Source organism: Oenanthe melanoleuca, chromosome 13 (genome assembly GCF_029582105.1).
Source record: "Oenanthe melanoleuca isolate GR-GAL-2019-014 chromosome 13, OMel1.0, whole genome shotgun sequence".
Taxonomy (NCBI): Eukaryota; Metazoa; Chordata; class Aves; order Passeriformes; family Muscicapidae; genus Oenanthe; species Oenanthe melanoleuca.
Window position 1 is genome coordinate 4,409,569 of NC_079347.1, and position 121,896 is coordinate 4,531,464.

Genomic DNA, 121,896 nt, shown 5'->3' on the forward strand with positions numbered 1-121,896 from the left:
GATTCTTGAACCTTGCCAGCTGTTGACTGTTTATTTTATTTTTTTTTTTCCCTTCTTGCCTCCCATTCCTCCATGGATGAAATTCCTTGAACACTCTGCCTTCTCTACTTGGATTTTGGAACTTCTCCACTATCCCTCCATCACTGTGACCTTTCCTTTGAAGCCAGAACTGTTCTTGGGGAAGAACCCTTTTCATGATGGATGTGACTGAGCCATGGAGCAGCAAAGGAAGATCCAGGAATTATTTTGATATATAAATAATGCACTTTTTATGGTGCTCTAAGGTGAACAGGCAGGGTCTCTGTTACCCTTCAACTCCTGGCTCACTCTGGAGACACATCACTGTGCAATTATTAATTTGTCCTGAATTTAATCTTTCCATCTCTGCCAGGTCAAGTGGAGCTCTTTAATCACAGAGTCCTCAAGGAGTCTCCAGGAATAAAATAACCACCCAGTGCTGGGTACCCCTGTCCCAAACTGCTTTTCTGGAATGCCAGGACACTGGGGGAAACTGGAGAACAAGTGAGCAAAACCCAAAAACCTCAGATTTCCATCCTCACTCCTCCTCCTCCTTCTTCCCAAACCTTTGCAGACTTTGGAGGAGAAGCTGCTCTGAACCCAGACCAGGCTCAATTCCATGGGGAGGATCCCAAGTGGGATCAGTGCTCCCAGAAAAAGGTCACTGATATTCCCAGGACACTTTCCTGGTCCGTGGGAGCAGGGCAGGTTGGCACCTTCAAGGAATAATTTTCTCTGCTTTTCCATTTATCTGCCAAACAAAAGCCCAAATCCTTTTCTCCACCTTTAATCACAGCATTTCGAGAGAATTTCCCTGTGAACCCACACAGCAACTTATTGGCTCTGTCTCCTCTTCAGCTGGAGTTAATTCGGAGAATAATGGAGGGACTTTATCTATTAATTAAAAATAATGACTTTACAAACTGGCAGATGTGTTAAACTTCGAAAGACCTGCTTGAAGCCCGATAGGAACAGGCAATTTGCAGGCTGGAATAACAAAGGAAATTGCCTTGGAATGGGTTTATCCTGTGAGATGAAATCCTCTCCAGCCATTAAGAACTGCAAAAGGAACTAATTGTGGCTGGTAGCCCTTAGATTAACCAGTTTGCCACCCTGTTTCAGAGGTGTGGACACTTCTCTTGTAGCAGGAAAATCTGGGAAAGGGCATTTTCCCCTCCAGGTAAATTCACAGAGCAGCTGTTGCAGTGATTCCCGATCGTTTCCAGGGTTTCCTGCTCGTTTTACAAACAGGAGTCCAGCTGGATGTTTCATCCTCTCATCCCCAACAGCAATAAAAGCTCTTTAATGTCACAGCAGAGAACAGCACTGAGCCCAGCAAAACCACACTTGGCTCCCAGGGTGGGTCATGGGTGGGTACACAGCCTCACCAGAGCCTTGGAGATCTAAAAACTTGGGAATGGGCACTAAATCCTGGGATATAGGCATCCTTTCCCTTTCCTTTTCCTTTTTTCTTTCCTTCCTTTTCCTTTTCCCTTTTCCTTTTCCTTTTCCTTTTCCTTTTCCTTTTCCTTTTCCTTTTCCTTTTCCTTTTCCTTTTCCTTTTCCTTTTCCTTTTCCTTTTCCTTTCCCTTTTCCTTTTCCCTTTCCTTTCCTTTTTCCCTTTCTCCCCCCCTACCAAGCACAGAGAGTGGCAAATATTGACTCCAGACTGGCCAGGGCTGCAGCAGTGGAGACAAAATCCAGCCTGTGCTCTGGGCTGGGTGTGCAGGGTGACAGCCTGAATTCCTGACAGGAATTCCTCCTGGATTTTCCCAGAGCTGCCCCAAACCTGCCCCAGGTGCCCAGGGCCCTGTCCTGAGCCCCCAGGTGTCCCTGTGGAAGCTGCTGGCAGCCTGGTGCTGCTCTCCTCCTGCTTTCCAGCTGCCACCTCAATTAAAAGGAGCTAAAAATACCCAGAATCTCTCCTGGCAGCATTTTCTGTGGAGGCAGGAGGAGAGGGATGCTCTGCAGGCATGAATGAGGTTGTACTTAGTTGTGTTTATTTGGGGAATGAGGGGAAATCTGGATTTCTTGCCCCAGCAATGATGAGTTCAGGAAGCTCTTTGAGGAACAGGCAGGACTTTTTTCATCTGGGGGATAAAAACAAATAAATATCAGAGCAGGGAGAGCCCAGCCAGTGAGAGCAGGACAGCAGAGGAGCTTGGCCAGCGTGGTGGAGCAGGTCTGAGTGCTCAGATCTGAGTGTTCCACCCTCTGACAGCTTTACAGCTCAGCCTCCCTCCCATCACCCTGGGAAAGAACTCTGCTGCTGCTGCATCCTCCCCACCTCCTCTCTCACATTTTGGGAGGGTGAGTTCACAGAGAGCCCAGAGCTGGGAGCCAGCTCAGGAAAAAGCATCAGGATCTCTGCAAACCTGCCAAATTTGGGATCAGAGGAGGGGAGAGAAAGCTCTGCAGGAGGCACCTGTCCCCTCTCCTTGCAGAAATGTGTTTGTCTGGAGAGCTTTAGGCCAGGCTTATCCTACACTTGTAAACTGTGCACACCTGCACTGGGCAGAGCTCACTGCTTCCAGTGATGGGCAAGGAAAATAAAAAAAAAAAACAGCTGGAATTGCCTCCCAGGATTTGTGGCAGGTTCTCTGCATCAGCCCTGCTGTAAATCCATGTTTTCCACATGGGAATCCCAGCCAAACCCCCCTGGCTGCTGCACACCCATGTGGGTGATTTAGGTGTGATCTGGTGTGAGAACGAAACAGATGCTCAGAGCATTTTGTTCTTCTGAGAGGAAAAAAAATTCCTCACAAAGCCACGGAAAAGAAGGTACAAGAATTCCTCCTCAGAAAAGTAGCAGCTCAAAAAAAAAAAAAAAAAAAAAAATCTTGAAAATGGAGAATTTCTGTCCCACAGATTTTGGTAGAAAAATCCCAAAGCAGATGGGGAATATCTGGGTACCTCAGGCTCCCAGCACCTTCCCACCCACCCTTGGTCCTGCCCCAGTGAGATCCAGTGAATCCAGCTGGGATTTGTTTGTGTCCCAGCCTGGAGGAGGGGACAGCACCTTCAGGAATGCTCAGGGAATGGAAAGATATCGAATGCCCCCCCAAAAATAGCAGCTATTCCAGAGCCCAGAGCCCTGAGGACCTGTGTGGATAACAGCAGGAGGGAACAGCAGCATATGGTGAAGTGCCTGATGCCAAGTGGAATTTTTCCAGGCGTGTTTGAGGACCTCAGGTTGAAGTGCTGCTCCCAAGGCCTCCCTCAGCTCCTATATTTAACCAGCTGGATTTGCTGGCACCAGGCTGGGCTGGGCAGCACCAGCACATCGCCCCTCTCCCAGAGAGAAAAAAAAGAGAAAAAAGAGAAAAAACTCTTTAAAGGAAGAGGATTCTGGTGCAAAGGCAGGAAATGGTGAGAAAGAAGGAAAGATCAAACATGGTTTCCTCTATACAAGGCAGAGCTCAGGAGCATCAGCAGCCCTCCCTGACATCCACAAGCTATTCCTTGCACAGTCTAAAATTGTTTTTTTCCTTTTCTTTCCCCCTGGAGCAGGAATGGGAGATCACAGCCCTGGGTGCTCACAGGAACAGCTCCCAGCTCATCCAGGGAGCATCCCCAGGGCTCCCAGCCCCATCCCAGCCCTGCAGGAAACCTGCTGCATCCCCCTGGCCTGCAGGGAGCTTTGGGATGTGTGGGCAGCTGGAAGGGCTGGGGAGGGCTGGGAAGGACTGGGAAAGGCTGGGAAAGGCTGGGAAGGGCTGGGAAGGGCTGGGAAGGGATGGGAAGGACTGGGAAAGGCTGGGAAAACTGGGAAGGGCTGGGAAAGGCTGGGAAGGGCTGGGAAGGGATGGGAAGGACTGGGAAAGGCTGGGAAAACTGGGAAGGGCTGGGAAAACTGGGAAGGGCTGCCTGCTTGCTCAGGCACCATCTCCTGTCCTGCGGGCTCAGCTCCATCCAGGTGCTGGGGCAAACTGAGCAGCAGATTGCTGTGAATCCCTCACACATGGGCAGCACAGGCCTGGCTAAAGAACATTTGGGGCTTGTGAATCCTCCCCACCAGGGGCTCTGTGAGGCCAGGGAGGTCACAGGGTGTTTCACCAGGAGCTGCTTCGCCTCGCCCAGCTCGGAAGTTTCCTCTTGCCTCTCCTCTGAAGGAGCTCTGTGCTGTTTTCCTTGCAGTGATCCAGTCACCAGGAGCTCTGGCATGTTTGGCAGCAGGCAGAGCTTCAGCAGGGAGCATTTTCCTGGAGCGAAAAGCTCCTGCCTGTAAGGGGACACCCAGCCCTGGCGGGGTCACTCTTGACGTCAATGGCACTGGCTGGCCCCGCCCGGGGGGATATCGATGCCCAGGCACCCCCTGGCCTCACTGCCCTGCCTGGCAGTGCCAGCTGCCACCGCCCTGGGCCCTGCTCAGCCTCCTCGGGGCACCCAGCTGCTGATGCTCCCAAATCCACATCCCCTCCCTCTCTGCACCAGCACCCATGGAGGCGTCCCAGGGGTTCAGCTGCTGCCTCTGACCAAACCCCACAGAGTCTGGGGACTCATTTCCCCCAAAAACAGCAAATTCTGTCCCAAATTCTGTCCCTGTGGGTCCCCCTCAGTGCCTGGCAGCAATGCCAGCACTGGAACCACTGCTGACAGCTGGACTGGGAGCACAGCTGGACTGGGGGCACAGCTGGAGCGGGGGCACAGCTGGACTGGGGGCACAGCTGGACTGGGGGCACAGCTGGAGCTGGAGCAGAGCTGGACTGGGGGCACAGCTGGAGCACAGCTGGACTGGGGGCACAGCTGGAGCTGGAGCACAGCTGGACTGGGGGCACAGCTGGACTGGGGGCACAGCTGGAGCTGGAGCACAGCTGGAGCTGGAGCACAGCTGGACGGGGGCACAGCTGGGCTGGGTGCACAGCTGGAGCTGGGAGCACAGCTGGAGCTGGAGCACAGCTGGACTGGGAGCACAGCTGGACTGGGGGCACAGCTGGACTGGGAGCAGAGCTGGACTGGGGGCACAGCTGGACTGGGGCACAGCTGGACTGGGAGCACAGCTGGACTGGGAGCACAGCTGGACTGGGGGCACAGCTGGACTGGGGGCACAGCTGGAGCTGGAGCACAGCTGGACTGGGGGCACAGCTGGAGCTGCAGCTGGACTGGAAGCACAGCTGGACTGGGGCACAGCTGGACTGGAGCACAGCTGGAGCTGGAGCACAGCTGGATTGGGAGCACAGCTGGACTGGGAGCACAGCTGGAGCACAGCTGGACTGGGGGCACAGCTGGAGCTGCAGCTGGAGCAGAGCACAAACAGGGTGCTGGCACAGCCCTGCTGAGATTTTAGTGCTTCTCTCACTCCCCCAGACAGAAAATCTCATCCCTTGGTGCCTTTGCACCATCACTCGCTGAGACACCCAGTTCCTCTGCCTTGCATTTGTTTCCAGCCTCCCAAACTGGGAATAATGCTGCAATTGTCCCTACAGGTCCATGTGGTCTTGTCCTCCCTTTCTATAAATATTTTTCTGCTCCTCCAAGACTCTGAAAGCTGGGACTGTTTGGTGATTTTTTTGCAGGGTTCAGAGCTAAACACGTTGATAGTGTTGGGAAGCACACATTCCCTGGAGAAGCCCTCTCTAATCCTGAGGAAAAACCACTTAGCAGTGCTATAAATGAAGCAAAATCTGTTTAAAATAAAATCTGCTGTTTTTATTTGGATTTTAAAAAAAAAATAATAATAATACAGCTCACACAGCAAATTATTTTGGGGAGTAATAATTGCATAATCAGGGCTAAAAGTGGAGATTCTAAAAAAGAAACCTGTGGGGTAATGCTGATCATGGCTGGAAAAAATAGCAGCACATGCTTGGGGAGCTCAAGCAGGGGAAAAACAGAGAGCCCCAAAATAGCAGCTGTGAAGCAGGTTCTGTTTGGGAGCTGCTGGGAGCCAGGGCAGAGGGCAGGGACACGGGCTGGGCACTGGGGCTGCAGGTGTGGGCAGTGCCAGGGGGCAGCGCCAGCTCCGTGCCCACTTTTTATCCCTGTTTGCCACCATCAGCCAAGCAGGGCCAGCAGGAGGGCACAGAGGGCACCTGGGGTGAGGCAGGGGGGAAAAAAGGGGAGAAATGTGATCCGGGGGGTTTCAGCCCCTCTGGATTTGGAAGCACCACGTGGCTCTTGGTGGCTCTCTGAGAGTCATTACCGACCTGCGGAGGCAGGAGGGACATGAGCAGGGAGAGGAGAAGTTTTACAAAGCAAACGGGACAGGAGAGAAAATTAATGTCTGCATTCCCAAAGAATGGTAATCTACAGTGGTGTCCTTTCTAAATCCTTGGTTTTTAAACCCTTCATTTTTAAATCCTTCATTTTTAAGTCCTTGATTTTTTAAATCATTAATTTTTAAATCCTTCATTTTTAAGTCTTTGATTTTTAAAATCATTGATTTTTAAATCCTTGATTTTTAAATCCTTCCTTTTTAAATCCTTCATTTTTAAAATCATTAATTTTAAAATCCTTGATTTTTAAATCCTTCATTTTTAAGTCCTTGATTTTTTAAATCATTAATTTTTAAATCCTTCACTTTTAAGTCCTTCATTTTTAAGTCTTTGATTTTTAAATCATTGATTTTTAAATCCTTGATTTTTAAGTCCTTGATTTTTAAATCCTTCATTTTTAAGTCTTCGATTTTTAAATCATTAATTTTTAAGTCCTTGATTTTTAAATCCTTCATTTTTAAGTCTTCGATTTTTAAATCATTAATTTTTAAGTCCTTCATTTTTAAATCCTTGATTTTTAAGTCCTTGATTTTTAAATCCTTCATTTTTAAGTCCTTGATTTTTTAAATCATTTATTTTTAAATCCTTCATTTTTAAGTCTTTGATTTTTAAAATCATTAATTTTTAAATCCTTGATTTTTAAATCCTTCATTTTTAAGTCCTTGATTTTTAAGTCCTTCATTTTTAAATCCTTCATTTTTAAGTCCTTCATTTTTAAATCCTTCATTTTTAAGTCCTTGTTTTTTCTAATCATTGCTTTTTAAATCTTTCATTTTTAAGTTCTTGATTTTTAAATTCACATTTTTAAACCATTGATATTTCAATGATGATAATGTATAAATTATGTGCTGAATTTCTGTTATGCTTTGCTTTAAAAATGTGCATTTTCACATTTAAATGGCACTTAAATTTCTGAGCCCAGCCACTCACCTGAGCAAGGAGCCAGACCTGGCCACAACCTGTCTGTCCTGCCTGATGGAGGGAGGGAGGGAGGGAGGGATGGATGGGAGGGATGGGAGGGATGGAGGGAGGGATGGAGGGAGGGAGGGATGGAGGGATGGAGGGATGGAGGGAGGGAGGGATGCAGGAAGAACAAGGTGGCAGGTCCCAGCCCTGCTTTGTTCAATGCCCAGGCTGTGAACAGGCACAGTCAGTCCCTGCTGGGGGCAGGACAGGCACAGATCCTGCCTGGCAGCACCACAGCAGCTGCTGGCACCTTTGGGTGATCACAGAGCCATGGCTGGGGTGGAGTGAGCTCACCCAGGAGCTGAGCCCCCTCTCATTTCACATTCAGCTGCTGGAATGAATTAATAAATGAATTAATGAATTAATAAATGAATCAATGAATTAATAAATGAATTAATGAATTAATAAAGGCAGGAATGGAATGCCAGGTTGTTTTCTGTGGGCCCAGCCTGGCTGGCCCTCACCCTGCTGTTTGCAGTGAGCTCAGCCCTGGGAGGAGAAACAGCCACACTCAGGACTGCCTGTCCCTTTCCCTGGGCTTGGCACCAAATTTCCAAGCTGAATTTGACAGGGCTAAGGGGAGTGGTCCCAAAGTGACAGAAAATGGGGTTAGATGGGGAATTAGGAAGAAATTATTCCCTGTGAGGATGGGGATGCCCCTGGATCCCTGGCAGTGCCACAGTGCCTGAAGGAGCTGCAGGAAAGATGGAGAGAGGCAATTCCCAAGGGATGGAGGGCCAGGATAAGGGGGGATGGATTCAGACTGAAAGACATGGGTTTGGGTGCAATATTAGGAATAAATTCCTCTCTGTGAGGGTGCTGAGGCCCTGGCACAGAGCAGCTGTGGCTGCCAGGCTCTGCACAGAGTGAAAATTCACTGCTGGCCTCTGGGGATGGTTTATTCTGTGGCTTGGAAGGTGCCAGTGGAGTCTCCTGCTCCTTTCTTCAGAAGGGTGAAGGAGGTGCAGAGCCCTGGCCCCTGGCTCTGCTGGAGCAGCACATCCTCCCTCTGACACCCTCTGAGAATAAAGCTGGGCTCCCAAATTCAATAAAAATAGAGAAATCCAGCTTAATCTCCCAAAAGGAGGTGCAGACAGGCACACGGAGCTCTGCTCTGTGGGGTCACTTGCAGGCACTGCACATCAGGACTGGGCTTGGCTCTGGTGGGAGTTTGCAGCTCTGGGTTCCTGACTGCTCCCTGCCCATTTTCCAGCAGCAGCAGCAAAACAGGAGCACTGAGAGGTCCTTTGTAAATCACTGCAGACCTTCCTGAGCTGCAGTTTCCTTGCAGCTCGTCACAGGATGATGGGATGGAATGGCCTGGGCTGGAAGGGACCCTCCAGTGCCACCCCTGCCACACCTGCCACGTCCCAAACTGCTCCAAGCCCAGCCTGGGACACCCCAGGGATCCAGGGGCAGCCCCAGCTGCTGGGAAAGGATGGGAAGGAGTCCAAAGGCAAAGCTGCCTTCCCTGTCAGGAGCACTGGGCTGGTTTTCTCAGGAAGGATTTATTCTCTGCAGAGTTCCCAGAGAAGGGAGCCCATCCTGCAAACCACTCTCCCCAGTTTCACCAGCAGCCCCATCTGGAACACCCCTGCACTGACAAAAGAGGATTTACCCCATAAATTCCCTGTGAAATAAAAGGACAGAGCTTGGGCAGGGCAGGGAGTCCCTGATGTCCCCAGACCAGACCAGCCTGGCACTGGGGGCTCCTCCCTTGTCCCTGTCCCTGTTTCTCCTGGAGGATCTGGGAACACTCCAACAGCTCAGAGTGCACAGCAGGAAACCCAGAGAGAGCAGGGGGAGGAAGGAGCAGAGAGAACCATCAGAGAGGAGAAACAAACACACAAACAAAATCATTTCCAGCCCATTTCAAGGGGAGGAACCGCAGGAGGGGCTGGGAGGTCCCAGCTCTGCCCAGCAGGGAGTGAGGAGAGGATGAACAGGGGAAAAACCAATTTATTGAGCTGCCAAAATAAAAATCCCTTCTCTGCTGAAAATACTGAGAGGAGCAGAATAAACCTCTTGAGAAAAGGGGATTTATTGCCTTTATTGAGTTCCAGAGGAACCTTCACTCCTCCTTTTCCCTTTTTCCCTCCCATCTTTTCCTCCCCATCCCACATCCCTGGAAGACCAAGCTTGGGAAAAAAGCTCTTAGTGCTGCTTTTGAATTTTTTTTTTATTTTTTATTTTTATTTTTTATTTTTTTGGGGGAGCCTTATTCCCCTTGCAAAGAACTTTATGATGGTTGATTTTTTTTTTTTATTTTTTTCCCCCCCAATAATTTCTGAGCTTCTGAGCACCCACGTGGCCCAAGCAGGTTTGGTATCCTGGGAACTCCTGGCAGTTATTGACAGAAAATGCTGTTCCAGCAGAAGCTGCTGATAAAGCACAGATGGGAACAGGTAGAAAATGTCTGTAAACAGTTATTGGGTGAAAAGTCTGTGGTCACAGCAGAATTTGAGGCTGAGGCAGCTGAGATGTGTGGAAGATTTAGGAACTGGAAGAGGATGCTGTGGGAATTGTTTCTCAGGAATTCTCTTCTCCCAAAAACTCTGAATTCTTCAAATCCTTCTACTCACAGAAGTTGAGGTGGGAAAAAAAAATTTATAAAGACAAACCCCACACTGTTTCAATATTTTAAACAGCAGATGATCTTTAAGGAGCTAAAACCAAAGTAATTTTATTTAAATATAATTTCTTCTTTAGAAACCATAAAGCAAAATCAGAGTTTCTTCTTTTTTAAAAGAAAAAAAAAAAAGAGATTTGAAGGTAAAAACTAACAGGCACCTGATCAAATTCCATGTTCTTGTTCAGCTCCTTTTTGGCAAAAATCTTTTCCATATATTTCAATTCTCCAGCAAATCTTTCAGCATTTATTCAGGACTGGACAGCTATAAGGCACGGAGTTGTCCCTTTAACATTCATTTTTTACAAATTTGGATATCTCAGAATTTGTGTGAGATGCAGATGGAGCCTGGAGAGCCCCGGGGCTCTGGCAGGGCTGGACACACCCAGAGAATCCTGACCCTGAAACCATCCCTGAACTCCCCAAAACTTGGATTGAGTTATTCCCTGGAAAAGTTCTATGTATAAATATGTACATAGGAAAAAAAAATTATAGATCCAGCCCAGGGAAAAGCACTCCCTGCCCTGAGATGCTTCATCCTGAGCAAAGCTGAGATTTCCCACTTTGGGGAGCTGGAAAATACAGCTCTGCTTCCTGGAAAACCACGTGGATTTACTGGGTGAAAATAAAATAAAAATAGAATAGAATAGAATAGAATAGAATAGAATAGAATAGAATAGAATAGAATAGAATAGAATAGAATAGAATAGAATAGAATAGAATAGAATAGAATAGAATAATGAAAGGGGTGACTGTGGGAAGGAACCCACTTTGGATTCTTCTCTTTAATCCCCTCAGCCAAATCCAAGAGGAGAGGAGAGGAGAGAAGAGGAGAGAAAAAAAGAGAGAAGAGAAGAGAAGAGAAGAGAAGAGAAGAGAAGAGAAGAGAAGAGAAGAGAAGAGAAGAGAAGAGAAGAGAAGAGAAGAGAAGAGAAGAGAAGAGAAGAGAAGAGAAGAGAAGAGGAGAGAAAAAAAGAGAGAAGAGAAGAGAAGAGAAGAGAAGAGAAGAGAAGAGAAGAGAAGAGAAGAGAAGAGAAGAGAAGAGAAGAGAAGAGAAGAGAAGAGAAGAGAAGAGAAGAGAAGAGAAGAGAAGAGAAGAGAAGAGAAGAGAAGAGAAGAGAGAGAAGAGAAGAGAAGAGAAGAGAAGAGAAGAGAAGAGAAGAGAAGAGAAGAGAAGAGAAGAGAAGAGAAGAGAAGAGAAGAGAAGAGAAGAGAAGAGAAGAGAAGAGAAGAGAAGAGAAGAGAAGAGAAGAGAAGAGAAGAGAAAAACCTCTAGGGCAGAAATCTGCTTTGTTTTGTTTTGTTTTGTTGGTTTTTTTGAGGGGTTGGGTTTTTGGGTTTTGTTTTTTTTTTTTTGTAATTGTTTTCCCTGGCCAGCAAAGGAAATGCTCTGCAGCCTGACACGGAGTCACTCCCTCCTGCTTTCAAACACAATGTCAGCAGTGAATAAACAGGAAAAAACCTCTCCAGCTCGGCAGAGCCCTTCCCAGGGAACTGGAGCTGCTCTGGGGAGCTCAGATCCACTGAGGGTATAAAAATAGCACCTGCAGAGTCAGCACCAGCCCTGCTCCTGGAAAACTTGTTTGGCTTTTTTTTTTTTTTTTTTTTTTTTTTTTTTTTTTTTTTTTTTTTTTTTTTTTTCCTTGGGTTTTATTTATTTTCCAAAACCTGTTCCAAACTCTCTGGAAGGAAGTGGGGACTCTCCCAGGCCACCTCAAGCTGAACCAGATCCCACCTGGGGCAGCCCTCAGCAAACCAGAATGGATTTCCTGGGGATTTGAGGTCCTGGAATATTTCTAGGGAGAGATGATGCTGAGGAATACCCAATCCTCAGCAGAGCCAAAGCTCAGGATGTCCCCAAAATCTATTCCAGTGGGGTCAGTCCATTATTCCAGATGTGTTTCATTGGGGTTTATTCCATTATTCCAGGTTCCATTGGTTATTCCATTATTCCAGGTGTGTTTCATTGGGGTTATTCCACTATTCCAGGTGTTTTCTAGTGGGGTTTTTTCCATTATTCCAGTGGGGTTATTCCATTATTCCAGGTGTGTTCCAGTGGGGTTTATTCCATTATTCCAGGTGTGTTCCATTGGGGTTATTCCATTATTTTAGGTGTGTTCCACTGGGGTTTATTCTATTATTCCAGTGGGGTCTTTCCATTATTCCAGATATGTTCCACTGGGGTTTATTCCATTATTCCAGGTGTGTTCCACTGGGGTTTATTCCATTATTCCACTGGGGTTTATTCCATTATTTTAGGTGTGTTCCATTGGGGTTATTCCATTATTCCATGGGGTTTATTCCATTATTCCAGGTGTGTTCCATTGGGGTTTATTCCATTATTCCATGGGGTTTATTCCATTATTCCAGGTGTGTTCCATTGGGGTTTATTCCATTATTCCACTGGGGTTTATTCCATTATTCCATGGGGTTTATTCCATTATTCCAGGTGTGTTCCATTGGGGTTATTCCATTATTCCATGGGGTTTATTCCATTATTCCAGGTGTGTTCCATTGGGGTTTATTCCATTATTCCACTGGGGTTTATTCCATTATTTTAGGTGTGTTCCATTGGTGTTATTCCATTATTCCATGGGGTTTATTCCATTATTCCAGATGTGTTCCACTGGGGTTTATTCCATTATTCCACTGGGGTTTATTCCATTATTTTAGGTGTGTTCCATTGGGGTTTATTCCATTATTCCATGGGGTTTATTCCATTATTCCAGGTGTGTTCCACTGGGTTTCCCAGACACCACTGGGCCCTGATTCCTGCAGTTACAATTTTTAAACCCAACAGTTGTTCAGAGTTTCCACCCCCTCCAGTGTGAGCCAGGGCTCAGCACCAGGCTGCATTTGCTGGGTGTCACACAGAGAGCACAGGATCCCAACAAACCCCTCCCAGCCCAGGCTGGATGTGCCAGCTCCGTGTCCCCGTGGCACAGGGCAGGAATATGTGGGAGCCCAGAGTGTTCCTCTGGCTTCCCTGGAAGGTTTAAGACCCCCCTGGCGGGGTCCCCAAAGACCCTGGAATGGGACCCAGGTGTCTCAGGGGCTGGATTTAGCTCCTTGGAACAATTTACCAACATTGAGAGAAGAAATGCAAGCTGCAATTAATAAATAGAGTGTAAATTAGACTGCTGGAATGTAGAATTAGCAGATTTCTAGAATGTTTGTGATAAGGGACACGTGGCCAAGATGGAGAATTTGGGGTGTGGATACCTCTTCCTTCTTTTCTGTGTCATCCATGCTGGGTGACACGCTGGCACTCTTAGATTGGATGAGGACAGAGCTGCACCATGTAACAAGATTGTATTGTATTGGGGGTCATTTGTAAATACCTAGTACATAATTTAGACTATAAAAGATCAGTCCTGCCTCTGCCAGGCAGATTCTGCCATGGATGTCTAGCGAGCAGACTGCTGTTCATGGACAAAGCATTTCTGAGATAAGGAACAATAAACAACCATGAAAACCTCTAAGAACAGCCTCCTGCAGTCTCTCACTGATGGGCATTGGAGAGAGCTGGTTCCAAACCCCTGCATGTCCTCCAGAGGTGATCCCAGCTCTAAGGAGACACCTCAGGTGTGACAGGAACACAGGTGGGAGCAGACAGAGCTCCTCACCAGGGGCAGCCTGGCCTCTCCCAGGGCACTCTCAGCTCTCCCCCAGCCTGTTCCTGGGCTGGGTGCTGCCAGGGCCCTGCTGGGGTGGAAGAAGGAGCTCCTGTTCCCATGCCAACACCCCTCCAGCAGCACAGAGCACATTCCCCCTCCCGGGCAGGTTTTAGCAGAGCCTTGCTAAGCCCTGCAGCTAGTTTTGGGGACACAGGGCTGTGTGTGCTGCTGCTGGGCAGAAACCAGAAACTGAGTGAGAGAGGCTGGATCTGTGACAGACAGACCAAAGGGAGGCTCAGGCAAGCCCAGCTTGTGGCACAGGCTGGCAGCCCTTTACCTAAGGCAGCCCTGCTAGTTTTGGCTCTTTGCTGGGCCATGGTTTGTCTGTGTCTATTGGACTTTTTGGCAGCAGTTTTCCAGCACCAGCTCCAGCTCCTTTCCTGAATATGCTGGAGCAGATGAAACCCCCTCAATCTCTACCACCTGTTTCTAAATCCAGGAATAATGTGCTGAGAGGGTGGAATTCAGAGTCCTGTGCTCAGGGTGAGTTTTGATGCTCAATTCACAATTCTCAATTCTCTGACATGCTCAGAAAATCAGACCAAACCTGTCCCTGCATCCCCTTCTTCCCAGAGCCACCCCTTTCCTGGTGACACAGGGATCTGCAAGAGCTCCCACAGACCCAGACATGAGCAGAGAATCATTATTCCTCTTTAAACCAACGTGGTTTTACCATAGCAACTCCCCAAGAAGGAATCAACAGCTTCTGAGCAAACAAACACTTATTAAAGCACCCTCCTGAAATATTTATGCTCTGTTCCCCAAAGCCCACTAAGTGCAGGGCCCTGCCTGGCCCCAGGAGTGGCAGGAGAGCCTTTTTTCTGCTGCCTGGCAAAGTGGAAAATCCATTCTTCAGCAGAGTGTTTGTCAGCCCTGGAGGAGCTGGGAGATGGAGTCAGCTCCAGCAGGGAACAGTTTTCTACTGCAAACACTCTGAGAGTGACTGCAGATCATCCTTGGCCAGCAGGGAAACGTGGGGAGGAGGAAGTGGCACTGTTTATTTTATTTTAAGGACTTTAGAAATGATTTCATTCCATCCCTGCCATGGGTAGGGACACTTTCCACCATCCCAGGCTGCTCCAAGCCCTGTCCAGCCTGGTCTGGGATCCAGGGCAGCCACAGCTGCTCTGTGCCACCCTCACAGAGAGGGATTTATCCCCAATATCCCACCCAAACCCACTCTCTTCCAGTTTGAATCCATCCCCCCTTATCCTGGCCCTCCATCCCCTGGGAATTGTCTCTTTCCTGCAGCTCCTTCAGGTCCTGCAAGGTCACAGTTGTGTCACCCCAAAATTCTCCTGCCCAGGTGAGCAATCCCAGCCTTTCCTCCTGCTCCAGCCCTCTGATCACCTTGGCTGGATTTTGTTTTCCCTGGCACAGCTGATATGATATCAGACAGCTCCCTAGACACAGAAAATCACCTTGAAATTGAAATAAATAAAGCATTATAACAATAAATAAAATAATTTAGCTCCTTGGGAGCCCTGGGTGATGCTGGAACCTCACAAGGGCAGAATTCCCAAAGCATTTGCAGGATTTGGCTTCAGATGGATCCAAATTTCCAAGGCAGAGAAGCCACCCTTGGCCTGTGGGGTGAATCACAGCCCAGGCAGGAGCTCTGAGCACAAATCCTGATACAAATTTGGATTTGTTTGCTCTGGATCCCCTGCTCTGAGCTGTGGTTCCCATTTCAGGCATTGACTTTAGTCTGGCTCTCTCTAGTGGTCTGAAGCTCAATGAGATGGAAGTTCTGCTCTGTAATTACTTTGGGTGATTTAAGTGTGAACAAAAAAAGGGAATTCAGCCACTTTTGAGGAAATAAATTAAAAGCAAACTGGATGGAGCTACCTGGGGTGTGTTTCCAGGTGATAAATTTTCACACAAATTTCACAAACCCTCTTCTTTCTGCTGGATTTTTATGGATTTTTTTTAATCATCCCTCAAATAATTTCACCAGCATTTCACTCCTCCTGGATGGAAATTTAATAAAAAACTGAATTGTTCAGGAAGGTCTGGGCATGATCTAATCTTGCCCTTGTCAATGTATTCCTGACAAGGTGGCAGTTAATAATTAATAAATGAAATAATTGACCTGGAAATTGCAAGCTGACACCAGGCTCTCCCCTCCTGCCTGCCCAAGGATAATTCACACTTTGTTTTTTTCAGTCAGTTACCTCTGTAATCCAAATTAAACACCCAAATTAAGGTGTGGGTGCCCCAGGCTCTGGGTTCAGGGTCAGGATTTCTCATTTTTGTGAAGCAATGTGAGTTTGCTGGGCTCTGAGCAGCAAAAGGGAACCCAAATAAAGATGCAGAGAATTCCTGCTCTTGTTTGGAGGTTGTGGCATGTAATTATTCCCTGAACCAGTGAGTGCCCAGCCCAGCTCTGTCCTTCCCAAAGTCCCACCTGCAAGTCCCAAGCTGCCAAAAATCCCTCTGGGGGTCCCACACATCCTCCCAGGGATCTCCCCCTGCCCCCTCAGCAGCCTGGCAAGGATGGTTTGCAGCTCAGAGGAGCAGCAGGAAATCAGCAATGAGCAGAATTCATCCCAAAATCTCATTTTTCCTCATTTTCTGGGGTTTCATTCCTGTGATGGGGAGGTCAGGATTTCCCAGCTCCCTGCCTGGGCACTCTCCTGTCTTTGTGTGGGCTCTGCTCTGGAGAAAATCTGATTTGTTCCATCATTTCCCCTCACCTGGAGCTGGAGCCAGGCTGGAATCCAGCTCTGGAAATGTGTGGGTGTCCTGGAGCCAGCAGAGCTGATGGAATCCATCCCAGAGCAATGTGAAGCACCCAAGGGAATTAGTGAGGAGAATAAACACTGCCCTGGCTTTGAAAAAGGAGGAAAATAACCCCCTCAGCCTGCCCAACTCCATTTCTTGGAAAGATCCTGGGATAAACGGTGAAATAATCAATATAAACACCCAGAAATAATAAAATTACAGGGGAAAAAACCAGCATGGGTTTCTCAGGAGCAAATCACATCAAATCAATCTCATTTCCTCCCCTGGCAGAGCAGCAGCCTGATGGACAGGGGAGGAGCAGATCTGAGATATCCTGGCTGTAAAAATCTCTGTGTTCAGGTTTGCATGGCAGCCTCATGAGCAAATGGAAAAAAAAAAAAAAAAAAAAAGGAACATTTGAAAAGCTCTGTAATTTCAGTGCTCAGCAGAAGGTGCAGCCCCCAGTTCCAGTGGGGCTTGTTCTGCTCATGGCCATTAATAACTGATCTGCCTGATAAGAGATAATGCAGATTTATGAACTGGGAGGTGTTGGAACAACACAGGGAGCAGCTCCTGAATTCAGATTGATCTGGGGGCTGAGCACAAACACAGAATCCCAAGCTCAGGCAGGAAAAATCAAATGGATGGATGCAAAATGAGAAATAATGAACAAAACCTTGCTGGAAGGATGGGGACACAAATTATTTCATCTCTTCTGCCTGAGCTCAGAGTGTTTCTTTTCTCTGTGGATACTTTTGGCACTGACAGATGGTGGAAGCTCTGAGATTCTATTTTTTATTATTATTTTTGACCAAGAACGTGTGTTTTTCCAAGGTTTATGCCCTAAGAAGGAATGTTTTAGGGGAGAGCTGGGGTGGTGAGGTCACACCTCCAGTGCTGTCCCAGTTCAGTGCAGGAGGGACATGGGGGAGGTGGGCAAAGGACACCTCAGGAATGGCCATTCCCAAAAAATGGGGAGTTTTAGAGCCAGCAGCAAGGGGCCTGAAGCACTGATTTAAGAAATCTTTATTTTTTTCACAGGCAGGAATGGTATAAATGCAATATTTAAACCATTTTCCCATCTCTTCAGGTGTTTCCTCTCATGGGTTTCTCTGACCAGCACATGGCAGGTGGGGTGGGAGCTGTCCCAAATCCTTGTTGATCACAACAAAAGGAGGAATTTTCCGGTGGGAACACTGGAGATCCCTCCTCAGCACCACTGCTGGGCACACTGAGGTTCCCAGCCCTGCAGAATCACCCAAATCCCTTCAGTTTAAACTGCTGGGAGTGTTTTGGCAGAGTGTTGAAATTGGGATTAAAGTGACATTTATCCCTCTGGCCCAGGAGGATCCTTCACACAGATTTTATTTTCCTCCACTCATACAAAAACCATCTAACCAGGCACAAGAAGAATCTGCCTCTTTGTTTATTGGGAATACAACAACGGGATCCTATTCCAATCCCAGCAGGAGGGACAAACAGAGCTCACAGCCAGGATCTCATTATTGGTTTTGATGTTTAATATCATCCTTCAAAGTTCCAAACAGATTTTATTCCAAGTTTAGCATCCCTGATGCAATTCCACTGCTCAGTAGAGGCACAGCACAGGTGGAATAATCTCCTCAGAGACAAGAGTGACAGAAGAAATGAGGTGTTGATGTCCCAGGTGAAACCCCCCAAGAGATGTGTGTGTGTCCTGCCAGGCTGGGGGTGTTCAGGTTGGGATTTTGGGGTGTTTTCCCCATTTCCATGCAAAGCTCAGTCCTGGGAAGGTGAATCATTCTCAGAATAATTCAACTCTGAACACTGCCTGTCAGGATTAGGAATTAACAGCTGGGAAGAATTCCTGGTTTTCTCTAGGTGGAAAGAAAACTCTGCAGGGTGAGAGTGGCAGGTGCTGGTCCCTGGCAGTGTCTCTGCTGTGGGTGTCCCACAGAACCGTGGCACAGGAGCACTGGCAGTGACAGTGACAGTGACAGTGACAACCAGACCTTCCTCCTTCCCATCTCCATTTCTGTTCCTGCTCCTTTCCCATCTCCATTTCTGTTCCTGCTCCTTTTTCTGTCTCATTTCTGTTCCTGCTCCTTTCCTTGTCTCAATTTCTGTTCCTGCCCCTTTCCCGTCTCCATTTCCCTTCCTGCTCCTTTCCCTGTCTTCATTTCCTTTCCCATCTCCATTTCTGTTTCTGTTCCTTTCCCTGTCTCCATTTCCTTTCCTGCTCCTTTTCCCATCTCAATTTCTGTTCTTGCTCCTTTTCCCATCTCCATTTCTATTTTTGCTCCTTTCCTGGTGTCCATTTCTGCTCCTGCTCCTTTTTCTGTCTCCATTTCTTTTCCTTCTCCTTTCCCATCTCCATTTCCATTCCTGCTCCTTTTCCCATCTCCATTTCTATTTTTGCTCCTTTCCTGGTGTCCATTTCTGCTCCTGCTCCTTTTTCTGTCTCCATTTCTGTTCCTGCTCCTTTCCCATCTCCATTTCTGTTCCTGCTCCTTTTCCCATCTCCATTTCCCCTCCTGCTCCTTTCCCATCTCCATTTCTGCTCCTGCTCTTTTCCCATCTCCATTTCCATTCCTGCTCCTTTTCCCATCTCCATTTCTGTTCCTGCTCCTTTTCCCATCTCCATTTCTGTTCCTGCTCCTTTTCCCATCTCCATTTCCATTCCTGCTCCTTTTCCCATCTCCATTTCTGTTCCTGTTCCTTTCCCATCTCCATTTCCATTCCTGCTCCTTTCCCATCTCCATTTCCCTCCTGACTGAGCCCCTGCCATCAGCACCAAGCAAACCCAGAGCTCAGCCAGCTGAGGACACAGAAGGAATAAATGAAAATCCCACCAAAGTCCAACTGCACTCCAGGTAAACTCTTCCTGAGCACGAGAATCTCCTCCCAGCTCCACAGCCTGGGAGAATGCTCAAGATCCAAAGCTAAAATATTTGGAATATTAACATCTATCAGTTTCACACATCTCTTAAAGCAGCACATTCCTGCCTGATTGATCCTGCCATATGGAACATTAGCCTGTACCATCACCATCTGCTGCAGCTTTAATTTTATCAAAAGCATTATGACAGGAGGGAGAATGTTTCTTTTCCCACCCTTCCTTCTCCTCCCGCCAAAACCTGGCTGATTTCTCCTCAAATGAACCCAATTCCCAGCCCTGAGTGAGAGGGCTGTCTGTATATTCTGTCTAGGAATAGCTCTTTGATTTCAAATGCTTCACAAGGCAACTCACAAACTTCTCTCCCAGAGAAATTTTTGGTATTCAGGAGCTCAAAGCTGCAGTAGAAGTGTGGTTTGGGTGTTGCACGTTTCTTCCACTCTCTGCTCAAAATCCCAGAATTATTCAGGTTGGAAAAGCCCTCCCAGGTCAAATCCAAGCTGTGATCCCCACCCTGTCCCAGCCCAGAGCTCTGAGTGTCACCTCCAGGAATTCCTGGGACACTCCAGGGATGGGGATCCAACCCTCCCTGGGCAGTTCCATCCCTGAGCTCCCTTTCCATGGGGAAATTCCTGCTGCTGTCCACCCTGAGCTCCCCTGCCCAGCCTGAGGCTGTTCCCTCTTTCCCTATTGTTAGTTGTCTCAGAGAATGAAAAATATTCTGCTTTAATCATCCCTTATCCTGTTACCCCTGACTGTGCATCCCTTCATAAGGGAGAAAAAAGGAATTCCAAATCTCTTGCCCTATTTCTTCTCACTTCTTCATGACCACTGATATTTTTGTGATGTCCCTGCTATGTTCCTTTTCTACAGCAAACCACAGCTTAAATCCAATCTTCAGTGCCAAGGAATCAGAGAATGGTTTGGGTTGGAAAGGATCTTAAAAATCCTTTAATTCCAACCCCCTGGCATGGCAGGGACACCTTCCACTGTCCCAGCTTGCTCAGAGCTCCATCCTTGGACACTGCAGGTGGAGATGTCAGCTCCCAAATGAGCCTCCAGCTATTAATAAAATATTTACCCAACACAAAATGAGCACAATAATGCAGAAATGGCATCACCAGAGCCCAAGTGTGGCTGTGCAGAGGGTTGGGAACCCCACCCTTGTGTGCTCCCTTTGTCCTCTGCCACCCAGCCCCTTCATTATTTAGTGACACAGACACTACAGCCAGGCAGGCAGAGAATCCACTCCAAGGCAGCTGAAAGGGGAGAGCTTGGCCACAAAGAGCAGATAAAGTTCTCAGAGCTTCCAGCCCGGCTGAGCAGGGGGAGCAGGGCTGGGTGTTCTCTGGAAATGCCATTCCAGGGCTGTGACAATGACAGCGGGGTGTGAGACTGCCTGGCTGCGAGTGCACCACGATAATGGCAATCATTTTTTACAAATCAAGCTCAAAGTGTCATTATTGCAGTGCCTGACTGTGCAATCAGGGAGGTCACCACAGGAGGGAAGCAGCGTTTCACTTTTGTTGCTTTAGCAGCCAAGGTCCTTTTTTTTTCTTTTTTTTTTTCCCTTTTTTTTTAATGTATATTTTGATTAGCCAAACATGCCTGATGTGACAAAGCAATTAATAATAGAATTGTGGAATGGGTTGGGTTGGAAGGGACCTTAAAAATCATCTCATTCCACCCTTGCCATGGGCAGGGACACCTTCCACTGTCCCAGGCTGCTCCAAGCCCATCCTGCTTGGTTCCTGCAGGGGAGTGCAGAGATTCCTACCATCCCTGCTGATGCTGCACACTAAAAAGTCATTTTTATCCTTTTCAGTGACCCCTTTTCTCCAGCAATTGAAATCAAAACTTCAGAGCTCTGCAGAAACATTTCAAGCACGTGGAATCATGATTTCCCTCCTGTTATTAACAGAAAGATGAAGAACCCCAAGCAGCCCAAGGATGGAAATTCCCTCAGGATCTCCAGCTTCCCATCCTGGCATTTCCTGCAGCAGAGCTGTGTGCCAGGGCTCTGGGAGTGGGGTTTGTGCTGCTGGGGGACACACACAGCCCTCCCTCTGTCCATTCCTGGCCAGCTCGGGATGTCCTGCTGTCTCCTGGGGTTCCTCAGCCACAGGAATCCCTCTGTGCATTTTTCCTTCCCTTGGTCATTCCAGGAAAACAAAACCCTGCTGGTTTCACATCATTCTGACACAGCTTTGCTGCCTCTGGGTGGTGGAGATTGCCACCAGTCACTTTGGGAAGGGATGGATTGGATGGGATTGGAATCAGCCTAAAAGCTGCTGGTGGAAAGTTTGGAATGGGAGCCAGCATTCCTAAAAACCACATCTAAACAGAAATGCTGTGCAGGGAAACCTCCAGCCTGTGAAAATGAGGCTACAGCCTCAGCAGCTCCCAGGGAGAGCCATGGGGAAGTAAATCTGAAAATAGCAACTTGCTGAATCTGTTCAGACTCTGTGAGGAGGAAAATGAGCAGTTGGTTCTTTCCTGCTCCTGATTCCTGAGGGATTTTTGGCTGATAACCTCCTCAGCCAGGTCTCCCTTCCCATCTGTCAGGAGCAGGATGGCAGAAACCTGGGAAGACTTCCACTACAATGTGAATACCTTGGTAGTGCTGTCCTGGGCAGCACCACTAAAAATCAGAATGTGGATGCCTGAGAGAGAAGTTTCAGTGCTGATGCAATTTGACAGCATCTCATCCCTGTTCCCACACAGAGCTGAATCATCAGAGCAGGGATTGATCACTCTGGATCATCATGTGATGGAGAACCCACCACCACTGCCTGTGAGCAAACTGCCAGAGCCCAGCTGCAGGGGAAAACTGGCCAAGTGCAGAAAATATCTCACTGTGTAGGATTCTATAGGAAATAACCTGAAAATCACAGAGCCAGGGATGGCTGGGTTGGAAGGGACTTTGAAGATCATCCAGTTCCATTCCCTGCCATGGGCAGGGACACCTTCCACTCCCAGCCCCATCCAGCCTGGCCTTGGACACTTCCAGGGATCCAGGGGCAGCCACAGCTGCTCTGGGCACCTTCTCACCACCCTCACAGGGAAAAAAAACTTCCAATATCCCATTTAATCCTACTCTCTGTCAGTTTGAATCCATTGCCTGCTTCATCCCTGGTAAAATTCTCTCTCCATCTTTCCTGCAGCTCCTTCAGGCACTGAGGTCACAGTTGTGTCACCCCAAAGTTTCTCCTGTGCAGGTGAACAATCCCAGCTCTCCCAGCAGAGCTGCTCCATCCCTCTGCCCATCCTGGAGCATCTTCTGGAGTTGCTCCATCACCGTTGCTCCATCTCCTCAGGGACTTTTACACATCACAAACCTCATTCCCCTGCTGCTCACAGTCCAGGAGGATTTGTGCCAAAAAAATCCTCCAGCTGTTGGCACTGTAGGGTTTGTGACCCCCAAATAATCACAACCACACAGGGCACTGGTACCTCCATGGAAAAGTCAATCCACGACACCCTTGAACTGTGAAAAGTCACTTTTGATGTTCAGTGTTTTGCATCCCACTCATTGCAGGCAGCTAGAAAGTAACAAAGAGCAGGAATTAATTAATCCTGGCCATACCCCCAAGAGATGAGCAGACAAACACTGATTTTCTGACAGAAACACAGCAGCCAAGGTTACTGCCTCATCCAAGGCCACAGTGTAGGAGCAGAGCTGGGACTGAAGTGCAGAAACTGATTGCAAAGCTCAGGGAAACTTATTTTGAGAAGGAATAACCTTCAAAATAAATAGTCCATTCAGAAAAAAAATTGTTTTTTTTCTTCAGTACTTTATTAGTACATTGCAAGCACATCCTGATCCGTGGGCTCAGGCTGTAAACATTCACTTTGAGACATCCTGAGTGTTTCTATGCACACAAACACGTTTCTATAGATATTTATATACATATATATGTATGTATATATACATGTGTGTGTGTGTGTGTGCTCCATACCCTGTGTGAGAGAACAACGAGGCACCCAGTGAAAGAATTCAGTCCCAGAGAGGCAGAATAATAACAAGCTCTGCTGTGTTTTTGCAAGGCTGCCTGCTGGGGACAGACTTTCCCACGCCAGCCCCCCTGTTCTGGAGCAGAGCCACCTTGGATTTCCACCAGTTTGGGGAATCTCACTGGGCAGCAGACACCCAGAGGGAGAAGCTCTCCCAGTGTGCATCCCCACAATCCATGATTTCCCTGCAGAGTTACATCCTCTGGTGATAAAATACTCACATCAACACCTACCTCTAGGAAAATCTGCAGCTGCCTTCCAAATTTCTTGAACGGATTTTGAACAGATAATATTTAATTCCTCCCCCCCCCCCCAGGCATTGGAATGGGATGGGATGCTCAGGGAGGTTTGGAGTGCCCATCCCTGGAGGTGGCACTCAGAGCTCTGGGCTGGGGACAAGGTGGGCATCAGGCACAGGTGGCACTCCATGGTCTTGAGATCTTTTCCAACCTGATTTTGTGATTCTACAATACCTTTGATTATATATGGCAAACTCCCACGTGGCCCTCAGATAAAATCTGAAAACAACTGAGCTCTGTGTGGTTCCTTGATCTGGTTTAAATGTCTGCACAGACAAGGAAGTTTTGCTTTTGTTGTAATTAGTGGGCATGTGCTCAGACTCTAATAATTGTTCTTTAGGCTTTCTTAGCAGGCCTGACCTTCCCATTTGGACCCAATCAAGCAGCTGAGCTCTGTGCCTTTTTGTTCTCAGATGACAAAGTGCTCGGCATTTGGCACTCAGCTTATCTCATACGTTTGGGATTTTAATTATCAGCACAAGGGCCTTCCCAAAGGCTGGTATGAAGATTATGGAGGGAAATTAATGGCAGAAAAATGTCTTTGTCCATCAGTTCTTTTCGCTGTGGTGACTAGAAACTCTGCAAACAGCTACTCTATTTTAATTCCAAAAAACACATTTGCAATGTCATCTTTATGGAGGGAAAATATGCTCAGCTTGAGTTTTGTTTAGTGCTGCTCTGTGTACAGGAACATGAAGCTGCCACATACAGCAGAGTGTGTGGGGAGCCCAGAGCACAGTCTGTTACCAGACTTCATTTTTTTGCACTGTCTGCTCCCATTTTTCAGTGTTCTGACTTGTTGCTGATTATTCCATGGCTCCAGTGCATCTGACAGTGTAGGAACTGTGATTCCCTGATCCCAGGGCAGGATTGCTGCTGAAATGAGATAACCCAGCTGGGCAGTGAGAGCACAAAAGTTGAACTTCTCGGAGAACTGAAACCTGCTCGGTCAGATTGACCAAGAAGCACTGAGTTTGTTCAGTTTTTATTTCAAACTGGCAGTCTGATAACACAGGAGTGTGTGGCTGGGTAGTGGGGCAGGGATTTATCTGAGTGTGGATTTTATTTTTGTGTGTAGAGACAAATCATGGAATCACGGTTTGGGTTGGGAGTGACCTTATGGATCCTAACAATCCTATGGATTGTTCCACAGGACACCTTTCACTAGAGTGGGATGCTCAGGGCTCCATCCCTGAACACTTTGGGGATGGGGCAGAGCACAGCAGAGCTGGGGCAGTACCAAGGTGGTGTCAGGGTGGTCCCAGTCCCAGGTGCTGGTGTCGGTGTCAGTGCTGGGGCAGTGCCAATGTCAGTATCGATGTCGGTACCAGGGCAGTCCCATGGCAGTGCTGGGGCAGTGCCAATGTCAGTATTGATGTCGGTACCGGGGCAGTCCCAGTCCCGAGTGCTGGTGTTGGTGTCAGTGCTGGGGCAGCACCAAGGTCGGTATTGGTGTCGGTACCGGGGCAGTCCCATGGTGGTCCCGGTGTTGGTGCCTGTGTTGCTGTCGATGTCAGGGCGGTCTCGGTCCCGGTATTGGTGCTGGTGTCAGTCCTAGTCCCGGTGCCGGGGTGGTCCCGTGGGCTGGTGGGGCTGGTACTGTTGCTGGTGCCAACGCAGTCCCGGGGGTCGGGCAGTATCGGTGACAGTGTCGGTGCCAGTCCCGGTGCTGGAGGCGGTGCTGGTCCCGGTGCTGGTGTGGTCCTGGTGCCGGTGCTGGGGCGGTGCTGGAGGCGGTGCTGCTCTTGGCGCTTGGTGCCAGTCCCGGTGCTGGTCACGGTGTCAGGGCGGTCCTGATCCCGGTGTCAGGGTGGTCCCAGTGCTGGTCCGGTGCAGGGCCGTTCTGCTCCCGCTCTCGGTGCCGATCCCGGTCCCGGTGTCGGTCCCGCAGCCCCGCCCCGGGGCGATGTCGGTGCCGGTCCCGTTCCGGGTCCTGTTGCCGGTGCCGGTTCCTCTCCTGTTCCCGTTCCCGGTGCCGATCCCGTTCCCAGTCCCGCAGCCCCGCCCCGTTCCCGGTGCCGGTTCCTCTCCCGGTGCCGGTCCCGTTCCCAGCCCCGCCCCGGTGCCGGTGCTGGTTCCTCTCCCGGTGCCGGTCCCGTTCCCAGCCCCGCCCCGGTGCCGGTGCCGGTGCCGGTTCCTCTCCCGGTGCCGGTCCCAGCCCCGCCCCGGTGCCGGTGCCGGTGCCGGTGCCGGTGCCGGCTCCTCTCCCGGTGCCGGTCCCGGTCCCAGCCCCGCCCCGGTGCCGGTGCCGGTTCCTCTCCTCTCCCGTTCCCGGTGCCGGTCCCAGCCCCGCCCCGGTGCCGGTGCCGGTGCCGGTTCCTCTCCGTTCCCGTTCCCGTTCCCAGCCCCGCCCCGGTGCCGGTGCCGGTTCCTCTCCGTTCCCGGTCCCGGTCCCAGCCCCGCCCCGGTGCCGGTGCCGGTTCCTCTCCTCTCCCGGTCCCGTTCCCGGTGCCAGCCCCGCCCCGGGGCGGTGCCGAGCAGGCCCGGCCCCGCTGCCATCGCGCCTGCCCGGCCGGCGCGGCGCTCGGTGCAGGGGAGGGGGGCGGGGGGCGGCTCGGCGGCGGGTCTGCGGGCCCCATGGGCGGGTGTGTGGGCTCCCACCACGACTCCTCGGGCAGCCTCAACGAGAACTCGGACGGCACCGGAGGTGAGCGCCGGCTGCGGGCCGGGGGGAGCCGCGGGGGGACCCCGGGGCGGGCGCTGCGGGCCGGGGCCTGCGGCGGGCGGGGAGCCGCGTCCGGCTGCTGCCCCGGGCCATCCCCGGGCCATCCCCCGGCCATCCCCGGGCCATCCCCGGGCCATCCCCCGGCCATCCCGCGGGTCGTGCCCCGGTTCGTGCCCCGGGTTCGCCCGAACTTTGCCGGAGCGGGCTGTGCCCCGGCCCGGCTCCGCTGCGCTGTCCCGGGAGCGCTCCCGGCTCTGTCCCTGGGCGCTGCCGGCGGCTCACGGACGCGGCCCCGCTGAATTAAAGCCAGGCTGGGGATAAAGGGCCTGCCCGAAGTTTGTTTTCCTCGGGCTGCGCTCCTTGTGCTGTGCTGAAAACGATTCCTGTCTCGCTCAGATCCCGGCTGCGGGCCGGGGTTGTTTTCCAGCCGGGAGAGGGGCTCTGCTCCAGCCGTCCCCGCACATCCTGGCGATGCTGGAGCAGCGTGGTCTGTGCTGCGCTCCCGGCTGGGGCAGCAGAGCCAGCCTGCAAACCCTGCCGCAGTGCCAGCAGCCTTTCCCCGCCGTGTTTTTCCCCAGCTCAATGCCTCAATGGTTGCTTTCTCAGTGCTCGCAGCTTTGTGGAGCCTTGGTGCTCCCCAGCTGAGCTGTGTGTGTTTCATTTACAGTCGTTTAAAGTCAGCCTACTAACAGGACACTTGACTTGTAAGTAATGCTCACACATGCAGGGTCCACAGATTTCAGGAGGAGAATTGCTCGGTCTGTGTTTTTCCCCCCGTGTCTTACAGAATGTTATTTATCAGTCTGGTTTTATTTGGGATGTCCCAGCTGATGGGTGTTCTTTCTATCAGTGGCTTTGCTGTCATTCCACCATGTAAAAATATGCAGCACTTGGAGTTGTGTCTGAACCATCTGCTGATTAATGCCAGATACAGAGTTCATGGAAATAGCAGAATTCCAGCTGCCAGGAGCTGTGTGGGGCTTCACAGAATCCCAGGGTAGCTGGGGCTGGGAGTGACCTCTGGAGATCATCCAGTCCAACCCCCCTGCTGAGGCAGGTGACACAGGGACACATCCAGGTGGGTTTGGAATGTCTCCAGAGAGGGAGGCTCCACTACCTCCTGTGGGTTTAATCACATCAGTGTCATTGAAAGGAATTTTATAGCTTTGAGTAGCATGAGTCTTCCATGTTCTATTTGTAAAAAGGGAAGAGTGGGTTACCTGAAATGCATCTGTACTAAGCAGATTTACCAACCTGCAAGAGTGCTGAGCAGAATGGACCAGTGAAAGAAAAAGAACAGCAGGAATCATCACATTGCCCAAAATATTGACCAAAAAATAGCATTAAAAGCTCCACTGGTGCTTGTCCTGAGATGTGCTTTGCTGTTATGAGGTGAGATCATGTCACAGAAATAGGCTGGGTTTAATTTCCTTGCTCTTATCTCACCTGTGATATCGAGTGAATGAGATAGGAGAACACAATCAGGTTTGGGTGATATTGTAAAACAGATTCCCCAGCCCAGAGCAGCGTGTGAGGTGGGCAGGCTCCGTGCAGGGTTTGTGTGGTGCTCCCAGGGCATGGCACTGTGCTGCTCTGGGGTTAAATAACCCATTGTGCCTGCTGCATTACAACAGCAGCTGGGCTTTCAAGATGTAAGAGATGTGAAATCCGTGTCAGCTGGCTCGTGTTGATTCATGCTCTCAGGGTAATGTTCCTTAAGGTTGTCTCGCTGAAGTGAGAAGCGCTGAAATTTCACTTGAATTATGAGCTTCTTAGGACTGTCTTAAACAATCAGCTCCAGTGTGCAATAGGCTGTTTTGTAATGCTACAGATCTGTTCTTGCCTCTCCACAAGGAGGAGAGGGGGGGTGGGTTAAGCTGGGAGAAGCTCTGAGTATCTTCTCTAGATGTGACTCCCCAGATGTCAAAGTCCAGCCCGCGCTGATTTGGAGCTTTATGGACTCTGCCAATGTGCCTTAAACCAAGTCTGGAACCTGTCCTGCTGTTCCAAGGGAGCTTCTGTCTGGAGCATCAGCCAGGGGACCAGCTGAAGCACAAGTGAGCACGATTTGGAGTTCAGAGCTGTGCAGAGAGATGAGTTTTTGCTGCTCATTTCCTCCAGCTCTGGCGTTGTGACCTAACCTGCTACAGATTGCTGTCAGTGAGCAGGGCCAGAACATTCTGAAATCCTAGGAAGGTGTTTTGGAACGTGATGATTCCAACTTGCCAGTGGTGGGCTTATTTTGGAGAGGCTTTGTCTTTTCCCCAGAATGGAAAAGTTTCCTGGAGCATTTAGAGATGAGACAGCAGTGGCCGTGTGCGATGCTGGGTGAAAGTAGGAGCCAGCTCTCAAGTCTGATTCATCCCAGTTTCAGTTTATTCCAGGGCAGTGGGGAGTGGCAGAACCGTGCTCAATTGTGTCAGTGGAGTGGAGAGGAGGATTTGTCACATCCCTGCATTCTCCTGGGTGTTTTTGTCCGTGGCCAGCGCTTCCCGTTACTCGTGTGCAGCTTGGCAGAGCTGACGGCACGTCCTGGCCACGTGTGCTCCCTTTGTCTCTTACTCTGGGCATTTCTCGAGGTCAGGATGCCTGTGTGTGTGTCAGGAGAGCTGCTGGGCATCCTCAGGTGTGTGTGTGCATGTGTGAGGTGCAGCTAATCAAAAGCCCAGCTCTGTTTGACCAGAGCAGGAGCAGGCTGTTCCTCACCCAGAATTTAACAGATGCTGCTCTGCCCATCAGGCTGGAAATGAAATGGGCTTTGCAGATTGGCACCAGCTGTTTCATTAGCACTGCTCTTTTTAGCAAGTTTTTATTTCACCAGGATGTTGTTTGGCACAGACAGGAAAAGTTCCTGTCACTGTGCTCGGTGTGTTGGAGCCCAGCAGAACCAAATTGTGGTGGGTGGATTAATTGGGGAGTCATTAAAGGACATCACTAAGTGCTTTACACACACAGCTTTTCCCCTCTCCATCCCTTTAGCTGACAGTCCCAGCTTTCAGGAGCTGAGCCCTACATCTCTTCCAGCTTTTCCCTGTCACAGGTGATGGAGTTCCTGCAGGATGGTGAGAGCAGGGCACAAATAACTCTTCTCCAGCCACTTCCCAGGCTGGGTGAGCTCTCCACTTGTGTTTTTGGAACAGCTTTGGCTTTGGAATTAACTGCAGGGAAGCTCTGCCCTTGTGCCTGTGCCTCAGGTACGTTCAGTTGTGCCAGCAGGTCCTTCCTGGAGGCTCCTCAATTCCTTTTTTCCTTTCTGAGGAGGAAAAGGAGGAACCTGTTCATTCTCTCCTGGCAAACTCTCACCCCTCTCAGGAGCTGCAGATCACTCTGCCTGACCTGGTGAAGTTCAGTGAGACAGTTGCTTGGTGGAGTGAGGGAGAGGCAGGGAATCAGTGCCTGGGAGCACAAGTCACCCCAGATGAAGGGTTTGTGTGGCTGCTGCTGAGCCCTGCTGCAGCTCTCACCGCCTGCCTTGGCAGCAGAGATGCTGATTCTCTCTGAAATTCCTCTTCTTTCCTTCTGCCCCCATCACCCAGCAGTGAGAACAGGGCCAAGTGGAAACAGGGCTGCCAGGATGGGAGATTATCCCAGCTATCAGTTCCTACCGTGGAGTTGGATGTGGTGCTGGAGCTTCGTGAACTCTGAGAAAAGCAAATATTGTGCTCCACCTCTGCTCTCAGCAACTGGACAACAGTTTCTCAAATATTTTCCTGGAGTGCTGAGCAGGGCTGTGCATCACATGGCTAATTGGAAGTCACAATAACTGCTTTCATGGTGCTTCTCTGCAAGGCTGACCCGGGGAATTTGCATATTAAGCAGTGAGATTTGTTGCTCTCAGTTGCATTAATACAGCAGGGCTCTGCTTGCCTGGCACGGGGGGGTTAAACAAGCAGCTCATGACTGAGCACTTAAGAGCATTTGGTGCCTCCCTTTTGTGCTGGAGCACACAAAGAGTCTCCCAGAGGGAATTTTCAGTGGCTGGGAGATGTTGGGTGCAGGCTGGGATGGTTTTTCCTGCCTGCAGCACCTGGCTGGGCTTCCAGTGCCATCTGAAAGGGGCACATCTGGATTTCAGGTAGTTCCTGCTGGCAGAAATATTGATAAATCAGAGCTGGCTTTTGCTGTTAGGTCCTACTGTGGGTTTTGTGTTGTTTTTGTTTTGCTGTTTGTTTGGTTTTTTTTTTTAATGGAATAACCAAAAAAGCTCAGCTTGGCTCTGAACTTGCTCCAAATCCTTCCTGCTCCGTGCCTGGGTGTGTTTAGAGGATGTGTAGATGGAGTTTGGAGGTGGCAGTGCTGGGTTAACCATGATCCTGAAGGTCTTTTCCAGTCTAAAAGAGTCTGTGATTTCCACAAGAGTTATATGTGGGCTTTATCAGGGCTTTGGGATAAAAGTAGCCTTTAATAATTTTTATTTCCTGAGGGCTGGGCACCCACAGCCTCCTGGAGATTATTAGGATCTGGAATTGGTGCTGACAGCCCCAGATAATTCATCCCCTGGCATGTCTCTGTGCTGCTGTGACACCTTTCATTTGTAAACTACAAGACTTGGTTTTGTTTTCCAGGTGATAACAAGGAGCTCTCAGAAACTGAAATAAAGTGTTATTTTTGCTGTTAATAAGGGCTGGCAAACGAAGCTGTTTGGTTTCCTTTTTGGCTGGTTCCTCCATATAATTGTTTGTTTGGCTTCTAGATGAAGTGATTTATTTTAATTTCTCTGTTTGGGATTGCAGTGTTGAAAACGACAACATCCTCCTTCACTGAATGTTAAATACAATAAATTGAACAATCATTGTGCTTTGGAGATTTTTGATAAATGGAAAATGTTATCAGTTGCCAGTTTGAATCAACTCTACAAAGCAGCCATCCACTCTCATTGCTGCAAGTAATATGATAGCTATTATTTTTCATGTGAATGTTGGATAATATAATTTATGAGACACAAATTATAATACAGTTGAAGCCTGAAATACAGATTTGCTTTGCAGTTAAGTTGCAAATTCCTGTGAGTCTTCTTGCAGGTACAAAGAAGGGTCAAGTTGGCCTTAATTGCTTTGGGTACCTCTAAAAAAGAAAGAATATAAAGGTTTGGAAAGTTCATGACCAGATGACCATGATTGAGACAGGAATATAATTCCTCTTTGTAATTTAGGGTGTGGTGTAGAAATCACCTTCATCCTCTTTTCTGGACAGACACTGTGTATAAATATCTGATACATTTTTAAACAAATTATTTTCAACTTGCCACCTTGGCTTTCAGTGCTTTAAAATTCACCCTTCTTTGCTGCAAATATGCAAATATTTCAGTTGGGTTTTGCCTCTTAATTTTTTTTTTTTTTAATTTGGGGTTGTTGTTTGGGTTCTTTTTCCCCAAATCATTTATGGCTTCTACAAGAAAGTGTAGGATTTTTGTGGGGGGAGGTTTTTTTTGTGGGATTTACTGGAACCTCTGGAGGTTCCTTCTTTTGTAAGATTCCTTATGGGATTGCTGAGGTTCAGTCACCCAAAATCAGGAGGGAAAGGCTGTTCTGTGGAGGAATAAAAAAAGCAGGAAAATTCCCTAATTCCTGACTGGAATCAAACACTTTTCTTGCACTCTGAGTTTTTCATCTGCTGCTTCTGTGTTGTCTGGCAGTTTTAGAGTTGACAAAACAGAAATGTTCCACTGCTTAGGAAATAAATGAACTATCAATTTCGTTAGGGATTTTTTTTCCTTGTTTTTTTAAGAAAACAGAAAGGTTTTCCCTCTGTGGGGGTTGTGTTTGCAATGTAATTCAGTGTTTCAGACTGAGTTACCCATAGCAGGGGAGGTGATGGAGCTGCACCCCAAAGCTCCTGGCACTGGAAAACTCCCCTGATCCTGCTCTGTCTGACCTGTATGCAGGGAAATGTCTCTTGGGCTTTATTTAAGGTTCAGCTGGAACCTGAATTTTGCATTTTCTGCCTCGTGCTGGCCCTGCCACACTGGGATGAATGCAGGTGAGAGCTGGACAAAAGCTCAGCAAGCTGCAGGAGGTGTTTTTGTTCTGTTCCCCAGTTCAGGAGTAAATTAAAAACTGTCTTAGATGCTGAATGAGGCTGAAGGTTTAGACTGCCTTAAATATTTAAAATGCCATCAGTCTCATCCTGAGGCTTCCCAGCCCTGGGAAGTGCAAGGGCACTGCAGGTAATAAAAGCAGGAGCAATTATTGGATGCTATCAATTTGCAGGAGCTGCTCCACACCCAGCTGACCTCTCAGGCCTGATGGAAAACATTTGGAAATTGTCCTTCCCAAAGCAGGAACGCTGCTGGGATTGTGGATTCGAGCAGTTTCAGCCTTTTCTCAGTGTCCTTTTCCCTGCCCATCTCCCCCTCTGCTCAGTGAACAGGATTTAAAAAGGAAAATTCAAAGCCCTGCTTGAAAGCCATTTGTGGGAGGGGATGGGCACAGCTCTGAAGCTGATTTTTCACTTCTGGAGAATCTCAGATGTGCTGGAGGATTTTGTGTGTGCCTGTTTTCCTCTGTGTGTGTATAAAGACATCCTTGTGCTGCAGATGAGGTGGAAGGGAGGGGATTTGGGGAGTTTCTGCATGATCTGTCATGTGGTTTTATTTTTTTTTTTCCCCCCCCACATTCTCCACCATGAAAGCAGAAGCACTTCACAAATGGGAGTGAAAAATGCTTCAGTAGTTTGCTGCAAGAACAGGTAGTGCCCAGGGGGAAAAGATTAGAGGCTAAAATGGGAAAATGTGTCACACAGAGCTGTGGATTGCATGGCAGCTCTGCACATGTTTAACAGGCAAAGTTTACTCTTAAAACATATATATCCAGCCTAGCATCACCACCACTTTTCTATAAATAAATCACTTTTCATCCCTTGAAATGATCAACACTTTATAGCTCCTAACAGCTCCCCGTTTATAATAATGTATAATAAATGTAGCAGCTATAAATAATTCCCTCAGTTCAGACAGCAGATGATGGAGGGAGGCATTTTTCACCTTTTCCCAGAGGAGCTGTGTGCTCTGGAGAGCCCTGCCAGAAATGGCATGGGAAGCACAGCTTTGGGATTGGGAGCTTGTTCCCTTTCTATTTTTAAAATCCCCTCCTGAAGCTCCATCCCTGCTGTGATGAAGGATTCAGCCCCACAGTCTCCCCCTGCCATTTACTTTGTTGCTTTATTTCCCTGTGATCTTTATTTCTCCTGTGATTTCCCTGCCTTTGTGGGTAAATACAGATTCTTTGTGAAAGAGCACCTACAAAATAGCACAAAATGGCATTTTCTCCTCTCTGCCAATTGGATTTTTGGCCCCACGCTGCTGCAGAGCATCAGCAAGAACAGGATAATGGCTGGCTGGAGGATTTAAGGAAAAATTGCTAATTCCCATTGCTCTGGCTGCACAGTTTCCCAAATAATTTATGGATTGAAGAGTTTCCTGCAGTAGCTGTCACCAAGCACTGTGCTGGATTTGTGCCTGCAGAGTGGTTTGGGTGTGGTTTTCTCCATCCCAGGTGCACACACAAGCTGGGCATGTCCAAAAAACATCTTTAATTCAGAATATTGAGCTTTAAACTGCTCCTGAGCCACTGCATCCCTGTCCCTCAGAGGGGACACTCATCCAAAAATGGTTTAGATATTTTTTTTCATGCAGGTACAAATCCCTGTGAAAATTCCTACTATGAAAAATGATGTTTACTTTCTTGGTAGATTTTAAAAAGTTTAATAAAAGACAGATAATAAAGTAAAAGGTTATAAGTGCTGGGTGCTTGGCATTCATCCAAGAGCACACTTGGTGTTTTGGAGACACCCTTTAAATTTATTAACTTTTTGTATATTCATACACCTACCACACATTTTTTAACTTTTCTATATATTTTTTATATTTTAGAAACTGTTTTACATGGCTACTCCTTGAATCTGCCTCTTTAGAGCATGGGTGTTTTTAATTTATTTTTCTTATCAGTCTTAATTTGGGCTGTGGTCTTCAATTTTTACAGACAGTAGGTGCTGGTAATTGGTGAATTAGTAATAAATGTTTGTACTGGGTGTTATTTAACCAAGCAGGCAGTTCACTTACTACAAAGACACTTTATCAGCCTGTGTTATTTTTAAAAAAAAACTATGTCTTAAAAACCATTTCAACACCACACATGTAGTGTAATATATGTATAATATGTAATGCTAATTATAGTATGTAATACATAATTTATAATTAATGTATAATAATGTGACATGTAATATTTAGTATATAATAATGCAGTGTAATATGTATAATATATATACATAAATTTATGTATATCCATATATGTATAATATATATACATATATACATACATACATACATACATATATATAATATATGTAAAATATCCTGATATTTGCAAAAAAACCAACAGCATAATCTGTATTTCTAACACTGCCTGGCACAGCTGTGGCTGCTCCCAGCTTGTTACCACTCCCCAGGGTGGGAAGAGAGGGGAAGTGGTTTTTTTTGGGAAGTAATTTTTTTTTTGGGAAGTTTTTTTTTTTTTTTTGGGAGGTGTTTTTTTTTTTTTTTTGGGAAGTGTTTGTGTGTTTTTGGGAGGTGTTTTTGGGGAGCAGAGCCTGGCACAGTTTGGAAAGCACCAAGGTTGGATGCAGATTCCCTGGCTGGATGTGTTCCCAAATGGGATATATTTATATTCCCTCATATATAAGGGATATATTTGGTGGCAGCAGAGTCCCAGCACTCTATTCCCATTCCCATTCCCAAGGAGCAGAATTCCCAAATTTGCCCCAAAGGCTGAGGATGAGCCAATTCTTCCTTCCCTGGGCATTTCCACCCTCCCAGTGCCTGAAATGACCAAATTTTCTCTTAAAACAGAGAAATCACAGCTGAGGGGGAGCACTGGGAGGGCTGGAGAAGAGAAAAGCTGCCACAGAGCTATTTAAATTTTATTTTTTAGGAGAGTTAGATTTCACTCTTGCATGTTGATGACTTGGCTCAGTGAAACATGTAGCAGACTGATTTTTTTTTTTGTGTTTTTTTTTGCTCTGTGCCCACATAAGTTCGTTCAAAGCACATGGGGTGCTATAAATAAAGAGTTCTTTTAGAACAAAAATACCTTCTGTGAAGTGCTGATCAATATTGGATATTATCCTGAGACAGGTTTAAATGCTCATTTGAGATGAGTTCTCACTCTTTTGTGTGGTTTTTTCACATCCATAGATCTCCATTGTGTGTTTATCCAGATCTCACAGTAGTTCTGGTGCCAAAAAAAGCTCAAATTTCAACAGCAAACCACATGATTATTGCTTGACTGAAGTCACACTCACAGATTGGATGGCCCCACATGGATTTTACAGCAAAATCCCATTTTTTGTGCTGCCTGTGCATCCCAACACATCCTTGTGTGTACCCAGGGCTCTCCTTATAATACAGCACTAAAAAAGCTCCCAAAATACCACAGGGTTTGGTTTTATCTGAAACTCCTGCTAAATGGAACAGGGAATTGAAGATTTGAGTCTGGCAGCTGGGAATAAAAAAGGAGCAGCAGCATTGTCAGAACAAGCTCCAGAATAAAAACCATTTAGTTGTAAATAAGATTTTACTTCTTGAGCTCTGCCTCATCATAGAGACTTTCTAATTATTTTCTGTAAACCTCCCAAACCACTTTTATTTAGGATTTTTATTCTCCTAAATGACACAAACCTTTAGAAAATATCAACAGGTTGTTAGAGGTGGATCTCAGTGTGTGTGCTCTGTCTCCCTGGGAAGTTTTGTGCTTTTTCTAATTCTCCTAAATATTGGTGCTGTAGGAATTAGGTTTAAGTTGAGGAGGAGAAGTTCTGGCTTTTGGATGAATTGTCACTCTGGCAGCTTGAAAATTGAAATTTGAGCTTGAAAATTGAAATAATCTGCTGGGTTTTGGAGTGTTGGTGCTCAGCAGTGGGGAAAACACAGTCACCCATTTAAACAGGAGCCCAGATTTCTCTTTTTTAATCTTTAACATGACAGGAATGAGTGGGCTCCCCAATCCATCCCAGGGTCAGTCACAATCAGCTCTCAGGGAACAAATTTCCTCAAGAATTTTTAAGTTAAACTTATTTATATTGATGCTTACCACAACTTCTTCATGATAGTGCTGTGGAAAATCAACAGGTTCCTTTATAAAATTATTTTTAAGGTGTTTTATCTTAGGAATGCAACTGCAGTGTTTTCTGATGATGTTTTTCCTGATGATTGCTGTGCTGCAGGACTGGGGAAGGAACCACATTAGCATTTTATCTTATTGTGCTGGGGAACTTATTACCAGCAGTTAATCATTTGCATTGAGCTCACATTAGTTAGGGAAATATTGTAGATATTTAGGGCTGGGGGAGGAAACATTTTGGCTGCTGCCAGTGTCCTGCTGTAACATCTCTTGGCAGCTCTGTCCAGAGGGATGCTGAGCTGCTGATCTGATAATTGAGCTTGTTAAAAATCCATTTTATTAAGTAGTGGCAATTCAGCTTGGAACAAAAATGGCAAAGGCTTCTGCATCTCTGCTTCAGTGCTGTGTCAAACAGAATATTCTGCCTTAGAAATTCTACCAGCTGATCTAATCTTGTCTGGAAACTCTTTCCAGGTTTGCCTGCTCAAGGGTTCTGTTGCTATCTGATTGCTCTGCCTGCCAAATTTCCAGGCTGAATTCGTGTGCCATTGATAAAGTGCATTTATTTCTCTCTGCTCACTGCATTCACCCTTCCTTCCTTCATGTCTTGTTTAGTTATTATAAATTAATCAGGGGATTTTTTCCAGCTGAGGGGACTCTTGCAGTTCAGGTTTAGGGATTTTTCTTTTCTTGTGTTTTGAAACTTTCCAACTTTGGCTGGTTTATATGGAAGATAATTAATTAGGAGCCCTTTTTTTTTTTTTTTTTTTTTTTTTTCACAGAACATTTTTCTATCAAGATATTTCAGAGATTCTTGTGTGTTATCAAGATATTTCAGAGATTCTTGTGTGTTATCAAGATATTTCAGAGATTTTTGTGTGTTAAAGGCAGTTTTGATGCTCATGTGGGTGGGGGAGCTGTGTGGATGCTGCTCAGATGGGAACTTTTTTATTTTAATGCATTTTTCTCCTGCTCATCCTCAGCATTTCCACAGGTCTGAAAGTGGCCCCAGTTGTGCTGCTCTGGGCTTTGAGGTGCCTTTGTTCAGAGCTGTGGAATCAGCATTTCCTGGGCATGGTTTGCTCATTAGAGCACAGTAATTAGTGAATTTGTCATGGACTTGCATCCAGCCATTCTTATGACTCCTTTTAACTGCTGCAAAAATCAGCAGGTTTGGATGTTGGGGTTTGATTTCCCCAATGCTTTCAGGAGTTCCTTTACCTAAACCAAATAATCACACTGGAAAACCATGGGAGAGGTGGGCTCTTGTTTTCAGGTGGCTGAAATAAGAATCTCTTTTTAATAATGAGAATTTAATATTTTTATTATTATTTTTTTAATATTTAATAATGAGAATTTCATAATTCTCATCAGCAGTCAATTTGAAAAATCCTTTGATTTTAATCTATTTTCCCTTGCAGAAAGGGGAGCAGAGGTGAGAAGAGGCTCTGTCTGATAATGGAGAGTTCTGCTTCAGCTCAGAACTTTCCTTGCAGACTTTAAAACTCAGCATCTTCACACATTTATTTAATCTGTTATTACATCAATTATGCCTTAAATAATGAGGAAAAGTAGGAAAAGTGCATCTGCCCTGACCAAGAGCTCTGAACTTGCTTTGCAGTGGGTCAGAGGAGAAATTTCAAGGAGGAAATTTGGAAGGGAGTCACTTGAGGGCTGCTGTGGCCACTGGAAACACTGAGCAAGCATCACTCAGGCCATTAATAGAGCTAAAGCCTCCTGTGCTCAGGGACTCCTGGAAGAGATCAGATTAATTTGCTAAAGGTGGAAAGGCTCTGGCTGCTTTAATCTCACTTCATTTCAGCAATTTAAATGAAGAGGGCAGTTTGCTGTGCTCCTTCCAGCCCAGAAGTTGGCATGGCTGCAAGGAGCAAGCTGATTAAATTCCTAATTTTGGGGGGGTTTTAAATCCTTAGGGGTGCCCAGAGAAGCTGTGGCTGCCCCTGGATCCCTGGCAGTGGCAGGAGGAGCTGGGACAGTGGCAGTGTCCTTGCTCAGGGCAGGGGGTGGCACTGGATGTCCCCCAAGGTCCCTTCCAACCCAAACCATTCTCTGATTGCATCAATAATCCTTGAGGCTGGAACAGGGCTATTTTTTCCCCAAGTACACCCACAGGGGGATAAAAAGGCCTTGAAAGGATGGAGTTTTAAGGCTGTTTTGTTCATGTGCTCCCATTTACAGGATTTGTTTTTTTTTCTCCTGGATGTACAAGACATCCAGGTATTTATACAAGTTGCAGCAGAGGCTTGCACGTTTCTCATTTTAGCTTGGATTGCTTTTTAATTACCTGAGCAATCCACTGATGTCCTTATCTGTTATTACTTGTCTCTAACTCAGGGATAAATGTGGATTTCTTAACCAAATGTGTAGAATTCCTTATGGCCAAGGGGTTGGTCATGTGTTCTACATCCAATCCCAGCGTGGCTACTGGAGTTTCCTGGGGCAAACAGAGAGGAGTTGAGTTTCAAAATTGAATGTGAAATATTAACTTTGCTATGAAAAGCCACCCTGTAAGATAGGGCTGAATAAAGCAGCAGGTATTGTTCTGAGAAATCCAATTTCTTAGATGAAATCTGTAAATGTTTATGTGACTTTCACTTTCACTTTTCTTTAAGGAATTGCCTTTCAGTTTTCCTCAGGCACATGAGGAAAGTAATATGGAAGTGTGAAATTAAATCATTAAGATAATGTATGTTTGGGATGTGTGTCAGGTAAGATTCCTATTTTCAGCTTACACTGAGCTCTTAATTAACTGATGAGCTTAAGCAGCTGAGATACAGTAATAGTGCATTTAGTTAATTGGCTCATGTGAAACTTTATCCCTGCCAATAACTGTGACACTGGAATAAATTCAAGACATGGTGTTAGATCCTTTAATGAAGCTAATTTAATCATTGGTCATTGTAAAAACAGCCACCAATTTAGAGGTGGGGTTTTTTTTGTTGTTGTTCCCTCCTGGAATTTGTGACTGCTGTGCTGGCAGCAGTGACATGGCAAGTGTGGCATGTTCAGCCAAAAAAAAATCCTTGGGAACATGGAGTTGGCCATCTGTGCTGAGCATTATACCTTGAATTACCCAGATTTTAGGGTTTAGTGCAGCAAAGCCCAATGGATGCTGTGTGAGGAGGGGTCTGAACACTCTGCTGGCTCCTGAGAAGGATGGAGAGGGAATTTTACCAGAGCCTGGAGTGACAGGACAAGGGGAGAGCAGGTTTAGATGGGATTTTGGGAAGGAATTTCCCCTGTGAGGATGGGGGGACCTGGAATGGATTTCCCAGAGAAGCTGTGGCTGCTCCATCCCTGGAAATGTCCAAGCTTGGGGCTTGGAGCACCTGGGGTGGTGGAAACTATCCTTGCCCATGGCAAAGGATGAGTTTAAAGATCCTTTCAAACCCAAACCATCCAGTTACTTTATGAATTCTGGGTTTACTGGTAATGAAATAAATTCCCTGGTGGCATCACCCATGTTTAAACACCCTCTGTATGAGGCTTTCAGCACCACCACACCTCACCAGGCCTTGAAGGAAATCATCAGCCAAGGATTTTTTGTGAAAGTGGCAGGGTGAAAGATAAGGCTGCCTTTGATTATTTAACTTTTTTACCCCCTGAAAATTTTCCCAAGGTTGGAAGCACTGGTGGTGTTTAAATCCAGCTGGTTCTGTGTCACTGGCCCAGCTCAGAGCAGGGCTCAGGCCAGCAGAAAATCCAGGCTTTGTTTAAACCCTGCTTAGACCTTGCTCAGAGCACTCAGAATTTGGCTGCCAGTGTGTGGGGGAGCTCTTGGGGCTGGGAGATTTTTGATGCTGCTCCTTTTTCCCTGGATTTTTCCTTTTTCCTGTCCAGTGAAGTTCTGGATGTGGCACTCAGCTGGACTCAGGTTGGACTTGGTGATCTTGGGGGGCTTCCCCAACCTCATTTTTTCTGTGATGTCAGCCCCTTAGTGAACTTTAAATCCCTTTTTTTTTAGCAGTTCATGCAGCTGCTTGTTGTGCAGAGCTCACAGGGAGACCATTCTCCAGGACGAAGGGAATTTGTGAGCCTGAGCTGGATGTTTGCTGCTGCTGGATCCACACTGTACATGGAGCAGGGCAGTGCCCAGCCTGGCCAGGCAGGAATTCACCCTTTGCACTTTTATCTGATGTGTCTGAAGTTTCCCTGTGAACCAGAGGACAGCCAGACACAAAAGGCTTTAAAAGTGAAGTTGCTGAGTTGCATTCTTCCTCCTGCTGAGATACAGAAAGCACTGGGGTGGGTTTTTTTGTTTTTTTTTTTTCTTTGCAGATAAGCTCTGTGCAGCTTCCCCCAGCTCTGTGCTGCTCTTGTGCCTTTTGGGCTGAGCTGGAGCTGAAGCCACACTCTGCTCCATCCCAGCAAACGTGTGCTCTGTGCAGCCCATCTCAAGCAGGACATTTTTCAGGCTCCTGTCACAGCCTGGCTGTGCACTGGGGATGATGCAGATGGAAGGTCCTGGTGCACACTGAGAGCTGGGATGGGGAAATCTTTATCCAAGCATCCATCTGGCAGAGATAGGAGCAGCTGGAATCCAGGGTAAACAGTGCTGACAGGTAATTGTGCTGATAATTCTGTCCCCTGGAGCTGTTTGAGCTTCCCTGGGAGGCTGAGCTGGGTTTTACAGCTGGGTTTTACTGCTGGCCAGGCTGAGTTTGGAGAAATAACAGAGATGGGGATCCCTGGGCAGCACCTCTGCCTCCCCCTGCCCAGGCACTGAGGATGTGCTGACCCCACAAAGGATTTCCCTCCCTGTGTCCAGAGGAGCTGTTTTATCATGAGATTAATCAAGATTGATGGAGAATCCTCTGCTTCAGGTGGGCAGGCAGGACTCAGGAGAACCACAGAGCTTTTGGCAATAATAATCATAGAAACAAAGAATGGTTTGGGTTGGGAGGGACCTTAAAAATCGTCTTGTTCAGGGCAGGGACTGTCCCAGGGTGCTCCAGCCTGGCCTTGGGCACTGCCAGGGATCCAGGGGCTGCCACTGCTGCTCTGGGCACCTGTGCCAGGGCATCCCCACCCTCACAGGGAAGGGTTTATTCTTATATTCCTAATATCTAATATTTATCCTAATATCTAATATGTATTCCTAATATATTCATTTCTAATATTTTTCCCTAACATATTTATTCCTAATATTCCTAATACCTAATATTTATTCCTAATATTCCTAATATCTAATATGTATTGCTAATATATTCATTCTTAATATTGCTAATATCTAATATTTATTCCTAATATAGTAATTCCTAGTATTCCTAATATCTAATATTTTTCCCTAATATATTTATTCCTAATATTCCTACTATCTAATATTTATTGCTAATTTATTCATTCCTAATATTTCTAATATCTAATATGTATTGCTAATATATTCATTCTTAATATTCCTAATATCTAATATGTATTGCTAATATATTCATTCTTAATATTGCTAATATCTAATGTTGATTCCTAATATATTCATTCATTCCTAATATAGTAATTCCTAATATTCCTAATATCTAATATTTATTGCTAATATAGTCATCCCTAATATCTAATATTCATTCCTAATATCCTAATATTCCTAATATCCTAATATTCCTAATATTCTTAATATCTAATATTTATTCTTAATATATTTATTCCTACTATCCTAATAATCTAAATTCCCCCTTGCCAGCTGGGCTGGGGATGCACCCCCAGGTCACACAGATTTCCTGCTGTGCTGGGAATTTTGGAATGCCACCCAGGCAGCAGATTTCAAAAGCTGCAGCTTTTATTTCTTGCTGCAGCACCTCTGGCTCCTTTCAGGGGTGATGAGTGATGAGCTGCCTGGAAATCTCCTGATTTCTTCTACAATTTCTGCTGAAAATAGAGAGGAATGGGGGTCATTAGAGTCAGATTTTCTCCTTGTCAGCCCATCCAGCCCCTCATCCTCTCCTGCTTTATCTGGGAAACCCTGGGATGGGCTGTGCAGGGAGGAATTGTCCAGAAAAACTCTCATTTTACCCTCTGCAGCCTCTTCTGGGCATTTTTTGGGGTAAGAATTGAGGAGGAAAAGGGAAGGATTCCCAGTGATTTATTGTCCCCTTGTCCCCACATCCATCATTCAGCCCCAGCCTGGCTTTAGGTGCTGCTGCTCATTGATTTTTTTATTTTATTTTTTTCTTAATTTTTTTTTAATTTTGTTTATTTTCTTCCATTCTTCACCTCCTTTCAGGTTGGACAAAGGGGAAATTGCACAGGGTTTTATTTATTTTTTTTCCTTGTGTCTCTGCTGGGTTTGCTGCTTTAAAAAGCTTCACAGTTTTTTTTTGTTATTTGGCTCAAAATTAATACCTTTGCCTCCACTTTTAGAATATTGCTTTGAGTCTGCAGCCTGGTGTTTTAGTGCACAGCTATTTCATGATATAACTTGAATTTCTGCCTGGGAAGTAGTGTTCATTTTACCCTCATAAAAAACCATAAAACTTGACTTAGTTTCTAGCATTATCTGTCTGTCTGTCTATCTGTATTTATTTGGAAAGTTTCCCTAGAAATGTTAATTAATTTCCTTCTTAGCAAAGTCTAACTCTCCTAATATTTCACTTTTAAGTCTTTGCCACTGCCCAGTGCCACTTCTGTTCTCAAATCCTCTTCTAACCTTGGAAAAATGTAACCACCTTAAAAAGAAAATTGCTGAAAATTAGCAATAAACAGATAAAATTCTGCCATTTTCCTGCTGTTGGCTACGCCTGTGCTATTTAATGTAATTTAAATTGTGTAAGCCTGTGTTGCTTAATGTAATTGAAATTGTCTGCTGCTTAAATGCAATGAATTTTCCCTTTCTCCCTCCCTGCTCTCCCTGGGTTTTTGCACTTTTCCTTTGTCCTGGCTCTTCCAAGCACGGTTATAAATTCAGGATTACACTGGAGAAGGACACAAAGAAAATGTTTAGGATGAATTGTGTGATATTGGTACCAAATTACAAGGTAACTTATGAGGAAATTGGAGCAAAATGGGTTTAAAATGGGACTCATTTGATGAAGCAGAGAAGTGCTTGGTGATTGTGGGGAGGGGAGCCCTTGGGACTGTTGCTAAAAGAAACTTTCTGGGTAGTAAACTGTTATTTGCATTTCATTTGTGATAGAAAAAAGCTTTATTAGCAGCTGAGCCTCAACAGGGAAGCAGTCTGGTAAAGAAAATAGTTTTGATCATGGGCTCAATTTGTAAAACATTTACAAATCAGCTTCTCCAGGCTGGCTCTGAGTCATTCCCGAGGTTCCTGCAGCTGTTTCTGGGGTGCACATCCCTTTTCCTGCTGGAGCTGGGAGTGTTGGCAGCCTCAGAGCAGGCAGGACCTGGCTCTTCCCTCCCTCCAGCTCTGTTCCCTTCCCAGTTCTTCATTTCTGTCCTTTTCCCGTGGACAGCCCCCAAATCCCATTTTTTCCACCATTTTTCCTCCTGAACATCATTCCCACTCAGATTTGTGGTGATTTTTTACCCTTCCCTTGGGATTCCTGCTCCTATTTCAGCTCACTCCAAACCTTCTTCACCTCTTGGATATTTTCTTAACCAAGACAAAGAAAAAAAAAAAGGAAATATTATTTCCAGATTGTCCAATTTCACCTGTATCTGCTCCTCCTGGTGCTGCAGTGATGGGATGTCCCTCCCTGGTTCCATCAGTCCCACAATCTGCAGGGATTGGGAAGCACAGCTTGGGATGCAGCTGCTGAGAAATCCCTGAAGTGGAGCTTGTCCAATCCATGGGTTTTCCATGCCCTGGGTGGGTTCTGTGTGCCTGGAAACTTCTCCACCACAGCCTGGGCCAGTTTTCTCTGCTTTTTACAAAAAAGACTAATGCTGCAGGCAGCAACATATGCTTGTGTTTGCAAGGGAAGGGAAAAAAAAATCACTGTGGAGTCTTGCAGGGATGGAACAGCCAAATTTGAGTCCTAATTTCAATTTTAGAAATAGGTGAAAGGTGTTTGAAGGATGGGGTGGGAGGGAAAACTGACATAAAGGTGATGACAGCAGAGGTGTTTCAAAAAATAATTAAGAAATATTAAAATAATTTGAGCTCAGCTGCTTCAGGGCTGTTTCAGGTGTGGGGTTTCATACAGGGTTACCTGGCAGGTCACAAGATTCTGAAGGGAAATCCTGCCCTTCTCCAGAGCTCTGAGCTGTCCCCTGGCTCAGCTTTGCCATTTTGCTGTGACACAAAACCCTCTGAGGCTGAAATATTCCCAATTTTGATGCCAGAGATGCTGTAATTCAGGGGGGTATAAATTATTTCTGGATTATATATTCTATATTATAAATCAGTTCCGGATTGTGTAGCTGGATATTGGATTTTAATACAAGAATTTAGTGGTACAGCTGCCCCTGCTCATCTGGTGCCCCTCAGAGGAGGCACCAGTGATGCCCACAGTGATACCCACAGTGATAGCAGCACAACAACCACACCAGCTGCTGCAAAGAACTTCCACTGAGATATTTCTTGATGTTCTGTTGAGAAACTGATTTAAATATCTGGGTTTATCTGCATGAGCTCACTCAGAGCAGAGATAACCTCACAGATTCTCTGCTTTGATGGCGAGCTGCAGGCAAGGGAAATAAATTTACAATTCAGGTTATAAAACAGCCTGCAAGGATTGGAGGAACACATTTTTTTTTTCCTTTTAAAAAATCAGATTTTGCAGTCTGCCAGGAGTTCAGTGGGGCAGACAGGATCCACTCAGCCTGTGGAGGGAAAACAGGTCATGCTGTTAAATCCTGCCACTGGTTTGGGGCACAACCAAAAAATCAGAATCAAAAAGAACTCCAGGAGTTTGTGTCCAGTCTTTGATCCATCACCACCTCCTCAGGCAAGGATTGGAGCTGCCCAGGCAAATTTGGATCCCCATCCCTGGAGGTGCCCAAGGAATTCCTGGAGGTGGCACTGAGAGCTCTGGGGACAAGGAGGGGATGGGGCACAGCTTGGGCTTTTCCACCCTAAATCCTGTGGGATTCTTTCCTCAGCACCACCTGAGCTGTTGGAACAACACCAGCCTGATTTATTGTGCAGTGTCACTGCCAATATTTCACTTTTTGCAAAGCAGAATGATTTCTATATTCCCTTCTAAATAAATCCCTCTCCAAAAACATCACCCACTGCCTGTGCTGAGTGGTGACTTTGAGCATTGCTTCCTAGAGAACGTGCCTCCTTGGCATTTAGAAAACAATTCCTGCTCTCAAGCAGGGTATTAATAATTTCTCACTCTTGTTGAAGTGATGTAAGATGAAAAATTAATGTGGATGCTGCTTTCTCCTCTGGATCCTGCAAGCTGCTGCCTCTGATGTGCAGGGCCTTAAATGAAGTCAAGGTTTCCTTTAGAGCTCCAATTTCCTTCCAAAGTGAGGAGTAGAAAACTGAGACTGTAAATACTTTTAAGTGGTTCAGACTGTTGATGTTTGTTTCTTTATCAGCCTTGTTAACAGAAAAGGGAAAGTCCTTTGATGTGGTCCAAGGGTTTGGTAGAAATTCACATGTTTTGCTTTAGTGACTAAAACATGGGCTGGGAAGAGAAACATTTAGGTTTTTTCACACGTTATTTTTTTAAGTGGTGTAAGTTTCTCTCATCCTTTCTGCCCCTTCTGTCCCCAGAGCTAAATAATGAATATTTCTTCAGGGAAGGCATAAAGGTTTTTGGGGATCCTTGAAGCACTTCTAATAAATGATAAACAGGCCAAAGATCTTTTTAAATCCTGGCTTGTGCTGGAGCCAGGTTGTGGTTAAAGGCTCAGTGCTGGGATGGATGGTTTGTTAGAGTGGATTTGGCTTTTGAGCCACTTTCTTCCACCACCCTTCCCTCCAGCTGGGGAAAAAAAGAGAATTTATCACCAGGTTTATCATCCCTGCTGGCTGTGCAGGAAGGATGGGATCTCCAGGGAGGAGTTATGGGAGGCTGTGAGGATCTGAGCTGTGCTGGAGTGAGGATAAATCAATTTTCAATAGATCTGGGTGCTGTGTGGAGCAGGAATGGGGCTGTGAGAATTGCCTTTAACCTGCTTCCATAATTGTGTTTGGGGACAAGGAGGGGATGTGCAAACAGATGGGAGCTAAAGTGAAAAAAAAAAAAAAAAGATACCCACTGTCCCAAATTTCTTGCAGTGTCCTGTTGTGTCTGGCTGAAAATGTCATGCTCTGGCTGCTGAGCTTTGCTGAGGAAACAATTCCTTGGTGGAGTGTTTTCCCACTTGTGTTTTCAGAATTTTAGAATGCATCACCCCATTGCCTGAGGCTGCCCCAGCATCCCTGAGAGCTGAGCTGAGCCTTGGACTGGGGAAGGCTGAGCTCTGCCAGGAAATTTGGTGTTTTGTAAACACTCGGGGCTGAATGGTCAGCCCTGCTCTGGCAAGCAAATGGCAGCAGTCCCTGGAAACAAAAAGCAAGAAATGTTCTGTGGTCACTGGAAAGGATTCAGAAGTTTGTTGTGGTTGGGTTCTGTGCTGGGAGAGCTGGCATTGCCCAGCCTGCAGAGGAGAAGCTTTGGGGTGGCACAGGTGTGGCCCCAGGGCCTGGAGGAGCTGAGGATGGAGGGAAGGGAGAGGATGGAGGGAGAGGAGTTCCAGGGGATGGACTGGCATGGCCTCAGACTGCCAGGGAATAGGTTTAGGTGGACATTGGGATGTGTGGCCCCAGCCCTGGCCAGGCTGGATGGGGTTGGAACAGGGCAGGATGATCTTTAAGGTTTTTTCCAGTCCATTCTCTGTGTTTTTTATCCCATAGAAAGCTCACTCTGCATGGCTGGCAGTGTCACTCAGCAGCAGGAATCCTTCTCAAACTCCTCTTTTCCATGCCTGGCACTTCAGGTTCACTGAGGTGTCACCCTGAGTTACCCCAGCTGATCATTCTGTGGTTTTTGGGGTCAGACTGAGTGAAGGGTGTGTGGCTCAACCCCCTGTGGGGTTTTGGTCTCCATAAAACCTCTGTGAATTTGGGGTCTCTGGCTGCAGCACCAGGCACTGATGGGGAAGTGAGCAGGGAGTTTTAATCTGCCAACTTTTATACCCTCAGAGTGGCTATTGCACAAAAATAACTGTATTAAAGGGGAACTAATGGATTGTGTTTATTGAGGAGGAGGAGGATGCTCTTCAAACCTTGATGGATTCCTGGATTTCCAGGGGAAATCAGCAAGGATGCACTTGCACAGAAACAAAGGCAGGTCCCAATTAAAAGCAGCAAATGACAATAGATGGCCCACATCCATTTCACCTCCCTCCTCCTGAGCCCACTGGAAAAACCAAGGACAATTCTCTCAATAAATGAAAACCTCATCCACGAGCATCGTGTGAACAAAACTACAAACCCTAAACACAAAACCCAAATTTTATGGCTGTCATTTGGCTGAATTCCCTTTTCCCTCTGTCCCTGGCAGTGGCTCTGGGTCGGAACCAGCCCCTGAAGAAGGAGAAACCCAAATGGAAGAGCGATTACCCCATGACGGACGGGCAGCTCCGCAGTAAGAGGGATGAATTTTGGGACACTGCCCCAGCTTTTGAGGGCAGGAAGGAAATTTGGGATGCCCTCAAAGCTGCTGCCCACGCCTTCGAGAGCAACGACCACGAGCTGGCCCAAGCAATCATCGATGGTGCAAACATCACACTGCCCCATGGTAGGTAACAAGCAAATGTTGCTTTTTTTTTTTTTTTTCCAACCCCCAAAAAATCAGTTTCAAACATCTGGATTTCGATGGGGGTGTGCTCCTGTTCAGAATTTCCAAGCAAAATGGTGTTTATATATAGAGGGATTAAAAAAATTTGCTTTTTTTTATAGTTCCTGCAGTGGAATTCCATGGGAATCTTCAGTTTGAGTCTGATCTTTACAGGGATTTTCTGAAATCTCCTGGAACACCTGGATGCTCCAAGGCACAATTTTCATCATTTTTTTTTTCCCCCCAGTTTCTCTTTGTAAGGAAGTAGATTATTTTTCCCTCCTGATTTTATGGGTTTCTTTGGCACTTGAACTGTTTGGGCTTTTTAAAACTTTCTCTTCTGAAGAATCTGAAAAAAATTTCCCAAAAATTTGAGGCTGGCAATGTGCTGTGAGATCCTGTGTGAGATAAACTGCAAGTTCTTATTTTTGGGTACTTTCCCCTTTGTTTTCTTATTCTGCTAGGTGAGATTTTTTTTTTTTTTTAATCCAAGCTATATTTCCCTCACTCCACAACTCTGAAATTAATAATTTCCTTATATTTCTAATAGAAATAAAATGAGAAGGGGCTGGCAAGAAGTTGCTGATCATTTTAAAGTCACCATTCAGATAAATGGAAATAATGAATAACTCAGAAATTGCATTTTTGCAGACCTAAGGGAGTTGATGCATTGTTTTTAATTGTTAAAATGTCTGCTTTGAGTCCTGCCTACTGCTTTTTAATGCAGAATATTCAGAAATAATTCAGAAATCAAAGCTGTATCAAGGTTTTGCTGCCCTGCCTTGAGGCTGAATTCCAAACAGAGAGAATATTTAGAATTTTTACCCAGGATGTGCAGTTTACAGGGGATTTTTCTACCCACCAAACTGCATTATTTATTTTTATTTTTCTTTCTGCTGGTGACACTTTTGGGCATCAGCTGCTGGCAAAGTTCTGTGTGCAGTGTGACCTTCCCAGTCCAGAAGTGCTGCTTGTAGAAATCCAAATATTCCTGAGTCCTCAGGCATTGTCAGTGCCATGGATGGAGAGATTCTGGATTAAATCCCTTCATTCAGGGATGCAAACTGAGCTGTTCTCCAGGCAGGAAAAACAAATAAACTCTCCTTGCCCTGAGTGATACCAACAACCCCTGGGGTTTTTTTTTTGGGGCAAAAAATGTGGAAAGAAGGGAGAAAACTGTGAGGAAATCCAGTTTTGGTGTCTGGATGTGATGCTGTGGATATTCCCTGAGATTGGGCAGCACAGGCACTTCTGAAATTCATTTTATCCTTTTTTTTTTATATTATTTATTTATTTTAATCTGGTGCTTTTTACCTGAGCAGGCTCTGGCTTCTGTAGAAAAATTTGGATGAAAATTTAACCTCCAGGGGAGGCTCAGGGTGGGCAGCAGGAGGAATTTCCCCATGGAAAGGGAGCTCAGGAATTTGGAACTGCCCAGGGAGGTTTGGAGTGTCCCAGGAATTCCTGGATGTGACATCACTGCTCTGTATTCATGGTGGGAATCTAAATATTTTCCCAAACATTTGTTGGATAAATTCCTTTAAGTCTATGGAAAAAAAAAATGATTTTTCACTAATTTTTTTTTCCTTTTCAATACCATGGCCTGGGATTTTTCCTTTTATTTATTTGCTGTGTGTACAAGAGGCTTAAAAAAAAAAAAAAAAAACCAACCCAAGCCCCACATTCACATTTGACTGTCCTTGTGTTCCAGCCATGGATTCCTGAGGAAATAAAACCTTGCAGGAGTGGAGGAGTGAGAAAAAGGAGCTGGGGAATGAGGAAGGACTGACAGAGAAAAATTTTGCACATAGAAACTCAGGCTTAGCTGATGCTGCAAAAATAAAATTGCTTTTTTAGTCCAGAATCTTACAGGAAAAGGAAAAAAAAAAAAAATCCCTTTTTGAGGCTGCTCTCAGCCAGATTTGTCATTTCTCTGGTGTGAGGAATTTTTTAAAATTTTTTTAATGGGTGCCTTTTGCTGGCTTCTGCTGTTAAAAATAGCATGTAAGAAGTATTAAATAAATAAATAAGCTTGTGGGATGGGCTTAGCACTTCTCATCTATCTTGGGTGACTCTGTGGGATGGGTTTAAAAATAGAAATAACGTTATCACCAATTTATACTTTTTTTTTTTTTTTTTTTTTCCCCTCCTCCTGTCTTAAAGTAGCACATCCTCCATATTTTATTAATCAGCCCATTTAAATTTGATGAAGGAGAGTTTTCCATACTTCTCAGCTATCAAACAGGAAATCTTGGAGTGTGGAGAATTTTACAATAATGTTGATGTTGAGCTGAACTTGGCTTGCAAGTCATTAATATTAATTACAATCTGGCTGGGGTTAAGTGGAGTTTTTAAATTCCAGCATGGCCACTTCATGTGCTGCAGCAGAATCCCCAGGATATTGGGGTTTAATATCTCAGAAATTGCATATTTGCAGCCTTTATTGCTAAAATATCAATTGGAGATGGCAGAAAAACTCAATTTATACAGGGGGAAGTTGGAATAAAATGCAGGTTACCTTTAATAGGTAATAAAATTCAGATTCCTTTTAAAGCCACCCCACCATCAGCTTTTTTTTTTGTTTTTTTTTATGTTTTTAACATTATCAGTTGTAGGCAATAAATTCCAGGATGGACCCTGCAGAGTTCTCAGGATATTTGGGTTTAGCTCCTTTCATGCTGTTGGAGTGATAAAAGGGTTTTTCTGCTGAGTTTTAATCTGCTGAATTTTAATTTTTAATCTTTTAATAAAAAGCTCTGGCTTTTTATTTTGTGGGTGAGATCCCCAAAAGTAGGGATGGGAATATTTCCCTGGAATATTCCCACTCTGAATAGAGCATTTCCTTCTCCTCTGGGTGAAATAGGAATTAGAAAAGCACCAAAAAATCCTAAATAACAACAAGCAAACCCTCCAAGGCAGGAGCAGCAGAGTGGGGAAGGCATTTTTCCCACAAATTCCTAACTCCAGCAAAACAAATTAAAACAAACCACACACAATCCCAGAATTATTTAGGTTGGAAAAGATTTCCAGGGGGGAGTCCCAGCAGAGCACTGAGGGATGTCTCCATCTCAGATTTATCAATACCAATAAGTCCAATATTGCCTTCACACAAAAAGCAAAATTACAAAATTCCACCTCTGGAGCTGCCTGAAAAACCACAAAATTCTGGGATCTGGGCACCTCCTTGAGTTGTGGGTGTTTTTAACACTGTAGTCAGAATAAAAAATTGCCCTTTGCTGTGCTGAAAACTCCCTTTTTTATTTATGTTGATGAAAATCTCCATTTATTGAGTCCATGAAAATCTCCATTTATTGAGTCCATGAAAATCTCCATTTATTGAGTCCATGAAAATCTCCATTTATTGAGCTCTTGTGTTTGATTTGGTGTTGATGGAGAACTGAGCTGTCAGTGTGTGCTCACAGCATTAGCATTGAAATCTGCCCAGTAATTCAGAAATATCTGCCACAAAATGCTGGAAAATGCAGCAGGTTTTTAACACTGGGTGGCTCCTGGAAATTCAGCAGCTCCAGAAGTGGAGCTCTGTCCTTTTGCAGTGGCTTTTTGTGTGGTGGCAAAATTGGAATTACATTTTCTGTTGATGAATTTGTCATGGAGTGCATCTGTACAGTGAATTTTGCTGTGGAACCTTTAGCATTTAAATTGAATCCTCTGTGAACTGCTGCCCTTAAAGCCACCATGTCCTTGTGGTTTTTCTTCCCCTTGTCCCTGAAAATTGCTGGGAATTAAAGCTGTAGGAATTGCTTGCTTGTCTGAAGAAGCTTTTTAATTATCATCAAAAATCCTATTTTTTGATGGATTTCTTTCTTTACAAACATGTAAAACATTGTTTTTCTGTGAGGATACCAAACACTCACTTGGGTTTCTCTAATGCCCCTTTAAAAGGGGAGTAAATGATATTTTGGTGACTGTGGCTGTCTAATTTTAGATTCCAGCAGAGTTATGAAAGCTTTGGGAGGTCTGGCTATCAAAGCCTGGCTGTCAATATGATCAGCAGTGGCACTGAGAGGAAAATGCAGGCTGTGAAAGTTAAAGAAACTCTCAATCTATAGTGAAATATACTCAAATATACACTCAAATATAGTGAACAGCATAAAATTTACAGCTGAGCCTCCTGCTTTGTTGCTTTGGGGGTTTTTTTTGCATTTTTTTTAGCTAAACTCTGCTGAGGAGACAGCAGTTATTAGTTCAAGGGAAGGCTTTTCTGGTTTGTTTTTCCTTCAGTTTAAAGAAATAAAAAGCCCAAAAGGCAGGGATTAAAACCCAAAATTGCTGCTGTCTGGTGAGGAAGCAGACAAGCTGCTGCTGGCACTGTGTGCATTAGGAGGGTGCTTTTATTTTGCTTTTTCTTCTACACATCCATGGCTATTTTTAAGGGTTCTTGACGTCAGAGGCCCCTCTGTAGGCTGAACTTGGCTGAAGTGGGAGTGAGTCCACGGAGTATTTCACAAAATCCTGTTTGGATCCTTCCCAGGGATGCTCTGGGAGAGGGGTGGGAGCTGCAGCCCAGTTCTGCTGCTTTGGCTGTCACAGCCCCAGGCACAGGGGCAGGGGGCAGGAAATGGCAGCTCACCCCAAAATCCACATCCCAGAGCAGGGGAGTTCACCCCAAATCCACATCCCAGAGTGGGGGAGCCCAGCTGATCCCAAAATCCACATCCCAGAGTTGGGGAGCTCATCCCAAAATCCATTTCCAGGAGCTGGGGAGCCCAGCTCTTCCCAAAATCCATTTCCCAGGATGAGGGAGCCCAGCTCATCCCAAAATCCACATCCCAGAGTTGAGGAGCCCAGCTGACCCAAAATCCATTTCCAGGAGTTGAGGAGCCCAGCTGACCCAAAATCCATTTCCTGAGAGTGGGGGAGCCCAGCTCATCCCAAAATCCATTTTTCAGAGCAGAAGAGCCCAGCTCATCCCAAAATCAGTTTCCTAGAGTTGGGGAGCCCAGCTCATCCCAAAATCCATTTCCAGGAGTTGGGGAGACCAGCTCACCCCAAAATCTATTTCTTGGAGCAGCTCATCCCAAAATCCATTTCCCAGAGCAGAGGAGCCCAGCTCTTCCCAAAATCCATTTCCTGAGAGTGGAGAAGCCCAGCTCATCCCAAAATCTATTTCCAGAGTGAGTGAGCCCAGCTCATCCCAAAATCCTTTTCCTGAGAGTGGGGGAGCCCAGCTCATCCCAAAATCCCTTTTGCTGTTGTGTCCCCAAATTCCTGCTAACCTTGGGAAAGCTTCCCTTTCCTCAGCAGCCTCCTCCAGTGAAGACACTGCCCTCCATCACTTCTGCTGTCATTAACACTTTTAAAAGAGATCACAACATCCTTTCTGAGGGATGCTGAATCCCCAAAGTTTTCTTCAAGTGGAAGGAAAATGAATCAAATCCTCAGGATGTAAAGCAGTTGTGGCAGGCTGGAATATTTATATATCTAAGTGCAGGTTAGGAACTCTCAACCCTTCAAATAAAAACCCCACTTGTGGCTCCATCCTACAGTTGTTTTCCTTAAATATCTTTAACTTCTGCCCTTGTGTTTTTAAAGGTATTTTGAGGAGCTTTGTCAACAGAATTGCTTGGACTCTCCTCAAGTCTCTTCCCCTGCAGTTCTTGCCTCTGTTTCCTGTCTTTGGTTTCAGTTTGTCTTTTCTATGCAACACTTTTCAGAAATGCTGTTTCAGGGCTTTTTATAACCATTAATGTGTGACCAGAAAATTGCAGCTAATTCCTTTAAAGGAAAAAGAAAAAAAAAAACAAAAAGAAAAACAAACCCAACCTGGCCACAAGACACTCAAAATAAACCCAGATTTGTGACAAAAAAATCTCAATTTCCTCATGTAGGAAGCTGCTTGTTGATCTGGGTGTTACAGATGTTCCAGACAGGTTTGTGTCTGCTTTAGGTGAATAATGGTGCTGTGGGATCTGATAGTGGCCAGGACATGATGTTTGCTTTATTAAATATTCCCCAGGAGTGGACACTGACTCCATTATTTGCTGTTTTTTTACTGGAGGAGCTGAGTATCAGCTTCATCTGCCCTGCTGTCTGCTTGGGAAATGAGAAAAAGAAATATGAAGTGTTTAAAAATATAAGTGGGGAAATTGAAGTTTAAAATGAAGATTTTAAACTCCCCCCCCTGAAGATTCCAGTGGGAATCTTCCCTGGGGATCTCAGGGGTGGCTCTGCAGTAAATTTGGTGTCCTCAGGTTGGTGAATGTGGGGCTCAGGCAGCCCTTGGGTGTCTCTGCTCTGCTGGGCTGGGGGTTTTTGGGAGGAGGAGCAGCTCTGTGGTCACCAGGTGCTGGCTGAACATCCCAAAAAGTCATGGTCAGGCTGTGCCTCCTCTCCCTGCAATTCCCTGGAATGAGCTTGGAGCCAGGGAACAGGACAGGAGGAGAGGGAACAGCCCCAGGGGGGCAGCAGCAGGAATTTCCTCATGGAAAAGGAGCTCAGGGTGGAGTGCAGGAATTTCCCCATGGAAAGGGAGCTCAGGGTGGGCAGCAGGAATTTCCCCATGGAAAAGGAGCTCAGGATGGAGAGCAGGAATTACCCCATGGAAAAGGAGCTCAGGGTAGAGAGCAGCAGGAATTTCCCCATGGAAAAGGAGCTCAGGGTGGAGTGCAGGAATTTCCCCATGGAAAGGGAGCTCAGGGTGGAGTGCAGGAATTTCCCCATGGAAAAGGAGCTCAGGGGGGACACCAACAGGAATTTCCCCATGGAAAGGGAGCTCAGGGTGGAGTGCAGGAATTTCCCCATGGAAAGGGAGCTCAGGGTGGAGTGCAGGAATTTCCCCATGGAAAAGGAGCTCAGGGGGGACACCAACAGGAATTTCCCCATGGAAAGGGAGCTCAGGGTGGAGTGCAGGAATTTCCCCATGGAAAGGGAGCTCAGGGTGGAGTGCAGGAATTTCCCCATGGAAAAGGAGCTCAGGACAGCAGCAGGAATTTCCCCATGGAAAAGGAGCTCAGGGTAGAGAGCAGCAGGAATTTCCCCATGGAAAAGGAGCTCAGGGTGGGCAGCAGCAGGAATTTCCCCATGGAAAGGGAGCTCAGGGAGGGCAGCAGCAGGAATTTCCTCATGGAAAAGGAGCTCAGGGAGGGCAGCAGCAGGAATTTCCCCATGGAAAAGGAGCTCAGGGTGGGCAGCAGCAGGAATTTCCCCATAGAAAAGGAGCTCAGGGTAGAGAGCAGCAGGAATTTCCCCATGGAAAGGGAGCTCAGGATGGACAGCAGCAGGAATTTCCCCATGGAAAGGGAGCTCAGGGTGGAGAGCAGGAATTTCCCCATGGAAAAGGAGCTCAGGGTGGGCAGCAGGAATTTCCCCATGGAAAAGGAGCTCAGGATGGACAGCAGCAGGAATTTCCCCATGGAAAAGGAGCTCAGGGTGGAGTGCAGGAATTTCCCCATGGAAAGGGAGCTCAGGGTGGAGAGCAGGAATTTCCCCATGGAAAAGGAGCTCAGGGTGGGCAGCAGGAATTTCCCCATGGAAAAGGAGCTCAGGATGGACAGCAGCAGGAATTTCCCCATGGAAAAGGAGCTCAGGGTGGAGTGCAGGAATTTCCCCATGGAAAAGGAGCTCAGGGGGGACACCAACAGGAATTTCCCCATGGAAAGGGAGCTCAGGGTGGAGTGCAGGAATTTCCCCATGGAAAAGGAGCTCAGGACAGCAGCAGGAATTTCCCCATGGAAAAGGAGCTCAGGGTAGAGAGCAGCAGGAATTTCCCCATGGAAAAGGAGCTCAGGGTGGGCAGCAGCAGGAATTTCCCCATGGAAAGGGAGCTCAGGGAGGGCAGCAGCAGGAATTTCCTCATGGAAAAGGAGCTCAGGGAGGGCAGCAGCAGGAATTTCCCCATGGAAAAGGAGCTCAGGGTGGGCAGCAGCAGGAATTTCCCCATAGAAAAGGAGCTCAGGGTAGAGAGCAGCAGGAATTTCCCCATGGAAAGGGAGCTCAGGATGGACAGCAGCAGGAATTTCCCCATGGAAAGGGAGCTCAGGGTGGAGAGCAGGAATTTCCCCATGGAAAAGGAGCTCAGGGTGGGCAGCAGGAATTTCCCCATGGAAAAGGAGCTCAGGATGGACAGCAGCAGGAATTTCCCCATGGAAAAGGAGCTCAGGGTGGGCAGCAGGAATTTCCCCATGGAAAAGGAGCTCAGGGTGGAGTGCAGGAATTTCCCCATGGAAAGGGAGCTCAGGGTGGGCAGCAGCAGGAATTTCCCCATGGAAAGGGAGCTCAGGGATGGAACTGCCCAGGGAGGTTTGATCCCCAAGGAATCCCAAGGAATTCCTGCACGTGGCCCTTTGTATTCCAGGGACAAAATCTGTCTCTGCCCGTGGCTGGCAAGGAAAAGGAAATCTCCATCAGGTGTGTGATGGGAACTTCCCCCTTGGTTTCCCTTTGGGCCATGTGAGTTCTGGGGTGTGGGATGCTGAGTGTCAGGTGCTCACTCTGCATTTACAGGAACAGCAGAGTGAAAAAATCAATGGTGGCCAAGGCAGGGCCAGCTCTGTAAATGTGAGTTCAGCCTCACCTGAGCAGGTGACCTGGCACTTGTGGCTGTGCTTGGAGGGAACAGGCAGCCCCAGGTGATGCTGATATTCTGCTTTCCTCTTCTCCTCCAAATCCCTCCAGCCCCTGGAAGAAGCCAGAAAATGCAGAACAGCAAATGTAAATGAAGAGGGTACACAGAGAAGCTCTTTTACCAACCATTTTATTTTTAAATTTTTATCTAAGAAGCCTGTCTAGACAGGCATCTATTTTCATGACATGCAAAGCAGAGTAGTAGATGAATACTTCATTAGTAAAATGACTTGTCATCTTTGAACCCTGATGGAATATCTCTTGGAAGCTGTTCCTTCCTGTGCACTGCTAGATCCAAGTTTCACAGGGAAGTGGAAGTGGCAGCACATATGGTGTTGTTAACATGACAACTACCAAGCATTAATGCAGAATTACTTTATTTATCAAAGCCAGTGATGGAAAGGCAATGAACTGCACAGACTGCAGGAATCTGAGCTCTGTTTTGGGGAAGGATTAGGTGGTTTGTGGAAGTTGCTGTGAAATTTGGAGCTGTCCCTGCCTCCCCTTTCTCCACCAGGTGAGTGAGGTGACAGATTCCTCTGGAATCCTCCAGTCCCAGCATTGCCACTGCTGCTGTTGGCATCAGTGTGGGTTCTTAAGGGGAATTTTGGGGGATTTGGTTCAGGGCCCTGAGCACCCCTTTCCAAAGTGTCCCATCCCTGTTCCCTGATAAGGGATGCACCCCCAGGAGCTGGGCTAGAACCTGACCAAAAGTGGCTCATTTAGCTAGTGCAGGAATTCCTCAACTTCTGTTAATTACCTCTCACCTTCAGCCTGGTTAATTGTGCTAATGAATGAAGTGATGCTGGTGCTCTGCTGTGATGGGGATCAGCAAGCCCAGCACATGGCACAGGTGCTTTCCCCAAAATTTGGGTTGGGAAGGACCTCAAAGGTCATCATGGGCAGGGACACCTTCCACTATCCCAGCTTTTCCTGGCCCTGGACTCTTCAGGGATGGAGCATTCCCAGTTTCCCTGGACACCCTGTTCCCTTAGGAGCATCTTAGGTGAGCTGTGCTTAGTTTGAGGCTGGCTACACCTCAGGGATCTTTGCTGGGATTCTCCAGCTGGGATTTACTCTTTAAAAACATTGTTTTGGTATTGCAGCACGAGGAAAAAAGTTCTTTCTGTGCAGAGTGGCAGAGCTGCCCAGGGAATTGTGGAATTCCCTCTCTGCAGACATCCCAGAGCCACCTGGATGTGTCCCTGTGTCCCCTGGCCCAGGTGACACTCCAGGGAGATCCCCAGAGTTCCTCTCCTACCCCAGCCATGCTGGGAGTGCAGGAGAAGCAGCTGGATGGGATCCTGGAGGTTGGGGAGGATCTCAGAATTCCTTTATTTCCCCTTTTTCCAGTTTCAATTCCAGTTGTTACAGCTGGGAATGAGCTGGTCCTGGAGCTCTGAGAATTATTCTCCAGCATGGAAAGGAGCCAGACCAATAATGTTCCCACAATGGAAGAGCTGGTTTTGTTCCATGGATTCAAAATGAGAATTATTAAATGCTCAATGCTCATTATCTGCAAACCCCATTCTGCAAGGAGCTGGCAAAGGGAGGGTGGGGGTGAGAGCAGAGCACTTGGGATCCCAACCCCACTTTTGTCCAGGAACCCTCAAATCTGCAAAACCTTCACCAGGAAGAAGCACAGGAGGGGATTCATGTGAGTAAAGTGAGTCAAAGATCTCAAGTGCTTCCCCCACCCCATCAATTCTTGCAGCTGTAAATCACATTTATTGTTCTCTGTGCCAGGCACTGACTTGCTCCAGCATTCCCAGACATTTCCCTCTGGAAAAGGGGGAGCAGCAGCCCTGGCACTCCCAGGGATGGAGTCAGGAGGAGCTTTTTTGGTGTGAACTCCTCCCAGTTTGGGCTGAGTGGAACAAAGCTCTGCATGTTTGCTCTTGTCCCCTTCCCTGCCTCCACCAGCACAGCAAAAAAAAAAAATAAAAAAAAAAAAAAGGGATTTTTTTCCCTCTAAAATCCTGTATTTCCTATTTCCTGTATTTATTATAAGAGCCAATTCAGCTTTTCTGCTCTCTAGGAGCTGCTCTGCTGGAAGATTCCTTTGTTTTCTCACTGGATTTTATTAGTGATTTATATTGAGCCCAAATCAATACTCCACAGGTGAAAACTCTGCAATTCTCAGTTTATTCAGCTTTGGAATGGAGATTTTCAGTCAGAAAAAGAACTGAGCCAGCTGTTCTGGGCAGATGTGTGACACACAGTCAGTCTCCTTAAATCAGCAGAGTCTCACTGCAGTGCTGCATTTTGGGTTGTGATGTCTTAATTTCTCTTCCTGCAGCAAATCTGGGAAAAAATTAAAAAAATAAAAAGAAAAAAAAGATGGAAATCTGCTCAGTTTTTAAGTTTTGGGTGTTTCTGAGCACTGCTCCTCAAAATTGCACTAAAACTTAAAGTACAAGGCACTTTATGGACAGAAAATGAGAATTTTCCTGCTTAAGGAAATGCCAAAATGCCATTTAAAATCCATTTAAAATTCTGTGTTTTCAGGTGAGTGTGGCCATATCTGCTTGACTTAATAACTCCTGCAAAAGTTGATTTTCCTCTCATTGAGAGCTCTTAAATTGTTGGTCCTTCAGGAGGAAAAGTAGCTCTGAAGCAGCATTTTAACCAGTTTTTTTTTAGTGTTTTCCTTTCCAAACCCACTGAAATATCCTCATAATCTTCAGAAAACAAAGTTTTTGTGGCTGGCAAGGCAATAAATTTCAAAATGTTCCTGTTCCTTATGCTTGATGATCACATCTGCTTATTTTTCCCTCTGAAATTCTCAAGCTGTTTCCTACCTGGATAACAACCAGAATTCCTCACTCTCCAAACCAGTGTTAGTTCTGAAATATTAAAATAATCCCATCTGCTGGTGGGTTTTTGTTTTTGTTTTTTTAAATTATTTTTTCTTATCTGCCTCCCTTCCTTCCTGCTGTTTTCCTCTCAGAATCTTCCCTTTCCAGGATTTGGGGTTTTTTTTGTTTTTGTTTGTTTGTTTTTTTTTTTTTTTTTTTTTTTTTTTTTTTTTTGTGGTGGTTTTTTGTTTTTTCTTTGTTTTTGTTTTGGGTTTTTTGTTTTTTGTTTTTTTTTTTTTTTTTTTTTTTTTTTTGTTTGTTTTGGTTTTTTGTTTGTTTGTTTGTTTGTTTTTAAGTTTTCTAGCAGGGAAACCTGAAATTTTCATTTTGACATCTGGTTTGGGGATGGAAAAGGGGAGCAGGGAAGGGAAATCAGGCCCAGTTGGGATGTGGGATGCTGGAATTGCCTAAAGAACAGAAAAACCTAAAAAAATATTTTTTTTTCTCTCTCTTATTTTCCACTTTCTCATAAAATTTTGATATTTTTTGATATTTTAGTGCCCCTTGCAGCTGAATCCTGCAGGAAGGATCAGAAATGTGATTTTCAGTTAAGACAGCAAAGTTGGGAAAAGTTTTTTAATTGGGATATTTGATTTCCTGGGATTTTTAGTGAGAACATCAATGTTAGAAATTCCTGAGTTTTTTTTTAATTAGGATGTTTGATTTTCAGTTAGAAGAGCAAAGTTGGGAATTGTTCTCTATTTGGGGATTTGGGAATTTGGGCCATTTTCACCAGGATGAATGGAAAACTGGAATTACTGGTGAGGTTTGCAATCACATCCTCTTCCATAAAGTTTATTATAAACTATTTCTCAGTCTGGGATGTGGATTTTTATTGGCAAGAGCTTTCCACTGCTGGGCCTTATATTTATTTATATTTATATTTATATTTATATTTATATTTATATTTATATTTATATTTATATTTATATTTATATTTATATTTATATTTATATTTATATTTATATTTATAATATTTTTATTTTTATTTTTATTTTTATATTTATAATATTTTTATTTTTATTTTTATATTTATATTTATAATATTTTTATTTTTATTTTTATATTTATACTTATATTATATTTATTTCTATTTTAAATTTTTAGTTTTATTTTTATTTTTTTAGCTGCAGACCTCCACTTTAGCTGCTGTTTGAGGGGATTTGTTTTACTGTTGCTTATCTGATGATTAAGGAATCCAGTGTTTATAGCATCAGCTGTGACCTTGTTAGTTCAGCTGGGCAACCAAATAAATGATGAAGGAATTCCTGTTATTTAAAATTAACTCTTTGAGGTGTTCTTCTAAAGCTGATGCATTTTTTTTAAAGATAAATTCCTTTTGATGGAATTTTAGCTGCTTTGAAAGGCTGTTGGGGTTTGGACTTTGGCTTGTTTTTAGCAGCAAACTTGTTTCAGTGTCTGGAATTTAGTCCTGTGACATTTAAGAAATAGATAAGGAGGGAAATGAACGTTGTAAAACAAACCAGAATTGTGGGAATTTCAGCCTAAATGACAAAAAACCATAAAAGGTTTGGGTCCAACACAGCCTTGATAAAAATTGGTTTGTTCTGAATTCATTAATGGTAAAACATCGTAATGAGTTGATGTAATTATATAAATTTATTTCATTTTTTGTGCTGCTTTTTCATAAATCTCAAGGCACAGATGCCTTGGTGCTGCCTGCACAAACAGAAATCTTAAAACATTGATCTCATTTCACAAACCCAAATTATCCTTAAAAATAAAAAAAAAAAAAGAGGATTTCTATCCAAAAGATTTCCAGCAGGAGCTGCTGCTGTTACACTGAGTTATTTTATACTGTGGAGATTTTGCTGATCAAACAGCAAAAAGTTTTTGACAACTCAGTGTCAGCATGAAAAAAATAAAAATAAAAATAAAAATAAAAAAACTTTTAGTTTCTAACAAGGAGCACTTGGCTGTTGAGTGCAGAACAGAATAAAAGGTTTTTAATATTCTGGAGCTCAAGGACTTGGCTGCTCTTCAGACATCCCCAACTCCACAAGGATGGGGAATTTGGCAAGTGGCTGTGCCCCTCTGGGGCAGAAATTTATGTATATTTATACATAAATATATATCTATATTTTATATTTTTTATATATTTTTTATATATTTATATTTTATATGTTTTGGCAGTTTATCCTGGTTTATCTGGAGGAGGTATTTGACTTTTAGGATGTGCTTTTATTTCAACCCCAAGTTTCTCTAAGCAGAGATGGGGCATTGATGGTTTTTGTCTGGTCCTTTAAAGCCTGAATTTTGGCATCACCTCTTGGGTGGTTGAACAGCAGAGTAAAACTTCCCAGAGTGAAATGTGCCAGGAATTCCCACTGATTTCAGCCCAGTTCTCAGAGTTCCTGCTCCAGTGTGAAATGTGAATTGTGCCAGGAATCCCAGAGTTTTCAGTGTGAATTGTGCCAGGAATTCCCACTGATTTTCCCCAATTCTCAGGATTCTCACTCCAGTGTGAAATGTGAATTGTGAAATGTGAATTATTTCAGGACCCCACTGACTGTGAATTATTTCAGGAATCCCCACTGATTTTCCCCCAATTCTCAGAGTTCTCAGTGTGAATTGTGGCAGGAATTCCTACTGATTTTCCCCCAATTCTTATGATTCCCACTGCAGTGTGAACTGTGAAATGTGAATTATTTTAGGAACCCCACTGACTGTGAATTATTCCAGCATCCCCACTGACTGTGAATTATTCCAGCATCCCCACTGACTGTGAATTATTCCAGGATCCCCACTGACTGTGAATTATTCCAGGATCCCCACTGACTCTCCCCAGTCCCCAGAGTTCTCAGTGTGAATTATTCCAGCAGCCCCACTGACTGTGAATTATTCCAGGACCCCCACTGACTGTGAATTATTCCAGGACCCCCAGTGACTGTGAATTATTCCAGCATCCCCACTGACTCTCCCCAGTCCCCAGTTCTCAGTGTGAATTATTCCAGGACCCCCACTGACTGTGAATTATTCCAGCAGCCCCACTGACTGTGAATTATTCCAGGACCCCCACTGACTGTGAATTATTCCAGCATCCCCACTGACTGTGAATTATTCCAGCAGCCCCACTGACTGTGAATTACTCCAGCATCCCCACTGACTGTGAATTATTCCAGCATCCCCACTGACTGTGAATTATTCCAGCAGCCCCACTGACTGTGAATTATTCCAGCAGCCCCACTGACTGTGAATTATTCCAGGATCCCCACTGACTGTGAATTATTCCAGCAGCCCCACTGACTGTGAATTATTCCAGCAGCCCCACTGACTGTGAATTATTCCAGCAGCCCCACTGACCCCCCTCTCTCCCCAAGGTGCTCTCACCGAGTGCTACGACGAGCTGGGGAACCGCTACCAGCTGCCCGTGTACTGCCTGGCCCCTCCCATCAACATGATCGAGGAGAAGGGGGACGTGGAGCCCCCGGACATCCCCGAGCCCCCGGCCAGCTCGGGCCACGAGTGCCAGCTGCGGCTGCGCCTGTCCACGGGCAAGGACCTGCGGCTGGCCGTGCGCAGCCTGGACTCCGTGTACCACATGAAGCGCCGGCTGCACGCCGTGGAGGGAGTGGAGCCCGCCAGCCAGCGCTGGTTCTTCTCTGGGAGACCCCTGGCTGACAAAATGAAACTGGAGGAGCTGAAAATCCCCAAGGATTACGTGGTGCAGGTCATCGTCAGCCAGCCGCTGCTGAATCCCACCCCGGTGGAGAATTGAGGGCTTGGTGGGTCTTGCTCTCCCTCTGCCTCTCTCTTGTGGGGTTTTTGGGGGGGGGGTTTTGCTGCCCTCTCTTCTCTCTTTGGGGTTGTCCTGCTCCTCTGGATGGATGGCAAGGAGTCAGCAGCAAAAATTCTCTGTCTGTGATGGAGAGCTGCAAAAACCACAAGGTGTGACCCGGGATTTGGCTGATCTCCTGTTGAGCACGACAGCAAGAGGAACAGGGCAAAGGCAAGGAAGAGATTGTTCACTTAACACAGACATGGAATGACCTGGAATTATCAGTGGTGAGGCTGGAGCAGCAGAGAGCACTTTTATTCAACAAACCAACTTGAAGGGGAATGGATGTGTCCAGCTCCAGAGCAGCAGCACACACAGTTCCTGCAGGCCAGGGGGCTCTGCTGGGCTCAGGGCTCAGAGCTGGGCTGGGCTTTGCTCTCTGGCAGCTCCTGGTGCTGCTCACACCCAGCACTTGTACATTCCAAGGTGGCAATAACTCAGCCCTGCCTGCACTGAGCTGCTCCAGCCCTGCAGCCTCAGCCCCTGCCTCACCTGGGGCTGTGCTGCTCCATCCCTGCCCCTCCATCAGCCCCAGCTGTGCTCAGGTGAGCCAAGGTGAGCTGGGAGTGCAGCCCCTGTATCCCACAGCATCCCTGGGAGCTGCCTCTGAAATCCTGAGTTCACTGACTCTGAAATCCTGAGCTCAGTGACTCTGAATTCCTGAGTTCAGCTGACTCTGAAATCCTGAATTCAGGTGACTCTGAAATCCTGAATTCAGGTGAAATCCTGAGTCCAGGTGAAATCCTGCAGCTCTGAGGGATTGCAGCTCCCCAGGAGGGCACAGATGCTGAGGATGCAGCTGCACACAGCTGGAGCAGCTTTTGGGGTGTCACTGGAACCAGTGTGGCTGTGCTGACTCTGGGGGTGACCCCCAGAATGTAACAGGGACCTTCCAGCACAAGACAAATCCTGTTTGTGCCCAGCTGGGGCTGCTCTGTGTCACCTGCCCTGGGGGGATCAAGGCCCTGCTCCTCCCATCACCATTTCTGTTTGCTTGGGGTTGAAGCCATCGCTGAAATCACTCCTCCCAAAGTCAAATGTGCTCTTAATGTGGGAATTGCAGTTTGTTTTGTTCTTTTCCTGCTTTCTGTCTTCCCTGTGGGATTCCCTTGACAATTTAAAATTTCTGCTCCTCCAGTAATTCCATAGAAATCAAATTTCTGGCACACAGAAACTCACCAGGGACATCCCAGCAGAATTTCCTGGAGGGTTGGGAAGCAGAGCCACGTTTTGTTTGCAGTTCCCACCCCTCCCCACCCAACTACAGCTTTTTTTTGGTTCTCATTTTGTATCAAACCTGTGGTTTCTGGCAGCCCCACTTGGTGCAGGGTGCCTGAAATGCAGTGGCAGAGCTGTAGAAAGAAAAAGGAATTCCCTGTTCTCATCATCACCAAAGTGACTTGCTTTGCTTTTCTCTTTTCTTCTTTATTCCTTTATTTTTAAAGGTGAAAGTGAGCTGATCAATTCTAACCTAGGACAAGTTTTCTATCGTGGACTTCTTTGTAAAACAAATTTGATTTACTGTACTTGAGGTGTTTTGCAGCCAAATCTTTTGCATTCCAGGGGCAGGGGGGAAATATTTGCTACATAAACAAATCAAAAATCTCTCTTGGGTTTTCTTTGGGCAAAGGATGGGTTCATGCCAGCAAGACACTACTTGTCTATAATTTATATATCTGGATAAATGTTCTTTATGGTGTCATTTCCCTGCAGTCCCTCCTGAACAGGGGGGAAATTCTGATGGATTAAGAAGGAGCAAACCTGGAGCTGTGAACACTAAAACACTGCTTTTTTTTGTTATTTTTGTAGGATCCTTTTTTTTTTTTTTTATTTTCTCTTAATTATTTTTCTCTTTTCATTCAGGCAATTTGTCAGCAGGTGCTGGTTTGGAGATGTAGGGGCTGGGATTGCTCCTTTCCCTCTCCCCCAGTGACAGTTTTCTGACCCTGTCCCAGATCATGCTTTATTTTAATTGCTTTTATGGCAGGGAGAAAAGGTGATGCTCTGCAGGCCGTGCTGTGAGTGGGTTCTGAGTAGAACAGAGACTTTGTTCATGAAAATTCTCTTTAACTGCCTCCCCCTCCTTAATCACATATCAAAACCTGAAAGAACTCAATGGTGAAATGCTTTTAGAGGTGACAGTGAAGACTTTGACCCTGTGACAGGTACTGAGCACATACTCTGCACAAACACAACTTTACAAGATTTCTATTAGGGAAGAATTTAAAATTTCCAAATGCCTGTTAAAGTGTCAGTAACAATCTGTAAGGCACGAGGCTGACAGGGCCATGCACAGAGCTGGGAATTGTGATGTAACAGAGAATTTTTGTGCCTCAGGTGATTCAGTGTGCCCCAAAAGTTGGGGCTTGGTGCAGATCCCAGTGCAGGGGGGAAGGCTGGGAGAGTGGGATGAGTTTTGGGTTGTCCCCTGAGGGAGGGAGATTTATCTGAGTGCAGGGCAGGGCTGGAGAGGAGCTAATAGGGGAGGGATGGTTGGGAGGGGATGGGGAACCCCAGGAGGGGATGGGGAACCCCTGAAAAGGATGGGGAACCCCAGGAGGGGATTGGGAACCCCAGGAGGGGATGGGGAACCCCAGGAGGGGATGGGGAACCCCAGGAGCGGATGAGAAACCCCAGGATATGATGGGGAACCCCTGAAAAGGATGGGGAACCCCTGGATATGATGGGGAACCCCAGGAGAGGATGGAGAACACCAGAAAGGGATGGGGAACCCCAGGAGAGGATGAGAAACCCCAGGAGAAGATGGGGAACCTCAAGAGAGGATGGGGAACCCCTGAAAAGGATGGGGAACCCCAGGAAGGGTTGAAAAACCCCAGGAGGGGATGGAGAACACCAGGAGAGGATGGGGAACCCCTGGAGGGGATGAAAAACCCCAGGAGAGGATGAGAAACCTCAGAAGAGGATGGGGAACCCCTGGATATGATGGGGAACCCCTGAAAAAGATGGGGAACCCCAGGAAGGGTTGAAAAACCCCAGGAGGGGATGGAGAACCCCTGAAAAGGATGGAGAACCCCAGGAGGGGATGGAGAACCCCAAGAGGATGAGAAACCTCAGAAGAGGATGGGGAACCCCTGAAAAGGATGGGGAACCCCTGGATTGCAGCAGGAGGATGCTGGCAGCGTGTCCTGGCTGGGCTTTGGCCCTTGGGCTGCTGTCCCCACCCTCAGACCTGGGGTAAAAATGAGATTTATAAATTTATACCCCTGGGGTAAAAATGAGATTTACAAATTTATACCCCTGGGGTATAAATGAGATTTATAAATTTACACATTTATACCCCTGGGCTATAAAAGATGGGACAGAATTTCAACGCACACAACACAAATGAGGAGGAACCAATTTGGGCTTTTTAAATTTTAAATTCTGCCCCCTCCTCATCCCTCTGTGCCATTCCTGCTCAGCCCTGGCTGGGAACTGAAACCAGGAGAGCCTTTTTTACCCCTGTGGCAGCTCTGTTTGACACAGATTTTTTTACTCTTTCTTGTCACTCCTGCCCAAACCAGAAGTAAGGACCTGATGAAAATCACCCTCCTGAAGAGCTGGAAGGGCAGAAAAATCCCCAAACCCATGTGGGGCACTACAGAAGGATGCTCAGGGTCCTTTTCCCCACCCCAGTGACAGCTGCTCCTTCAGACCCCCCAAATTTCCTTCCTGCCTTGATGCATGGCAGGTTTTGGGGTCCTCTCCCCAAAACTCAGCTTGGGATCCATTTTCTGAAGCTTTTGCTTCTCTGGAGCTGGGGAGTCTTTTGGAAGATGAGTCGGTGGTGGTGTGAGTTTGGTTTTTAACAGACACCTTGAATTTGGGGTGTAACATCACAAAAAAAAAACCCAAAAACCTCAGCCCAGGAGCAAGCAAACCACCCCCAGCTTTTCTTTGCCTTCCACAGAAAGTTTGGGGAGGAGAGGAAAGAGAATCTTTGGAGCAACTGTGCATAATGTTTGGTGAAGGTCAATGATAACTTGATAAAATATTGCTGTAGTGTGATGTGCTTCTGCATATATATCCATTGCTAGTCAATAATGTAAAATCTCTCTTTTTTTTTTTTTTTTTTTAATATTTTTTTGGGGGGGGGAAAAATACAAAAATTTGTTACAATGGTGGGATGTTTTTAGCCCTGGAGTTCTGGAAGCATTTTTGCTGTGTAGGTGTTGACAAAGTGGATGCTGAACTTTTCTCCATGTCTGTGATGCTTCAGAAGTGGAAGGGGCAGCTGCATTTCTGGCTCTGGAATTCTCTTTTTCCAAACTTTTCCATATTCCTGTACAGACATCTGAGACCCTGCACCTTATGCAGAGAATGTTTACATTTAAAAAAAAAAAAAAAAAAAAAAAAGGAATTTTTTTCTTTTTTTTTGGCTTTTTCCCTATGCTGCTCAGATCCTGTTACTTTGAAATGAAAGTAGTCTCTGTTAGAAAAAGGGTTTTTTGTTTGGTTTGGATTTTTTTTTTTGTTTTTTTGTTTTTTTGCCTTTCCCTGTAATCAAATCCCTCCTGGATTGTGGCTGGAAGCTCTTGGACTCTTCTTGGGATTAGAGATGCTTCAGAAAGGTGTTTTAAAAATAAAACAAAAACTGCCTTGGCTGTGGGGATGCAGCATCCTTGGAAAGCAGCAAATCCTGCTCCAAGCCCTGGATGTGGATCTGCTCACAGACTCCTTGGGATTGGAATCCCCAGCACCCACCTCTGTGTTTCCTCCCCAAATCTGAATGTCCTGCTGGTCCCTCTGCAGCCACAAACGCTTGTGCTGCTTTGGATACACAGATCTGCTCCAGGATTTCCCTTCCCAGGAATATTTTGGGATTGCTGTGCCCTGCAGGTGCCTCTCCTCTCCCAAATTCCTCCCAGCTGGGCAGGGATGGAGCTGGGGAGACGCTCACTGAGCCTACGGCAGGCAGGCAGCTGGAAAAGCAGATTTTTTAACCAAAAGGCTTCTTCAAGTGGACTTTGAGACTTTTAACCAACGTGTCTGCTGGATTTTCCATGGAAAATGTGTGCAGAGCAACTCTGGATTTGTTCATTTTCCACACAAAGACCACTCAGAGCCATGGGGCAAAGAGAACTTCAAACCCTGACTCCTGCCTTAAAACCTTCCATTCACCTGGAGCTCCAGAGAATCCTGCACCTGCTCATCCCCAGGTTGATTTTCTCTTTTCCCCATCAGGAAATCAGAGCCTGCTCCAAAGGCTGGAGACAATTTAAGGCAATGGAAAACACAACAAATTGTGAAAACAGCAAACTGGTCTTGGCTTCAAACCCCTTTTTGTGCCTCTCAAGTCCAGGGAATGTTTCAGCAGAGGTGGATTTGAGCAGTGCTGGCCAGGATGGTGCTGGGGACAGCTGGGGACATCTGGGACACCTGGGGACATCTGGGGACATCTGGGATACCTGGGGACACCTGGGACAGCTGGGATACCTGTGGACAGCTGGGGACACCTGGGACACTTGGGGACACCTGGGGACACCTGGGGACATCTGAGGACACCTGGGATATCTGGGGACTCCTGGGACACCTGGGGACATCTGGGATACCTGGGGACAGCTGGGGACACCTGGGACACTTGGGGACACCTGGGGACATCTGGGGACACCTGGGGACATCTGGGGACAGCTGGGGACATCTGGGACACTTGGGGACACCTGGGACACCTGGGGACACTTGGGACACCTGGGGACATCTGGGGACACCTGGGATATCTGGGGACATCTGGGGACACCAGGGACATCTGGGACACCTGAGACACCAGGGATATGTGGGGACATCTGGGACACCTGGGGACACCTGGGACATCTTGGACACCTGGCACACCTGGGACTCCTGGGGACACGTGAGAATCCTGGGGACACCTGGCACACCTGGGGTCACCTGGCACACCTGGCACCCCTCGGTGCCACTCTGCCCCGTGCTCTGGCTGCTCTGCCTCGGGGAGTGCTTTCAACGATGGCTGGTTCCATCACTTTGTACTTCTTGAATAAAAACGGCATTTTTATGGTAAAACCGCCGGGGTGTTCCTTCTGCTGGGATGGGCACTGGTGTTCTTGGGGTTTGGGATTGGCATTCCTGATCATTGGGATTTGGGATTGGCATTGCTGATCATTGGGGTTTGGGATTGGCATTCCTGATCCTTGGGATTTGGGATTTACATTCCTGATCCTTGGGATTTGGGATTGGCATTGCTGATCATTGGGATTTGGGATTGGCATTCCTGATCATTGGGATTTGGGATTGACATTCCTGATCATTGGGATTTGGGATTTACATTCCTGATCATTGGGATTTGGGATTGGCATTGCTGTTCTTGGGATTTGGGATTTACATTCCTGATCCTTGGGATTTGGGATTTCCATTCCTGATCATTGGGATTTGGGATTGACATTCCTGATCCTTGGGATTTGGGATTTCCATTCCTGATCCTTGGGATTTGGGATTTACATTCCTGATCATTGGGATTTGAGATTGATATTCCCATTCCTTGGGATGGATTTGGGATTGGCATTGCTGATCATTGGGATTTGGGATTGGCATTGCTGATCCTTGGGATTTGGGATTGGCATTGCTGATCATTGGGATTTGGGATTGGCATTGCTGATCCTTGGGATTTGGGATTTACATTCCTGATCATTGGGATGGATTTGGTATTGACAGTCCTGCTCCTTGGGATTTGGGATTGGCATTCCTGATCCTTGGGATTTGGGATTTCCATTCCTGATCATTGGGATTTGGGATTTACATTCCTGATCCTTGGGATTTGGGATTGACACTGCTGTTCTTTGGGATTTGGGATTGGCATTGCTGATCCTTGGGATTTGGGATTGACATTGCTGTTCCTTGAAATTTGGGATTGACATTCCTGCTCTTGGAATTTGGGATTAACATTCCCATTCCTTGGGATAGATTTGGGACTGACATTCCTTTTTCTTGGGGTGGATTTGGGATTGACATTCCTGATCCTTGGGATTTAGGATTGACATCCCTGTTCTTTGGGATAGATTTGATTTTGACATTCTTGTTCATTGGGATTTGGGACTGACATTGCTGTTCTTTGGGATTTGGGATTGACATTCCCATTCCTTGGGATTTGGGATTGACACTGCTGTTATTTGGGATGGATTTGGGATTGGCATTCCTGTTCTTTGGGATGGATTTGGGATTGACATTCTTGTTCTTTGGGATTTGGGATTGATATTCCTGATCCTTGGAATAGATTTGGGATTGACATTCCTGTTCCTTGGGATTTGGGATTGACATTCCTGCTCCTTGGGATAGATTTGGGATTTTCCCAGGAAACACCCAGAGATATTCCAGGGGGGATTCCAGGGATGGGGCTGTTTCTTTCCCCTCTAACTTTTAGGAACAATTTAAAAATAAAATACTTGTGTCAAACAGGCTTTTTAACATTTTTCCCCTCCTTGGCCAAGGAAGAATTCCAGAATTCCAATTTTTTCCTGCTTTGGAACACCAGGTAACTTCCAAACTGCTTTATGAGTTTTTATATTAACACCTCACAGGTTGTCTCCAGACTGATAAATTATTTTTTTTTTTACTGCTGAGACCAAACCACCCTGAATTTCCAGTGGCAACACTGCAAATCTCCTGTATTTATAAAAAATAAAAATTGAACTTTTTTCACCCCTGCATTTAAAAAATAAAAATAAAAATAATCCTGGCCATGCCACACTCAATTTTTTTTTTCTCCTTCAATTTCTTTTGGCTGGGAGCTGGAATTCTCCAATTTCTCCATTCTTCTGCCACCCCTAAGGGCCACATTTTGATGGGGTTTGGGTGTGTGACAATGTTTTTTTTTTGCAGCCAAGGTGTGAAATCCGTGGAGAATGCAGGGCCTGGAGAAGTGCCTGGGGATCAGAGCTGAACAAAAAGAAAAGATCTGGGTAATTGTCCTGTAATTACATTCCCTGACACTTTGTCTTGATTCAGGTCAGCACTTTTCTAGTCTTGATTAACCAGCAGAGGAATAATTCCTTGTAGGCCACAGCTAAATATTTCCATTTTTTTAAAAAATAAAATTCAGGCAATTAGGATAATTTCACTGTAGAATTTGGGATGTGAATTACAAACAAGGGTGTGATTTTCCTGGAAATTTTCCCTTTACAAATGTAATTTTTATTCCTTTATATGAGAGTGTGCACATAAAGTATCTTTAATTCCCTTTTTAAATAGATATTCATAAAATTCAAGGTGCATCCATTCCATAAAATCACAGGATGCTTTGGGTTGGAGGGAACCTTAAAAAAAATCTTGCTCCAAACTTTTACCACGGGCAGGGACAATTTCCATTATCTCAGGTTGCTCCAAGCAACTCAGAGAGGTTTGGGAAGGACAGGAGAGGCCCTGGGAGGTTGGAATTTTCTAATTTAATTATTCCCTCATGTGCAGCCAGCCTGTTTCCTTAGGGAAACTCCAGGGACAGCTTTTGGGGATCTGTGGTGTCCTGGGCTGGGTGAGAGGGGGAATAAATAAATCCAGAGGGTGAATAAATCCAGGGGATTAAAAAATCCAGGAGGTGAATAAATCCAGGGGGGAATAAATCCAGAGGGTGAATAAATCCAGGGGATTAAAAAATCCAGGGGATTAATAAATCCAGGGGGAATTAAATCCAGGGGATTAATAAATCCAGGGGATGAATAAATCCAGGGGCTGGAATTTTCATTCCAAGGTCCAGGAGAGGCCCTGGGAGGTTGGAATTTTCTAATTTAATTATTCCCTCATGTGCAGCCAGCCTGTTTCCTTAGGGAAACTCCAGGGGCAACTTTTGGAGCATCCATGGTGTCCTGGGCTGGGTGAGAGGGGGAATAAATCCAGGGGGAATAAATCCAGGGGATTAAAAAATCCAGGGGATTAAAAAATCCAGGAAGTGAATAAATCCAGGGGGGAATAAATCCAGAGGGTGAATAAATCCAGGGGATTAATAAATCCAGGGGATTAATAAATCCAGGGGCTGGAATTTTCATTCCAAGGTCCAGGAGAGGCCCTGGGAGGTTGGAATTTTCTAATTTAATTATTCCCTCATGTGCAGCCAGCCTGTTTCCTTAGGGAAACTCCAGGGGCAACTTTTGGGGATCTGTGGTGTCCTGGGCTGGGTGAGAGGGGGAATAAATAAATCCAGGGAATTAATAAATCCAGGGAATTAATAAATCCAGGGGTGAGCAGCCAATATTTAGCAAACCAGAGCAAACTGCCTTCTTGCCTTGTCTCCACATGGCTTTAATTAGGTGGGTTCATTAACAAAGTGTTTCCTGCCCCTCCCCACCCCAGCAGATCTGGGGGGTGTGGTGTGTACTGACTGGAATTTTGTGATATCACACGGGGAAGGGTTTGGAATTTGGGGTTTTTAAAATATAAGACATTATATATATATATATATATATATATATATATATAATTCCCCATCTTCCTTTTCTTGCTCCTTCTCTTCCTTCATGATTTTCAGGCAGTAATTTTTAGTTGAATAATTAGTGCTGCACTCCAGGTCACAGGAGTTTTGATTATTAGGTCAAAATTTTAAATAATACAGGTGTTAGTTCTTAATTGGACTGTTTAGCTTCAAAAGACCTTGCTCACTATAATAGAAATAAAAATTAATAAACATCTAAATCCAAACACAAAACCATCATCCATTTAATCCCAACTCTAACAAAAAACAAAAAACAAACAAACAAAAAAAAACTACCAACAAAACCTACCTTCATTTTTTTGTTGTTTTTTGCCTTTTTTTTCTAATTTTTTTTCTTTTTGTCCAAGCAGGAGACTGCAAACATTTCAGATTCCCTGCAGTTAATCTGTTAATTTTGGAGAGGAGGTGGATCCCACCTCACAAGGCAGCAATTCCAGCAGGAGTTATTGCAGAGAATGACCCCAAATCCAGACTCTCATCCCTTTCTCCAGAAGAGTTTCCCGAGTTTCAGCTGAGAAATCAATTCCCTCCCTGCCCTTCCAGCTGTGCTGCAGATGTTGGAGTGACTCACAACATCTGGATTGTGCAGGGGCAGGGAGGAGCCTTCCCCTGCTGGAAATGCCCTTTTTTAACCAGGCAGCCCCGACAATTTGGGGCTGAAAAGTCTCATTTTAGGAAATTCTGGGAGGGATTTTTGCAGAGGATTTGGGGTTGGGAGCTCCCTGTGCTGCCAAAGCACCCAGGGCTGAGCTGCAGCCACCTCCAACAAACAACTGCAGAGGAGACTCTGGTGGAAAGAGGAGAATTCTCCTCCAAACCAGGAATTTGAGAGCAGGAAGGAGGTGATGGTGGCCCTGGAGCAGGTGGAGATGCTCAGGTTCAGGAGCAAGAATCAGCCCATGAGCACGGGACACACCAGGCAGTGTCACAGCCAGAGAAGGGACATCCCGCTTGTCCCAGCTGCAGGAAATGCCAAAATCCTGCAGCTTCCTGCCATGGGATGGGATGGGATGGGATGGGATGGGATGGGATGGGATTGGGATGGGATGGGATGGGATTGGGATGGGATGGGATTGGGATGGGATGGGATGGGATTGGGATGGGATTGGGATGGGATGGGATGGGATGGGATGGGATGGGATTGGGATGGGATGGGATGGGATGGGATGGGATGGGATGGGATGGGATGGGATGGGATGGGATGGGATGGGCACCAACACCAGCCAGGCTCTACATCGCTGCCCCAGAGGCACGGGATGGTTTGGGTTGGGAGGATTGAAGGTTCATCTCACTCATCTCCTGCCATGGCAGGGACACTTCCTGCTGTCCCAGGTGCTCCAAACCCTGTCCAGCCTGAGCTTGGACATTTCCAGCCACAGCTGCTCTGGGCTCTCAGGGCCTGCCCACCCTCCCAGGAAGAATTTCCTCCCAGTATCCAATCTAAATCTCCTTTCTGTCAGCTGAAGCCGTTCCCTGTGTCCTGTCTCTCCATTCCTGGTAAAATCCTCTCTCCATCTCTCCTGCAGCTCCTTCAGGCACTGAGGTCACAATTGTGTCACCCCAAAGTTTCTCCTGTGCAGGTGAACACTCCCAGCTCTCCCAGCAGAGCTGCTCCATCCTCTGCCCATCCTGGGCTCTCTCCACAGCTCCAGCTCCTCCTTGGAGAGCTCCTTTCCCATCCCTCCCGTGTCCATGGTTGGTTTTTCCCTCCTCCCCAAACCCCAGTGCTGAGAGCTGCAGGTCATGCCCAACATCAAAGCTGAGCTTTAGGGATAATCCTGGCTTTACCACCCTCTCCCTCCCCACATTCCAGCCAGTGGGTGGAAGAGCAGCAGGATCTGATCCTTATCCAGGTTGGTGCCACTCTGGAGAAACCAATAAAACTTCCCCTGAGGAGAGCAGGAGCTCCCAGGCAGTGCCTGCAGCAAGCTGAGAGCAATAATGAGCAGGATTTATTTCATTTGCAGTGCCCACTGCCCCCAGCCAGGCTGCACAGGCAATTCACAGCCCAGAACACGAGATGCTGCTCAGAATTCACGGGCAGGATTAAGAAGATGATTTATGAGGGAGCCACGTGTGATTTCTGCCCAGGGAAAATGTGCAGGTGCTCATTGCTGCCTGCCTGACTTCTATCCTTGTCTAATTCTCCCACCCCATCACTGGAGAAATGAAAATACTTCTCCAGCAAACCAGAAACACTAAAAAAACCACATTTTTAACTCCCAGGTGATGCAGAGTCCTCTGTGTGTCCCTTCCCAAAACATCACACAGATGCTGTGATTTTAGAGCATTAGTGCCAACCTTGTTTTTAGGAGCATTTTCTGCTCAGGTGATTCTTTCAATCAACACCTGGGAGCTGGAAATGCTCTGCCAGTGCTTTTTTTATCAGCAAGGACAGGGAAAGATGACAATCAGCTCAATGTTTTAGGGAATTACATGTCAGGGAATTCTGAAGATGATGAATATTTATAAAATAAAGGCCTTATAAAATCAAGCCTTTCTATTCTGGCTAAAAAAAATAATAATAAAAAAAATCAATTAACACAACAATCTATTCTTTTAAAACCAATCCACATCTATAAAAACAAAAAATCAATCCCATAAAAAATATATAAACATATCTAAAAATATTTAGTAAATATATATAATAACCCTTACCAAACAATAAGTTTCAATAAATTACTAACCAATTAAATTCAAACACAATACCTTCAATACCATATAAAAATAAAGTACCCACAATAAAAAATTAGCTATTCCACTCGAAAGAAAAATACAAAAATACAAATATTTTATTTTATCTATAACAAAAGATCCACAACAGGAAGACATCACTAAGATGAGATTTCTCATCAACATCAAGACATTCAAGACGAGATGTTCTCAAAGAGGAGCCGGTGCTGAGTTTTGCTGGAATTGTGAGGATGGAGGGTGCAAAGTCCCGTTCCTGTGGCCGCGGTGGGACGCGGATTTTGGGGTAATTTGGCGGATTTGGGGGTAATTTCGCAGATTTTGGGGTAATTTGGCGGATTTTGGGGTGATTTGGCGGGTTTTGCGCTGTCCTGCAGCGCCGGGGGGGTCCCCTAGATGTCCCCATTCCACACGGGATGGCGAGTCCCGGTTCCGGAGCTCGGGATGTCGCCGCGGGGAGCAGCGAGTGTCCCCCGGGGCACGGCCGGGTCACATCCCCAACCCGCAATTCCCGGTGCTGGCCCGGTGTCCGTCTGTCCGGATTCGGGTCCGGTTCTGCATCGGGCGGGGTTTGGGTTTTCCCCGCGGGCACCGGGCATCGGGCACAGCCGGGGGCACCGCTCCTTCCCGGCCCGGCCGTGCCGAACCGAGCCCTGCCCGGGCCGAACCGAGCCGTACCGGGCCGAACCGAGCCCTGCCCGGGCCGAACCGAGCCGTACCGGGCCGAACCGAGCCCTGCCCGGACCGAACCGAGCCCTACCCGGGCCGAACCGAGCCCTGCCCGGGCCGAACCGAGCCGTACCCGGGCCGAACCGAGCCCTGCCCGGGCCGAACCGAGCCCTACCGGGCCGAACCGAGCCGTACCCGGACTGAACCGAGCCCCGCCCGGGCCGAACCGAGCCGTACCTGGACTGAACCGAGCCCTACCGGGCCGAACCGAGCCCTACCGGGCTGAACCGAGCCGTACCTGGACTGAACCGAGCCGTACCTGGACTGAACCGAGCCCTACCGGGCTGAACCGAGCCCTACCGGGCCGAACCGAGCCCTACCGGGCTGAACCGAGCCGTACCCGGACTGAACCGAGCCCTGCCCGTGCCGAACCGAGCCCTGCCCGGGCCGAACCGAGGCCTGCCCGGGCCGAACCGAGTCCTGCCCGTGCCGAACCGAGCCCTGCCGAGCTGAACCGAGCCCTACCCGGGCCGAACCGAGCCCTGCCCGGACCGAACCGAGCTCTGCCCGGGCCGAACCGTGCCAAGACAGCGGGGAGGGCGAACCGGGGCTGAACCGTGCCGGACCTTGACCCGGCTGGGCAGCGCTGGGCTGTACCCAAACCGAACCGTGCTGTGCCAGGGCAGAGCCGTGCCCAGGCTGAGCCGTGCCCAGGCTGAGCCGTGCCCAGGCTGAGCCGTGCCCGGGATGAGCCGTGCCCGGGATGAGCTAAATCCAGGGATGAGCCGTGACAGTCTGGGCGGGCTGTGCCCTGTCTGTGCCGTATCCGGACCGGACAGAGCCGAGCCAAGCTGAGCCATGCGGGGCAGTGCCATGCTCGAATCATGTCTTGTCTGTGCCATGTCCAGACCGGACCGAGCCGTGTCCTGTCTGTGCCATGCTCGGACTGGACCGAGCCGTGTCCTGTCTGTGCCATGCTCGGACTGGATCGAGCCATGCCGAGCCGTGCGGGGCCGAGCCGTGCCCGGACTGTGCCCTGTCTGTGCCATGCTCGAACCTTGCCCTGTCTGTGCCATGCCAGGACCGAGTCAAGCCGTGCTGGGCGGTGCCGTGCCCTGTCTGTACCGTGCCATCCCCAGACCGTGCCCTGTCTGTGCCATGCTCGAGCCGTGCCCTGTCTGTGCCATCCCCGGACCGAGCCGAGCCGTGCTGGGCGGTGCCGTGCCCTGTCTGTACCGTGCCATTCCCAGACCGTGCCTGGTCTGTGCCATGCTCGAGCCGTGCCCTGTCCGTGCCATGCCAGGACCGAGCCAAGCCGTGCTGGGCGGTGCCGTGCCCTGTCTGTACCGTGCCATCCCCGGACCGTTCCCTGTCTGTGCCATCCCCGGACCGTGCCCTGCCTGTGCCATCCCCGGACCGTGCCCTGCCTGTGCCATCCCCGGACCGAGCCGTGCCCTGCCTGTGCCATCCCCGGACCGAGCCGGGCCGATGCGGGCGGGCAGAGGGCGCGGGCAGCCAATGTCTCTGTCCCAGCCCAGCCCAGCCCGGCCCAGCCCAGCAGGTGGAGCGGCTCGGTTCCATGCGCTCTGGGGGCGGCCCCGGTGCCGGTCCCGCCTCGCCGCTCCGGGGCTCCGCGCTGGGGCCGGGGCGGCGGCGGCTCCGCGCTCCGCGATGGCTTTCGCCAATTTCCGCCGCATCCTGCGCCTCTCCGCCTTCGAGAAGCGCCGCTCCAAGGAGTACGAGCATGTCCGCCGAGACCTGGACCCCGGCGAGGTGTGGGAGGTGGTGGGCGAGCTGGGCGATGGAGCTTTCGGCAAAGTCTACAAGGTGGGTGCTCGGCTGGAGCCGCTCCGCGTCCCGTTAGCCGGGAGAGCCGGGCTGGGAAAGGACGGACAAAAGCCTCCTTAACTTCTTTCTTTCTTGCCTTTTTCTACTTTTGTTTCTTTTTTTTTTTTTTTTTCACTTTTTGCCGCCCTGAATCGCCTTTTTTCAGAGCGATGCTTTTGTGGGCAGACCCCGGCGCTCCCTGCCAAGCCCGCCGGTGCAATGAATGGAGAGCGAGGTTTCTTGGAAATCAGCACTTCCAGCGCTGTCTCCGAGTTTGGATTTTTTGTGGGGTTTTTTTTGAGTCTTGAGGTTTTTTTTATTTATATCCCCGCGGCTGGGAGGGCCGAGAGGAGCCGCGTCCAGCGCTGTGAATGTTTAACCTCGGGGTTTAGGGACGGGGGTTTCAAGGACCAGAGATTCCCTGGACTTTGCGCTCCGAAGCAGCGGCTCTGAAATGTTCTGTGCGGGCTGAGCCGGGAGTTTTGGGCTGCAGGAGCCTCCCGGGCACACCTTGGAATAGGGGTGGGAATCACCTCTTGGGCAGCTGGGCTTTGATGGCCTCGTTAGATCATTTAAAAGGTGTTGCCTTTATTAAAAAAAAGAGAGATAAATAAGCCAGGAAGGGAGGCAGGTGGCTGGACAGGGGGATTTGCTGTTTATTTCTCATCTCTATCACGTATTTTGACAGCAGCTCTAAAAAACTGAGCGCTAAATTTTGAGAAAAACTTTTTAGTGAAGGATCCTATCTTCTAATAAAGCACAATTCCTAAAAATCATATGTAAATCCCTTCTCTATTTATCCTTCTGAAAGCAGCGTCAGTAGAAATCTTGTTGCCATTCTGTTTTGTGAGGTGCATTGGAAACACTTTGTGTGTAGCAACCCTCACTCCCGGAGGATTCCTTGCTTTTTTTATTTGCTCAGGTTTCTCAAGCGGTGACAGGAACCGGTAAACATTGTAAAATGACTTCACTGGCCTCTGAGAGAAAGGAAAACTTAAATAATTATTTAAACACTTTCTATTTTAAATATGTGTAATGTACCCAAAGTAGGTGAATTAGACAATAAAGCTGCTTTAGGGGTGGCTGGTTTGGTTTTTAATCTGCTGTAGATGAATGCCTCAGTTATTAACCCCAGCCTCACGCCAAGAAAACCATTGCCAGAGTAACTTTATTACTGTAGGTGAAGCATGTCAGCCTGCCAGGCAGTAACATCTCATCTTCAGCTCCTTTCATCCCCATTTTCACCCAAATGAGAATAAAAACCTCCCAGTGGACACCATGTACTTACAACCAGAAGTTCACTCCTCCTGGTACTTGAATATTCAGGCAAATTTTTGCTTTTGTGGAGTTTTAACCCTGCCAGGCAGGGTGAGGTTTAACATCATGCCAGAAATCAAAGGGTTATTTTATTGCATTTAGCAACATTTCACTTCTCCATTGCTTTGATCTCTTCTCCACCTGTTCTCCATCCCATCTGGCAAACGGTCATGGATGGATTTTGAATTCTCATCCAAGAATTTGTTTCTTCATTTAAAAATCCCAAATTATTTGGGGGTACTGTGCTATAAATCCTTATTTTAGGTAATAACCAGAGACGTGTTTTCCCTTCACCTAAGGTTTTTTTTGTTGTCTTCCTTTGTGTTTTTTTCTTTTTATATCTGGGGAGGGGATGAACGTAAGGTGGGACGTGAAAGAAGGAGTTTGCCTTGTGCTGCTCAGCTGACGAAAAAAAATCAGAATAACCCACCAAAACAGCAGCTGAGTAACCCATCACAAATTGCAGAATGAGCCATCAAAAAACTTCAGAATAACTCACCAAAAACTTCAGAATAACTCACCAAAAAATTCAGAATAACCCACCAAAAAATCAGCTGAATAACCCACCTGCACTCCAGGAAAACCCAAAATTCAGAAAACAATTTGAATCATTCTCTTGACCTCCGAGTCAATTTGATTTTTCTCACTAAAGGCACTGCTTGCAGCAAGGCTGAGTGTTTGCAGGGCCCTGAGGATTCCAGGATGTGGGAGTGAATTCCTGCCTCTTTTCCGCCCCTTTCCCACTCCCGGAAGGAATCCTGAGCCTGCATCCTGCCCCGTGTGCCATCTGCTGTGTCCCCTTGGAAAGGTCTGGGCAGTCAGACCTGGGAGAAACTGAGGAGTGGAAAGATGGAAAAATAAATCTGGGTTTAGTAGGATTTGGGTTCATGAGGCTGGGTGTGAGCAGGAGGGTATTTTGGGGATTCCTGTGGAATCCCGTCTGGAGCTGTGCCCTGGGCTGAGCAAAGCTTCACAAAATGCTTCCAAAAGTAGGACAGGCTTCATTTAAATACATATTAATTAAAAAAGAATGAAATTTATAGTGGAGTCTGGATGGTTTTAGCAAACCTAAAAAACCTGTGGCTGGCAGAAACGACAGCTGGGATTTCCCTGCTTTTATAGAAAGTCTTTTTTCAGCAAAAGAGGATCTGCCTGCGTGAGGAACCAGTCGAGCAGAGGGTAATGAAGCTGAAAAGTAGGAGGGGGTGGGGAGGAAATGGTTCTTTCTCTGAATGCTGTGGTTTTGGCCAGGCCAGAGCTCCAACGAGCACATGGTGGCAGCCCACAGGTGACATTGTCACCACCCCATCCACAGCTTAAATCCAGCACTGGGGAGCTGTGGGGAGGCTCCAGCCTAAAATTCCTCACAAGAAGAAAAGCAGAGTTATTTTTTCTAGAAAAAAACACCCAAGATGTCACTCATGAACCCAGAGGGATCTGTGTTGTCGCTCAGAGCTGGCATCACTTGGGAGGGACAAGTGGCAGAGATGCTCAGAGTCACTTGGGAGGGACAATTGGCAGAGCTCTCGGGGAAGATGCTCGGGGTGAAAGCAGCATCCCTGCATCCTCTGAGCGCTGCCAAACGGAGAATTCCTGCAGAGCCCGCAGGAGGGATGCCCCGGCTCTCAGAGCTGCCCCTTGGCGAGGACAGGCAGCGCTATCTGCCCTGCCCAGCGCCGGCCGATGGGGACACTGCCCCGATAAGGCAGGGTGGGGACACGGCCCCCGCTGCTGGGAAAGGGGGTTCTTGGCTTTGTTCGCCTGGAATCGCCTTCGAGCAGCTCCGTCCCGCCGGGCCCGGGGGCACAGCGAGTCACCAGCGCTGCCTTTTGTGCCGTTTGCGCTCCTTTCTTCTTTTAAAAATGAGAATTTGGGTTATATCTGATGGGTTGTGCTGCTGTCGGTGCTGTGCCCCCGGGCAATGAAAGGCTGATTGTTGGGTTGTTGGGGCTGTTCCTGGGCACCACAGCGATCCTGGCACTCAGATCTCTCTGCTCATCACCCAACCTGCGCTGGCTCGGGTGATCCAGGCTCAGCTCCTGGTTTGATCCGTGCAGGGAGCAGCTTTAAATGGGATTTGGGGAAGGAATTGTTCCCTGGCACAGGGGGCACAGAGCAGCTGTGGCTGCCCCTGGATCCCTGGGAATGCCCAAGGCCAGCTTGGAGCCACCTGGGCTAGTGGAAGGTGTCCCTGCTCACAGCAGCAAAATGAGCATTAAGGTCTCTTCCTGCCCAAATCCTTCTGTGATTCTACAGCTTAACCTTTAATTCCTGGAAAGGGTGTCACAGAGGGATGTTAATCTGCTGAGCTAACTTTGAGAAAGAAAAGGGAAGGAAAACAGAAGCAGGGCAAGTTTGAGCTGATTAGCCATCAAAAATGCAGGATCAAATCGTGGTCTTGTCCTTTGGAACAGCTGAAAGGTTTCATTAAAATCTCTTTGCTTGGGAAAGAGGAATGGGAAGGTTTAACAATGTTAAACCTGGCTGAGCTTTAAACTTGATTTTCACTTGCAGTGGATGGAAGCGTGGGCTGTGCTCTGTGGCTGTCTCAGTGTGACAGGGGACAGGGACAGCTCTCTGTGGCCTAAATATTTTGGCAATGACTTCAGTGGCACAGCCCAGATCCTGGCAGTGGGAGCTGTGGGCAGCTCAGAGCCTCTCACCCTCCAGCACGTGGTGGTTGTTGCTGCTCAGAAAAACTTCCCTGCACTTCTCAGGATTTTTAACATGCTGTATCTCCTGAGAATCCAGTTTGCTCGGAGGAAAGGCTCCTTTCCTTGCCCGTGGGGTGCTGCTGCCTGTAAATGTGGGGTTCTCTCAGGTCCAGCCCCTGTGGCTGGGTGTCCCCAGGGCTGAGGGGGTGGCTGTGCTGTGTCCCCACCCAGTGGCACTGCCAGGGCTGGGGCTGAGGGGCAGCGTGTCCCTGGCACAGAGCAGAGCTCTTTGTCCTTGGAGCTGCATCCTCACCCCCCAAACTGCTCCTCACAGGCACCAGCAGAACCTGCCTGACATTCCCACCTCCCTGAGCTCCTGTGCCTGCCTTTATTTGCTCAGCCAGAAGCCGGGGGGTGTCTGGGGGTGGGAGAGGCTGTGCCCAGCAGAGCAGCTGCTCTTGGTTCTGCTCAGAGCTGGGATCTGCTCCTGCCCCTTATTCCCTCTGCAGAGGGAAGTGCCAGCAGTGCTGGGCCACCCTGGCAGCTCTGGAGCCAGGGGAGGGCTGAGTGTTTTATTCCCCTGCCAGGGCCTTGCTGAGCTGATGCTTTTCAGCCCAGGAGAGAGGGCTGCCAGCCAGCCAGCCCTGCCCTGCCAGCCTGAGCCCACTCCTTGCCTCTTGGGTGTCACAGCCACTCAAGGGCCCTCTGGGACCAAATCTGTTGCAGGGAGTTGCTAGGAAACTCAGAGCTGGCTGGATGGCTTTTTTTCCCCTCTATTTTTTATTTATTTTTTCACTCTTGTGGCACTATCTGAATGAAGACCAGACCAGGAATGCTGGCTTGGAGCACCCTGCTCTTCCAGGGAGCCCTGATTTGAAGGACCTTAGGCTGAAGATTTTGGGTCAATGTGGAGCTTCCCTCTCTCCTCAGTCCTTCCTGTTTGTGTGCACGTGTCTCACCTTTCTGTGGGTGGTTCCAGCACAGCACAACAGCCCCAAACCCTCTGCTGAGCCTCTGCCTCTGTTTGGGTGCAAGGTCTGAAGCATCACGTGCAGCTCTGTGGGTTCCTCATCTCTGCCCCCTCTTTCCTGAGCTTTTAAGGCAGGAGAGGTGTTTGTGTGTGTGTTTGGTGTTTGTGTGTTCCTGGTGTTTGTGTGTGTTTGGTGTTTGTGTGTGTGTTTGTGTTTGTGTGTGTTTGGTGTTTGTATGTGTTTGGTGTTTGTGTGTGCCTGGTGTTTGTGTGTTCTTGGTGTTTGTGTGTGTTTGGTGTTTGTGTGTGTTTGGTGTTTGTGTGTGTTTGGTGTTTGTGTGTGTTTGGTGTTTGTGTGTGTTTGGTGTTTGTGTGTGTTTGGTGTTTGTGTGTGTTTGGTGTTTGTGTGTGTGTTTGGTGTTTGTGTGTGTGTTTGGTGTTTGTGTGTGTGTTTGGTGTTTGTGTGTTCGTGGTGTTTGTGTGTGTTTGGTGTTTGTGTGTGCCTGGTGTTTGTGTTTGTGTGTGCCTGGTGTTTGTGCAGTGCTTGGTGCTTTTGTGTGCTCTGGTCACATTTCTGTTTGGCAGCTCTGTGGCTGGAGCTGAGCTCTCTGCTGGGGCTGCTCTCCCTGCCCTCTGCTTGTAAAACCAAAGGAAGGCGTTTCTGCTTTTTAATATTTTTTTTTATAAACGGTTTTTGGGGTGTTTCACAAGCCACTTCCCCTTCCTTCTTGCTGAGATGTCTCCACAGCTGCCAGAGCAGCAGTGCTGGGGCAGGGTGGGGGCTGGGGACAGGGCAGTGTCACCGACTGCTCTGTGAGGTGGCACCAGGTCTGAGCCCAGCCTTTCACACAAACCCCCAGCAGGATTCATCTGTGGCTTCTGTTTGGTTGGGAGCCATGGGATGGTTTGGGATGGAAGGGACCCTAAAGCTCAGCTCATTCCAGCCCTGCCACGGGCAGGGACAGCTTCACCAGCCCAGGGTGCTCCAGGGGCAGCCACAGCTGCTCTGGGCACCTGTGCCAGGCATCACCCCCCTCACAGGAGCAATTCCTTCCCAACATCCCTCTAGCCCTGCTCTGTCAGTGTGAAGCCATTCCCTGTGTCTGACATTCCCATTCCTCTGGGTTTTTTAGCCCTTCAGGCACTGGAAGCCACAGTGAGGTCACCCCAAATCTTCACTTCCCCAGGCTGAGCAGCCCCAACTTCCTCAGCCTATCTCCATTCCAGCTCCCATCGATTATTTGCTCAATATTGATATTTACTGACTGCAGCTGTTCTGTGTTTGTTTGTTGATGCCAGGTTCATCAGGAGGTAATTAATCATTATTTAATCCCTGTGAGGGAGCAGTGTCCCACAGAGCAGGAGTGGGGTGGGGCAGCCCCAGCTCTCACCCCCCAGTGCAGCATCCCCGTGACCTCCAGGCTCTTTCTGGGGCTCCCATTTGGTGATAAATGAAACATCAGCTCTCCTGGCATGGGGACAGGGCTGGCAAGGAGGGCTGACACCAAAATCTGGTGGCATGATAGGATGTGAGGCTGGTTCTGTGGCCTGGGGAGATACTGGCTGTGAATGAGCTGGTGCTGGGCAGCTCTCAGTTCTTTCTGTGGCAGGAAGAGTTCAGGCAGGGCTTTCCTCTGCCTCACCTAGAAACTGCCTGTCCTGAGCCTGCAGCCTTCCTGCAATGAGTGCTTAAAATAGCTGCAGAGTTTGTCACAGGTTTCACAATAGCTGGGGGTGAGTCACAGGCAGAGCAAAGAGCCTCTGCTGCCACCTGAGCAGCCACCTCTGCCCCAGAGCCACCAGCCCAGCTCTGCTCTCCTCCCTCCCTCCAGGAGCAATCCTGCTCATCCCCAATCCCAGAAATTCCCAGCACTGGCAACAGCAGGGCCAGCACCCACTTTGCTCCAGAGCTCTCCAGGAAAATCCTTTCTGCTGTTTCCTGCTTGGCCCTGCCTTGGCTCTCTGTCAGTGGTTTACTGAGTAACTTTTATGTGACATTTGTGGAATGCACATTCCAGCCCTGTTCCTGCAGGGACCTGTCACCAGTGACTTGCTCAGGGGCTGCTGGTGGCCACGAGGGGTTTTTGGGGTTTAAATGACTCCAGTGAACCCCCCTGGAGTTCAGCAGCACCTCCTGGGCACTGTGCTGGCAGCTGTCTGCTCAATTTTTAATTATTTTGTGCTAATTAGAACCCCAAGGATAAATTATCAGTGGGATTGAAATGCCCAGGAGTGGAGGAGCTAAAACATAGAACAGTTTTTTTGGGATCTTACAGCTGGGATGTGGCTGTAGCCTGGTGTCAGGGCTGGGGCAGAACATGCAGAATTTCAGTTTCCATGATGCCCAGTGTGGCTTGCTGGGCTCAGTTCAGCATTTCCTGTGCACCTGCCTCTGGTGTGGGAGCTGGGGCTCAGAGGGGCCATGGACACATCAGCAAGGGATGAACAGCCCAGCCTGGGCCAGGGCTGATCCTCCAGAGCTGCTGTGGGGGTGATTTCCCAAAACCTGCTCACCCCACGATCTCAGGTCTCCTCCCTGCTTCAGGTTCTTCTGCCATCCCAGGGTCAGTCTGGTCCCTTCTGGGCTGCACAGTGACATTGTCCCCTGCCCATGGGAGCTTCCTGCCTCCAGAGTTGTGATGTCCTGAGCTGGTTTTTCCTTGGGGATGCTGCTCCCATTTCCTCTGGGGTGAGGAACTGTTGTGACCTCCCTGAGCCAGCTGAGGGATGTGGGACATGGGAGATGCTCCCTTGGGAGCTCAGGGACAAGGAAAGGGGCAGGGATGGGAGGACATTGCTCAGGACAGCTCTTGCTGCTCACCTGGCATGGAGCAGGGACAGTGGATGGCTGGGCTCACCCCAGCACAATTCACTGATTGCCAGCCCTGACCCCCAGCCCACTCCTGCCCTGCTCCTGGGCTTCTCCTGCTGCCCAGCATCCTGCAGGGCCCTGCTGGTGGGAAGCAGAGCTCCAGGGGAAGCCCCACCTCTTCTCACAATATTTACTTCCCCTCTTGGAGCCCTCCCAGCTCTCTAAGTGCAGAGCAAACACACTGGGGCACTTTTTGCTCCTGTTTGGAAGGGCTGAGCTTTTCCCTGTGCTCCTTCCACATCTCCTCCCTGAGAGCATCTGCTGCTGCCTTGGTGAGACCCCAGCCAGGCTGGGCTCAAGAAACCCCCTCATTTCTCCTGGAGGCAGCAGGAGCTGCTGTCCTGCCTGTTTGCCCCCTGTCCCTGCCAATCCTGGAGTGCAGCAGCACTTCCAAACACAGCACAGATCCCTGGTTTCCCTGCCTCTGCTGCAGGATTTTCCTGCTATTCCTCCCTCCTGTCCCTGGGCACGTGGCCATGGTGTCACCCAAGCTGTGTGAAGCTGCTCAGGGGGGTTTGTGTGTTTACAGCAGGAATTAATCCTCCTGTAATCTCCCCCCACAGCTTCTCCAAGCACAGAGATGTCAACTGCAGAGTGAAGGAAGGTCACAAGCAGAGCTTGGCCAGCTCCTCCAGGGATTCCATCCACAGTGGCAATTTCAAAATTTCAATTTCAACACCATTGTATTAAAATCATTCTGTATCAAATCTTGTATCAAAATCATTCTGTAATACAGAATTCATGCTCTTCATACAGTGGTTTTGAAATTAAATACAGAAACTAAATTTGAAGCTTAAAAATCAAGCTGATAGAGAAATACTGGTTTTCCTATATATATAAAGGAAATTTTGGCTTGAATTAAGTTTTACAATTCAAATGATGGGGGAGATGTAAGGAAGGAAGGGAAGGAGCTGGAATTGTGTCAGTGGGGAGCAGTGGGTGAGCTGGAGGGAATTCTGTGACTCAGTGAGCTCCTGGGAATGTCTGGATGCTCCTGAGTCAGCAGCTCCTGTCTCAGCCCTCCCCCACGTGTGACACATCTGCTGCAGCTGGACTGGGAATTTGACAAAGTCACAGAATCCCTGAGGCTGGGAAAGACTTCAGCATCACCAGGTCTGACCCCAGAGCACTGAGTGCCACCTCCAAACCCCCTGGGCAGTTCCAGCCCTGAGCACTTTTCCATGGGGAAATTCCTGCTGATTCCACCCCGAGCCTTTCCTAAGGATGTTCCCTCTCCTCCTGAGCAGAGCCCCATCCCCACCTGGCTGCACTCCTGCATTATCTGCACACTCAGGATTTCTAGTGATTCACTAGATATCACCAGAGAGCTCCTAGACTTTGAGGTTTCCTTGGTTTCCTTTTTTCCCTCCATGCTGCAGATAACAGGACACATCTCCTTTCCTAAAAGTCTCCATCTCCCTGTGCTGGGAAGTGGTTTGGGCTTTGGCCTGGAGGGGGAAGGAGGATCCAGGCACTCTGAAGCTGTGGGCAGCTGCAGGAAGCAGAAATGCCTCTGCAGGTTTCGTCCTGCTGGGATGGCTGGGACCAGCCAAGCTGAGAGCAGGAATGGGAGCAGCAGGAATGGGAGCAGCAGGAATGGGAGCAGCAGGAATGGGAACAGCAGGAATGGGAACAGCAGGAATGGGAACAGCAGGAATGGGAACAGCAGGAATGGGAACAGCAGGAATGGGAACAGCAGGAATGGGAGCAGCAGGAATGGGAACAGCAGGAATGGGAACAGCAGGAATGGGAACAGCAGGAATGGGAACAGCAGGAATGGGAACAGGAATGGGAACAGCAGGAATGGGAACAGCAGGAATGGGAACAGCAGGAATGGGAGCAGCAGGGATGGGAACAGCAGGAATGACAGGAGCAGGAATGGGAGCAGCAGGAATGGGAGCAGCAGGAATGGGAACAGCAGGAATGGGAACAGCAGGAATGGGAACAGCAGGAATGGGAACAGGAATGGGAACAGCAGGAATGGGAACAGCAGGAATGGGAACAGGAATGGGAACAGCAGGAATGGGAACAGCAGGAATGGGAACAGCAGGAATGGGAGCAGCAGGGATGGGAGCAGCAGGAATGGGAACAGGAATGGGAGCAGCAGGAATGGCAGTAGGAATGGGAGCAGCAGGAATGGGAACAGCAGGAATGGGAACAGCAGGAATGGGAACAGGAATGGGAACAGCAGGAATGGGAACAGGAATGGGAGCAGCAGGAATGGGAACAGCAGGGATGGGAACAGCAGGGATGGGAGCAGCAGGGATGGGAACAGGAATGGGAGCAGCAGGAATGGGAACAGGAATGGGAGCAGCAGGAATGGGAACAGCAGGGATGGGAACAGCAGGAATGGGAACAGCAGGGATGGGAACAGCAGGAATGGCAGCAGCAGGAATGGCAGCAGCTGGAATTCTGTGCTCCCCACTATCTCTGAACTCGCCCTGTTTTTCCCTTCCAGGCCAAGAACAAGGAAACTGGAGCTCTGGCAGCTGCCAAGGTGATCGAGACCAAGAGTGAGGATGAGCTGGAGGATTACATGGTGGAGATTGAGATCCTGGCCACCTGTGACCACCCCCACATTGTCAAACTGCTGGGAGCCTTCTACTGGGATGGCAAGCTCTGGGTAAGGGCTGGGACCAGCACATCTCACTGCTCACAGCCTGGCCACAGTGACACAAAACCTCTGGGGCTGCCTGAGCATCAGAAATGAGCCATGAGCCCTGTGCTCTGGATTTTCCCTGCTGGCTTTATCACCCAACTAAAGCTGCCTGTAAAAACCCAAGGGATCTTCACAGGGAAGTAGAAGTTGTGTTGTTTTTTCTTCTTTCCACCATTATGGGTTTGTAAAGGTAGAAAAAGCATCACCAAGAAGTTCCTCTCTCTTTTAAAAAAACACCAGCTGGAAAGGGGTGAAGAAAATCTGGAAGCTGATTTGGAGAAAGATTTTCTTCCAGCTGATTTTCTGGGTTAGTGGCTCAGCACTGGTGATGCAGAGCTGATAGCAAGAGCTGCATTTCCCGTGGCTGTGGAGGTGCAGGGACATAAAATGCAATGGAGTGGGTTGGTGCAGGGGCTGGAACAGCAGGTTCCTGCAGCTCTCTGCCCCAGCCCAGCAGGTTTCTGTCTCATTTTTTATTTCCCCTGCCTGCTGCTCTCTCAGCAGAGGAAGCTGAGTGTGAAAGGACCTTCCTGTGCTCTGTGCTGAGGGGATGAGCCCCTGGGTGTCAGATATCTCTCTGCCTGTCAGGATTGTGGGAATGGGGTGGGCAGGAGGATTTCCAACCCATCTCAGCCAGTTCAGCTGCTCCTCCTTTAACTGCAGGAAATCAGAGTGGCAGAGGGTGCATTCAGCAGCTCTGGTGCATTTTCCTTCCTGTTTTTAATGAGTCAGATATCTTTGTGGCCTCCTGAGTCAATTTAATAGAGTTAGAGAAGGGATCTCAGTTTTTGAGCTGAGCTGTTGGAGCTGCCAGTCCCTGCCTGGACAATCCCAGTCTGGAGCAATGCAGGACAGGGATGTTTTACTGGGCTGATTCAGCAAGCAGCTTTTGCAATGTCAGGATGTGTCTCCCTATTTAAAAATCCGTGGATAAAACCCCTGAGCTCTCTGGAACACCCAGCTTGGAGAGCTGGAGTGTTTCTGCTCTGCCTCCTGCTCTCGAGGGAGCTGAGCTGTGCACTTGGTATTTTGGATGGATTCTGAGCCCTGGGTGTGCTAAAGAGCAAAGTAAATGTGTACTCTGCTGAGGAGGGGAAGGACAAACATCCCTCCTAGGAGGGGATTTGGATGGATTGCAAGTGCAGCAGGATTAATCTGGGCTAAAGAAAAAAGGCAAACACACCCTGAGCCAGGCTGGGAGATGAGGCTGCTTTATCTGCCCTGGCTCCTTCTCTGAAATGTCACCTTCCCTCTCCCCACCTCCTCCCTGCCCTGGGAGCTTTTCCCTTTTCCCTTTTCCCTTTTCCCTTTTCCCTTTTCCCTTTTCCCTTTTCCCTTTTCCCTTTTCCTTTTCCCTTTTCCCTTTTCCCTTTTCCCTTTTCCCCTTTTCCCTTTTCCTTTTCCCTTTTCCTTTTCCTTTTCCTTTTCCTTTTCCTTTTCCTTTCCTTTCTTTCCTCTGCCTTTGTGATGTCCAGTGCTCCTAAAATGAACCTCCTGACAGGATCCAGCCCCACCATTGTTCTGTGAGCAGGATCCTTCTCTTTATTTCATTGTTGGGGCAGAGTTTGCATGTCATTGCTCAGGCTGCTTTTATTAATGCTCCACTCTTTCCTGGCTTGCAGGGGAGTCACTAAGCCAGGCTGCTTTACTTCTGCAAGTCCCTAAAAGTCAAAACCTTCCTCTTCTCGGTGACCAGTGCTGGGGAAAATTTGCATCCAAATCCAAACAGCAGCTTTTGTTGTTCTGCCCACATCCCATCCTCCTTTCTGTCCGTGCAGTTTCTGCAGCAGCATTTTCCTGGATCATTTGCATGGTGGGTGCCTGGATTCTCAGAGTGGCTCTGGGGGTGCCTGTCTGTGGTTTCCCTGCTGGAGAATATTCCAGAGGAGAGGTGCCCAAGCTCCTGGATGGCAGCAGCTCTTTGGCTCTTGAATAATTCACAGCTCAGAGCCACAGGCAGCCTGAGAGGGGCTTTTCCTAAACCAGCCTGGCTGCTCTTGCCTTGAATGAACAAGGAAAATGTGTGAGGAGCCCTCCTGGTCCCCCTGAGCTGTGTCAGGTCCTCTGCCAGGCTCCAGCAGCCAAGAGGGGACATGAAATATTGATGGGGCAGAAAACCTTTCTGTGCAAGGGGAAGTGGCTCATCCTCCAGCAGCTGCTGGGAAACCCACAGCACTGAAAGGAAAACACAAACCAGAGAATCCCTCCAGGTTTCACACCTGATTGGCATCGAAAATAAAAGGAGGAAAACCTCAGTTCTTGTGTGGGATGGAGCAAAGCCCACTGTGAGCAAAGGCTGGGAGAAGCCCAGGAATAAAACTGGTGGGATCTGAATCCTCTGCAGAGAGGCTGAGCCCTGCCAGCAGCTCCTATCTCCTTCCATCCCCCTCCATCTCCTTTCCTTTGCTCGTGGCAGAGGCCAAGAAAGTTTTGTGCTGCTTGAAAACAGCCCAGGGAAGCTGCAAAACTGCCCTGGTGAGAGCTTTCAGGATTTTATTTCATTTTTATTACAAGCCCCGTGGCATTTCGTGTTCTTTTGCATAAATCCTGGCTGCTGGAAATGGGGGCACCAAATGAAAGCTGAGATTCTCATACTTTGGTTTTTTTTTTTTTTTTAAGAGTTTGGTTTGAGTTTGGTTTTAAAGTCTCTTTTTCTGCAGTGTGGTGCAGGACTGGGAAACACAGAAGCAAATCCCCCTCACCCAATACAACACAGCTTTTAAAATGGACTTTTAAAAGTTGTTTGTGGCTTAGGAATGGGGTTTGCTTGCTTTGAACAGAATTTTTCACTGATAATTATTACAAAATGGGAAAGGAAAACAAGAGCTCTTATGTTCTGTGTCCCTCTCGAGGGCTGAGTGTTTGGGAGATTTTTTTTTCCCCTTCCAAAACAACAACAACAAAAAATAAAAAAAGAGTGAGAGCTCAGAGGAAGGGAGGAACTTTTGATCTGCTGTTTCCCAGTGTCTCCTCCCCAGCCAGAGCAGTGATAAGAGAGGGGAGGGGAGGAGAGTTCTGTTTGCTGTGAAGATCCTGACCTTCCCTGCAGGAAACCTCTGCTCCCAGGGGATGCTGCTGTGCCCAAAAAAAACCCAGCAGGGCAGGAAAGCAGGAGCCTGAGATGCTGCTGCAGGAATCTCTAGGAATTAATTCGAATTTCATCTGGAGCACTGTGCTGCTGGTGGGACAGCTTCCCTAGGGGAGCTGTGTTGTGTCCCCTCCCTGCCCCACAGTTGCCGTGGCAAGAGGGGTTTGGAATAAACAGTTATTTCCTGAGATCAAAGCAGAGATTGCTGCACAGAGCAGGTAACCCTGCCTGCCTGGCCACTGGGGAATGTTCATTTACCCAGCTCAGGGCTCTCCTGTCTGGGTACAAATCCTGCAGCTGGCACAGACTCTGTGCTGTTCTTTGTACTCACCTTTAAAAAAAAAAAGCTCTTTGCATTTTCAGTGGGCAGGCCCTGACCTGCTCAGCCAGGGACTTTTGGGATTGCTCCCCCTTTGATATTGACTGGAGATTTGGGCATTCTTGAAAATCCTGTAGCATCAAGAAATGCTCATTACCCATGCACTGGCTATGTAAAGCATGTGCAGTGTTTCATTCTGAGCCTGGCAATACCTCTCCTTTAAAACAAAGAGAACAGGGGGCTGGCAGCAGGATCAGGTTCCCCACAGCTTTCCTTAGCAGAGGGTGTTATCTCAACTTGCAGGGATGTCCTGCAGGGTGAGCTTGGCTGGCTGCCTGCAGGGATGTGTTTGTGTGAATGCTGGACCAGAGCAGCTCTCCAGGCTCAGTCCCTGAGGAATCCCAGGGCTCTTTGTGTCCCTTTAAGTCTCCACTTGGCAGCAGAGCTGCAGCCCTTCCTACTTGGCCTCCTGCTCCTGGAGCTTTGTACCAAACTTCCCCCAGAAGTTCTTGAACTTTGTTTGCAGCTCTCGGACACAGCCAAGGGAAAACCCAGGAAAACAAAGTGATCCCAAACTTTGCTGAAGGGCTGGCCAGCATCCCAGGGGAACAGCAATCCTCTCCCTTCCTCCTTGCCCCAGCTGCAGGAACAAAAATCCCAATCCCTCCCTGGGACACGGGAGCTGCTGCAGGATCGGCCCCACTGGGAAAACCAGTGTGGGGGTGGGGTTTGCTGGACTGGTTTCCAAATTCCCACCAGTCCAGAATTGGGGCAGAACTGCAAAACACCCCCAGGAGCTTCAGCAGGGTGGGTGGGAGAGGAGCAGGTGTGGGCAGGGATCAGCAGGACAGGGCAGTGCCTGGCCCTGGGGCTGGGGATGCAGCAAGGACACCACAGGGTCCTCAGGGGCAGCTCCTCGTCTTGGCCACAGCTGCAGAGTGGAAAAAGTGATGCAGCCCAGGGGTTTGGGCACTTTGCTGCATGCCCAGGGTCAGCAGCTTGCTGTTCAGAGCAGCATGACTGAAGTGGGTGGTCACTTCTGCTCCAGCCTGGGGACAGTGTCCCTGCCAGCTGGGATGCTGTGATCAGATGTCTGGGTGACATCCTCAGTCCCTTTACCCTGTCTGGGTGACATCCTCAGTCCCTTTACCCTGTCTGGGTGACATCCTCCGTCCCTTTCCTCTGCCTGGGTGACATCCTCTGTCCCCTCTCCCTGCCTGGGTGACATCCTCCATCCCTTCTCCCTGCCTGGGTGACATCCTCTGTCCCCTCTCCCTGCCTGGGTGACATCCTCCATCCCTTCTCCCTGCCTGGGTGACATCCTCCATCCCTTCTCCCTGCCTGGGTGACATCCTCTGTCCCTTTACTCTGCCTGGGTGACATCCTCAGTCCCTTCTCCCTGCCTGGGTGACATCCTCTGACCCTTTACTCTGCCTGGGTGACATCCTCAGTCCCTTCTCCCTCCCTGGGTGACATCCTCCATCCCTTCTCCCTGGCCATTCCCAGAGACCTGGAGGTTTAAATCCTCTCCTGGCAATATGGGCAGCAGGTTCCACGAGCCCTCTCTGTGCTGTGAGCTTTGGCATTCAGCCTCTTGGCAAGACACTCTAAACCCTATTTTGGGTAAAACTGGGGGGTTTTCCCTTAAAACAGAGGGGAACAGAATGATTTTTTTAGCAACCCTCGAAATGATTTATGTGTCAGGCAAATTGCCAGAGCCCAGCTGAGTTCAGGAGTGCTCCTGCAGGTACCAACACGACAGCCCAAAGGGGAACAGAAACCTTTGTCTGCCACCCTTTGCACAGGATAACGTTGCATGAAGAGGTTATTGAAGCTGTGATAATTCCCTGTGATTGCTCAGCCTTGTCATCTGAACACCCTGCCATGCCTTATAAAAGACCTGGTGTCATTATCCTGGCTCTGAGAGGCCAGGCACAGACAGGGATTTGCCTAAAGTTTCCCCAGGGGTAAAATGGCACTTGGGAATTGGGTGCTGAGTCCCAGTCCAGGGTTAGAACATGAGGCCAGAGTTTCATGAAAAGAAAAGCAGAGCAGACAAGAAGCCTCATAGGCAAATCAGTTTTCAAAGCACTTGAAAACTTTGTTTAGGACTGAATTGCAATGAGCCACGTTCCCACTTGGCTGGATCTCCAAGGGAATGCTAAGGAGCAGTGTTTGCATAGAAAGGAATATTTATGGACTCCCCATGGAGAGGAGACAGTGCCTTAAAAACCCAGCTGCAGTGAGGGATAGCTTGCAGGTTTAAACTTCATCTGGTTCAGATGGAGCCTGAAAGTTGTCACTGGAGGGAGGGAGGGAGATCCTTTAGCAGTGCTCATGGCCTGGAGTGATCCCTGACCTCAAACCCTCCCTGAGCTGCTCAGCAGCACCCAGGCTGTGGGATGGAATTTGGGGTGGTGGGCATGAGTGGTTCTTTCTAGGGAGATGAAGGCAGGAGTGGGAAACTCGCCCTTCACTGCACTGTGCTCGTGGCCAGGCCAGGCTTTGGGGCTGGGCTGGAACTGCTGACTCCAGAAATCCAGCAGGAAACTTGTGCTGGGTCAAACTCCAGCTCTCCCAGTGAGCTTTGCCCTTCTGAGATGCATCATCTCTTCTGGGTGCTGACACACACTCGGGGCATTTGAGGTTGGGGAATCTTCCCACTGGAGCAGCAGCTTCTCCCTTTTTGCTATTTATATTTGAAATGATTCTTGGAGTTTTGCTTCCCATCCTGTAACAAAAAGTGAACTCAGTGACCTCCCAGTGCTGATAACTGGTGAGAAAAGGGATCCCACTCACAGCAAAAGATGCTTTTTGCAACATCAAAACTGTTTGGTTGAACTCAAAGGAGTTTTAGTTTCTGCCAAAATTGCACTAGGGATGGGAATATTTCTGCCAGCCCTGGGGGACAGTCCAAGGAAATATTTTGTCATCTTGCAGTGATTTAAATGTGAAGAACTTGTCCCCAGTTTCCTTCAGATCAGCAGGGAGCTCTGCACTTTGCCAGGAGTATTGACTTGCTCCTCCATAAAGTTTTCTTGCTCTGAAACTCCCTAAACTTTGTGTTCCTTGTTTCCTGCCCTGCATCCTCCTCCCCCCACCCCTTATGGCCACAGCCTTTTTTTCATTTCTGACTTCAAATATTTTTCTCTGTAGGTTATTTTGTCCAGAAAATGAGGCAGAAAAGGTTTATTATATTTAAAGTCTCTGAATGGTGTCCTTGTCCGTGAGGGAAAGTTGGCAAGCTTCACAGAGAGGGAATTATTCACTTCCACCTACAGCATATTTGCCATGTCAGGCCAGCTTTTGACATTTGTGCTGCTCTGGGAGGCTTTTGGTGGCTTCTGGGCTGTTCTGTGCCCTCTCTGGTGGCTGCTGAGTGGCTTTTGCAGCTCCCTGGCTGTCCCTTTAGTCGTGGTGGGGCTCTAGGAGTGGGGCTGGGGAGGATTTTGTGCTCAGCCCCCAGCACAGAGCAGCAGCAGCTCTGGGGCAGCCCAGGGTGGGTTCTGAGCAAGGCTGGCACAGTGTGCTCCCTGTTTTCTGCCTGTGTGGGTGAAGGTGCCAGGTGGTGGGTGTAGGAATGTGAGCCTGGTGTAAACTGAGTCCTTGGGCTTGGGTGGGAGCAGGGCAGGCTGGGGAGATGAAGGGGAGGCTCAGGCAGAGCTGGGGGGGCAGAGGAGTCTGACCAGAGGGGCTTCAAAAGCCAAAGTGCTGCTCCCCAAATCCTCACCTGGTCCTGCACTCCCCAGTGCTCTGAGGGGAGAGGGGAGCAGCTCCCAAAAGGTCTGAGCCAGTTCTGATCTGCTCCTGGAGGTTCTGATCTGCTCCTGGAGGTTCTGATCCAGCTCTGATCTGCTCCTGGAGGTTCTGATCTGCTCCTGGAGGTTCTGATCCGGTTCTGATCTGCTCCTGGAGGTTCTGATCTGCTCCTGGAGGTTCTGATCCGGTTCTGATCTGCTCCTGGAGGTTCTGATCTGCTCCTGGAGGTTCTGATCCAGCTCTGATCTGCTCCTGGAGGTTCTGATCCAGCTCTGATCCCATGTCCCTTATCCTGCCTCCTCCTGCAGCCAGCAGGGCAGCACAGCCTCACTGTTACCCACCAGAGCTGGGGTTCAGATGTCACTCAGATCAAGGACGTGCCTCCTGACCCTCACTCACTGTGGCTCCTGTGCCTAAACACACCCCTGTACTCCCAGCAGAGAGGAATGGCTGTGGCTGTGTCCCCCAGAAGCTTCTCCTGGGGGTGGCTCTGATGGCAGCAGAGCCCTGCTGGGCACCCCTGGTCCTTCCTCTGCCTCCCACCCCATCCCAGCTCAGCCCAGGGACCAGCTGCAGGAGCAGGGCTGGGCTGACACACCCTCTCCAAACCCAGATGGAAGTTTCTGAGCCCCAGGAGCTTTGTGCCAGCTCCAAGGGGTGACCAGCTGTGCTGGGTGGCACGGAGGGAACCTGGCAGCGTTTCCACCCAGCTCTCTCTGCAGGTGCAGAGTTTCCTTTATCACGTTTGTTTTTCTTCTCTCTGCAGCCCCTCTGTGGCTGTGCTGGGGGGGTTCTTTCCTCTGTGGGTGACAAGGACAGCACAGAGCAGCCCCAGAGGTGGCTGTGGCAGCAGGATGCTGTGGTTCACACAGACTCAGCTGGGTTCTGCTGCAGTTCTGACCCTGCAGGGGGATCTGAGGTGCTGGGGGCACAGACAGGGCCCTGTGCCTGCTGGGGGATGCTGTTCTGGTCTCAGAATCACAGAATATCCCACAAGGACCATCACAGTGCAGCTCCTGATCCTGCACTGGAGCCCCCAAGTTAAAATTAATTTATCAACACAGTTAAAACCCAAAATCTGAGATGTCCCCAGAGGCAGCCTGGACAATCCCAGCTCCTGCAATCTCCCCCTGTGTGCCATGTGCTCCAACTCTCCCCCTCAGTGATGGACAGAGGAGTCTAAACCCTTTCTCAGTGAGACTCCCCATTGCTGACATCCATCATATTTCACTATAACCACACCTGTGCCTACAGAGTTCAGCAGGAAACAAACCCCAGCAGGAATCCCTGGCAGCTCTGGAGCCCCTCTGTGGCCCCACCAGCAGCAAAGTCCCAGGAGAAGCTGCAGGCTGCCCTCACCTCCAGTGCCCTGCTCTGTCCTGGGGGCCCTGGAGGTGCCTGGCACCCAGGGCCAGCCCTGCAGGAGCTTTCCCAGCTCATGGCTCTGTTTTCTTGTCCCTTCCTGCCTGCCAGAGGCTTTTCTGCCCTGCTGCCCTCTGAGTGCCAGCCAGGTGAGTAAGAGCCAAATCCTGCTCAGGGCCACCAGCTGGTAACCACCCTTGGGACTGGGCAGTGTTTGGTGAAATTATCTTTGGAGATAAGCTTTTTGTGGGTGGTTTTTGTTTGGGCTGGTACAGAAAGTTCCAGGCATTCAGGCACACCCAGGAGCTGGGTCTGGCTGCCAACGTGGGTACCTGGGCAGGAGAGGCTGGTCCTGGTTTGTCACACCCCAGATGCCTCCAGATCCTGCTGTGGTTAGCACAGGATTAAGATGAGCCATGGGGAAAATCGAGGTGACCAGCAAAGCCCCTCAACTTGAGTGGACTTCTGAATTTAAATGTGATGTTGCCTCGTTGCAAAGGATTTTTGAAAAAAGATTTTTGTGGTGTCTGCATGCAGATCTCTGCACTTTTGTTTTATTAAACATGTAGGAGAAAATGACTCTTTTTATTTAAACTGTCACAAAGGTTTTCAGAGGTGGTGAGAGCAAGTTCCTTTCTCTTTGAACCCAGCTGCCCAAATTCCCTGTGTGTGAGCAGCCAGAGCATCCCTTGGAGCTGGGATTGCTGTGAGTCCCCTGGCTGGGGGCTGGGCTGTGATTTGGGGCTGGGGGCTCTGCCTGTGGCTCTCACTCTGTTATATTGCTCAAAGAACCCACAAATGGAGCTGGCAGTGAGTTTTGGGCTGGCTGTAGTGGACTGAAATGTCAATAGTGGATTTGTGGGAGCTCTGATGGGGCACAGGAGCCCTGTGTCCCCCCAGCTGCCTCGGGTGAGGAAATTCCTGGGATTTTTTTGTGCAGAGGAGATCATGAAACAGGAGGTTTGAGCCCCCAGGGCTCCCCAAGCAGCACAGAGGAGCTGTGGGTGCTCCCAGCTCACACACAGATGTTGATCCCTCCAGATGTTGATGCCTCCCCTCTGCCTCCATGGCAAACTCTCCAGGCTGGCCCTGCCCCTGGAAGGAAGTGTTCTTGGAGCATGATCTGGGAGATTGCCAGCTGTGTTTGTTTAAATTGGATTTTTTTTATTTTTTTTTGGGCTGAAACGAGCTCGTTATTTTTTTAGCTGCTTGGACCATCAGGCCACACCCAGAATTATTCTCTGTGCTTGTTGAAAATGCACATTTGGAAGTTTTCTGTGCTTCCCAAAGCACCCAGCTGCAGCCTGCTGTGCCTGGATGAACACACAGGGTCTGTTTGAGGGACTGGCTCTCCTCATCCTCTCATTGCCTGGCTGGAATTTTGGGGGGTTTGCTCTGAGGAGCCCAGGAAGGGCTGGTGGCCACTGCTGGTTTTAGTCTGCTCTGATGGATGTGATGGGGAACACAAAAATAAAGGGTTGGAATGACTCCTGCAGCTGTTTGGGGTGACAGTGGTGATTTCCCAAAATAAGAGTGCTGGTCTAACTCTCTCACTTTAATTTAAAGTTACAAAGTGTGTGTTTATTCAGTGAGGTAATCCTCTAATACACACTGCAAATTCACAGGTGATCACAGAATCTATTTATTGACAAAGGATTCAAACAAATCCATATTCATAATAACAGCCCCTCCCATCCTTCCTGTGGTAATTAGCTTGAATGGCTATTGAGCATTGATTGACTTCTTAAATTAAGTCTGGGGTCATTTTTGTGGGGAGGGGTCTTAAAAGGTGGAAGTAAGGTGAGTCTTCTTCACTCTTAACTCCTGACTTTTTCTATCAATGGCAATATAAATGATTTCTGGGGATAGTTCAGTTTTTCAAAGAATAGGTTTCTGGTTGCTTTGTCCATGTTCCTTTGGATCTGCTCACCAGTTTCATCTTTTCTCATTGTAAGCACAGCTGAGCAAACATGAAATGAGAGACAATCAATTATTCAAGTTTCAGATAACTACCTCCTTCTATTCTAACCTTTAATTATTTTCAGCTAGGTAACTAAAATCCTAATTTTCTAAGATTAGTGTTTCAGTGGGTGCAGGGCAGTTCTCTGCCTGGGGGACCATGGCAGGAGACAATTCCTTTCTTTCCATTTGCTGATGCTCTGCTTCAAGGCATTCAACAACAAAATAAAAGTGTTGATGTGTCCCCTTAATGCTGTGCTGGCCCCATCCCTTGGGCATTGATTCTGGTTTGGGGATGGTTCAGTTGTCTTCCCAACTGCTTCTCTCCACCTGCCTGTTTCAAATTCTCCTCTGATGGTGCCTCTGTCACACCTGCGTGTGTTTGTCACCTGCTTGTCCCCTCTCTGGCTCCTTGCACCTGGGCTGATCCCCACAGAGCAGTTCCAGCTTTGCTGCATCCCTGCTCCCCAGAACAGAGCAGCTGTCCCCACCAGGTGATGGCTGCACTTCCCCTGCCCCTGCAGAGCACCCGGAGGGTGGGATGTGCCTTTCCTGGAGCTGCAGAGCACCTGGAGGGTGGGCTGTGCCTTTCCTGGAGGGTGGGATGTGCCTTTCCTGGAGGGTGGGCTGTGCCTTTCCTGGAGCTGCAGAGCACCTGGAGGGTGGGCTGTGCCTTTCCTGGAGGGTGGGATGTGCCTTTCCTGGAGCTGCAGAGCACCTGGAGGGTGGGATGTGCCTTTCCTGGAGGGTGGGCTGTGCCTTTCCTGGAGGGTGGGATGTGCCTTTCCTGGAGGGTGGGCTGTGCCTTTCCTGGAGGGTGGGCTGTGCCTTTCCTGGAGCTGCAGGATCGAGCAGGGAGTTTGACCCTTCTCTGCTCAGCTCCTGGAGCTGCTCTGGGCAACGTGACCCTCTCTGGATGGGTTTGGTAAACAGTGCTCAGGGCTGTCCTCAGAGTCACCTCTGGCATCTCACCACTCTGGAATGCTGCCCTGGGCCACCTCCGCGAGAAGAGCTGCTTGGAGAGGTGAAGCACCTCTTGTCCCTCGTAATCCCTGGCTGCTCGAAATTGTAATCAGTTTATGTGAGCAGCCCCAGAGGGGAGAGGGGAACTGGGGGCAGCTGGGTCTGTGAGAGGTGAGGAGGGAGGATCTGCATCCCTGAGGCGCTGGGAGGGGTGGCAGGGACAGGGCAGGCAGCAACATCTGGGCAACATCTGGGCAACGCGCTCACCCTCGTCACTGGCACAGCTTCAAACCGAGAGAGCAACGACCTGCTGAGCAATGTGGGGGGATGAAAACAATAAAAACAATAAAAACCTGCCCTAAGGACAGCAGAGCCCTCCCCACGGCTCGTTAGGCAGGGCAGCCCGGCTGTGCCATGCAGGAATCGAACCCTTTCCTGTCCCTTTGCCTTCCTTTCACCAGCGGGACACGGCCTGGCTTAATTCTCTCTTTGTTCCCCAGATCATGATCGAGTTCTGCCCTGGTGGGGCCGTGGATGCCACGATGCTGGGTGAGTGCAACTCTGCCCGGGGTGATGCCACCAGGACATTTCCAGCTCCCCCAGGACATTTCCAGCTCCCCCAGGGCATTTCCAGCTCCTGGCAGGACCCTCAGACAAATGGCAGGCATGGGTACCACAGCTGCCCTTCCTCTCCCAGGAGTTTGCCTATTTTCATGCCCTGAGCAGAAGGTGTGGCAGCCCTGGGGGAGTTCTGGAGCTGCTTTAAGGTCCTTTTGTGGTGTAGGTGCTGCTGGGATCAGCAGATCACAAGGCATGGGGAGAAGGGAGAGTCTGGCTGCAGGGCAAAGCTGAATTTAAATATTTGTCTGCTGGGAGCACTGGGATCCCACAGCAGGCCTGGGATGTTTGAGCTGGGTGCCTGTCAAGATGAATTTCCCCAGATCTTTTTGCTGACTTCTCCATATGGTATCAGTCATTTGGCAGATAAGCTGAGCCTTGCAGCAGCCTCCCCTTTTTTAACTCCTCCTTCCCACACAGACAGAGCTGCTGGGAGCAGGGGTGGGTGGCTTCACCCCAAAAGAGCCTGGGGGTGGCACTGGGGGTGACACTGCACAGCAGAGGTGACATCAGCCTGCCTGGAGCCCTGGGACACAGCCACATCTCCCTGGGGGTTATTCCTTGTCAGCCCTCATCTTTCCTTGCTTTCTTTTTATTTCCAAGAACCAAAATTATAATCTTTAACTCAGCCCTTAAACCTTGTCCCTGCTTTAGGGAACTTTTTTAAAGTGGCTCCAAATCTCTGCAGGAAAAATTTCCTGGGGTTTTACCCATCTCTTGGGACATAAAAATGCTGCTGAGCATTCGTGGCTCCTTTCTGGAGAACAGCATAAAAACCATGAGAGAATGGCCTGGCTGCAGCTCTGTGACCCCTGAGGGAGGCTGAGGAGGAGCTGGAGCTCAGGGATCTCCCAGAATTAATAAATTCAGAGTTGGTAAATCCCAGAATTTCAGAAATGCTCAATGCTGCCTGTTCCACCTCCCCATCCCCACCAGCAGCTGGGGGTTGCCCTTCAAAATCTTCTGTACAAAACCAGGTGCTCCGTGGAGGGTGAAAATAATCAGATTTTCCCAGAGCAGGGAGATGTTGGTGAGGAAAGGAGGAACAAGGTGACTGAGGCAGCACCCCCAGGTTAAGATCCTTGCTGTGGACATCTGTCCCAGTGTTGGGGTGTCTCCATGAGCCCCCTGAGGTGCAGGGCTGTCACTCTGGGCTGCTGGAGGAGGCCAGCAGAGCTCAGCAGGGAGGTCACACCAGCACCAGAAATAGGATCCCAGAACCACAGAACATCCTGAGCTGGGAGGGACACACAAAATCAGCTCCTGACCCTGCTCAGGGCAGCCTCAGGAATCCCATCACGTGCCTGAGGGTGTCCAAACACTCCCTGAGCTCTGGGAATGGTGCTACCCAAAACAGCAGCTCAGGGATAACCCTGCTGAGCATTTCAGTCTTGTTCCTTTGGTGTGATGTTTAGGGGCTAGGGATAATTCCCCAATTCCCTGGGGAAGGAATGTTCATGGCTGTGTTTGACCCTGCTGTCCTGCAGCCCATTTCACCTCTCTCCTCTCACAGCACCTTGTGTCTCCCCAGATTTGCAGTTCAGACCCCATCCCAAACATTTCTGCTGAGCATTCATTCCCGGGGGGGAGCTGTGAGCCAGCAGCTCCAGGAGGTGGAAATTCTGCTGCAAGTGCTGCCTTAGGGGATAAATCACCTCAACGAGCTGATTTCCACCACCACAGCAGCTCTGCTGTGCCCTCCCTGCTGCCCAGCTGAGCATCCCTTTGTCCCTGTGCTGTTTGTCCCTCCCTGCAGAGCTGGACAGGGCCCTGACTGAGCCCCAGATCCAGGTGATCTGCCGCCAGATGTTGGAAGCTCTGCACTACCTGCACAGCAAGAGGATCATCCACAGGGACCTGAAGGCTGGGAACGTTCTGCTCACCCAGGATGGGGACATCAAGCTGGGTGAGCCCCACTCCACACCCAGCAGGACAGCTGGGGTGTCCCTGCCTGGGTTGGCACGGGGGGAATTACCCAAGAAGGGTTTGCTGCACGGAAATGGAGCAGCACAAATGGAGCCTCAGGCCACAGCCAGGCTCAGCCCCTTGGTGGATTTTCCTTCCCTGGGTTTGTGTAACTCTCTGAACCTGATTTCTGTGCGTTTTTGGCCTGCTGAGCATCCTGTGCAGGGTGCCAGTTGGCAGGGCTGGAAGAATTTGGAAGAATTTCTCTGTTCTTCACAGCAGGTTTGGTGGTGACAGCATTGCCAAAGGGTTCCTTCACCAGCTCACTCTGATTTTTTAAATCTGATTTATCTGGATTTATCTGACACACTGAGCTCAGGCTGTGACCTGCTGGTGACAGCAGGATTTCCTGGAGAGCAAAACCCACCTGGAGTGGGCTCAGTGCCCTCTGCAGCTCTGACCAGCTGAATTCTGTTCATTCAGCTCAGAAGGGATGAGGTCAGGGAGAGGCACCTTGCAGTGGATGGAGGGGAGAGAAGGAACAGAACAGAAATTTGGTTTTTCTGCTCTAAAATCAGGGGTTTTGCTAGGAAATAAATCCTGAAATCTGCTCTGAATGAATGTAACAGCAATTTGGTTTTTCTGCTTTAAAATTGGGGGTTTTGCTAGGAAATAAGTGCTGAAATCTGCTGTGGAGGGATGTAACAACACATGGATTTTTCTGAAGTGTTGTTTTGGGTGATTCCTGGGGTGGTTTTTTGGGTAATTCCTGAAGTGTTTTTTGAGTGATTCCTGAATTGTTTTGGGTGATTCCCGAGGTGTTTTTTGGGTGATTCCCGAGGTGCTTTGTGTGATTCTTGGGGTGTTTTGGGTGATTCCTGAGCACCTTTTTGGTGATTCTTGAGGTGCTCTTGGGTGATTTTTCAGTTTTCCTCCATCCTCTAACACTCCTGCCCTTTGCAGCTGACTTTGGGGTGTCTGCCAAGAACATGAAAACCTTGCAGAAGCGAGATTCCTTCATTGGGACCCCTTACTGGTGAGTCCCTGCTTGCTGAGAAACCCTCTGCTCACAAAAGGCTTGGCTCCCAAAAACCAGGTTTGCTCTGGAGCTGGCTCTGGTGGCTTTGGGGTGTGCTGGACCGTGGTGCTTTAGGGTGGGAGGATTTTAATGAGGATTTTTGGCTGTTTTCTGCACATTCCAGTGCCTGAGCAGAGCCCCAGTGGGGTGGGAGCTCAGAGGGGTCAAAGAGCTCCAGGCTTGGGGTGGCTTTGAAGCAACTCCAAGCACAAGGGAACGAGTCCCTGCCCCAGGAACATCAGCCTCTAAATCAGTTTGCTGAAGGGGTGGAATTGCAGGGATTAATTGCTCTGCAGCAACATCTGTGCCAGATGTCAATGGCCTGGGGGTCTGCAGGGGCTGCTCTGAGGAGGAGGGAGGGCTTGCACCCCGTGGAAAAGATGCTGCTGCTGCTGAAACCAGGAGCTGGGAGGGAAAATCTGAGTTTTCTGCAGCGCTGGGGAGGATTTGGGGTTTAAGTGCTGGTGGCAGGCTCGTGCTGTGTCACCCCAGCCCGGCTGTGCCCTTGCAGGATGGCCCCGGAGGTGGTGATGTGTGAGACCATGAAGGACACTCCCTACGACTACAAGGCTGACATCTGGTCCCTGGGCATCACCCTGATCGAGATGGCCCAGATTGAGCCACCCCACCACGAGCTGAACCCCATGAGGGTCCTGCTGAAGATTGCCAAGTCAGAGCCACCCACACTCAGCTGTCCTTCTAAATGGTGAGGGGACAGCACAGGGGTGTCCTGGTTTGGGGGACAGGTGTCTGCCCATAAAGGCAGGAGCTTCTCTTTGAAATGGAGAATGGAAACCCCCTCCCTCCTAATTATAATTTTGAAATGAAGGGGCTCTCAGGTAAAGATATGGGAATAGGAATAACAGTTCTTCACTAGGAAAATGAAAATAGAAATGCAGTATTACAGAGAACAATCCCAGCCCTGCCAGAGTCAGAATCCAAGCTGACACCCGTCAGTCAGTCAGGGTGTTGGCACAGTCCCATTCAATGGTGGCTGCATCCTCCTGCAGGGGCAGATGTGGTTCAGCTGGAGCAGTGCTCCTGGAGAAGGTGCAGTTTCCTCTGAAGCTCCAGGGATGATGTGGAAAGGTCTGGTTTTCCTCTGGAATCCAGTGGGAAGAAGGTTCCTTGGTGTCCAAAATCTCAGTTTTTATCTGGGTAGGAAAGGCTTGGCTCCTCCCCTGGCTGGAGCATCTCCCAGTGGGATGATGGAATTTTATCAGTCATGCCCTGGGACTCACTGGCCATGAACAGGAGATATCTCCTGGAGGGAGGATGGGCTGTGGGAAGATAAAGATGATTGCCCAGCTGGTTTAAAGATGGCCCATGAGCAGATAATGTGTGCCAGGAGATCAGGGGCACTGCCCCACCCAGATGGGACAGAATTCACATTTCTGTCACATCCTGTATTGCAACCCAAGACAAGGGGGCGCCTCCCAGCTCACACACACGGAGAACCAGCCCTTTTCTGCATTTTCTTTCATTTGGGTCAGGTCTGAGCCGTGTTCCAGGCCCAGCTGTGTGCAAGGGGCTGGGCAGGCGCTGCTGGCTGAGGGCAGGATGCTCACACTGTGCTCACAGGCAGCACTGGGACAGCTGCTCCTCACCCACTGACCCCCAAATCCAGGAGTTCTGACAACCAGAACCTTGGCTGTTCTCAGAACAACCCATGCGGATGAAAGGCAGATTTTTCTCTAAAGCTGAGATGGCCAAGAGCTGCAGAATTGTTTTCCCTGAAATCTAGAAAGCCACTTCTGCATGTAAAAGAAAACCAGCCAGTTTATGTTTATATATATATATATAAATATATGTGTGTGTGTGTATATATATGTATATATATTTATTTCTATCTCTATTATATTTCTATTTATATTTATTTATATTTATATTTATATTTATATTTATATTTATATTTATATTTATATTTATATTTATATTTATATTTATATTTATATTTATATTTATATTTATATTTATATTTATATTTATTTCTGTAAGGCATAAAAGCTGCTGCAGGTCAGCCAGCAGCAGCTTGCTGTCAGAGCACTGAGTCACGGCGTTGTCCCAGCAGTCGGTGTCATTGTCACAGCAGGGTGGAGCCAGCAGTGGCACAGCTCTGGAGCTCTGAGCTGCTCTCTGCGGGCTGAGGCTGCCCTCCCACGGGGCTGCTGCTCCTTCACAGCCCCCCTTTCCCTCCGGGGCTCTGGGGTGGCTCCCTGTCCCCCAGCAGCTCCTGCCTCCCTCTGCTGTGTCCCCACCTCCTGCTGCCAGCACAGGTGACAAATCCTGGTCCCTGAGCCAGCCCTGTAGCTGTCTCTCATGGGAATAATCAGAATTTCTGAGCACAGGGTTCCATGGGAGCCGATGCTGACTGTGGCCAGTTGCAGGCTGGCCAGAAGCTGCTGGGGGACCAGGCTGGTCCCTCTGCCATGTGGGTTTCTCAGCCCCAGCTGTTTCCAGGTCCCCGGAGTTCCGAGATTTCCTGAAGAAGGCGCTGGACAAGAGCCCGGAGAGCCGGCCCAGCGCTGCCCAGCTGCTGCAGGTAGGCAGCACTGCCGGGACCCCTGCTGCTTGAGGGCTGTTCCTCTCCTCTTTAGAAAGCTCAGAGCACTTGTCAGCCACCAAGATGCCCCACAAAGGACCAGCAATGTTTTTCCTTGTGGAGCGAGCTGCAGAGCCCCTCTGGGCAGCATCTGGAAGAGAACAGCTCCTGCTGCCTGGAATGCCCACGTGGCAGCCAGCTGGGGCTGTGCCTGCTCAGCCCCCATGGAAACTCAATTCCTCTCCTCCTGTCCCTTCCCAACTCCCAGCCAGCCTGGAAGCTGCTGTTCCCTGCTGGCTGCTCAGACCCTGCACTCCCCAGCCTTCTGCTGCAGCTCAGCAAGTGACCCCACACCCTGTGAGCACTGATTCCATCCCATCCAACTCAGCTTCCCCCAGGGCTCCTGCAGACTGCTCCTGCTGACATTCTGTGGGCACACCTCCCCTTCTTTTAGTGCTGTGCTGCATTTTATTTTATTTTACCTTATTTTATTTTATTTTATTTTATTTATTTTATTTTATTTTATTTTATTTTATTTTATTTTATTTTATTTTATTTATTTTATTTTACTTTACCTTATTTTATTTTATTTTATTTCATTTCATTTTTATTTTTATATCTTATTTTATTTTATTTATTTCATTTTATTTTATCTTACTTTACCTTATTTTATTTTATTTTATTTTTATATTTTATTTTACTTTTATATTATATTTTATATTTTTAATTTTTTATATTACATTTTATATTTTATTTTATTTTATTTTATTTTATTTTATTTTATTTTATTTTATTTTATTTTATTTTATTTTATTTTATTTTATTTTATTTTATTTTATTTTATTTCATTTCATTTTATTTCATTTATTTAATTTCATTTTGCTTTATTTTGCTTTATTTCCTTTTATTTTACTTTATTTTATTTCATTTCATTTCATTTTTTGGGGGGGGTTCTGCTACCATAAAGCATCTCTGAGGAGCATCTCTGTGCTGAGCATGGCCTGAACCTCAGCCTGTGAATTCTGTGAATTCTGTGAATTCCTCTGGGGGTAAATCCCCGTGGGGCTGGACTCAACCCCCTCAGTCTGTGCAAGGCTCCGGTGTGACCGTGCTGTCCCCGTGTCTGTTTGCAGCACCCCTTTGTCAGCAGGGCCAGCAGCAACAGGGCCCTGCGGGAGCTGGTGGCCGAGGCCAAGGCCGAGGTGATGGAGGAGATCGAGGAGAGCCGGGAGGAGGCAGAGGAGGATCCCGGGCCTGCCTCGGTGGGTGAGCAGCTGTGCTGGGGAAAGGGCCTGCCAGGCTTTCCAAAACCTCTCCTGGGCCGCATCAGGGGGAGGGGAGGTGGCTGCTTCAGGGGCTGGATTTTGGTGGTGTGCAGAAATGATGGTGCTGGGGGTGGCCCAGTGCTCAGTCATAGGAGGGGCGTGTGAAAAGTGGTTAAAAAATAAACCCTGATGCAGCTGGAGTGGCAGCATGTGGAGGGACCAGCAGCCCAAGGAGGAGCTGGGCAGATCTTCTTGGCTCTTTGAACATCTCAGAGCTGGGGCTGGGGAAAGAGCCTGGCAGGTTTTCCTGCCTCCAAAAACTCTCCTGGGCCACATCACCTCAGGGGACGTGGCTGCTTGGCCAGGCAGGGGCTGGATTTTGGTGGATGCCAAGGATGTGGAGAAATGATGGTGCTGGAGGTGGCCCAGTGCTCTCTCATAGGAGGGGTGTGTGAAAAGTGGTTAAAAAACAAAAGGAAAAGGAGGAAAAAAAGGGAAAATAAACCCTGATGCAGCTGGAGTGGCAGCATGTGGAGGGACCAGCAGCCCAAGGAGGAGCTGGGCAGATCTTCTTGGCTCTTTGAACATCTCAGAGCTGCCTGGGGACGTGTCTACACCTCCCTCCTCTGCCACAAAGGGCAGAAGGAGTTTGGTGTGCAAATTCCTCATCTGCCTCCTGGGGATGTGCAGCTCCTCTCATTGTTCCCTCCTTCCACCCAGGATCTGTCGTCCTTGGGGCCACAAACCTGGGGAAAGATGGAAGCATCTGTCCTAAAGGGAAATAAATAAATCTTTAGCTGAGGGTGACTTTGCTGTGAAGAGGGGCCCTGCAGTTGTTTGAGTGCTGGGCAGACCCCAACATCCTCCCTGTCTCTGCAGCCCCCTGGGAAGCACAAGAGGGACCCCTCCGAGGCGAGCCAGCTGAGCTTTGATGGCGAGAAACCTCCAGACTCCTCCTTGCCCAAGGCTGTGAACGGCTCCCTGGGGACTGGCAAGGACACCACAGGTGGCCAGAGCCACAGAGAGACCTGCAGTGACAAACTGGAGAGCAAGCACTCCACAAAACCCACCCAGGACAAGCCAGACATCATCCTGCAGCCAGGACATTTGGGGAACTCAACGGAGGGGAACAAGGAGCTGGGCAGGGAGGAGAGGAAGAGCATGGAGGAGAGGAAGAGCATGGAGGAGAGGAAGAACATGGAGGAGAGGAATAACATGGAGGAGAAGAAGAGCATGGAGGAGAAGAAGAGCATGGAGGAGAAGAAGAGCATGGAGGAGAAAAAGAGCATGGAGGAGAGGAAGAGCATGGAGGAGAGGAAGAGCATGGTGGAGATGAAGAGCATGGAGGACAGGAAGAGCATGGTGGACAGGAAGAGCATAGTAGAACGACCAGAAAGTGTTCTCCTGGAGAATCTGAGTGAGGAGAAGCTGCCTAATGGAACCCTGGAGCCCCTGGGACCCTTCCCTGGCCACTCCAAGAGGGACTCAGATTCTGGCAGCACTTCAGCCTCTGAGAGCCTGGACCTGAGCATCTCCCTGTCTGCTGACCTGTCCCTCAACAGGGAGAGCGGCTCCATGTCCCTCAAGGTGAGGAGGAGGAGCCCTTCCCTAGGGAAAGCTCTCCAGGGTTTGTTTTCCAGGTTGTCTGTCCCAGCACAGCATTTCCAGCTGGGTTGAGCTGTGCCAGAGTGTCTTGGTTTGATTTGGGTTTGCCAATTTTAATAGATTCAGTTTCTTTTAGAGATAGGATTTAGGAGCAAAGACAAGGCAGGCTTAAAATTTAAAAGGGTATAAAGAAGGGATTTATTTATAACACAAAAAAAAATTGAGAAATTCAGAATAAGATTTCCAGGTCATTCCCTCTTCCCCCCCACCTATATTTCTTAACAGCAACATACAGAGAACACTTCAGTCAGTTTTCCACTTAAATAATCATTTCAGTTCACTCTAGAGGGAAAAGTTTCTGTTTTGGTGCAGCACATAGAAAAAGCTCCCCAGTAGAAACAGCCCTCCTCTTGCCCTGTGCTCCTCCTCTCAGACCCACCCCCAAGTAAAACCAGCACACAGGGGATGTGGCATGTCCTGTGGTGAGGGAGAAGCTCTTGGAGGAGCTGCTGTGTCCTTTTCTGTGCACTGAAATCCAGGGAAATCTGATGTCTTGTGTCCATTTTGTGTGAAACCACACTTGAGCCTCACTTGTCCTTGCTCAGGTGTAAAACCCCAAATGGGATTTCCTAAATTTATCCACAGCCCATCACTCTGCTGCTCTTCCCCAGAACATCTGGCCACAGGAAAACATTCATCTGGGCTTGTGCCTCTCAGTTTTCCCAGCCTGCCCTGCATGTCTCTGGTCTGTGTCAGCAGGGGCTGCACAAAGACCTCCCAGGCCTCTTGGCTTTTGCTAAACTTCCTGGAGGCTGGGAATGCTTGACCTGGAGCTGCCCAGGTCAGCAAGGCTTAGAGGAAGAGGCAAAATGACTGGAATGGTACTGGCTGAGCTCCAGGAGAAGCAATGCTGTGAGCTGAGGGGGCAGAGGGATGTGTTGCACAAGATCTTTGTCACGTTGCCTGCATGAGTGAGAACTTCCCAGCACACAAACCTGCCTAAAAACCTTTCCTGGCAAAACTTTCCCCTCCTCCTGCTGGGAGCTGGAGAGCCAGCATCCCCCAGAGGAGGGATCCTAATCCCTAATGGATCCTAATCCCTAGGGATCCTGCAGTCCCTAATGATGGGAAACGTGATGCTCCTGCACAGGAATTTCCTCCTCCTCACAACCTTTCCCAGGACACCTGGTCTCCTTGAGGAGCAGGAACATGATGCCACACGTAGATTTGCTCTCTGAGTTGGCCCTTTAGAAGGGAAAAGGAGTTTTTTTGGGGGTTTTTTTAGGGAGTAAGCAATGTGAGGTCATGGTGAGGAAGGGTCTGAGGGAGGTGGGTCAGGTTCCTTGCCTTGCCTTGCTTCTCGTCTCTTTCTCTTCTCTTTCCCTTCTCTCTCTTCCCTTCCCTTCCCTTCCCTTCCCTTCCCTTCCCTTCCCTTCCCTTCCCTTCCCTTCCCTTCCCTTCCCTTCCCTTCCCTTCCCTTCCCTTCCCTTCCCTTCCCTTCCCTTCCCTTCCCTTCCCTTCCCTTCCCTTCCCTTCCCTTCCCTTCCCTTCCCTTCCCTTCCCTTCCCTTCCCTTCCCTTCCCTTCCCTTCCCTTCTCTTTTTTCCCTTTCCTTTCCCACTGCTCCATGCTTCGGCAGCCAGGCTGGATCTCCAAATTCACTGACGGTTTTTGCTCGGTGTGGATCCATTGTGCACATTCCCCACGAGCAGCATCATTCCCGTTGCTCTGAGGGCTGCAGTCCCGCTGTGGCAGCCCTGGGGAGCTGCCTCACAATCCCCTCTCCCCTCCCCTGCCCCCAGGACTCCCAGGTGCACAAGAAGACCCTGAAGCGCACCCGCAAGTTCGTGGTGGACGGCGTGGAGGTGAGCGTCACCACCTCCAAGATCATCAGCGAGGACGAGAAGAAGGATGAGGAAATGAGGTTCCTCAGGCAAGTGGGGGCACTGGGATGGAGGGAGGGAGGGCAGGGATTTCCCCTCTGGCACCTGGAGTCCTCTTGTCCCCCTGGACAGGGGGAGGAGGGATTCAGCTCAAGGCTGTGGCTGGCTCTGTCCTCTGGGGATGTCTCAATGTGTCCCCAGGGCTGCAGGTGCCTGTGAAAATGTGGAAAGGAGCTCAGAAATCTTCTCAAGTTGTTCCTCTCCCTTTTGTTCTCGGATCTCCTCAAACTTCATTAACAGAAAGGAGTTGCAAACTCCTGGAGCATTATTTAACATTCATGGGTGCATCCTCCCTCCTTGATGACTCCTCTGCAGATCTCACAACTTTCAAACCTCCCTGCCTTATTCTCAGAAACAGGAGCTGCTGTTTCTAGCACTGAAATGAAAAGGCCCTTTAAATAATTAAAATACAAATTGTTTCATTTGATGCCCAATTCCAGGCTCCCTCGGGGATTCCCTGAGAGGATAATTTCTCCTAAACACTTTGTGTCCCTGCCTTATTCCTCAGCCTGAATATCTGATTTTGTAAAAGCTCATTAGCACAGCTCATTTACTGGTGAGCTGGATGCAAGGTCCTCAGAGGTGGGTCAGAATTTGGGAAAACTGCTCTTTTTGCCACCCAGCTGTGAATAAGAATGGACACAGAGCAGAGAGGCCAGGCCAGAGCAGCCCAGCTTGGGATTTGAGGACCAGGAGCACTAACCCAGCTGGCACAGGGGGAATTTGGGGTGTTTGTTTGAGAAGCTGGGCCTTACCTGTGGGAGCTGATGGTTTTCCAGCTGATGGTTCAGTTTAGGTTTGCCAATTTAAATTCAATTAAATTAATTTAATTTAATTTAAAAAAATTACTCAGTTTCTGGTGTGAGATAGGATTTAGGAGCAAAAACAAGGCAGGCTTAAAACTTTAAAGGATATAAAGAAAAACTTTATTAACAACACAGATAAATTCAGGATAAGATTTCCAGACTCCTCCCTCCCACCTCTCACACTTTAACAACCACATACAGAGACACTTCAGACAATCCTTCACTTGAATAATTGTTTCAGTTTACTGTAGGGAGAGGAGATTCTTCTTGTTTGGCTATAGGGATTTCTTCCCAGAGAAAAATAAAGTTCTCTTGTGTCTTCACTTTCATGAATTGCATCCACCTGGGAAAACCTGCAAATTGTGAAACCCTTCCCACCTTCACAGCCCTCCCAGAGCTGTTTGTGGGCCATGCCAAACTCAGGGGGTATTGCTTTTAGGGGTAAGCTGTTCAAAGGCAAAAGTTCTCACCATCTCTTTCTCCTCAAATTCCTCTGCTCATACTTCATTCTCAGGAACAGAGGGAGGCAAAGGAAAAACCATCAGCTGGAAAAAAGGAGCTTCCTGCAGTGTCCCAGAGCCTGGAGCACATCAGGGAGCTGGGAGTGGATCTGTGGGATGATGGAGGTGCAGCCCCACAGTGTCCCAGAGCCTGGAGCACATCAGGGACATGGGATGGGATCTCTGGGATGGTGGAGGTGCAGCCCCACAGTGTCCCAGAGCCTGGAGCACATCAGGGACATGGGATGGGATCTCTGGGGTGATGGAGATGCAGCCCCATGGTGTCCCAGAGCCTGGAGCACATCAGGGACATGGGATGGGATCTCTGGGATGGTGGAGGTGCAGCCCCACGGTGTCCCAGAGCCTGGAGCACATCAGGGACATGGGATGGGATCTCTGGGATGATGGGTGCAGCCCCCCCTCCCTGCTGCCAAGCCCTGCTCGTGGATGTGACCATCTCTGGCCAGCCTGACCCTGGTTTCTGCTCCCCTGCCCCTCCCTGCCCCTCTGCAGGCGCCAGGAGCTGCGGGAGCTGCGGCTGCTGCAGAAGGAGGAGCACAGGAACCAGGCCCAGCTGAACAGCAAGCACCAGCTGCAGCTGGAGCAGATGCTGCGGCGCTTCGAGCAGGAGATGATGGTAGGAGGGCAGGGAGAGCCCCTGGGAATCCCTGGGAATCCAGCTCCTCTGCAGCTGCCCCACGTGGGGATGCTCTGCAGGCTGCAACAATCCCAAATCCTTTGGGATTTGAAGCGTGGGTGGAGGATGGAGGTTCTGTGGGCATTGAGCTCCCTGCAGCTTGGGAAGCACTGGCTGCACAGGGAAAGGGTTGGTCTGGACTTTCTCTCTTTAATGATCTCTTCTATGTCTGTTCATGGCCACTGTGAGTTTATAGTGATGCTGTAATTCACAGAAAAAAACCAACAAACCAACCCTTTCAATGAAGCAGCAAGGCCTGAGTGCGACAGCAGGGAACCTGGCAAGGCTTTGAGTGTAAATTGAATAAACTGGGCTCACACACTTGCTCCCTTCTGTTGGAGTAAAATAATATTGTAGTTAATGACAGAATGGTTTGGGTTGGAAGGGACCTTAAAGTTCTTCTCCTTCCATGGCACTGTTGGAGCACAGAGCTTCAAACTTTGCGAGACATTGGTTGGAAATTTTCCCTCTCTGTAAAGAGATTCTATCCAAGCAGAAACAACCCTCTACCCCTTTTCTTTTCCTTTTTTTTTCCTCTTTTCACTTTTCTTTTTGAACTTTCGAGAGGCTGCAAAGCAGAGAATGGTTTGAGTTGGAAAGGACCTTAAAGGTCTTCTTCTTTCATGGCCTGTTGGAGCACAGAGCTTCAAACTTTGTGAGGTGTTGACTAGAAGTTTCCCTCCTCTGAAAAGAGGCTCAATCCAAGCAGGAACAATCCTTTTCCTTCTCTTTCTCTCTTTCTTTTTCTCTTTCTCTTTTAACTTCTCTTTCTCTTTTTACTTCCTTCTCTTCTCTCTTCTCTTCTCTTCTCTTCTCTTCTCTTCTCTTCTCTTCTCTTCTCTTCTCTTCTCTTCTCTTCTCTTCTCTTCTCTTCTCTTCTCTTCTCTTCTCTTCTCTTCTCTTCTCTTCTCTTCTCTTCTCTTCTCTTCTCTTCTCTTCTCTTCTCTTCTCTTCTCTTCTCTTCTCTTCTCTTCCCTTTCCCTTTCCCTTTCCCTTTCCCTTTCCCTTTCCCTTTCCCTTTCCCTTTCCCTTTCCCTTTCCCTCTCTTTCCCCTTCCCCTCTAAGCTCCGTGCAGGCAGCCGAGCGATGCTGAGCCGTTTGCCGTTGCAGGCCAAGAAGAAGTTCTACGAGGCGGAGCTGGAGAGCCTGGAGCGGGGTCAGAAGCAGCAGATCGAGCGGCTGGAGCAGGAGCACGCCCTGCGCCGGCGGCAGGAGGCCAAGCGCATCCAGCTGGAGCAGGAGCGCCAGCACGGCCGCTTCCTGGAGCAGCTCCGCCACATGAAGAGGGAGGTAAACGAGGGGCTGGCTGCAAGGGAGGGGTTCATCCCACAAAGAGGGGCTGGCTGCAAGGGAGGGGGTTCATCCCCCCGAGAGGGAGGTAAAAGAGGGGCTGGCTCCCAGGAAAGGGGTTCATCCCACCGAGAGGGAGGTAAAAGAGGGGCTGGCTGCAAGGGAGGGGTTCATCCCACCAAGAGGAGGTAAAAGAGGGGCTGCCTCCCAGGGAGGGGGTTAATCCCACAAAGAGGGGCTGGCTGCACGGGAGGGGTTCATCTCACCAAGAGGAGGTAAAAGAGGGGCTGGCTGCAAGGGAGGGGTTCATCCCACCAAGAGGGAGGTAAAAGAGGGGCTGGCTGCACGGGAGGGGTTCATCCCCCCAAGAGGGAGGTAAAAGAGGGGCTGCCTCCCAGGGAGGGGGTTAATCCCACAAAGAGGGGCTGGCTCCAAGGAAAGGGGTTCCTCTCACCAAGAGGGAGGTAAAAGAGGGGCTGGCTGCAAGGGAGGGGGTTAATCCCACAAAGAGGGGCTGGCTCCAAGGAAAGGGGTTCATCCCACCGAGAGGGAGGTAAAAGAGGGGCTGCCTCCCAGGAAAGGGGTTCATCTCACCAAGAGGGAGGTAAAAGTGGGGCTGGCTGCACGGGAGGGGTTCATCCCCCCAAGAGGGAGGTAAAAGTGGGGCTGGCTGCAAGGAAAGGGGTTCCTCTCACCAAGAGGGAGGTAAAAGAGGGGCTGGCTCCCAAGGGAGGGGGTTCAACCCACCAAGAGGGAGGTAAAAGAGGGGCTGCCTCCCAGGAAAGGGGTTCATCCCCCCAAGAGGGAGGTAAAAGAGGGGCTGGCTGCAAGGGAGGGGTTCATCCCACCAAGAGGGAGGTAAAAGAGGGGCTGCCTCCCAGGGAGGGGTTAATCCCACAAAGAGGGGCTGGCTCCAAGGAAAGGGGTTCATCCCACCGAGAGGGAGGTAAAAGTGGGGCTGGCTCCCAAAGGAGGGGGTTCATCCCACAAAGAGGGGCTGGCTGCAAGGGAGGGGGTTCATCCCCCCGAGAGGGAGGTAAAAGAGGGGCTGGCTGCAAGGGAGGGGGTTAATCCCACAAACAGGGGCTGGCTCCAAGGAAAGGGGTTCCTCTCACCAAGAGGGAGGTAAAAGAGGGGCTGCCTCCCAGGGAGGGGGTTCCTCTCACCTCTTCAGCCGGGGGAGTTTCGGGGTTTCTCGGCGGGAGAGCTCTGGGAGGAAAGAGGTTGGGGTTGTGTGCGGGAAGGCGAGATCTTGGGGGGGCTGCTTGGGTGGTTCCTGAGGTGGTTTGGGTCATTCCTGAGGTGGTTTGGGTTCCTGGGGTGTTTTGGGTGGTTCCTGAGGTGTTTTTTGGGCGATTCCTGAGGTAGTTTTTGGGCGATTCCTGAGGTGTTTTTTTTTTGGGCGATTCCTGAGGTGGTTTTTTTTGGGCGATTCCTGAAACCCTTTTGCTAATTCCTGAGGTGTTTTTTTTTGGGCGATTCCTGAGGTGGTTTTTTTTGGGCGATTCCTGAGGTGGTTTTTTTTGGGCGATTCCTGAGGTGGTTTTTTTTGGGCGATTCCTGAGGTGGTTTTTTTTGGGCGATTCCTGAACACCCTTTTGCTAATTCCTGAGGTGTTTTTTTGGGTGATTCCTGAGGTGGTTTTTTTTGGGTGATTCCTGAGGTGGTTTTTTTGGGTGATTCCTGAGGTGGTTTTTTTTTTGGGTGATTCCTGAGGTGGTTTTTTTTTTGGGTGATTCCTGATGTGGTTTTTTTTTTGGGTGATTCCTGATGTGTTTTTTTTTTTGGGTGATTCCTGATGTGTTTTTTTTTTTTGGGTGATTCCTGAGGTGGTTTTTTTTGGGTGATTCCTGCGGTGTTTTTTTTGGGTGATTCCTGCGGTGTTTTTTTGGGTGATTCCTGCGGTGGTTTCTGGGGTTTTCTGAATTGTTTTCAGTGATTCCTGAGCACCCTTTTGATAATTCCTGAGGTGTTCTTTGGGTGATTCCTGAGCACCTTTTTGGTAATCCCTGAGGTTTTTATGGGTGATTCCTGATGTTCTTTTGGGTAATTCCTTACGTGTTCTGAGCGATTCCTAAGCTGTTCAGTGACTCGAGGTGGGGCTGTTCCTGTCCCTAAGTGACCTGCAGAGAAATTTAATTTCCTCCCCACAGGTCAAGAACGAGGTGGAGAAGCTGCCACGGCAACAGCGCAAAGGGAACCTGAAGACGAAGATGGACGACTTCACCCAGAAAAAACAAGCCATGGTGAGACCCAGGGATGATCCAAGACTGGGAAATGTGCAGTAGAATAAAGAATCCTTCCTGCTGGCTCTGAAACACCAACTCAGTTCTGAAACTTTGCGAGCTGCAGCAGGAGGAGGGCTCATCACGGTGGTTCTTTAACAGGAGCAGGAATTTTTGGCCAAGCAGAAGGAGGACCTGGAGCAGGCCATGAAGAACATCACTGCCCAGAACAAAAGGGAGATCTGTGACAAGGAGCGTGAGTGCCTCAACAAGAAGCAGCAGCTGATGAGAGGTGGGTGGCAAGGGCTGAGTTCTGTAACCATGGGTTTATCCAGCCCTGGCTCTTCCCACGCAGCAGATGCTGTGACAGAGTTGCAAGCTGGCAGGATGGGATGTGGAAAAAACCAGCCTTGCCAGGTCCTGTCTAAATGTTTAACAATAATAATACTTAGTGCTTTAATCTTCCAAGTGCTTTTACAAATATGAACCAATTAGGCTTCATAATTGCAAGAAATCAGGCTCCAATATGGTTTTGCAACCGATTTCTCTTGGAAAACAGGAGGTGAATGATCACCCCCAACATCTGCTGCAGAGTTTGTGTGCACAGAGCTCTCTGGAGCTTGGGATGCCTGGTGTGAGCAGGATAAGAGGCCAGGGTGGGTGATGTCCTGCTCCTTCTCCTCCCCACAGACAGGGAAGCTTGCATCTGGGATCTGGAAGAGCGGCAGCAGCAGGAGAAACACCAGCTCATCAAGCAGCAGCTGAAGGACCAGTATTTCCTCCAGAGGCACGAGCTGCTCAGGAAGCATGAGAAGGTGAAAGCTTTGCACTTTCCCACTCTGCTGTGGGTCAGAAAAGTGTCCCTGGGTGTTTCCCTTCCAGGCTGAAAGGGTGGAAATCACCAAGGGTGTGTGTGTTCAATCCCTATATGGGCCATTCACTTAAGAGTTAGACTCCATGATCCTTCCAACTCAGAATATTCTGGAATTCTATTAATTCTGTGGTTCTAAGGGTCATTATTAGTGAAAAAGGACCAGGATAAAGCTGGTGTCAAGGAGGCAATAAAGCCTCCTTGCTTGAGATGTGTGCTCCGTGTTGTGTGCAAGAAGTTGGGAATTTTGTGGGGAGGATTTACTGGAAATGTGCCACGCCCAGGAGTTGGCACGGTTGATTCCCAGAGCAATGTGTGACCCCCTGTCACTCCCACCCTCCTTCTCCATGTTCAATCCTTGCCATCCCCTCTGGTCCCTTCAGCACCCCCAGCCCCCGGGCTGCCCTGGGGGCTTTGGGGAGGCGTCCGTGCCGCTCAGAGCCCTTGTTCCTGCAGGAGAGGGAGCAGATGCAGCGCTACAACCAGCGCATGCTGGAGCAGCTGCGGGCGCGGCAGCAGCAGGAGCGGGCGCGGCTGCCCAAGATCCAGCGCAGCGAGGGCAAGACGCGCATGGCCATGTACAAGAAGAGCCTGCACATCCACTGCAGCGGCAGCGCCGCCGAGCACCGCGACAAGGTCAAACAGGTCAGCACCAGCACGGCTCTGGGGCACTCTCTTGGGTTTTTTTTTCGTTTTTTTTTTTTGTTTTTTTTTTGTTTTTTTTTTGTTTTTTTTTTTGTTTGTTTTTGTTTGTTTTTTTTTTTTTTTTTTTTTTGTTCTTCCCAGCCCCAGCGCTATGAAAATGCTGAAGGGTTTTTTTTTTGTGCTGGCAGCCAGGCACAAAATCAGACCCATGCCCAAGTTTCTCACTTTGTTACTTTATTAGAGAGGTTTTTACATCATGCTGGTGGCCCTGAGGATATTTTACAAAATATTAAAAAAAAATATTTAAAAAATATTTAAAAAAAAAACCCTTTTTATTCGAAGCCACATTTTTAAAAATCGTGTCCCTTCCCCTGCTGAAAAGCAAGCTGGGTTTTATCATGGTTCACAGCCCTCTGGCTCTGACAGTCCCTGGACTCAGCACTGGTGAGGCCACACCTCGAGTGCTGTGCCCAGTTCCAGTTTAGTTGAGACACTTGAGCATCCAGAAAAGGGCAGCAAGGCTGGTGAGGGGCTTGGAACACAAACCCTGCGAGGAACAACTGAGGGAGCTGGGGGTGTTTGTCCTGGAGAAAAGGAGACTCAGGGGTGACCTTATCACTCTCTACAGCTCCCTGAAAGGTGGCTGTGCTCAGGTGGGTTGGTCTCTTTCTCCAGGCAGCACTGACACAGCCTCAAGCTGCATTGAAGGAAAATTAGGCTGGATGTTAGGAAGAAGTTTTTCACAGAAAGAGTGATAAAGTACTGGAATTGTCTGCCCAGGGAGGTGCTGCAGTCACCATCCCTGGATGTGTTTAAAAAAGCCTGGATGTGGCACTGGGTGCCATGGTCTAGTTGAGGTATTAGGGATGGATTGGATTTGATGATTTTGAAGGTCTGTTCCAATCTGGTGAATTCTGTGAATTCTGTGGTTTGTGGCATCGTGTGTGGTTTTTGGTGCTGTCTCTATCCTGACTTGCATTGGGAAGCATCCTCAGGGCTTTTGCTCCTTTCCTGTGTACTGATGGAAGCTGGGCTGGTGTCTCAGTGCTGCCTACACCTCCTTTTCCCTGGCAGTTTGCTCTGCAGGAGGAGAAGAGGCAGAAGGCGGAGCGGCTGCAGCAGCAGCAGAAGCACGAGTCGCAGATGAAGGACATGCAGGCGCAGTGTGAGAGCAACACCAGCGAGCTCCAGCACCTCCAGGTACTCAGGGCTTGCTCTCCCAGAGCTGCCTGGGCAGGTGCAGCCTCTGCAGTGGCTGCAGAGAACTGCCAGCAGTTGATGTCCCCCTGCTCTTGCCTTGGGAGGTTTTGTTGCTGTGTCTGAACGTGCAGCTCAGAGCTCTGAATGTCCCTGCCCAAGGCAAATCCTGTTTAACCACTGGATGTACAATTCCAGCTGCTTCATGGCTGTTGTGCTTGGTTGATGTTTTTTTTAGAATGAGAAGTGTCACCTCCTGATTGAGCACGAAACCCAGAAGCTGAAGTCCCTGGATGAGAACCACAACCAGCACATGAAGGAGTGGCGAGACAAGCTGAGACCACGGAAGAAGGTGAGGGCTGCTGGCTGTGAGCAGGGTGTCCTGCTGGCTGCTGGAGGGGACAGTGCCCACAGCTCCAGAACAGCCTCAGACACAGCCCTTGTGTTGTTCTCTTTGCCTAAGGCCCTGGAGGACGAGCTGAACCAGAAGAAGCGTGAGCAGGAGATGTTCTTCAAGCTGAGCGAGGAGGCCGATGGACAGGTGCCAGTGTCCCCAACCAAGCACGCCAAGTTCATCCCCTTCAGCTCCTCAGAGAGCTTGTAACACCTGCCAGGCTGCTACTGGCCATTCCTCCTGGGCTGCAGGGGCCAACTTGGACTTGGAAGAGCCTCTCAGCAGCCCCTTGTCACCCTCCTGTCCTGTCCCCTGCGGGACCTCTGAGCTGAGGGGTGCTGCCTGAGCTTGGGGTGGCTTTCCCAGGAGCCCAGGCTGGGAACTGGGGCAGGACCCTCTCTGGATTGTACTTGCACTGTTGGCTGGGGCTCCCTGGGCGAGCCTGGTGCTCTCTGGGTTTGTCAGCTCGGGCTGGAGCAGCGAGCACTCCCAGCAGGAGCAGCAGCTCCTCAGGGCAGGGCTGTCACCTCCCTGTGCACCCTGTCCCAGCCCTTTGGGAGGTGTGGCTGCTCCTGTCCCAGCCCTTTGGAAGGACTGGCCTGGGGCACAGCAGCTTTGGCATTGTTTCAAACTCACCGTGGCCTTAGACTTATTCCTCTCCACTGTGGTGCTTTTTTGCCACAGAGAGACAGAGATTTGGGTTTTTTCTGTCCTGCTCCCCACACAGACTGTGCAGAAAGGGGCTGGATGTCCTCCCAGAGATGTTTCTGCTCTCCCTCTGCTGTGAGCCCTGGCACCTCAGCCCCTCTGGCACTGAGCTAGCACTGGTACCAGAGGCTGGCTTTGGGCTGGCTGCAGGGTTTGGGTCTGGGGGAGGCTGCAGGGACACAGTGAAGTGTCTGCCACTGTCATGTGCCCTTGGGATGAGTGGGGGTGAAGATCTATCATGATCTCACAAGTGTTTGAGGCTGGATTTGAAATCCTTTCTGTGAGGGGCCACGAGGCTCAGGCAGTGGGCAGTGGCTGCAGAGCATCCTTTGGGAGGGGCAGTGGAACGAGGCAGGAGGAGATGCACAGGGGGCTCTTTGCTCCCAGCTGCTCCTCGCCCACTCGTGTCTCACCTCCTCGTGGTGTGCCACAGCTTTTTGGGTGGCTCTGCTGGCTGGGAGGCGTGGGCAGAGCAGGTCCTCTGTCCTTTCTGTCCCTCCCCTTGGGTGGGACTGGAGCACAGAGCTGGGGAGGGCTCAGGGACCTCCCTGGCAGCACCTTCTTCTTTACACAACCCAAAGATGTAAGGCAGCACTTAACTAAGTTTTTCTCTGGAAAACATTGTTTGTTTTAGACCAGTTTCTTTAGCAAGAAAAAAATATTTCTGCTTAAAAAAAAACCAGAAAAAAAGCTGTTATTTTCAAGTCCCCTCTGTTGATTTACTGGCATTTCAGGGGAAGGTGGTATTGATGTGCCTCACTTCTAGGTACTGGGCTGAAGGAAGCAGCCCCCAGGTCTTTAACTCTGTCTGGGGAGTGCATTTCCTACCCTTTTAGAGCTCCTAATCCATATTTATAAGCTTCCTGCAAGCTAGCAAGATTCTGTCTCTTTGGGCCATTGCAGTTACCTCTGATTTCCCAGCAGTGATGTCTCTGTTAATCAGCACAGGAAGGGCTCCTGCCCCTCTCCAAAAGCAGATTGTGCCTTTCAGCCGTGCTGACACCAGCTGGGAGCTGATGGAAGGTAATCAATGCAAAGGGATGTTCCCAAAAGGGCCAAGGGGCAGATTGGAGCCCTGGAATCAGGCTGGGAATGTGTCACAGCAGCCCCAGTGGTTCTGGTTCTGCTGCTGGGGTCAGGCTGGGGCTGTGCTGTGCCACAGGAGTCAGAGCAGTGCCACTGTCACAGCACTGTCACCTCCCCCAGCCCGGGGGCACCACCCCTCCCTGCACATTCACAAACCATTCCTGGGGCTCCCAGAGCTGCTGCAGTGCCCTGTGGTAAATCAGTTATCCCTTCCTCAGCCCAGCTGCATTTGAGGCACCACAGCCCTGCTAACGAGGTAGGAATGGCTCTGCCCACTCATTTTTGTGTTCTGTGTTCTCTCCTGGGTGTGCCAGGCCCTGTACCTGTCCCTCACCTAGAAGGGGGGCACATCATCTGACTGTCATGTTTACAGCCTGGTTATCAATTTCCCTCCTTTCAAAACAGGAATTTTTTTTCTCTGTTCAGAAGGAACCACGATTAAACCCAGCTTGCTTTTCAGGGGGGGAAGGGACACGATTTTTAAAAATGTGGCTTCGAATAAAAAGGGTTTTTTTAATATTTTGTAAAATATCCTCAGTGGGGCCACCAGCATGATGCAAAAACCTCTCTAATAAAGTAACAAAGTGAGAAACCTGGGCATGGGTCTGATTTTGTGCCTGGCTGCCAGCTGTGACCTCAGCTTTGCTTCTGCTCTGGGTTTTACTGGCTTAGAAAAACTTCTGGCACTTGAACTTTGCCAGGCTGACCCTGCAGTTGTTTAGGAGTGAGCTGGAGCCTCTCCTGCTGCTCAGGGGCAGGGACATCTTTGGCACCCAGCTGAAAGTGGGGTGGAGCTGAGTCAAAAATCTGGCAATCTGGAAACAGCTGCATCTTCCCAAATTCCCTTCTCCCC

At 48.6% G+C, this 121,896-nt stretch overlaps 2 protein-coding genes across 2 annotated transcripts; both read left to right on the forward strand.

Annotated features, from left to right (window-relative positions):
- Positions 1 to 25,938: 25,938 nt before the first annotated feature.
- On the forward strand, positions 25,939 to 63,761 carry UBTD2 (ubiquitin domain containing 2). Its single transcript, XM_056502649.1, has 3 exons — positions 25,939 to 26,064; positions 47,612 to 47,848; positions 62,670 to 63,761. Exons 1-3 carry the CDS (start codon positions 25,995 to 25,997, stop codon positions 63,065 to 63,067), a joined length of 705 nt encoding a protein of 234 aa, XP_056358624.1. The 5' UTR covers positions 25,939 to 25,994; the 3' UTR covers positions 63,068 to 63,761.
- A 13,747-nt stretch (positions 63,762 to 77,508) lies between these two features.
- STK10 (serine/threonine kinase 10) lies at positions 77,509 to 121,635 on the forward strand. Its single transcript, XM_056502631.1, has 19 exons — positions 77,509 to 77,747; positions 88,019 to 88,183; positions 100,170 to 100,218; positions 102,044 to 102,193; positions 103,156 to 103,228; positions 103,782 to 103,976; positions 105,731 to 105,812; positions 106,946 to 107,074; positions 107,957 to 108,664; positions 110,484 to 110,614; positions 112,444 to 112,567; positions 113,738 to 113,917; positions 116,071 to 116,163; positions 116,305 to 116,434; positions 116,833 to 116,957; positions 117,470 to 117,658; positions 118,733 to 118,858; positions 119,094 to 119,207; positions 119,319 to 121,635. The coding sequence occupies exons 1-19, from the start codon at positions 77,592 to 77,594 to the stop codon at positions 119,457 to 119,459; spliced, it is 3,060 nt and encodes a 1,019-aa protein (XP_056358606.1). The 5' UTR covers positions 77,509 to 77,591; the 3' UTR covers positions 119,460 to 121,635.
- The last annotated feature ends 261 nt before the right edge of the window (positions 121,636 to 121,896 follow it).

Excerpts from the sequence above, each read along its gene's own strand:
- UBTD2 (XM_056502649.1), top strand. The coding sequence starts at position 25,995 with ATGGGCGGGTGTGTGGGCTCCCACCACGACTCCTCGGGCAGCCTCAAC. Across the intron at positions 26,065-47,611 it reads GAACTCGGACGGCACCGGAG|TGGCTCTGGGTCGGAACCAG; the intron begins GTGAGCGCCGGC and ends TGTCCCTGGCAG. Across the intron at positions 47,849-62,669 it reads AAACATCACACTGCCCCATG|GTGCTCTCACCGAGTGCTAC; the intron begins GTAGGTAACAAG and ends TCTCTCCCCAAG.
- STK10 (XM_056502631.1), top strand. The coding sequence starts at position 77,592 with ATGGCTTTCGCCAATTTCCGCCGCATCCTGCGCCTCTCCGCCTTCGAG. Across the intron at positions 77,748-88,018 it reads CTTTCGGCAAAGTCTACAAG|GCCAAGAACAAGGAAACTGG; the intron begins GTGGGTGCTCGG and ends TTTCCCTTCCAG. Across the intron at positions 117,659-118,732 it reads ACCGCGACAAGGTCAAACAG|TTTGCTCTGCAGGAGGAGAA; the intron begins GTCAGCACCAGC and ends TTTCCCTGGCAG.